Here is a 144,179-nt window from a genome sequence, read left to right as displayed (position 1 = left end):
GTCAGTGAAGAAGCAATCGCAACCATGGAAGAACGGTGGTAGTTTTAACGCATTTTGAGGTGATACTGAGAGGAGCTCTGACAACTGGCTTTTGTTAGGCTCCTACCAAATATTCTGCAAAGTAGGAATAACCTAATACTACTAGACTACAGCCATTATTAACAAACTTTATGGTTATGAAACAGTTTAAGAAAGTGCGTTTCAAGTAAATCTGGCTGCAATATTCACATCCCTAAGGAATCAGTTCTGGTGCCTGTGCCTTTCAGCAATGCAAAGTGTGTTAGAAGACATCGAGGGTTTTTGCGTTTAAGACTTTGTTTTTTCTTATTCTGTTGTCGGTGCTAGGTTAACCTTCCACCTTCAACCTGTAAGAACAACATTTTGGATTTCTCTGAACTGTCTGCTCCAGGAACACACAGATTAGCTGTTACTGCTTAAAACCCAGCATTACTACCTGCCCAAGCGGAAGGTGAGACATCCAAGAGCTCTCCAGAAGTTTCTTCCGCTGACTCTTGGGCGCGTGTCTGATGCTGAGATAAAGCTCCTGGGCGTTTTGATTACAAGCCTGGCAAACACCGTGTTCAATTTCAAACACTTTAGTCCTAAGGTAGCTCTGACTCGAGCGAATCCAGAAGTCGTCCTGGCAGGCATGAGAGCAGAATCGCGTGTCCCACGCGCGGGGCTGGCAGCCTGGCCCAAGCTGAGCCGTTGGCCGGTGGCAGCTGAGGCAGAGTGGGTTCCCTTGGCTGTCCAAGGCTTGCAAATAGCCTGCGGACAGGGAGGAGCCTTCAGCGTCAGTCTGCTCTGAAGGAAGAGCTGGCGGGCCTTTCCCATCTTCTGAGAGCAACCTGTTTGCAGAGAACAAAGTACACCTGTTACCAAAGGAGCTATTCAGCAACACAGTTCAGCAGGGTTTTTTATGCGCCGTATATTTCCATTAGATGCCTTTTATGCTCTGAAATACCAGTGCTTAGATTGATACCTGCATAGTGCAAATCTTGTTTCCGTTTAAACAAAATCTGACAATATTACAGACAGATTTTTCTTTTGCACATCTTACCACATTTACACATGTACACAGAATTATTAGCTGAAATACTGCTGTATTTATAAAGAAATGGTGGTTTCTATCAGGTGTGTACGCATATGAATGTAAAATTTAGCCCCCTCTTTTAACAGAAGTAAAAAAGTCAAAGGAAACATCCTGGTTTCTCTACTCAGCCTTCACGGCTACCTGTCAATTTCCTACTCTACCCAAGGCTTGCCTCCAGGCAGGATACACATCGCTTCTTTAATAGAATTTTTTAAAAGGGCATTTTCCGTCTGGAATTTTCATGTTCTTTTCTCCCTTTTTCTAAATTTTGAGGCAGAATAGAAGAAAATTTGGTGTCCCCAATTTGCTGTTGACCTCACAAGCAGGCCTGAGCTAATGTTCTTTTTTCCTTAACTGAATCGTGTAACTATTTTCTTGTTTTGTTTTAAACAGACACAGTTAATTAGCAGCTACATCGGCAGACAACAGATGTAATCTAAATTGTTAGAAAACATAGCTGCTCAGCACTACAGCAAGTTTCTTATCTAAACACTGCACTTCAGCAAGGTAAACATGCATAGCAAATAATTTTGCTACCTTAAAAAATAAAGCAAGCAGTGGAGAAACAGCTTAATCACCTTATTGCATTAATGAACTTACTTTGTGGAATGACCTGATTGTTCAGAACAAGCATTTTCATTCTTCAGACAAACGCCACTTTCTCTGGAGATGAGGCGCACGCTGCCCCCACTGCTGCTAGCTTTGCTTAGCGAGGCCGCTGCTACATCCTCCTTGGTCACGTACCTAAAACAATGCCAGGTTCTGTCAATACACTAGAAAGGGAACAATCTCCCTCAAAGAATATTTGCTCTTGGCTGCAGCAAGATTGGTATGGCATATTCTCTTAAAACATTCCTCATTTCCCAGATGAGAAATGAGTAAAGTTTGGGAAAATGTACTTCACTGTTATACTTCCATATTACCTAAGATACCTTTTTCTAAACCCAGATTCAGCTCTAACCAGCAAACAGGTAAGTTGTTTTGTATATACCAATACGAAAATGAAAGCCATTTGATACTGCCTGACAGTGAAATCTGAAAGCCATTTTGTTTCAGTCAGGTAAAGTCTCACTGATACTTTAGCTAACACAGGAAGCTTTACAAGCTCTGGAGGACTCCTTGCTCCGTTAGTTATGTTTGAACACACTTCTTTATTTTAACGTGAAAACATACAAAACACTGCTTTGAAGTAAAACTCTTAAAATAGCTTCACTCTGATCATTCTTCTAAAAACCACTGTGCAGACAACTTCTCGTAAGTACACCTCTCTGTAACATACCTATGGCAAACCTTACCTGCTACCTTAGAAGATGGCTGTAGGTTACAGTAGATTTTCTAACACTGTTCACAGTTAGATCTTTCCTACATTTTATGGAAGGAAACACTCCGGCAACAGGTTAAGAAATGCTTACTACCTGCTGGTTCTCCTTATATTACTGAAATTCTATTTACTTACTTGAATTCTTACCTACAGCCAAAATAGAGACACTCTGGAGAATTTAACAGTAGGGACTGAGAGGAATAAAAAGGTTTTAGACAGTTTGCAGAGGCACCTTGGTGAGTTAACCTGTACGCATGAGTTTTGTGGAGAGCAATGACAACACTGAAGCCGCGAGTGTCTGTCAGGGAAGACAGCGTATCAGAAAAAGGAAAGAAAAAGGAAAGAAAGAAAAAAGGCAGATTTAGATTTTAACAAGGATTAAACACGAGCCCTTTTCAGTGACACCCAGCAAGGAAAACAATAGTTTTGAGAAATGTCATCCACAGAGAACATAACTGCTTAAAGAAAAAATGAGTATCGGAAAGGGTTGGAGTAGGCTGTGAATTATGAATAAAACATTGTATCATTGATGGCACCTAATGATTTATTCCTGCTTCCATGTGAGGAAAAACAACAAGATGTTTTGACCTTACTTTTCTTTTGAGTCCCTGAGGTCATGATTTTTCCTCAAAAATCTCTGGCAAGCTCCAGATGTTTAAAGATGCAGTGCAGCAAAGCCCGAACAGCTGCTGAACGCGGCACAGTGCCGGACAGGGAAGCAGACACTTCCATTCCAACAGAGGTACTGACGTGCTTGGTTGCCTACGCTTGTCGCTATGCGACAAGCAATCGTCGAACCACCAGTTCAGTCTCAGCATCACTCCACTGAAAGTTACATTCAGCACATCAAACTTCCTGCAGCCGTTAGTAAGATGAAGCAAAATTAAAACCACGTACCTTTTTGTGGTGCTGACCACTGACTGCTTTTTAGACAGCTCCTCTGCAGCATGAATAGGACTACAAAATATCTGACCGCTTTTTCTGACAATCTTCTGTTTCATTGCTGTTAGATGACTCCATTCTTTCACAAACCTCAGTATCTGGTAGAGAACGTTATTGTCAGCAGCACGACAGGCATTATGCAGAGCCATTCCATTACAGTGAAAGAATGCTATGAATTAATACATTCAAAACTGGATGAAAACAGCTGGTATTTTCAGAAACAGTCCCTTCACGTCATTTTTCATACAAGCTGCAACCTGCCCCCCTCACCTGCTGAAGAACTGTGGACAGCTTTGGCATTGTCTAAAATAGCAGTTTTGCTACGGTAAGTGTGTTTGATCCGGAAGGTAGAAAATAAGGCCAGAAACGGCCTTTACTAATCTAAGGTGTAGCAATAAGAGAAAGGTTTTCAGATAAAGCCTCGGGTAAACCTTTCTTGTGTAAGCAAGACTTTGCCGATGGGAAAAACAGACACGCAGAAGAGTTTTCTTCTTACAGCGGCCATTCTACCTGTTGCAGCAGGCCTCTCAGAAAGGGCAAGTTCACTCTGGTTACTTGAACGGCATTTATAATTGTGTTTATGGACAACCTTTCCTCTTTCCTCTAACCTTCTGATACCTGCTTAACACTGGATTAACAATCTGTAGTGTTGTAGCCCCTAATGTCTGTGTGGAAGGCTTAGCTACAGGTAAACTGGAAGAGCTGTTCAATTCAGCTAGGTATTGGTCCGGTTCTCACAAGTTTTCCAGCTTGTAAAATTTTAACAGAATCACTGACATACTTGCTTTGAGGTTATTATATTCCTTCACAATAATATAGTGTCAGAAAAACCTACATAGTAAAAATTTTTACAGTAAATTAGCAATTAATGACATGAGAAATCAGATCACCAAATTATCTTAATTATGCATCTGTTTTTATGGCAATACTGCCATCCTCTTTTCTGTGGCATTGCAGTGCAGCACACAAAGATCTGACTAGTGAGTAGAGACATGCTTTACCATCAAAATATTCAAAGGGCAACACTTCTGAGCAGCTTAATCTGCAATTCACCATCCTTCACAGTAATCTCAAATTGACACAACCACAGGATCCTGAGGAAAAACTGACGAACTGTTTAACAAAGTATTCCAGAAAGGAAATTGAGTATTCATCACCTTTCCTTATTTTGCATTTAGAATTTGAAAGTATAATACAATAAAGAGGCTCAGAAGAACCTAACTTCCGGTACTGTATCTAGTGGGGTTTTTGTTTGTTTGTTTGTTTTTCTTTTTAACAGGCTGGGAAGCCACAAAAAAACCCACCCAAAACTTTGAGGCTGTAAACTGACAGGACCAGTATGATTAATTGATTTCCTTTATAACCACAGGACAGTGAGGAATGAAGGAAAAACTGTTCCTACATCAGAATTTAGAATTTATAACATGGCTGCTTGCTTTAGGATGTGTGTAGGGGAAAAATCATTTCATCCCACCCTCATCTCTACAACAGAAAATAAAGGGGAGTAACAATATGACAGCTGAACAAGTGGCTTGGGTTGTGGCTTTTTTTTCCATTCTGTTTTTCCAGTCTTTTCCTCACTGACTTCCAACTACCTATAGCACTGAGTATCACGCTGTTTCTGACCATGGACTATGGGAAGAATAAGCAGATTGTGCAGCAGGGACTTAATTGTGACTTCAGCTTTATCCAGGAACAAACTTCCATACCTCAAGACTACGACATGGCAATGATTTTTTCCTCCTTGGAGTATTCTTACATGGCAAATGTAAAAGCATACAAATGAGTCTCACTTCCTCAGAGTTGGAGCAGCAAGAAAGAAGTCAATGAAATGGCAGCATATAATGGAAACAGAAACAAGAAGGGATTTCCTTTCCTTTGATTCTTTTTGGGAGCATTTACTAATATGGATCGTCCAATGTAAAGGAGAAGGCTGAGGGACAGCAAGTTCCATAATGCAGTGCCACTCACTGCCCGCGAACATGCGATTCTTAACTTGTCTTTTCAGTCTAGCAAATAGCTTTGAAATCCTCTGGCAACATTTGTGTCACCCACTCGTTAGCTGCTTCACAAAACTGTTGCTTGAATCAGTCAGGTATCTGTCTTATGAATTTAAGTTCCAACCTTGCTGGAGAACCTACCAAAGAGAATCAGTTTCGTTCCTACACGATAAATAATTTGGAAAATCAGATTCTTTCTCCTTAAATGGAGAAAACAGTTAAGAAAACTATGTTAAGCAGATAATATTGCACATCCAATTTAAATTCTGTATTTCCTCACTTGAGTACTTGGGTTTACAGTGTTAATGTTCTCCTCAAACACCATTATGCAGGTGATCTTTATTACTGAATTAAGAGAAGCTCCATGTCTCAGTGGAGCTGTGCCCTACACTGCTTTGAACATTGTTAGAAGACCAAAGGAAGGAAGAAGAGCGTAGGCCTGCTCAGGACTGCAGCTCCGATACAATCTAGCACATTCTTATTCATAATGTGCCCCGTTTAATTCATAACCTTTAAAATGCTATTTTGTTGACTTACAAATGTTAGTTACTAATCCTGTAAATGAGAAATTAAATGATGCCTGGTTGATTCCATCTACTGAAATGTTAACAGGAGGCATGATAATTTGCCAAACTAACAGACTGCATAATTAATATTCACATCAACGTTTATAAGATCTGCTTGCATTGATGAAACTGTGCCTAGATCCCAAGGCCTGGAAGTGTTCTGCATTTATTTAAAAAAAAAAAAAAAAAAAAAAGCAAAAAAAAACATCAAAGCACTCCATATTAAATATTATATTACTTTGCCAGTAGAATTTGTTCTTACCAAAGAACGATTATGTTTATGCTGGAAAGTCTCTGGTAAATCCTCCCAGTTATCCAGCTGTATGTCCAACGGAATGAAATTATGATTCAGTGGTTCACCATCCTAGACAAGCAAACAGTTTTGTTTACAGATGCAATGCAGCATTCCAGAAAAAAAAAATTACCTGTTTCAAGAGAATTATCTTCCTTTCCTACTAAATTTAGTCCCTCAAGGTAAGATTTTTCCAGAAAAAAAAAGCCACAGATGTATGATAACACCACAGATACAAGATAAAAGGATTCACATGAATATATCTAAAAGCAAACGGGGTGAAAATTTTAACTTTGAAAATATCCGATTTTTTTTCTTTGCAAATAGTTCAGACACACAAACTGCCTTAAATTAAGAAACTGAAATTATAATCCTCTGGACTGAATTTCCAAGGGAAATGAATGACTGTAGACTGGAGAATGTTAATTCATTACAATTCAAAATCAGAATCTTAGATAGAGTATTGTTTATTATACTTAACTTTTTTTTTTTTAAGATGTCTGAACAAGTTCTACTCCACTTAATTTTTAAGGAAGAAGTTGTTCCAGTGGGTACATATGACCCAGAAACTTACTGATGATTCACAAATATTCAAGAGAAGGAATCAAAGCAGAATTCTCCAGTGTCTCATGGTTCAGCAGAAAGATTTTGTGCAGTATCCGGCATATTGAAATTCTGATCCAAGCCAAAAAAACCCAGACCAATACACAGTTGCCCAAATACCATCCAAAAATGCATCTTTGTCTTAGAGTAAAATGTGTGAAGCTAGGAAGCTGTGTGCATTTTAAGTATATTAAACAAGTTTTCAGATACAAGAGGATACTTTTTTTGACTATTTCCAGCTATATTAAGTTAGCCTCGTAAAAATGTATTATCTCAAAGACTTGCCCTCAGTTAATCTGTGATGCTTTGCAGTTGCACTTGAATATACTGACTCATTCTGAAGTAGCTCTGAAGAAATATTCTCAGTGAACTTTTCTACCCCTTAAAAGAAGGAATCGGAAACTCCTGATTCCTGCTTGAAAAATGACCTGGAAAATTACCAACTGCTAGTTTCTATACTCCCATTATGACTGCAGGTTCATGATAACGTGTTTTATTCAGGAAGTTACCGACTATACACAGCACCAATGTCTAGCTTTCTGAAAACATGGTGACAATATTTACTTAGTCTGTCAAGATTCACTGTCATTTTTATTTTAATTTTAAATGTTCTTCTATTAAAATATTTTGTGATTAGACACTATAATAAAAGGAATCTTAAACAACTATTATTTGCATTTCTAACAGATGATCTGACCACACATCTAACGTATTAGCTCCATTTTGTAAGCTAAGAGAAGTGTTAGAAGTTATATATCTAGGGAATTATCACTTAATTCCACTGAGAAAAAGAACTATAATTACAAACTACCTAATTTTTATACATACCAGCTAATAAGAAAATACCGGTCTTTTTCTATAAAATATAACAAATGAAAGTATACATACATGTTTCACAGGACAACATTTTACTTTGTAATTTTAAAATTATAATAAACATGCATATTTCAGGTTTACCTTTGTATAGAGGTGAATTCTATCAGTATTTCTGCTTGCACAAAACATAAGCCCATCATATATTGGAAACGTTTCTGATTTATCTACATCTCCTATGAAGAGAAACAATGTTGACATTAGAAAGTTTTTTTTCTTCATTCATTTCATTCAGTCTACTCAGACATTAAAAAGAGTATTATACATGTTTGTAAGAAGTTATTTGTGAAATTCCCCAATTTGGTGTACATGCGAACACATTGTTGTATGAATGTTCTAAATCTTCCTTTTTTTTTTTTCCCTTCAAATGTTCAGCAGTCATGCAACAAAACCCAGAACATATACCACATGAGTATTCTGTATCTAAATCCAGAACAACGTAATGAGATACACAGCTCAAGCAGCAAGTTATTGAGATATTTGCGTGTTTTATTTTTCTGTTTCTCCTGAATTAGCTATCATCTGTTTTGCCTGTGGCTACCCTGAACACAAGTACATGCCATCATAAGCTTCAATAAAACTATACAGATTCACAGTTGTTAGTTTGACATAGTTCTTATGTCAGCCAAAAGCTCTGTATTGCTTCAGGAGTTGTATGGAAACTTGGTTTGCCAATCATCAAAATTCAGTAAACATTCCAGGCTAAAACGAGAAGGTCACGTGCTGCTGTATGTACTTCTGTCTCTCTCTCAAACGCGTAGGTTTTTATTTGAAAGTTATTTTTCATGCCAGAGGCATTTAATACAGTTTTGCAACGGGATATAATTTCTGTTTCACAGGAGCCCCACTTTACCGTCTCCACATTTTTTTCCACTTTCTTCATTTTCAGTTTCAACAGTTTCCTGTTCACTGATATCAACAAATTGCTGAGTCACTGTTTCCCCCAATTCTTCTCTTCTATCTTCAGCATTGCAAACTGCGCTCTCTTCATTTCTCCTGGAGTCCTTTGATGCACCTTCCTCAGTCTGGCTAGGGGGAGCTTCACAGTTTCTCTCAACTATAGATGAAGAAACAAGAAAAGCAATTATTTGTGCTACCTGTACTAACAGGAACCTAATCAATACACATCTGGAGACAGGACTATGTAATTGAAATACAAAGAAATTGCACTTTATTCTCTAATGGTGCAACCACTTAGGAAACCAGAGCTACCTTTAATATTAGGAGAATAAACACATGGAACAAAGTTTTCCATTTATGCAATTCCATGCACACAGCTTAATGTCAAAATATATGCAATAAATTATGCAATTAGCAATTTTATATTATATACAGTTATTGTATACCATAAACACTCAAAGTACTTTTCCAGGCATTGATCTACACCTGTGAAATTCAGAAGTTGTCCTTACTTGAACAAGCACAGAGACTTAACTAAAATAAAAAAAAAAGCAAAGAAAAAGAACCTTACTCCTTCCTTTGCAATTGAAATGGCAAACACGGGGATAGATTTATAAAAATGTTTTATTAAGTTTCCAGACAGGTTAAATAAATTTAATAAAAAGACACTGTCCTGGTTTCGGCTGGGATAGAGTTAATTTTCTTCCTACCAGTGGGCATAGAGCTGTGTTTTGGATTTAGGATGAGAATAATGCTGATAACACACTGATGGTTTAGTTGTTGCTAAGTAGTGTTGACACTGGTCAAGGACTTTTCAGCCCCCCATGCTCTGCCCGGTGCACAAGAAGCTGGGAGGGGGCACAGCTGGGACAGCTGACCCAACCTGGCCCAAGGGCTATTCCATACCATATGGCGTCATGCCCAGTATAGAAACTGGGGGGAGTTAGCTGGGGGGCAGTGATTGCTGCTCAGGGATGGGCTGGGCATTGGTCATGGTGAGCGGTTGCATTGTGCATCAATTGTTTTGTATATTCTTCTATCATAATCATTATTATAATTTTCTCTTCCTCTGTTGTCCTGTTAAACTGCCTTTATCTCAACCCCTGGGTTTTGCTTTTTCTCCCCCCCCGCCGATTCTCTCCCCCATCCCACTGGGCAGGGGGGAGGGTGAGTGAGCGGCTGCATGGGGCTTAGTTGCCAGCTGGGGTTAAACAGACATCTACTCTCATCTGTTGGAGCAAGAAATGCCATATTTTCCAGGTAATGTCTCTCACAATAAATATACAATACTGAAGTTAATAAAACACCTATACCACATAATTTAGTTCTGACAGGTAGAGGAAAAGTTTGCCATTTAATTGGATTCGGAATAACCATAAACCTCAAGGAAAAGGAAAGCTACATTTGCTGCAAAGAAAACTGAGCATATATTCTTCCTCACTGAATTTATATCCTGTTAACATTGATTCAAATTCTCCATTTGTTTCAAATTAGAATCATGTAAAAGATCCTTGGGGAAAGCAAAATTAAGGAGGATTACTTAACAGGTGTCTGTTCACGTAAAGACCCCATTCTTCATATTCTGCCTGGACTTTTATATATTCAAAAATACTGTATTTTTTGAAGCTAATCACAACTGAAACAAAAAAATGCATATTTTTCTCTGCAGCACAGGTCACTTACCATTACTACTTTGAGGGCAATTGCACATTTCACAGTAAGGGAGCAATTCATTATTACTGTAAGTACAAACACTGCAGTGCCAAACTTTACTTAAAGCTGCACTTTTGCTTGAAGTATTTAAGCCACACGGAGAGACTTCATTGTTTTTTTCTGAAAACAAATAGGGTTTTTTTCCAGTCAAAGATTTTTTCTTTCTCTTACTGGAGTTGACTGGAGTAGATCCACTTAAGTTTCTTGCTCTTTTAGCTTCACGTTCACAGGTACTTTCATGACAAACTGTATCCATATCGCTTATTCCTGTGGAATCCAGGTTTTCATTGCTCTTCTCTGCATCCTCTTCTTTTGTGACCTCAGAAGATTCTGAATCATTATGTAATGATTCATTACCAGAAAATATTTTGCGTTTCTTCTCAGTGGAGGATTTTGGGGAAAAGAAAGAACGTATGTCATGCTGTCTTTCCTTTTCAAACTAGGAAAGAGGAAAGAAATAGGTAAACCACTCTTACAATTACTGCATCAGAAACTGTTAAAATTATAATTTTTCTTCATTAACATTACCCTCTAATACAACAAGCTATTTTTCCTTTGGAGATGGAAACAAAAGGTATCTTCCCTTAAGAAGAAACAGCTAGCAGAAAGAGCAATTCAACGTTCCTCTTCTGTTTTGTAAAAAGTATTTGCAATGTTCTCATGAAAATTCTGAAATATCACTATCAGAAATCAAATACACAGAACTGGTAAGCTGTGTGCCTTTTTTGATGATGCCTGATACAAGGAAAGGCTTTTAAAGTAATAGCCAATTAAATTTAGGACAGCTACTAAAGCTGTAATTTAAACAGAAATTACTTGGTCTTATCTGACTCTGAGGGTTGGGTCAGTCACCTAAACATAAGGACCCATCGGAAGCCTGTAGACGACATTTATACCCAGCAGAGCACTTTCCCCAACTTCACCTAATTTTAGAAATGGAATTTACATTACTTTTTCCCACTTATTTAGTGTTTCTCCATTAGTAAAGTCTGCAGTGCACAGAAAGCTTAAGTGAACAATGGTTATAATTCTTTTAAATGAAAGAAAAGAGAAAAACGTTAAGTTTCGAGTCTTACATGTGTAAATAAAAGTTCATTTTTGGGATCTTCTAGACTTTCATTTGGGGTCCAGGTCTCAGCAAAACTCAAAAAATCCCATTTCTCCTTATCACCTTCTTCAGCCTGCATTTTCTCTTTCCTGCCGTTCAAGGTGCTGCCTGTAACTTTGGCCTGCAGAAGGAATAATTGCATAAAGTTTCCAAGGAATTCATATGTTGGAACAAATTTATTTATGTATATTCACTCAATCTGCTTCCCTTGCAAACTTAATTCAGCATTTGCAAAGAAAGAAACTCTGTAGTAACTCAAAACAACCTAAATGATTAAAACCATTCCTCCTTCAGCAGCCATTTCTGCAAGAATAACAATAAGTAGCATATTTAACACACTGACTTGTGAAAAGGTGTATACAAAATGTCAGTATTTATTGAAGTTAAAAGAGAATATATATGTTGTGTACATCTCTCACAGTCTTTACACATTTTGCTTGGCACATGAAACAAACAAAGGCAGGATTAACTGAAAGAAGCAGTTTAGTGACAGAACTCCTGTACGGTAAGCTGTTGGTGAATTACTGAGACCCATCTGTGCTATGTTTAAGGAGGCTCTTAATGTACTGGACTGACTGAGATTTTTTTCAGAGGTACCTACAGGAATTAGAATACAGAGTTTCTTTCCCCAACTGAATGTCAAATACAGATTGCAGTGCCTAGATTCTTTAAGCTGTGATTACTCTTCAGCAGGAGAGGAATATATTGGCAAAAAAATGGTTGTCAGTTTCTCTACTAACTGTACGGACACAAACAATCACACCACTACAACACAGGGGTAGCCAAATGCAGGAACAACAAGTGTAAGTCAGCATTTGCATCAGAAGAAACCCTGTGTAACCACAATCTCAAACAATTCTGACAACTAGAGTTTAAAAGGCAGTTCCTTCTACATTGACACTTCTGGAAATGTCAGAAAACAAGAGCTGACAGAATACAAACACACCTCAGTTATTAAAACAAGATGCTAAGGAACAGTATCAAAGGCTACAAAAAGGTCACAAAAGCAAAACAGCCAAATTATTTTTCTTAGTCCTATGAACTCTCAAAGATCTTCCAAGTAAGGAAAGAAAGCAGGATGGAATTACTCCTCCTAACAAGGACTGGGTAATACTCGAGGAAAATGGCAACAGAAAATAAGATTATAGTAATCTTGGGTCTGATGAAGAAGAATTATTTGAGAATGCTTCTGCCTCTCAGAAATGAAGTTTAGTAAGGCACAACATTCATCCAATTAAAAAAAAAAAAAAGAACCAAAACCAAAGCCAACAAACTCTAGCTGTTATTATTGTGCAAAAAACCCTTAAACATGTAAATTGAACACCCAGAGCAATAAAAAGCTAGAAGGAAGATAAAGCAACAATCTCCTGTAGATGTGAACCATCCCATTCATCTCAGCAGAGTTACCTTATTTATCTTTGGATCTTAAACGGAGACCAAAAAGCTAGAAAAGACTAATTTGGAACAGACATGGACATTTTAATGATTACCCGTTCTAGGTCTATCAATTTGTCTTACAGTAGGAGAGCGCTCCAGATAAGCAAGGACATTATTTGGCACATGTGCTTAAGTGCTATCTTAGCCATAATGAGTTCTTGATTATTCAGTTCTATTCCACACATACCTTGCGATTCAGCATTGCCCACATAAGAGTATCCATTGTTCCTTTTGCAATAAGGAAGTGAATATTCACAGAACTGCACTGCCCAATTCGGTGTGCTCGGTCTTCTGCTTGCTTAATATGGCCTGGATCCCAATATAATTCAGCAAACACAACATGAGTAGCAGCAGTGAAAGTTAAACCCTAAACAAAATGAGTAGATGCATTTTAGAAAAAAGATTCCACACATGAACAACTTAATACCTGAAGTAAAAGAAAACTACAGGTTGTACAGGACATTTTAGTATGGAAATAAGAGGAACGACCTTGACAGCACATGGGCCTATTACACTGATTTCTTCCTTGGGCCTCAGGTAGATATAAGTAAGATTCAAAAAATACTTCAATATTGTGCAAAGACTGCATACTGCTTTTCACTGTGGAAGCAACATTTATTTCTTATTAATCTGCGACTTTTCGAGAAATTGAGGTCTTACTAATTATTCAAGAATGAGATGTTGCTGCTCATCTTGATTTTGCTCAAGTAACTTCAACAGAGGCTTAAAACAATTAACATGATTAGTGCAAAAAAAGAACAAAAAAAAAAAGAATATGTGAGTCTACAAAAGACATATTGCATAAAGATAAATTGCCTTCAGTAAATCACTTCAGTCACCAACAACTTTAGTACCTATATTCTTCAAGTTTCTTATTTCACATATTTTCTTTGTTGTCCTACCTGACCAGCTGCCTGAATACTCAAAATGGCAACCCGGGTATCAGGATCTTTCTGAAACTGATTAACAAGATGTACTCTTTCTGCGGAAGGAACACTTCCATCTATTCGTATGTAGCGAACCTATAACATATTATAATAGAGACAAAATGATATTATCAGTGTCCATTTTTGGACCCAATCATCCTCCATCCCCCAATGAAAATATGAAAACATCTGTTCTATTCCTGTCATGGGGGATAAGGATGCATCAGTACTCTTTTGTCCTTTCATTTACAATTAAGCCTCTACCTAGAGAAGTGTAGACTTGGTGTCCCCTGTTTACAAAAGGAGAAGACAGAACGAACAGGGGATCTTAAAATGCAGAAGAGCCTGTAATTTCCCTGACATAATTTATTAAAATTCCAAGCATTTTCAAAATACTAACAATATAAAATAGCAAAGTTAGCCACCATTCCCTAGCAACGGTTGAGAGTTCAAGATCAAAATAACACGAAGGTTGTTTGCAAATATTTTTACGGCTTTGAATTAAACGTTCAGGTGAGATAGTGTTCTGTTAAAAAAAAAAAAAAAAAAGAAAAGTAGGAGCACATTGGTAGAAAAACTTGGGAAACAACTGCCTACTACATTGATTCAATAATAACAAAGTATCATACCAGATATGAGTGTTTACATTATCCTTAAATACAAAACAGTTCTACAAAACCACATGATCCCTTTTAATCCAGTGGCATCAATCTGTATATACTTAAAATCCATAAATTCCTGTACGCACAGGTAGCTAGTACTGAATTCAAACACAGCTCACATGTGTTGGTAAAGTCTGAAGTTAAATTTGTGTGCCTATTTGTTAAATCATTACCTTGTTTTCTATAACTGCCTCTGTACAGGCTTGAAGCATGCTTAAGTGGTGAGCAAAAACTAGAAACTTCAGTTTGTCATTTTCAAGCATCATTTTGATATAGTCCTTTACTGCTCCTGCCTGGAGTAAGAGAGTGAGTTTTCATTAGTTAGACATACAAAATGTTCAAAAAGTTTTTATTTTAATGTCTTTCTATTTCTTGTAATACGAAAAGGTAAATTTCCATACTTTTTGTTATCCATTTAAGACTTTATCAAACACTAACACTGTTAAGTATAAAACTATTCAAATTAATTTTGTTTAAAAAATACCACAACTTTATGTCTTTGAGAAACCTATCTCACTCCTTCGGGGGGAGGGGGGAAGGAGGGAGGAGGGGAATTATCCTCAAAAGATCACATAATTATGTGGCACTTCTTTCAGATTAAGTTGTAGATAAACCCTCTTTTAGTTACAACATCATTATCTGATGTTTTAAGCCATATTTAAAAAAACAAAACTGATTTCTGCCTAAACATATCTCAAATGGACAAGGTATTGTTTAATCAGAACTTCTGTATCTGCACCCACATAAAGCTCTATATCAAAACTGAAAGAATAATTCTGATACTTTCATGATACCATAATCATAAAATATTGCTCTATTTAAACACTCATAGAATTATTTTGCATCGAATACAATTTTCAGTATCTTTTACAAAAACTATTAAAGTAATGATGACAGTTAATAATAAAATTTATCAGTGATCGATGGTTAATGCAATACCCACTGCAGCAGTCCTCAGATTTCTTTTTTCCTCTCTTTTTTTTGTCTTTCAACTTCCTGTTTGAATATGGATTACCAGAGGGGAGAGACTAGAAAAGTGGGGAAGAAATAGCAACAGAACCACAGTGACATTTTTAAGACAAGGAGAAAAAAGAAAAATTTTGAAGGCATTGGTCAGATTCTCAACTCTTACTGCTCCAGCAGCCTGCAGAACTTTTTTTTTTCCCCCCCTATCCTTTTCTTAAAATAGGTTAGCATAATGAAGCCTGATAGCAGGGTAAAAAGTAGGCATGTAAAAGATTTTGGATATTAACTGATTTTTCCTTACATCTTTAGCTACAGTACTGTAGGAGGAAATACAGAACATGGGGTGCCGTTTGATGAAACGGGAAGAGACCAGCTAGGGGGGATTGTTCTCCCGCATTCATCCATGGGGGGAACCAGTACTGGCAGAACGCAGACTAAGGGCTACATCAGCACCGTCCTGGGTCAGCCGCAGCAGCTGCTGACACACAGGTGTGTCCCTGACGTATCCACCTCTGGGATATCCCTAAGTCTGTGAGACACGTTTAGTGCTGTTGGGAGACTACGTCTGGACAGTCTCAGCCAGCCTGGTGGATATGTAATCGGTAACAGTTTTAACACTTGGCTCAGGTCATTATAATGTGGTCCAGCCTACTCCATAAACATACAGGGGAAAAAGAGAGTGTTTCTTCACATCACGATTAGAAAACAAGCCAACCAACCTCATCTAGTATTCGGGCCAATATAACTAATTTTATTAAGTTAAAAAACACACCGGGTATTTTAAATATATTAAGAAAAGACTTTCATGCTTACCTTGGCAATGGCTGTTTCTTTATACATGCGTGTAATTACATTCAGGACTTGAGAAAAGTGGCTTTCACTGGCATCTGAATTCAGATTTCTCATTAATTTCTCCCACTCTGCAAAACTGGTATTCAAATTCTAATTGGCAGAAGAGATCAGTGGTTAGATATATAGTACAAAGCACGTTCTACCTCAACATGCACATTTCAAGCACGAAGCGTTTAGGAACTGAGTACTTTTGAGAGCTCTCTCGAATTTGGCTAAAAGTAACTGTAGGATTCAAAATCTAACGGAAAGGAAGACAGAAAGGAAGCAGATCATACTAAAATTAGAGCAAATGTCATCATTATCTGATGCCAAAAATTGCCAAATTCATGTTGTTCTTTTTATATTTTAAAAAGAGTAACAGAGATGCTATGCTATATATTCACACATTCTTTGTAACTACATATAAAACACATGCATACACATAAATATAAATGAATACATAGATATTACTACTTACTAACAAATGTGTATTTAGCAAAAGTGGAAAATTTACCTTAGCTACAGCTTGCGGGAGATCAAATGGAATACGCTGCCTAACTTTGGGAGGCAACTGAGTTAGAACATCATTCTTCAGTCTTCTGATCATTATTTCACTTAAAAGTTGATGTAGTTCTTCTAAATTTGAAGCTCCTCTGCAGTCCCATTGAGTTCTTTTACCAAAAAACCTGAAAATTGAAAATCAACACTGAGAGGAAAAACTAGCTCTTCCAAATTCAATATAAACCTTCAGTACATAATTAATTTTAAAACACACTATTAGACGTGAAGGCGTGCTGGATAACAACGCTTGGTGTTCCTGTTTACGTCAGAGAGCTGATTGCTTTCTGTCTGATTCCTTCCAACGCTGAAGTCAGAGCTGTTTCAACTTCCCAGCAGATACTGCTGCCCGCAGGCTTTACCACCCATCAGACGCAGTCCTCTATCATCCCAGCTACACCTCCCTTTCTACAGGAAGCAGAGGTTTCAGGTATAATTTTATAACTCTTGTTTCAATGGACTAATGAGAAGAATATACCACCATGAGAATGCTCCTTATTATATCAGAGGGGAACAACTGATATAATATAACTGACAGAGAAGCTATCATGAAAGCTACAAATATCACCATTAATATTCCTTTGTTTCCCTCCCTGAGAATTCCCTCCTAGTTACAACCAGAGACAGGATTTAAAGCTTAAGGTACTATCTTTAAATGTAATACTATTTAATGAGCAAGGTTAAATAGAGGAAGTAGATATAAGGTTAAAAAGCTAAAGGTTGAAAAGAGAAAGGAATTTATTAACTTAGCCTTCCTCATTCTTTCTTTGCTTTGTTATTTTTAATGAAGTCTTGTAGCAGGAACAGCAGCTTCTCTCTGTCAACGTTGCCAAGAGATAACAAAATAACAAGCACAACAGATTTTGGTGCCTTTGGAGAAAAGCCCAGGTAGCATTTTCCAAGGCCAGGAGAGTATGTTGCAAGCATGTAATTCCACTGGTAATTTTTTTTTTAAAAAACCCCATCATTTAGAGAGTTTTAAGCCTTACTGAGCTTATCAACAGTGTTCCAGTTGGCTGCGTATAATAATTTAGAAAAGGGTCTGAGGGACTCAATTCTACACTGGTGAAGCATTGGCATAACACACTCGGAATGCTACGTAGATGGAAGACAGCAACATCTTTTGCTCATATCCCTTCCTCAGTCTATCTATATGGCTGTCCTTAGAAAGGTTTCCTCCATCCAGATTTAGCATTGGGTATATAAAAGAAACAGTAGGCAAAACCTCACAGAAATACTTTCGACCTCATCTTTAGCAACAGGTGTCTGTGAAGACGTAAGTAAAAAAAACCCCACATTTTCACAGAAAGTGCTGCATAAAACAATCCTATCAAGTTTATTACCACAGGATGTTTTGTTTCAGCCAAGTCATGAAGATAAAGTTATTTATTGAAGGCTTGCCAAACTCTGAACTTGATTTTTATTACATTTATGGTATTCCAAAAATAAGATAATCATCTATGAGTAGCAAACCATGCTGTACCCACGCACACTTGTGGTGTGAAAATTACAGATGCATTCAGTCAAAACACCATGGAAAAAATAGCATTTCTCTGTCTGAAAATTAGACAGCACTCTTCCATGTTATTTGAAGTTAAATGCTGATAAAATGCATATGATGGAAGGAGAAAAAACACCTATATGAAAATGAAACCATGTAACTATTACTGTATAAATTAAATCTAAATGTTAGCCAATTTAGCTGACAAAATCTATTGTTTTGAATATATGCAAAGTTGTAGATAATTTTTTTAGCAAAGAAATTTTGTAAAGGTTCTTCCCTTCTCATAAATTCTTTCATTCCAGATTGTAACACAGATTCAGATGGGTAAAACTAAGCATTTTAAATCCGAGCTGCTTCTATCCCCTCTACTTTAGAATATAGCTAGAGAAACCGATCATTAAACTAAAGCTGAGGGAAGCAAATCAGAGGGAAATGAATCCTCCTTAAGTTAATAACTTGAAACACACGAAAGATGAAAATTCATGAAAGATGTAAGGGATAAAAATGAGTTAAAATTTATTAGGCACATGTGTGGAAAGATGTGTAATGAGCAATGTTACCTAGCAAATTGGAGGCAAGGTGGTGGACAAGAACTTACAATGCCTTTATTCAATGCCTCAGACAGAATTACAAACACACTACTGTGCTTTTAGGAGTTTTTTACCTTTACTTTTATTCAGTCAATCTCTGAATTACAGAGAAAAGTACTGGGCTTTTTTTCCACCCAAGTATGGTGGGATAGCAAAAAGATTGGATCCCATAATAGAGAGAGATGTGAATTATTACACGATATGACCGTAAGACTGAGAGTCAGAAACTCCTAAGTTTCAGCTGTAGCTGAAACTCCAGTTCTGAAGGTAAAACCTATACACTTCATAGTAACAACAGTAAATTCCATTTTACTTAACAGAATGCTGGCACTTAAAACTTTATTTCAAACTTTAGTAGCTTCCAATTTTGTCCTCAAATAAAGTCTCCTGTCAATCTAATCCTTTTCACAATCCTCTTTGATGGAGGAGATAGTATCTGACCCTGGGTTTCCAAGCAAGATGGTATGATACAGCAATAGAGGTACCACCTACTGATTCTCTCACTTCACATGACAAGCAAATCAAAGACACTCATAGGAAAATAAATGAGCAAGTACAGTAATACCTGACACGAGCATTGCAGTATTTTTTTGCGTATTCACTCCAAGTTCCAAATCTTCTTGGAAACAGTGCCTCAATCTGCATGAAAAGCTGTATAAAAAAAAAAATAGTGATAGTGAAAAATTGTGTGCAAATGGAAGACTATTCAGAAATAATTATTACATGATTATTGTGTTAAGTTTACATTCAATAGTTGCACAAAAAAAATACACAGCCTGGCACACATGCAAAAAACATTCCATAGGAGTATGCACGTGTCTTGAGACAGGACAGTTGTGGGAAGCTCTCAAAGAACAGAGCAACCTGAACACCATAACACAGTGCTGACAACTCGGGAAAGATTTATAATGAACAAGAAAACACAATGAGAAGATGTTACTCCAAAAAATACTTTTTTTTTTTTTTTTTTGGTCATTTGCCAGGTACACGGGCTTCTGCCAAGCTCCAGTGCAGGTATTCCATGAGTAGTCTGCTTCTCAAAATACATGAAAAGCCTACTCATTCCTAAGTTTTATTTCAAGAAATAGCCAATGTCACTAAGACCAGAAATTTTACACCTTTCTTCCCAGTTGAGTAACAGGAGGAAAATGTCAGTTTAGACAACCTTAGCCAGAAGAATCCTACTTTACAAACTGTTTTACCGTCAAAGCTTTCTGGATTCAAAAATCACTACTAAATCCAAGACACACTGCTGAGGGGTAGCATAGAGACAACAGTAATACAGAAGGCGCTCTCGTAAATGTATTTCCCTGCTACCCTCTTAAGTCTACCGTACATCACTTATGCCATTTAAGCTTTCATATTACCTAATCACATGCTAGTGACCACTCCCAAGAAGAAAATTGCTACAGCCTAATTTTGTTTCTTCACAGGCTTCTTTCAAGACAGAAGTTAGAGAACTGAAAAGCAGTATTAAGAAAAAAACAAACCAAAACCAATTTATTCGCCCAAGTGAAATGCTATTTTGACATAGATCTAGGCCAAACAGGAAACTGCCTGCAATTATTTGCTATAAATGTACATAAATAGAAAGGAATAATGCTTTTTATTTTCTATACATATTCCATTTAAAGACTTCATAGAAAGATTCTGCTTATGACACAAAACTGATCAAAGGTTTAATGCTTTTTACACTCCGCCTTATAAGCCATGGCAGAACTTTGGTATCACTATAAAAATGTCTCAAATTGTTTTCCATTTGGTCATGAATTTTGACCCCATTACTGTGATCAAGGACAGCTTGTATGGAATTTCCTTTGAAGACCTTCAGCAGTGTTGCTTACTGGTCTTGGTATCAATTCACTGTATAAAAGGATAACACTTTCTAACTTCAGTTCTTCTTCCAGGGTTTCTTGCAATGTCTTTAGTACATGTGCAGGAACTTTCATAATTATCCACACCCAGAGATATAAATATTTGTTATAAAGTTTTAAGCAAACACTTACAATACACCAAGCCCTTTTTCATACAGTGGATATCTTTCTCAAGTTATAACCTCTCTGAACAAATTAAATTATTAAAGGGTCTCGGTATAAGTTCTATTTACACAAGAAGAAGCTCTAAAGTGTGAAGTATTATTTAAATAGCCCTTATAAGTTCCGTGGATACTAATCAGCTCTTGTATTCCATTTATTTCTACATCTGATAAATAAAGGCAGTTTTCTTGGGTTCAGTATAAAACCCAAGTGGTTTTTGGTTTCCTCTCTGCTCCTCCCCAATTCCATAAGTTGAACTTCCTTCAAAGGAAAATTTGTCTTGTTGGACTGCAACAAGCACAGGATATATTTTTTCACTTATGCAATACAAGTGAACAATAGAAATATTCAAAAGACCAGTGATAAACAAAGGACCTTCTATATCAGATGATGAAGTAGAAGATTTAATACAAGTTCTTGTCTACCAAGGACTCTCCTATCCAGTAGAAACAAAATAGTTCTCTACTTAGGCTCTTTATTTTCTATTTCACCCAACAGTCTGTTACACATGAGATTAATTTCTTTTAAGAAACATTGTCTCAAGTCACCTGTGCATAAGCCTGAAACAAGTTTGTAAAACATCAATATAATCAACTCAAACTAAAAGACATTGGTTTAGTTTCTTATACTCGTGCTTTCTAATGCAGCTCGTGCACTGTTTGATGTCATAATGCATGCAATTGTATATATTCAAGAAAACTACAAAATTGTTCATTTATTACTGATACCATCCTTAAAAAACAAAATAAAACACAATACATCAAATACCTCTTCAGGTCTTCCTAGAGCAGGAGTTCCAGTAAGAAGAATAGCTCTAAGAGCTTTCTGCACAATTGGCAACAAAATCTTGCTGCGGGTGGCATTTCTGGATTTCATATAGTGGGATTCATCAATCACAACTACCTTGAAGTTCTGCCTGTACAAAGTGTCTACTAAAGTCTGTGCATCAGAAGTTAACAGGCCATATCCCAGAATTGTTACTTTGCTGGTTGATATTCTCCTAAAAGAGAAAATCCAGAAGTTTTCTTAGTAAATTTTCATTGTAGGAAAATCAATATAGCAAAGGAATTATACCAAACTAATTTTTTTTTAGGAAGGTATGTATGACACCTTTTGGATTGATTAATTAGTGGGCCATCAAGGCTAACAACAGCTTTTGGTGTTTAAAACATTCTAGCATCTCATGCTTATAAATCACACACATTTCATGACCATTTTCAGAAGACATACGTTGCATTTAAGAGGAAGTTCATGTATCTGGTTGCATTGCTTCAACTTGTGCTCCTTTCCAGGAGTATCACATGGGACAAAACTGCTTTCTGGATAAGAAGTTACACAAGTCAGATCATTATAAGCACACTATGTAAACAGCACCCAAACGCCTGAAGTAGTAACGTTTCTAGGCAAGCTATCTGCTGCTCTGTGTACAAACAGTCACCTTACTAGCAGCCTAAGATGCCTAACTAGATTGTCTCTGAGTATCTGGGTATTGTAAAAGTAGAGTCTGGGCTTGGGCTGAAATTCACCACCTGAAAAAAAAGCTATCAGAGCTGTCTATCCAGCTTTTTTTTTTGCTCGAACAGTGTATGAAGAAAACAAAACCCTGGAAGCAGGGAATCAACAAGGCACAAGATAAAAAATTAGAGTTGGAAAGGAACTTCTTACAATACATATATAGGCCCAAGGCACAGACTGGTTTTCAAATCACTAGAGAGCACTGTGGCCCTTCAGGAGCCTTTGAGCAGCACAGGAACTCTTAAAGTTGTTAGACAAACAAGTCACCAGAATGAGAGTCACAGCTGGTCTACCCATCTGTCAGACACTACCACTCTGCTGGCGTGATTTTTATTTGTTCTCCAGTAGCAACAGGTCAAAAAACCAACTAAGTTGAAGTTTCCTTGAGCATTTAAGAGGAAGAAAGCATGTGCATGTGCATATTCATGCTTCTGGATATTGAAGAGGCAATAGTTAGAGCACTGGCACTGTGGTCAATGCACTACAGACTCTGGCTGTTACTGTACAGATAAATGTAACAACCAGGAAAACAATAATTTCCCCTACCCCTTCGTGAAGGGTGGATAAAAAAATTACAAATAGAATTATTTATTCTTAGTGGAACCAATTTATTCAAGAAACATCCAATTTCAAATTTAGTTAGAAATTATAAGAACCTAAATTGATGCCTAAGTATATTTTAACCTGTTTAAATTAAGAAGTGAAACAACATTCAAGCAGTAAATTTCATTGCTGAAGTTTTGAAGAAAAGCTAACTATTGAACTGAGAGAAATCAAAGCTGAACACAGGGAAGCAGAATTTAACAAAATGCTAAACGAAGTTTGGCAGCTGTATTTTTGCATTTGCATTTTCTTGCAAATGCATAAAACACTTTTTAATGTTAAAATAGTAATTATTTCAACAGCTACCTCACTTATAGCTAGGAAGCCTCCTTGGAGTTAAACAAGCAGAAACCGAAGTTTTCTTCTTCCCTTGTTGTTCAATAAAAGTGATAATGGTTAAGGTCTACTCCTTTTAAAAATCTTAAAAGAGAAAATGAACAAAATTCTGTTCACCATTTACTTTTCCCATCATTTCCCTTGTTTTACATTTCTCCTTTCTGCATTCAGCACTATAAGCATTAAGTTTGTGGGCTTTTTAGCTAAATAGCATAAAAAAAAAGCAGCTCATTGGATCCTTTCACTAGATCTTTATTTTAGTTCCCATATTTCTATGATAAACTTAAATTTCAACTATCAGTAGCAACTACCCCTTGATTAAGCTTTTAAAACGCATTTTCAGTTGGATTTCTCTGGTTACCACAAGGAAGGTCCCAAGCTACTGTCTTATCTGCACATCTTGGCAGTTAAATCACTTTCTGATACTCCCCAGACAACATGAAGACCAGTCTCCCTTATCCAGAAGTTTTAAAACAACATCTAGATGTTACCATGAAATCAACCAAGTAATTTACAGTAAAGCAGACTAAAAAATACCCTTGTAATTCAGTGTAATAGGAGAGTTACTCTAATAACACACAAGACTTGTAGTCTGTCTTTGATGAATTCATGCTATTAAGTCTAAAGATAGAAAGCCTAGGTCATGATGACCTTTTGAGTTATATAAAGAATACTTATTCTAACTTACAAATTTTCTCAGTGCGCTAAATAGAATTTTAACAGTAATTACTTCCTTATTTCATAATGTATACCAGAAGTTTTCCAAAAATGTGTTCAAAATCTTTTACAGAAGCTAGTGAATACAAGCTAATTCATCAGAGTTGAGAAATAACTGTGTATGTTCAATTTGAGACACGCTGAAGTAATCTAATTTTCAGCAGACAAGCACTTGCTGCTTTGCAAAAACCAGACCTCTCAATTTCAAAGGAGATGAGTAACTACCATAATATAATAATACAAAACTGGGAGGAGTGGCTGATACACCAGAGGGTCATCCTGCCACCCAGAAGGACCTTGACAGGCTGGAGAAATGGGCTGACAGGAACCTCATGAAGTTCTATAAGGAGAAGTGCACAGTCCATCACCTGGGAAGAAACAACCCCATGCACAAATACATGCTGGGGGCCACCCAGCTGGAAAGCAGCTTAGCGGAAAAGGACCTGGGGGTCCTGGTGGATGCCAAGTTGAACATGAGCCAGCATTGCGCCTTTTCAGCAAAGGTGGTGAACGGTATCCTCAGCTGCATTAGACAAAGTACTGCCCAGCAGGTTGAGGGAGGTGATCCTTCCCCTGTACTCAGCACTGGTGAGGCCACACCTAGAGTGCTGTCTCCAGTTCTGGGCTCCTCAGTAAGAGAGAGACATGGATGTACTGGAAAAAGTACAACAAAGGTCCGTGAAGATGATGAACCGACTGAAGCACCTCTCCTACGAGGAAAGGCCGACTGGGACTGTTTAGCCTTATGATGAGAAGGTTCAGCGGGGATCTCATCAATGTATATAAATAAATACCTGAAGGGAGGGTGCAAAGAGGACAGAGCCAGGCTCCTTCCTGTGGTGCCCTGTGACAGGACCAAAGGCAATGGGCACAAACTGAAACACAGGAGATTCCCTCTGAACATCAGAAAACACTTTTTTTTTTACTGCAGGGCTGACTGAGCACTGGAACAGGTAGCCAAGAGAGGTTGTGGGGTCTCCATCCTTGGAGATATTAAAAAACCACCTGGACACAGTCCTGGGCAACTGGCTCTAGATGGCCCTGTCTGAGCAGGGGCGGTTGAACAAGCCTTTCTATAGAAAAATAATGAACTTTACTCACCCAGTATCAGTTTTGTTCTGAATGATGCTAATATCATCTGGAGAGAGTTCTGGAATCCACTTCTCCATCTCATCAACCCAAGGGTATCTCAGAGATGAAGGCACCACAATTAAGAGAGGCCATTCGTTTTTATAGTAATAAGAAATGGCAATTGCTTGAATTGTTTTACCTAGCCCCATCTGTGAAAAGAAAAGAAAAAAAATTGAAAATAGAAATCTCTGCTCAAAAAGCATATTTCATTCAGAAGAGCCAAAAATATTTTGCAAAGACAGAACCAGATAAAGGAAACAAAGCCAAAGAGCTAGTTACATAGTATCTATTTCATTGTCAATTTGTTACCACAGATCATCTTTTATGAAAGAAGATGCTTCTCTTCAATTGGATTAATACATACATTTTATCTGGTTAGGTCATTAAAGCTAAAATTAGTATTTCCATTCATTTCAGAAGATTTTTCTCTTCAGGGCCTTAATAGGGCAGACTATAAAGATCAAACTCTTTAACTTGTTAAGCTACCAAAAACATTTTAAAAAGACTATTCAAAGGAAAGAAAAATATGGTATGTCTTCTTAACCTAAAAATGACAACTTCGTCCTCAGTTGCATAGGGAACTAAAGAACAAAGGAAAATCTGTATGAAGAACTCTGCTTTTGACCCAGTAGGTCAACGAAAAGAAACTACTGCTGTCATCCACTGTAGCTAATAGTTTCTCTTTACTCTGTAACGCAGAAGAGGAAGTCCACCTAGTGGAGAATTCAGATTTGCAGACAAGGTGAAGGGTAAAGATACAACATGCAGATATATATTTAACAAGGAAGTACATGCCTCATACTGTTGAGGTAGGAATGCTCCCATCTAATGAGTTATGAATATAGATAGCAACAGATGAATATAAGATCCAGAATTTAGGTTTTTGTTTAAAAAATAGAACCCCCAATATTTTATCAAAGAATGCAGCTATTTTCTCTACTTGTTCATATGGCAAGAGATAGTTCCAGACTCCTGTTAAGCACTAAAGCAGAGACTGGCCTTAAAATAGTCTGTTCAGGTTTTCCACAGAGTCCAGTGGACATTTGAGTTGATTTGCTGCTATCTAACTACTCACAGTACAGACATAAAAGAACTTGCTTATATCCTCAGTATTGAGTTTAAATGAACTGATGTAATGATATCACGAGGAGATTTCTCAGGTATAGAAGAAAACATAATATTTCTACTATTACTAGAAAGAAAAATAATCAGAGAACTAGTGATACTAAATTTTCATTAAAATTTTCCTGCAATCCCCCCTTCTGTCACCAGTAGTGCTTTGAGCCAGTCAAAAACAAATCCAAGTTTAAAAAACAAAAACCAAAAAACCCAAACAACAGACATTCATTCTTAGTTTGTTGCCACAGTTGTCTCCTTAACTCAGACTGCCCGGTCACTGGTGATGATCCAGGCAACTGAGTTCAAATGAGCAGGGAATAAAAGGCAGGTATCTTGGCAGTACTGCACCCATAACTGAATCTAGACCCCATAGAGCTGATCACCAGTCTAGATCATAAAAATGTGAGCAACAAGAAGAACTGTAGAAAATATTATGGTCTTGGTTTGTGATTTAAACTTTCTCAGTTATTTGACTAAGATTTGACCTTCTCAGTCATGGAAATGGATGACATGGAAAACCTGAAATTTTGAGGGAAAAATGTTGTCTGTCCCCACTCCAAGAAAGAATGGCAACATATTTTTGGAATACCTTTCAAAAAGATATATTATTATTGTACTTTAATCCTTACGTAATTACATAATCCAGGTATATGTACAGGAATTATATGATCTCTAGTTTTCATACAGAACTTCTTTTTGTATACAAGTTCACAATACTGATATTTTCTTTTACCAACATTTTCTTCTTATTTTACAGATACGTCAACAAGCACAAGATACACATCACCGCACAATACTTCCTGCAGTGCCAGATCTATTGTCATTATGCAATACACATTATTTACTTTAGAATAAATGTATCTTGCAGTGCTTTTTATTGCTAACATAATTATACACAGTTTATTTTGTCATTCAGGGAAGGAAATAAGAAGCTTTGTAAAACAAAGTTTTATTAAAAATAAACAAATAGCTACTCCTGATATTTCGATTTTTCCCAAGCTTCCCTTCTTTCCTCCCCTGAATGCTTTTGTATTCTCCAGTTTCCAGAAATTTCACATTCTATGCCAGGATAGTTTATCTCCAGCTGTAATGAGATTTTTATAGTATGAGGAGATGCTTTAACCCCAGTAATCCACCTCCCCTTCCCCCCCACCAGTGTTTCAAGATAACCCAAATTAGAATTGGGAGACTATATAAATCCCCAAACATTACCTCTTTTGCAGTAAGGCTTTATACTGACAACACATCAAGAACATTATACTCTTACAAAAATGTTTTATCTGTGGGAAGAAATGCTGGACTCAAACTTCCCTAATATCGAATAAAATATTATTTTTCCAATGTATGGAAGTAATGAATTTCACTATTACTACTTGATTGTGTATTTAAGAAAATTCATCTTTGGAAGGCATATCTGTTCCAAATCCACCTCTTTGGACCAGGAACATCTCCTAACCCATTAAAAATAGCTAGCTATGCGATTATAAAGTGCTTCAAAAAAAAAAAAAAAAAATCAACTGAGTTAGTATTTTTAAGATTTAACAATACTGGAGATTTAACCTACCTAAATACAATTAAAAGTAACCTTCTAAGTTTTCTCAAGGATTCTTTTAAGCTTATGTCAGGTTTCATTTTTTTCCTCACTTAGATATTTTCAGAATATCTGCTGAATATCACAGGAATTAGGCTTCTTTCATTACCAACCTTTCTGCCCACATCTCTCAAACAAAAAAAAGTCACATCTGCATGAAGTACATTAAAACAGAAAAAATGGTGTTAGAGGAACAGGAACATCACTTACCTCATCAGCAATCATACACCTAAATAAGAAACAAGAGGGGTGGGGGGGGAAGCAGAAATTAATAGTAAATATAGCAGATAAACCAATACTTAAAAATTGGCTGGTATAAATTTAAGTTATGGATTTACGGAATCAGTGAAAGGAAAAAAGGTAGACTTCATTCCTACAGATATCAACTACAAGAAGTAAATTTGGTATGAATTTAAAAGTAAATATGCCAATTATTCTAAAAACGTATATTCAATTTGTCAGCATTACTGAAGAACCTGCATTGTAAAATTGGAAGTGCTGCTTCGGTCTAGTGCTATATTAACTGTAATCTTAAGAGACATTTTCAAGGCAAGAAGTGCATCTTAATTTTTTTTTGTCTCAGAAACAGCAACGGTTTTGCTGCTTCATGATTAAGGATTATTTGTATGTCAGACTGATTTTTAAAAACTGCTTTCCAGAGCTATCACATTTGTTTTCCAATAGAAACAGACACTCCCTCTCCCCCAACAATTGTACTAGCTGAAGTATTAGAAAGTTGTCGTGCTTTAACCTCAGCCAGCAGCTAAGCACCACACAGCTGCTTGCTCACTCCCCCTACCCCAATGGGATGGCGGAGAGAATCGGAGGAGTAAGAATGAGGAAAAACTCCTGGGTTGAGATAAGAACAGTTTAATAATTGAAATAAAGTAAAATAGTAGTAGTAGCAATAATAAAAATATAATAGTAATAGCAATAATAATATACAAAGCAAGTGATGCACCCGCTGACAGATAGCCAAGCCAGTTCCCAAGCAGCGATCCCTGCCCCCCGGCCAGCTCCCCCCAGTTTCTATACTGGCATGATGCCATATGGTATGGAATAGCCCTTGGGCCAGGTTGGGTCAGCTGGCCTGGCTGTGCCCCCTCCCAGCTTTGTGTGCACCTGGCAGAGCACAGGGAGCTGAAAAGTCCTTGACTGGTGTAAGCAGTACTTAACAACAGCTAAAACATCAGTGTGTTATCAACATTATCCTCATCCTAAATCCAAAACACAGCACTATGCCACCTACTAGGAAGAAAATTAACTCTATCCCAGCTGAAACCAGGACAAAAGTGAAATTGATTTTTTTCCCATTTTGGAGTCACTGAGTTAATGCTACTCTACATGTACAGACAATGACAACTCCAAGTCCCCAGTCAAAACTAGTAGATTCTGTTCAGCATATTTTATTTTTCTAAACATTAAATGCCATCTTTGATATGAACTTACAGGTATTTTAAGTTATTTAGTTTATTTCAGTTATTTAGTATGTACAATCTTAACTCAAGCAGGGTCTAGGAAACTTAAATGTTTCTAGCCCATGTAAGCTTCTTCATCAAATCTTTGAGACTGCATGAAAGACAAAGGAAATTATTTGATGGACATTTAGTTAAGCTAGTAAATGGATGACGCTGCATCTTTCCAAATGTACACATCCTCAGCTCTTTTACAAGCTCAGCTCTCAGCTATTTCACAAACTTTTACTTCCACTACTTTACAGACTTTTCCAAGCTGGGAAAAACCCCACAAAACAAATCACTCCCCCAAAAAACCTAACCAACGAGGCTATCCGATTCAAAAGCATTATCTAAAGAATCACAAAGAGCCTGTTCTACCTCGAGTAATTACTAGATAAAATACATATATTAAATTCATACACACTAACAAATTCAGAGGAAGGCACAAGTCCAAGCAAAAACTGTGAAGAAAAACTCTCCCTTATGAAAGAAGTGAGGAAACAACCTACTCCCTTTAAGCCTTACAGCAAGATGATGACTTAAAGTTCCCTTTTCTCCTATAGCAATCCTGGACTGCATGAACATACAGATTTACTCAGTATCTTCTGACCAGAATCAATGCCGGGAATTCCAAGGCAAGATCTGAAACAGTCACAAACTGTGAATTTCTGCAACTTTGTAAGAATTGTCAGAGTTCCATAGCAATACCTGCTTGGGCTGCAGTTAACTAACTGGCAATTAGATAAATTCTCCAGCTACTAAGTAATCTGGGAAGTTTTTCAAGCATTGTATAATTTTCAAATTTGTCATAAAAAGCAAACTGGAAACTCCCACCAGTCGGTATCATAGTGCCACACAAAGGGCATGGGCTTAGTCAAACCACTGATTGAGAAATACAGCAGTGAGTGCTGTTGGCTGAACTACAGTGACAGCAACAGACTGACAGCTCTGTGCAGTCCATCACTTTGCTTGAGGAGTTATAAATGTTTACTGACAGAAAAAAGCGCCAAGTCTCAGAAACGATGAAATATTTCAAGCTCTGGAAGGGAATAAACTTCACAGGCCACTCTGCTTTTTTTTATCCCCCCTGACTCAAGTATCTTTCTGCCTTGTGCTTTTCACTTCTTATCCCCAGTAGCTTTCAGTCATGGATGCAGACTAGTCTTGATGAATTTCTCTGGATGAATTCTTCTTCATAGTCTGTTCCCAGCACTGCATCTTCTAAGGAAACTGAAACCTCTACTCCTATGCCACATAACTAGATATGCATCCACTGCATCATGTAACTCAAATGAAAAATGATCTTTTTCTTCCATGAAAAAAAAGAAAAATCTTCCAGGTCTTTATGTCTATAAAAATTTAACACACCAAAATATAAATGTTCTGTATTTTGATACTTAAGATCTTTTAAAGAAATACAGAACTGCTTTTCTAGTGGTAGGTACTCTGAAGTTAGGGCAGCTACCCAAAACCACAACAGAAGTCATCTTTTCTGCACAAACCCCAGCCACTTTACACTAATGATTAATGCTTGTGGCAGCACCATCAATTTGGAGCTGTCATTATGTCTAATAACATGCATCTTGCTATGGGGCCAAAATGGACATTTCTGTGGTCAAAACAGAAATCTCAGCAGAAAATGTACACCAGCACTTTTCAGCCATAATGTGCGAGTAAATGTTTGATATTCTGAGGAACATGGTATACTGCTGTTTGCTCGCTCCATCTGCCACTGTAAATTTCGTCTACCAATTTCATCAGTTTCTTTCAACTAACATAAAAAAGAATTCAAAATATATCGTGTATAACTTAATTTTTTACAAGTAACAAACTATCTACTTGCAATAGCTTTGTAACCACACTCCCCTCTCAAATTGTTAGGGATGGAGCAATGAAAACAAAGGAAGAAAACATAATGAAACAAACCTCCCAAGCCTGCACAGATTTACAAAGGAAAAAAGGCAGGAAGAGAATTATTTTTAGTGGCATCTCATGATTGTGGAGCCTTAATGCCTGTGATTTGCAGCTGGGCAAAGACATTTATTTGCAGACAAGTAATACACAATTCTAATTTTAAAATAATGTCAGTTTCACTTCAAAGACTGATTTTTTTTCATTTAATACTCATTGTTAATTGCTTGAACTGAAGTTTACAAAACAAGTCTTTCTTTTTGCAGATTCTTTCAGAAGCCAACTGCTTTCAGTACATGAATCCTGTTTTTTGTAAACAGTTTGAAGCCTGAAATCAATTAGAATGCACAACAACCTCGTGTTGCAGGGTTTTTTAAACTCCTCACACAAATGCAGAAAACGAGCAAGACTACAGCAATTAGCTACAGAGCAGAGGTGTCTCAAGAATAAACCAAAGACCTTCTTCAACAATATAGTATATTTAATATAAGGATATCAGAGCACATGTACAAATATAGCAATAACCAAGACTATATTGCATCCAAGTAGCTGCTGGTAGTAAGGAAATGTGGTAAAGAGGACAAGAATACAAATGTTCCTTACCAACTTGTGCTGACAAATACAGTATTTCTCAGCATATCAACTTACATTTTAGTAGAACTGCATAAATAATGAAATGTTAATTACGCCAGTTCAGACACACAGAAATCAAAGTGAGAATACATAAGATCCTATTGCACTGTGTTTTGACGTATGTGAACTAACTACTTGGACTCTCATCCTTTTTTTCAGGATAACAAGCTACAATGAAGAAATTCAGAGTAATTTACAAATTGTTCTGACAATTACAAGCTGAATAGCAATTAAAGTGAAAAGCCTTAAAAATATGTCAACCACAGGAACAGGTGTTTTTCCATAAAATGAGATTTTTTTCATTAAAATGAACCGTAGCCACTTAAACTTTGATGACTCGAGTATCTGCCGAAGAATAAGAAGTTGTTCTGTTTTTCTTTTTGCACTCATTTTCAGACTGTGCTCATAGAATCTTTGCTGCTATAAAGTATCTTCTGTTTTCATGTCTATTAACTTCCACTTAAGTCTGAAGTGAAACTTCTTATATAGCAGTGACAAAGTTGCCGGCTTTTAGATATTTATAGAAGCTCATCATTTTGTTGCTGGTAAATGGATGGAAGTACAAAGCAACTGCCATAATTTTGTCCATAACATAACCACTCTTAAAAGATAATCATGATAAAGAGATCAACACAGTTTTATCTTCCTTGTTTCTGCAGTACCAATACAAGTAGAGATTCCATGGAAACATCCATATGCTTAAAAGTTAACATATCTATAGTGATATTTTGCTATTTAGTTAAGTATTCATTCTCTTCTCCCACCCTATGATGAAACAGCTTTGTCATACGTAGTTTAGATTTTCTTCCTATACTTGCAACCCATACATTTTTTAGTCATTTAAACATTCAACTAGACACATCACAGACTGATATGAATCAGGTGCACAAAATTGTTTTTAAAGCTCCAGTTAGAGTATCTGAATGTGTTAAGTCCTCTGTTATGATAGTTAGCAACATGAATCACTGCTTTGAGCCACACTGTTCATACTTGAATTTCTGAAGTGCTACAGTTTTAAAATTGCTGATTTATCCCAATTAATTAACATTATTGACACTTACACCTGATAAAAGTTTTGACATGACACACAAGATGAGTTTATGATACAGGTGGAAGTTAAAAAAACTAATGTAAGTGGAAATTGAGGATATTCAAATTATTTTATGACTTAATGCATTTTAGAGCATTCATCCTCTGTAGTTTTCACAGTTTTAGAATAAGAACCTTAAGATGCCTGCTTAATGTAGTTACCAAATATGAGAAGTCCAAAATTTTTTCGTTAGACTCTAGGGCAATGAAAAATAGCTTATATTACTGAGGGGGAAATCATCAAGTGTTCCCAATTTATAATCACAATTAGATTTGAAATGTAAAGAACTACCCCATCATTACAGCCCAAACCACACAAAACTCATAAGATATCTAATAGTTGCATTAAGCTGTTAAAAAGCCATACTTTACATTTTGCTTTACATAATCTTAAAAATATGCAGCCTCTATTTAAAACAAACTTGAGAATGTTCTATATTACTGCAGTCAGACAAGCTGCCAACATGAACATAAAGGTTCCATGCTGTCAAAGCAAAAGAAACAGATCTGCAGCTACATTGAAGGGACAAATATGTATTTTTGTTTCACGTATTTTGACTGCAAGAAGACAGACTTCTTGTTCTCTGAAGTTCAATTAGTCATTTCCTCTCAACTGCTAGTTACCCAATCCGAGCTTCATCATTCACATCCCATCTGTTCATATGACACCTTAATAATAGCTCTATCCAAGAATATAGATCAGAGCTATGATACGCAGTTTCATATCCTGTTATAAGCTCAGCCCACATGGTCAAAAGTTTCAGAAAAGCGGGGAAAAAAAATTGGTTTAGATGCCTCAGTTACACTTACTCTCAGCAGCGAAGTCCAACCGTGCAAAAAGCACCACAGTCAATGGCAAATTCTTTCAGATTCTTTCCCATTTCATTTTTAAATGTTTCCCTTCTTCCTAGTGAATCATGTGGCTAGCATTTGAATCTCTGTCCATTTATCAAGGAAATCTGCTATTTTTTCCCCAACAGAAAGCATCAGAATCTCATTGGGATGCATTACACATGTTGCTACAATCTTTCTACTATTCATAACCCGCTTGCAGTTAGAAATGGGCTTCGGACACAGTAGTATCTTTCATAAATAGAAGGCAACCACAGTCTGGTCTCCACTAGGATTTAACAACCCTTTCATGTTGAGATGTATTAGCTTTAAAATAAAACTACCTTTTCCATTAAAATGCAAACACAAAGAGCAAAACAGGAAGTTTTGTGTGAGAGCGTATCCTGGTAAATGAATATGCATGCAGAGAAGAGAGCAAGAAGTCTACTGTGTTGGTTCATCTCAGGTCCACATAGGTCCAAAACCTTATTGTTGATCTCCACACAAAAGAGAACAAATGCAAGCACCTGAGGTTCCACACAAAACCCATCACTGTGTGTGAAGCTTTCTTCTAAATGTAAAGAATCACATAATTTAAGGGCCCACACAAAGCTGGATAAGTCAGGACCCCAGAACCAGATATTCACAAGCTAGCACGCACTATTACAATGGTCTTGTAAAGGTATCAAGCACCAAGCAAAGGTGCACTTACAGATTCTTGCTACAGCAAACCTTGGAGAGAAACCAGAAGTTAGCAAAAAACAGGTAAAGGGACTAAGGAAGAAACCCAAAACCCAGCCCTGTGAAAGCTCTGGTCAGGAAAGTTCTGCCTCTGGAATGCCAGAAAGCATAGTTTTTCAAACCTCAAAGAGCACAGAAAGAGTTCCTGGTTGTGTTGACGTCAAGAAGATTGGAACCAACTTTGCAAAGCAGAAGGAGAAGCAGATCTTCAAAATTTTATGCAGATGAGTTGATTGGAGAAGCAGAAGGAAACTAAGGCTAAGCTCATGTGGCATATGTCATATAGCCACACGAAAACAGTCTGCATCAGAAAGAAGTTAATAGTAAAATAGTTTCATAAAATGAGTTCAGGGAACAAAAAAATGTTTAAATGGAAATAATTTCTATTTCTGTGTGTCTGGGTTACATTTGGGTCACCCTTTTTGAAATGTTAGCAATATTAACTAAGCAAACAATACAGTTCAAGTTTCTTATATTAATTATGGCTACTTCAGCAAGGTATCTTCGCAAAGACAAAGAATCTAATTTTGGACTTTGCTCTTGCAAGAATACCAATTAACACCACACTGGTATATATCTAAGGTCTATATAACCAAGAATCCTACTAAGTAATACAGACAGTGCTAGAGGTTTCTTGTACCTACAGAAATATTTTGCAATAATATCCTCTCTAAACTGGACAGTTCTGCTTCCTTACATAAAGGATTAAAAGCTAAAGGAGTATAGCAATCCAATACAATTATTGCTTGCTTGTGGGAATGATTTACCTTTTTGATTAATTTTCAACAGCTTTTCATCCAGAAAAAAAATAGTTAGAACCGCAGGTAACTTTTTCAGAACAAACTCCTTCACTTTCAAATGCATTTTCCAAGACAAACATTCAAAGCAGAAGCATTTCATTTCTTAAAATGCTGAAAAATTTTGTTACTACTCAAACAAATTAAAGCTGTTTTTGTTAATGCAGTCTTTGGAACATGTTGTACAGAGGAAGCTCGCATCTTTCTTTCACTAGTGTGGGTGTCCTGATATTCTTGGGATTCTCACCTACTCATGTGAGTCAGTTTTATATAACGCTACAACATATAATTTACCTCCTACTCACAAGCCAACACTTTAGCACTAAGATCTTAACCAAGGGTTATTTAAGGAGTCTGAACTTAGTACATTTTTATATAAAACTGCGCAAGCAACCATTACATTTGTGTGTCAGTAATCACAGCACGCAGTCCTAAAACTAGAACAAAGAGAGCTGACTTCCTTGCACAAAAAAAATCAAGGTTGTTTCACCAAAAATAGAGCCCCAGAAGATTTAAGATAGGGTTAGGGTTAGGGATTAGGGATAGGGATGATACCCTTGCTCTTGAACTACACTAGGTATTTAAAAAAAAAAAAAACCAACCAAAAAACCCAACACTCAGTCTAATGTAAGACGCGCTAAATTGCCACATCTGCAGTGTTAATGATTCTCTAAGGGAGTCTAGAGGAGAATGGTTGTGCTGTCATGCTTTTCACCAGCACTCCTCAACATGTAACTGAAAAAAACTTCTAAAACGCTTTATTAAGATTTGAAAGCTACAAGAGCACATTTGTGAACAAATTCTTGTATTCTAGCTTTGACAAAAATGTGTGGAATGGCATATCAAAGTGGTCAAGTTGAAGGTTAAGCTCAATAGCTTTTTTAGAATATATTAATTGAGCTGTTAACTGATAAAAATTCTAGTCAAGATGCCTAACAGTGATAGTGAGAACTCTTTACCCATTCAGTCACTGGCTTCAGAGACAAATTGGTTCACCAGCTGACTCAATGCAAGAAAAATTGACTTCAGTTAATTGGAACAGTTGGAATAACATCAACCAATTTCAACTACTGACAATCCAAGCTACAAACCTTAACCTCAGTATTAATCAGCCTGACTGAAATACCTGTGATCAACAGTAGTTGTTCTTTACTACATAGTCTAATGACTTTCAATGACATTTGGGCACTTATCACTACTTTTCCAACAAACTCTGCTTTCCCAAGTGACCCTCCCCCTGCAGTGATCTGCACTGCAAGAGTTGCAGAACAACTACTCTGTTCATGTCTTCCTCCTTTAAAGTCAGCTGAATCAGGCAACAGGGAAAAGAATTACCTAGAAAAGTGTCTCATCACTAGTGTCTCTATTTCCAATAGTTCCCAGATTCAATGTCTTTTCCCTCCAGTACCCCAAGCTCTCAAAATCAGTGTTTAGTTTTCTCCTACCCTTGGTTCCTTCTCTGTACCAATACTTCAAAATACTTTTGTACCTTCAAAATACTTCAAGAACAACCACACATTCAACTGTTGACAGAAAATCCCACTTCTTTCCTGACATATATCTCTGAACTAAGCAATTCTGCTGATCTTTTCTACATTGCTTTATCTCCTCTTTTCTAACTTGCCCCGCCTCCAACACAGTACAGACATCATAAAGCAGGTGGATTTAAATTGTTTACCCAGCTACCTTTGGGGCATTTTCTCTTCTGCCCATGTTCTTCCTCGCCTTCCAACTTCCTTTAGTCCATCAGAATTTGACTCACACTTTAAGACCTTACTTTTTCTCACTCACGTTAAGGCAGCTTGCCTCACATACGCAGAACAGATCACTTTCATTCTGCCCTCTCCCTGATGCTTATAGTTAAACACAGCTGTTTTTCATTGTGGATTCTCCTGCTGCAAACTTCCATTGCACACAGCTAACACTAAACTCATTTCCCCTCTCTCCATCACTGTTGACAGCCTATTACCTACACCTGTAGTTTTTATATCACTTGGTTCTTCTCTTCCATTCTAACAATGCCCTGCATTTCTAAAAATCTGCATTTTATTCTCTATTCCTGCTGCTAAAAGTCCACATTTAAGCCCAGGTAATTTCTTGGATTACTGCCATTGCTTTTGTAACCCCACACAGTTCCTCTCCTGAATGACATTCTACATTCACTTACTGACAATGCATTTTTTTGTTCCATTTGAACTGCTTCCCAGTTCCTCCAGCATCACTTCCAAACAAGTCTCCCTGGCCATGAAAGCTCTGCAGAATTTGGCTCAATCTCTCATTCATACTTCCTGCATCTGAACCTCATTCTGTGAGCTAGCATCTTCATTTAATCATCTCTCTCTCCCTGCTTTGGCACTTCTCAGATGTGAAATGTACTCTGAAACATTACAAACCAATGTCTTTAAAAAAAGAAACCTTTCATTAAAAGCACAGTACTCACAGAGCTACTCCATATTTAATTGCTGAAATGTATTAAATTAACACTTTGATCCTCTACATAGTCATTAAATAGCCATTCCATTCTTCTTCCCCAAGGATTACTTTTCAGCTTTTTTTTCTAAGACTGGAAACAACTGCACATCTATTATGATGCAGGGTTTAAGGACTCAGATTTATCACAAAATTATAATCATTTAATATTATCTAAAATGAGTTGTTGAATATGTTGGAATAAAAGATTCCTTTCTTACTCTAGCAAGAGACTTCTGCCTTGTTTCAAACACCTCTTTCAGACTATCTAACCACAATCTACTGGGACTAGAGATAGAAATCATATTAAAAAGTTACAATTATTTTTATTCCCAGTTCTCTCTGATCTGAAGATCTACAAATAATGGAGACATTTGTTGATGGCATTTGATGCTTCAAGTCACTAAGTACAAATTAAAATAAAAATGAAACATTCATAGAAATATTGCTAGACATGACTAAAAAACCAACAAAAACACCCCCAAAACCCCAATGTGAACAGAATTTCATGTTCTAACATGCAAATTTAATTAATTTAGCATCTATCAAAGTCAGTGTGACAAAACCAGAGAGAATAAGTAGATCTTCCAAAAGAGACTATGATGAAATTCAAAACCAGACAAGATGAAGTTATCTTCTTTATGTTAAATTCTGAACTTTCCATCTTAAGATCAAATTGGTCACAAGTTTAATAACAAGAATCCAGATTAACTCCAGTCTCAGTGACACTACAGTGTCATGGTGATAGCAGTGTAGTATCACAGTAAGAACAGCGATACTACAACATCTAGAGTCATTAAAGGATACTCTGCTTGGTATTTACACCAGTTCTACATCCTTATCTGCAGTGTATAAGAATGATAGTCATTATGTGCTTAACAAGGAAATAGTCAGAACGCTCACTAAGCTTTTCAGCAACTTATTCAAAACAAAATGGCTTAATACGAATAAAAGTCAAAGAAAAATTCTTCTTATAATGTTCTCCATAAATACTGATACCAAAACAATACACTGATAATTACCAAATAGCTATAGCTCCTTAAAACATGAGCTCTCCATGTCAACCGTTTCTGTTACATTTCTCTTCCTTTAGAAATTAATGATTAATGTTTTCACTACGTAAGTGAAGTTGTATGCTACTTGCTTAAGTTAAAGTAAGACATTAAGTAAACTAATAGACTGTAATGATGTGAGGACTTACAACAGAGGTGAAAACAGTAAAGCAAAATTCAACTGCAAATAACAATGCCACATCTCCCAGAAGAGAAATACTGAGAAATAATACTGGGGGACAATCCAACAGTAGCCTGTAAAATATTTTTGTTAAGTGTTCCTTTAAACTATATAGCTGATTCTGAAAAGAGATGATTTTAGACAATTGTACAAAGCAGTTGGTCTTGCATTTAATCACAACATAGACTTGCAGCAACCTATGTCCTTTCAAACAAAGGACAGAAAAATTAGACATAGATGGTAACAGATATGTAAACATGCATCTAGGCTTAGTGCTGCAAAATGGAAATGGAAGGAAAATGTATTTTCTTCTCTGAAATTTTCTTATTCATAGCTGCTATCAAAGATCAGAAACTGGAGAAAAGAAATACACTGAAAAAGCAAATCAATCAGTAATCATGGATCAAAAAATAGTAAAGATAAAAGCAAAATAAAGCAAAAGCTCTGGTAACTTAAAAAGGCAATACAAGACTGAAAGCAATAGTGGCATTATACAGAAGGAGAAGGAAAGATTAATAGACAACATAAAACCCATAATCAAACTCAGTAAAAATGACAAAAATAAGAGTGAAATGGAAAAATAGTTAAACAAAAGCGTAAGAGAAAAGGACCTACTGTTCTAGCACAAACTAAAATGTGCATGGAAGCAAACATAGACTGAACATACTTTCTCTTATTATATCAGTCTCCAAAAGCTAGAAATATAACTCCCTCAGACACCCTTCTCAAATGGAAATGATACCTTTCATACTATTCAATAGCTAATACAGAAGAATTCACCTGATTCAGGCTATCTAGTTCAGAGTCTAGGCAAAGAAAGCTTAACTTCTTCCTCAAGGTCTAAAAAATTCTATTAAGATACACATTCCCCCCCACCCATCCAACACACTGAACATGCAGACTATAGGGTCTACAGGGTGGGTTTTTTATGTTCAGGCAGGCTGCATGAGATAGAACAAAGCAGATTCAGAAAAAGGATTTCTAAGAACTAGAGAATTTTGTATTTCAAGGGGCAAAAGAAAAGTTAGTCTACCGTGATGCACAGATAACTAGACTCAATTTCTGTGTATTCTCATCACTCCTTCCTACTACCATCCTAGGCAGTTAAAGAAATTTGTGTAGAATTTGCCCGAGAATTTAAGTACAACTTACATCAGAAATTCCTGGCCCTACAAAGGACTACACTGTGCTTGGGAATTCTAAACATTTCTATTTGCTTCCTGCTCAAGAGCTACTATTTCTATGATTGAACTACTAAAACCTCAGCAGACTCTATATACTCTACCTTTCCAGTGAGGAACTGGAGTGAGAACCTTTTAGCTGTGTTCATAAGCTTTGAGGAAATTTTGACCTGAGCCTCTGTTTTTCTGGTCTACTTTGAGGAAGGGGGGCGGAAATTAATTTCTATAAAGACTGATAAAGTCTTCAAACTAAAAATCTGTTTTAATTAACAAAGAATTAACGATGCATTTCTCCTGTGTAGCTTGCTAGAGATCAGAGACACAGTCAGTGAAAAAAATGTACTATTTTGAAGTGCAGCCAACCGACTCGCTATTGTAATGGGGGACGCTTGCACTCCATTCTCTAATGAGCTCACTATCACAATGATTCTCTGTAGCCTACTACCCAAAACAACATTAAACACTGTACAACTTTTTGTTACTCTAGAAAAAGACTGCCTAACAGAACAAATACCCTTTCGTTAAAGGTGATAGCTTTTAATGCCAGATATGAACTCTGCATATCACATTACTGCCATCCGTTGTAATTTACAGCTTTTTTTACTGTGTCTATACTGAATAAACAACATTAAGCCAGCATGTATGGGAAACTAAAAATCACATGCTCCAGAATGTATAAATATAAGTTAATGCATTATCTCTAAAACTTATAAAGGTACCATTAAAAAGCAAAAATTATCTATAAATCAACACTGGAGTAAAATACAGATCCTGGTAAATGTATCAATAAGCATTTCAATATTTAGATAAATTTATAACAAAAAATCTTGCTTTTGGCTTTTTTTTTGCCAGAAAATAGAACTTACAACATTAATGCACTTGAACCTTATGTAAGAAAGTGAGAAGAAAACACAGCAGGAAACTAGATTACCCCAGTAAAACTGCTTGAGCATACAATTATAATGGAAAAGCTTATTTCATGAGTGGTAAATATCTCCAAGTCCTCTTTTGCATCCACAAGCAAGACAGCTTAAACAAATTGTTCTGCCAACATTTCTAGAAAAAAAAGATATCTGTGTGTCTGAAGGCATCTTTTTCAGATACCGTCAACAAAGCAAGCAACACTAAATAATGATGTTTGCGAATCACACGCTGACAGTTGTTATTATAAAACTTGATAAAGCATTTAGTGATACTGTTTGCACGGTTACCCAGTAGCAAGAGAGCTAACTTTCAAACAATAGTAAGCCTCTGACTTTTACATATATCCAAGTGAGCAAATTGTTTGTAATACAAGACAGACGTCGCACACTTCTATAAAGGGAGGATATAAACCAGAAATATATGACAGAAAGAGATTGTGAGTTTCCAAGTACTATGTTAGTGAACAGTAACAGTAAAAATAATTAATATCCAAAGAGAGATATGGGCTCAAAAGAGATTGAATACAATCCTTATCAGTACTAGCAAGCCATTTGCCCATATATTTCTGCATCTTGGATATTTTGCCCAAACTTCTACCACTTTTTCCAAAGTATTGTGCTTCAACACTGCCACCTCCTCTTCACTAACACCTGACCATTGGCTGGTGACTTCTCAATATTGTTTAGGCCTTCATTCTCAAGTCAGCTTCCTCCTGCATACTTCATAGATTTTACATGGAAGAATAAAATAGGCCTGAAAATTACACTCTATTGCTTAAAATAACTAAATCCAATAAGCCAGATGACACCTTTACTTTAAGGTTTTCGGTTTATGCCTCTTCACTTGTGATTAGGTTACCCTGAGCTCTCAGCAAATGGGGATTTGTCCACATCTGCCCAAACTATGACTAATAACCAACAAAGAGCAGAGAGGATTGCTCACCTCCACCTCCCAACAGCGTACAGACAACTGACCCTAACAACCTATTTCCTGAGCCCATTGCCAAGACTTTATGTTCCTGGAAGGGACAAGTTTGTTGCTTTCTATTTAAGAAACAGTTTAAAGCACATGTAAATAAATAAATACACATTAATGCTGTTTTTAAAAGTAACTTACACTTTTCCTGAAAGAAAGGCATAAAAATAAATTGTTTTCAAGGACAGAATTGTGTGCACCCAACTTTTCTGCACATTAATGTTTGAGGTTATAAATAAAGACCAAACACTGTTCCCATCCCCAGATACCTATTCCTAAGTGCACTTCTGAAGAATAATCTCTAGTAAGGAATAAGCAGCCATGCAGTTATTTACCTTTAAGGCATGGCTGTGAGCTAAAAGGTATCTTAGCATACGTTGAACTATAGACTGTCTTGTTGGCTCTAGAATTATTAGTTCCTAGAGAAGTGTTAGGCAGTCTCTGTTAGTCTAGACAATGCCTTTGGAGCATCTACTGAAAAAGCCTTTGATTCATTTACTAATGAATCAAAAGCACAAATCACAACAGCATTTTTTTCCTCTGGGAAAAGACGAGGGAATTAATAGCTTACTCCTGGCCCCTTCCATGCAAGAAACAGAAGTTTGTTGTAATGATAAATCCCTTTTCACACTGGGTGGTGCTTGGCTAACCTAAGATAATATTCATTGTATCTCTTCAGCCAACAATAGAGCACTTTCTCTACACCAGTTTCCTGTTGCTACAGCAAAGCATGGATTAAGCAATGACTGCAAAGGGAGTGCACAGCCTGAGGGAGAGAAGAAAGAAGAGCTGAGATGCACATACTGCTTACCTCAAGTCCTATGTTTATATATTTTTAAAACTAGAAAAGCCACTTTTATGGAAAAGTACCAGACCCTGCTAAAATATACCACTGGGAATACTGAAAGAAGGCTTAAATCATTATAGAGTACACAAAAGGGAAAGACTTAGGTGAGCCGAGGGCTGACAAACTTAATAAGAAAATTCAGCTACAAGCAGCAGAGGCTCTTGCTCTCTGTTTTGGGACAGAAAGAAAATCAGATCTACCTGAGCAAGGGACAGATTTAAAAAAAAAATACTCCTCAGGCAAGTTTGACTTAATAAATTTTACTTCATATAGAGGCTGGCTGAGAGTATGCACACAATTCCTCAGTTTGACCCACCTAACATAGAACTTGCTCTGCCAAGGAATGAATTTTCTTGCAATCATGATGAAAATACTTTCATATGCATGCCACAGTAAAACCATCAGTGCCATATTGCTCAACAGTCTTTTGTTAATGAAGCGTTTCAAGAAAAAAAAAAAACATAAACCCCATAATCCTAATGAAAATAATATCATTCCCTCCTGACAGAAAGTCATTAGCCTACGTATTCCAAACCTTTTTATTTCTTGCATGCAATTGTTACTTCTCAAACAAAAAGAAGAAATACACACCTGATTAAAATTTATCTAGTCCTACAGTTAAGCTGCTTCCTGAGGAAGCTCTATATTATACAATAGGCTACAAAAGATTATGCTACTTTCAAATACATCCACTAGCCTACACTAATTAACATTAAAGAAACCATACACATTTAATGTCTTCTGTTATTTCACTATTTGTATATACAAATGCACTTCGATTGCATACTATATAAACTTCACTTCCCCTTATTAGAATCAGATCAACTGAGACATGGTAGCCAAGGGCTTTGGATTTATTAAATTCAACTCTGATGTAGACTTTGCTGTCTATTCTATCACAGTCTTAGCAATCCATTAAAACTGTGTGCATTCATTCTCACAGTCACACTGTGCAGCAGGGAAGTGCCTAATATGACCAGTGGTCACAGAGAAGTTAATGCCAATACAGCATAAAGCTTTTTAAATCTCAGGCTTGCACATTAATGGCTGGGCTCATCTTTCTACTCTGCTACCTTGTCTGGCAGCATAAAAAAGATGGCTTTCTTAATTCCCTGAAGACAGCAATGTTATAATTGCCAAAGGTTTTCGGCCAGATGAATAGAGCTAAAGTGAAAATCTTCAGAGGAAATTTTAATTGATCAAGATTTCCATAAAATTGCAAGAACTGATGATAAGCAGTTCCTTTCCAATTTTACACCTTTAGAGGAAGAGATGCACATTTCTTTTCTCCTGCAAGAAATCACAAACATTAGCAAGCAACCCCCTTAGACCCTAAGCCTCTTGTTCAAGCAAGATGATGAAATGAAAAACCTAAGTTAAAATAATTTAATTTGTGCCAGACCTCTAAAACGTCATTACTTTGCACAAGAACAACATACAGGAGTTGCCTGGCTTTAGGTTGCAATTGCCTAAATTTTCTAAAATTTATAAATGTGGAAATAGCATTTCCTTTCCCTCTTCTTTGCCCCTGTAACTCAGTAACTGACTCTTACTCAGCAAAAATATTTCGAGCCTCTGCTGCATAAACTATTTTTCTGATTTATCAGGTACTTAATTGTTAAATGCCTGCTCTATCAGTTGCTGCACTTGCTAACTGAGCACTCTGCAAGGCTTCTTCTGCTCTGCTTTTGCAGCTCAGTGAGTTCCAGAACACCCTGATTACATGCCAGAATTGTACGAAGTTTAAAATAGAATGCCACACAGATGCATCAAGATCTGTTAGTCATTCTCTTAACAGCTCTACCACGCCATTAAGAACCAAAGAAACAAATGTGAATTAACTTATTTTAAGAATTCTCTCGTAACATGACAAAAAGGATGGTCCTACTGATATCAACCTCCTCTTACGTGTGGAGATCTTTGATACTGCAATCCTTTTTCGCACAATGAATTATTAAACATTTCTTCATCCTCTGGGGAAAAAACAAAACCACCCCTCATTTTAAACCACGTTATCTTATAGTTTACAAAAAATTTCTGTAATATAACTCACCTAGGAGCTGCTAGTATTGCATAGTCTTTGTAAAAATTAATTTAGATTTACCTAAAATAATTATTTTTAGCACATGACACAATAAGGATTTTACCTGCCACTTCTCTGAAGTGCAAATATGATGCCTTTCTCCTGAAAAGGAAGCAGTTTCTTTCTCAGTCTTTCAGGTAGAAAGGACAGCTTAGCATCAACGTTTTCTGAATAAGAAACTTCAAGTGCAGGTGTTTCCTGGAATGTACTAGCCATGTTAAACCTAAGGGAAACAACATTAAAAAAAAAAAGACGTCTTACTTAAAAGGCAGGTCTACAACATGTTACAGAAAAAAGCTTCATGGAACAGTAATAATCACTCCATCTTGAAATATTCAATATCTACGCAACTCTTCAAGTCTTGAGAATTCTCCCTAGAAAGCATAAAATAATGCACATGATGGAGGAAGAGCCTACCACCTCAGTATCAATAAAATATTCTAACTATTCCAGTATGAAGAGGTCAGCATGTATCACCTCCTCAAAGCTATGAAATAATTATTTAAGAAAGTTCCCTATTCATGGATGACAGTTATTGGCCATTCAAATAGAGCTAACTTGTAGACATTGAAATATAACTCTTTTAGTAAACATTTTTCAGAAAAGTTACAGAAAAAAGGTTATTTAACCTTCTGATGATGGAACCAACAGTCCTCTAAAATTTTTAATCCTAGGAATCAAATCAGGAGAAAAAGGGAAAAATATGCCCAGTCTGGGAGAAGAGGGGGGGGAGGGGGCGGGCAGGAACAAACAAAAGAAAAAAAAAAGAGTAAGGAACTTTGCTCCCCTCAGAAAGAAACAAATCTTAAACCACAGAATTAATCAATGAAAATTCTCGTACTGTGCTTCAGACTAAAAATGTGCATTCTTCATTCATTTCTGTCCAAGGGGACAGGGTCAGAGAAGAAATATTAACTTTTGTTCTCTTATAACTTCAATAGATTTGAAACAAACAAATGGTTAAAAAGTTCAGCAGCAGTGTGCTAACTAAACATGAGGAAAGCAACAAACCTTTACATCAAAGCATTACCTAATTGTTTTGGATTCATGGCCTGCGTGAGGAGCAGAATTACCTTAGTGATCACAGGAACAAAGAATATCAGCCAAAATACGCTTTCTGTATTGTTAACAGTACATATGGTACCACCAGGTTCGATACCAAAATTCTGAACATGTTGCACTCAGATTTTTTGATACTGACATATTTCTGAAGCAACTCAGAAGAAGTCAGATATGATTTGGCAGGATGAACCATTATATTTGTAAGAAGAAACGTGCTGAGCTACGCAGTCATTCACTTCAAGGATCTGCAGGACTAAGCAAGCTTTTTTTTTTTTTTCACTGACTGGTTACAAAGTAAGACAGACCCAGGGACAATGCAAATAGTTAAAGTAATCAACATAATAAAGCATGATCATGCAAAACAGAGTTTGCAACAGTTTCCTTCTATTGTCATGGAGTACAGGTAAGGAGGTAAAACATTCAGATGAAACGATCTGCCACAGTGAAAGAACAGCACCTCTGTATTCCTAAAGAATTCCATTTATGAAATTTTAGCTACAAAACTTGATGTACCCTCTTCCAGCTGAAGTTACACTCTCTTCAGTGAGGAGAGCCTAGCTATAACTGCACTACTGCACTGTATCTGCCTCTCTATACATAGACCAAGTCAAAAGAGCCTGGGCTTTTTTTCTAGCACAACTATACTAACATCTTCTAACGCTCCATCTTCCACGGGCCTACGTTAGACTAAAGCTGAGAAATCCTTCCATTGGGACGGGAGGGGGGGTTCCCACTGGAAGTTCTCCAAGACCGTGGGAAGTCCCTGGCCCCCGGGAGCCCCTCTCCATGGTGCTTACCCCGGTGGCGGCTCGGTCACGGCGGGACGCGGCCCACGGAGCCCCTGGCCGTGGTGCTGCAAGGTGCGGAGCGGAGACGGGGAGTGGGGTTCGCTGAGCCCCTGCTGCAGCCTCTCACATCGCCGGGTCAGCCGGGTCCCCTCGTGTCTGGCAGTCAATGCTGTCTTTGCATCTGGGAGAGCCAAAGAAAAACGTAAGGAACAGAGGACTAGAGAGCACTGCAAAAAAGAGTTAGGGGGAATTTGCCACTTCTGGAGAAGAAAAAAAAAAAAAAGTGGCACTGTCAGCACTGTTAACAAAAATGTCTGTAACTGGAGAAAAAAAACCCCAAACCAAATAATAAAAAAAAAAGGACCACCCCCTCCCCACCCAAAGAATTAAAGAAAAAAAAAAAAGGACCTGATTGGGACCTGATTGTTCTGGAAATGCACTACACCGCTGTAGAACCCTAGAAAAATTAGGATTTTGGACTATCCTGTCACTGGCATCACTAGTCAGATTAAAGACATTCAGACAGACAGAAAATGAGTAAGTGCTTTTTTTGGTTATATGATGAGCTATAGGCATACCTATCAAGATACATGTCACAGACATTCAGAGAACTGGAAAGAAAATGCTGCAGAGGAGCCTACAGTCAAGTTCCATGAGACTGTCATTGTGAAAGCATTGAACAGCCTCACATTGGAGAACTTCTGTGCATACCTTCTTGGCCATCTATTACCACTTCTAAAATCAAGCGGTGTGTAACCACACCTGTTTTGACATACCATCCTGCTGGACAACGAGGGGGGAAAAAAAGTGAATTTAAATTTAAAATATCGAGAAACACTCAAAGTTGAGGCATAAGGGTTGTATTTACCACTGCTATGGAATTTGTCCTACCACGATCAAGGTACAGGAAGCCCAGTTCTCAAGTAAGTCTGGTACTATCAGCAGAAAGACAGGATCTTTTCTCACTATATTTGTATCAGGTCATGCACTCAAGGTGCTAACCTAAAAAGAGATGAGCCTAGTGCTGCTAAACCTCCTCCTGATACAGACTTCTGACTAAAGACCTTCTAGACCCTGTCCAAAGATAAAGAGGGATGCCTTCTGAATGTCAATGAAATAGCCAGTTATAGAGAAAGGAAATCTGGATTTCTTTTGCAAACTAGACATTCTGTGTCATCTAAGTGTGATTGCACTATTGTCTATGGCTTCCATCACCCCTTTTAAGTGAATAATAAGCAGAATCTCTCTCATATCTTTAAAGAAACAATATTCTTGTACCTTTGGCCTCTGGAACATTCAACAGCAGATAAAAGCACTACGATCAGTATCAAGCCTCTCTGATGCATGTCCATCACTGAACTTTGCCTAACAGAAGAGGGAAAGCCTCTGGCTTGCCCTGTATACCCAAGAGATGCATTTCACAGAAAAGAAGTCATAAAGCTCTGGTAAATACCCACTTCATCTCTCAGTTGAGCCAACAGAAATGTTTCAGCTCTGACTGTTGGGAAAGCAATCATAATCACTTCAATAGATCTATCACAATATTTTCCACAGAGTATTTTTTTTTTCTTTAGAAATTGATTAAGGTACTTCAAGACTGCTGGCAAAAAACAAACACTAAACATTTCTGTAGAGCCAACATTAAACAAGTATGCTGCAGGATTGGTGGACCCAACAAACCTGTTCAACACTCTTTTCTGTGATTCACCCAAGAAAATTTCTGACTCATTTTTTGTGATGATTTTCTATTCTATAAAAGCAGAGAAAATCATATACTTCTGATCAGCTTGCTACATAGCTTGCTGTGAGTGACAATATGAGAATGAAATGTTAACATAATTAACTTTCTGTTGAACTAGATTATGACAAGATCCTTTCACTGAAACACTGAATAAAAAACATGCAGTTTCAGAAGCATAAATCTGAATTAGAGGAGGCACATATGATTCATCAGTACATAGCAATACTACCAGAAAAATGTTTCTGCATCAGTCACTAATAAGGCTAAAACTGGCTTTGCAGGCCTATCTTAAAAAGCAGCAGCAGCAACACAGAAAACAGTAACTACCAGATACAAGTTTTTGTTTATTTTTTTCTCTAGGTGAATAACTAAAGAAATGAATGGTGAATAATTACAGAATAGGTGAATAATTAAAGAAATCTACATGCAGTGAACAACGACTATTATAAAAATATATACAATCACTAGCGTGAGCACAAGACAAGACAGCAATATGAACTGCGCATTACTAAGCCTTTCATACATTGCTCCTTGGAAAGGCAAAGCAGTGAGCATAATCATATACTCCTAATTATCAACTTTATGCCCCAGTCCTTTGCGTTTACCTTATCTACACTATTATTTTAACTTGGACTACAAGCTTTCAAAGATGGACTTTGCCATCTGCTGTGCATATATAACCTACCACTCTCGCGGTTGATTACATGAGTTATGGAGTTCACTGCAAGTAAAAGAATACCTCAGGTAAAATATTTGATGCTTGAGATACGATTGCCTGAGAACATGCACTTCAGAATGAAGTTTTAAGAATGTAAATAACTTTTAGTTATTTACTAAAAAAGCACTTTTTTCTTTTAAAGCAACACTTACACAGTTCTTCCCCAAAACTTTTAAGTTTACTTCAATTATGGTAAACATGCACTTGTTAATGATCATACAAAGAATCATACCCTGAAGATTCAAATATCTGTCATGATTTCTGAATAAACAGCAGTGACAAAAATCCATATTCAGTCTCTATTCATACCCACAGGACTATTTTATGATATCCAAAGCTATAGATGGCACTATGAAAGGTATATTGACCCTATGAAAGATTTATTTTGGTTGTGTAGAAAATGAGAATGAACAGTGATGAAAGAAGACAGAGAAAGAAATTAATTCCACCAAATTGCCTTTTATTGATATCCTAAAGTAATAATTATACTGAGAATCAATGCCTTACTTGCGTATAATGACTTTGGCAGTAGTGGTCATTTATATTTTATTTTGAGACAGATCAGTTATGTACACCACTTAGTAATGTCAAAAAATAAAACCAGCCTTTTTTAAAAATGCTGTGTTTTAACCCCAGGCGGCAACTAAGCATCACACAGCCGCTCACTCACCCTCCCCCTTCCCCAGTGGGACAGGGAAGAGAATCGGGGGGGGGGGAAGTAAAATTTCTGGGTTGAGGTAAAGACAGTTTAATAGGACAGCAAACAAAGAGAAAATAATAATAATAATAATCATAATAAAAGAATATACAGAACAAGTGATGCACAGTGCAGTTGCTCACCACCTGCTGACCGATGCCCGTCCCCGAGCAGCGATCGCTGCTCCCTGGCCAACTCCCCCCAGTTTCTATACTGAGCATGACGTCATATGGTATGGAATGTCCCCTTGGCCAGGTTGGGTCAGCTGGCCTGGCTGTGCCCCCTCCCAACTTCTTGTACATCTCCAGCCTTCTCAGTTGGTAGAGCATGGGGAGCTGAAAAGTCCTTGACTAACGTAAGCACTACTTAGCAAGAACTAAAACATCAGTGTGTTACCAGCATTATTCTCATCCTAAATCCAAAACGCAGCACTACGCCAGCTACTAGGAAGAAAATTAACTCTATCCCAGCCAAAACCAGGACAAAAAAGAAAGTTTAGTCAGCGTAGCAGAAGACCAGTTTGTATCTGTTCTACCCATTGCAGATTTGGAAGCTCTAAGAAGAGAGAGAAAGATTAGGGCATGTTTTCTCTAACTACAATTTTTCATGTTTCTGTGTCCTTAGTATGCTGTAATATGCATCCCATCAGCCTTCCCACATCTCTAAATCACAGGCTCTGGAACTTCAGTTTTCTCAGACAAAATAGACCTAAAAGGTTTGGTATGGAGACCTAACTTTTCACTCAGAGTTCATTCAGCTACAGGAGTTTTATGAGTTAAAAAATAAAAACTGTATTTTATCAAGTGTTTTAAAAGAAATCAAGGATGAAATAGCTGAATTACTAACCCCAGTTACTTTTCATCTAAAATTGCTTTAGAATCCCAGCACTAGCTAGTGGTAAATGATCCCAACCTTTAAAAGCAGGAACAGGGAAGACTCATGGAACTACAGCATGACTCATTTATAAGGCATAAAAACCAGTAAAAAATTATGAATTGCAGAACTTGTGAACACCAGGATAAATGCACATATTTGGTGGGAGTCAACACGTCTTTTGTAAAGGTGAGTCTTATCTTTCAAGTCTGCTCAAGTTTTTTTGAAGGGGATCTACAACAATGTACCCATAAACTGGTTGATGCAGTCCAGTTTCCACTCTTTTTCAAAATTAATTAAATTATAATGGAATAAGTTTTATAAACATATTTGTACAGTAATTATAATTTCCAGGAAAACTTTTGAGAAAGTGCCTCAAACTTTTAAGAAAACTGAGCTGCCATGTGAAAAAATTGCACTGAAACCCTTTAAATACAAGCCAGTAGACTGTTCATCCATGACAGAAACAACAGCAGTAATATTTCAAAGGAATCTGCTCTGACTTCTATTACGTTCAATGAATTCATAAATGATCTGGAAAAGTAAGTAACTGCTGAGGGATAAGGGCAGTGTAAATACGAGTAAAATAAAATAAAATTAAATATGAATTCTTTCTGTCACTGCTGCTGCTATACTGCATTTCACTATAGACACTCACCCTTCCAGAGGTATGTATCGAGACCCAATTTGTTGAGGATAATAACCCAGGTGATACATTTCTTTATTGGAAAGTTGGATGTAAGACTGATGAGAACTTCAAGGACTATTTATGTTTTGCAATAGCTATTTGTCAACACAAGCTGATATAATAATATAAACCCACTATTCATTTTTACAGGCCACTAAGTGTAGCCTTTTAATGAAGCTCAGTAGCAGATGCCTAAAACAAACAAGTATTTCTATCAAGCATTTGCTTCATAAATTTCCTCTGGATGGTCTTAACTGCTCCACGACTGTACGTTCGATAAAACTTAATACGGAATTTAAGGCTCTAAGAAAATCATGGAACCTTGGCTGACTGATTCATCAATGACTTTTTCCACCAGTGGAATAAAGAACTGAAAAACTACCCAAGTCATTAGAATACAGCATTTAAAAAACAAATGTTACAAGAAAAAGCAATCAGACAGAACAAAGGACATCACAAAGCTCTGTAGCACACAACAGTTTTTCCACAGGCCAGTGTACTAGGCTTGAAGAAAACAGACACCTTCATACCTGCCTAGGGGCAAATTTTTTTTTTACTTATTTATGCTATTCCCTGTACACAGCAGCTTCCTGCCATAGAACTACCTGAGCACATGCTACGATAAGGGCCACAAAAATGATCCGAGGGCTGGAGCACCTCTCCTACGAGGCCAGGCTGAGGGAGTTGGGGTTGTTCAGCCTGGAGAAGAGAAGGCTGCGGGGAGACCTGAGTGCAGCCTTTCAGTGCTTAAAGGGGGCCTATAGGGAGGATGGGGGCTATATTTTTAGCAAGGCCTGTTGTGACAGGACAAGGAGTAATGGATTTAAACTAAAGAAGAATAGATTTAGACTGGATATAAGGAAGAAATTTTTTATAATGAGGGTGACCAAGCACTAGAACAGGTTGCCCAGAGAGGCAGTGGAGGCCTCATCCCTGGAAATACTCAAGGTCAGGCTGGACGGGGCTCTGAGCACCCTGCTCTGGTTAAAGCTGTCCCTGGCACTGCAGGGGCTGGGCTGGGTGGGCTCTAAAGGTCCCTTCCAACCCAAAGCATTCTGTGATTCTGTAATTCTATAACCCAGCAGCAGCGGCCAGGGAGAACAGAAGCAGCGAGCACACACACGGGCTGAGAAAGAAACAAGCGTCACCTGGAAGCTCAGCCCTTTACAACGAGCGAGTCCCACCTAGAGCATCCCGCGGCTTCGCGGAGCCAGGCCGCGCTCCAGCCCGACCCCCACGCGTCAGGAGGGGCCGGGGCCGGGGCCGGGGCCGGGGCCGGGGCCGGGGCCGGGGCCGGGGCCGGGGCCGGGGCCATCCCCCTCTCCCTCCCCCCCCCCAGCCGCTGGGCATCACCCCACAGCGCAAGGGCAGGGAACAGGCGGGAAGCGGCCCTCCCCGCTGCCCTGAGGGGCCGCTCACAGGCGGGGCCCCGCCGCGCCACTCACGGCTCTGACCGCCGCCGCTCGGCGCCTTCGCGGGCTCCGGGCTCAAACCGCCGCCGCCCGGAAGTGACGCACCGCCGGAGGCGGCGGGGCGGGGAGCGCACACGCTGACGCACCCGCGCGCTTCCCGCCGCTAGCCGCCGCGCGCGCGCGGCGCTTCCGGCCCCGGGGAGCGTTTGTTCTTTTATGTGTTCTCTGTGCGTGTGTGTCTGTCCCCGCGTCTCGCTTCCCCGGGAGCGAGTTAAACGCCATGTTCCTGCCCGGCGGTGCCTCGTAGCGGCCCCTGCTTCGCTCGGATGGTGCGCGGGGAGAGAGGGAGGGCTGAGGGAGCCGGAGGGGCGGAAAGCGGCGCGGTTACCTCACGGCAGAGGCCGCCGCGAGAGAGGCGGGCTGGCTGGGGGGAGAGCGTGGCGGGCGCAGGGGTGGCGTTAAGGGCCGGGCTGAGCCTGTAGGACGGGGCGGCCCGGGCGGTGCCGCCGGCTCTAGAGGTTGGCGGAAAGAGCGGCTGAGGGCTGGAGCCAGGGCGAAGGGCCCGGAGGGCTGCGAGGCGAAGCAGGGACTACAGCTCCCAGCCTGCCCTGCGCCGGGCCGAGCTGGGGTGCGGGCTCTCGGTGCGCCTGCCGGCAGGGCTAACGGCGGGGGCTCCCGGCGGGGTTGGGGTGCTGCTGCTGGGGATAGACCGCGTCCCGGGCGGGCAGCGGAGCTGCCCGGGCGCATTACGGTGACGGGAGGCTGGCCGCCGCCCGGGGGCGGGGGGCCGCGGGGCCGTCATTAGCCGCCGCAGCAGTCGGTCTGCGTGCCGCCGCGCTGCCAGTGGCCCTCGGCCGCCCACAGTGGGCGGGCGCGGCGATGCCGGTCTCCGCGCCAAGGCGGGGTTCTTATTGGTCATCGCGGCCGTCTGTCACGGCCGCGGCGCCCCGCCATTGGCCGATGTGTCCTGGGCGGGCTCGCTGTGGCGTAAGCGCCGAGCGGCGCCACTCACCGGCGGCGCCGTGGGAGGGCGCCACGCCGCTCATTGGCCCGCGCCACCGTTAATCATTAGCGTTCCGCGCGGCCATTGGCGGCGGTGGCGCGGCGGGGCGGGCCTTTCTACCCGCCGCGGCAGCAGGAGGAACCCGGGCGGCTATCGGGGCTGGCGATGGGGTTCGGCGCCCCTCGTGCGTGAGCCCGCCGCCGCGCCGGCCCCAGCCCGCCGGCCGCGCTGCCGCGGTAAGGAGCCCGCCGGGGAAGGCGGCTGGGGGGGCGGGGGCCGCGCACTCCGCTGAGGAAAGCGGGGGGGGGGGTGGGGGGGGGGCGGTCGGCCGCGCCCGCAGTGCGGAGAGCGGGGGGCAGCGGCTGAGGGGGAGCGGGCGGGCCCGCGCGGGGGAGGGGCGCGTGCCGCCGCCCTCGGGGCCGGCTGGCGGCGCGGACCGGTTGCACCTGCGCGCCCTGGGGCGGCGGGGGGGGGGGTCCCGGTCCGGCGGGGAGAGGCTGGCCCCCTTTGCCTTCCCTAATATAGGCAGGGCTGGCCGCCGGCGGCGGGGCACGGCACGGCGGCCCGGAGCTGTGCCTCTGCGCCGCCCCGCCGTGGGGCCGCCGGTCGGCCCCGGGGCTGCGCCCTCGGCCCGCAGCAGCAGCAGCCCCGAGCCCTCGGCCCGCAGCCCTGCGCCGGCCCGGGGTCTGTCCCGGTCACTCGCTGGAGGACGCTGGTCCCTGGGCAGGAGCTCTCTCCCTGGGAGCCCGGGGTAGGGAGCCGGCTGCGGCCCTCGGGGCGCTCCGAGCCCTTCAGGCGGTGGGGCGCTGGGGGTGCCGAGTGTGGCAGGGCTGGGCTTTTCGGGTTGAGCCCCTCGGGTCAGCAGTAGCTGTCTGCACGCCTGCTGCGCTCGTATCGGCTGTCGTCGGTGTCTGTTCAGACCTCCCCTTGCGTTACCTGGGGGGGAAATGTTCTATTCGTGCTGCCTGTGGTAGTGTTGGAAGAGGGTTGTTCTGTTACGTTTTTGGTTTTTCCCTGTCGTATGCTGGACAACTCTGCATGTGGCTATATCTAGCACACTATAATCCAAAGTGTAAGGAGAATCGAGAGCAAACTGTGGCACAGTCTCCTTTAATAACATTTTAAAATGATTTTTCAGCACTGAGGAAGGGTTTCACTTCATGAGTGAGGCAGGATGAGACAAAAAAAAAGAAGTGAGGCATACCTGTTTCTTACATGGAGCCTAAGAAGAGTACAGATTATTCAGACTAAGATATTTGCACAAATTCTATTTTTCATCATGAAGCCCGTAGTACAAGATACACAGTGGTGGATTTGTATGATCTCTGTAGAAAGCTGGATTAGGGGTGATGGAAAAAACCCAAAATGAGTGATGGATACTTTGTTTAGGGTGCATTGTCAGATAATGTAATCTACAAAAGTGTGTGGTGTTTTGGAGTGGTTTTTTAATTGTTTTAATTTTTAATATCGATGCCCTTTTTTGATTAGCCTGAAATGTTGTGTGCCTAATGCAGAATAGGGAATGTGTTGCATTTTTTTTCTTTTACAGAGTGTCTGAGACGAGCCTTTTTACATTGAGACATTAACTCGCAATTTTCAACGGGGTTACTTTCTCATGTCTTGCCTTCTACAAGCAGTATTGTACTTGAAACTTGATTTTTGGTTGAATACTAAGCAAAAGACATGATCACAGTAATCTTACAGTGTAATATTTCTTGTGGATGTTAGATTAGGAGTATGTATTGTTGAACTAAAAGCAACAAAAATGAAGTTCTGAAATTATGTTTCAAAAGGTTTTATTCCAACAAAGAAATGCCAGTGGAAACATGTTTTCTTCAACAGTCTTCCATTTGTTTGTTACAAATGATAATATTATCGCCAGGCAGCTAAAATTAAGCATTTATTTTACAGTAAATACTGTGACGTCTAAGGTTTGAGTATTTTGTAGAAAATCTGTAATTTATAGCTTGTACTCCTCAATTAAAAAAAAAAAAGAAAAGCCCCAATGGTAATGATAATATAGACTTGTTGTGTCTTTTAAATCTTGGAAGGTCAAAAGTGTAGTACTTGTAACTGCATTGCTCATTATTGCGAGGTCGTGTTTTAATTTACAAAACTGTAAATTGCTATCAACTACTGCTTTTCTCCGGAGTAGAAATGGGTTTGACTAAATACCAGTCGTTTTAAGGGGTGTGCAGTGTGCTGGGTTAGGCTTGTCAGCAGTTTTCCAGAAACTAGTTGTTAAAGATTTGGGAAGCATGAATTACTCAAATCTGTTGCAGTGGTCCTCTGATTATATTTTGGTTTTGCATGTAGGAATACAGAAGGAAAATCAGAGGAGGCCGATACCACTACTTTCTTCTTTCTTGTCTTAAGCATAATTCTGTCCATGCTTTTTTTCTTCCTTTAACTTGTATTAAGTTTTTGTTTTTCATTTCTTCTCGTGTTTCAGTATATTTGCCTTACATTGTAGTCTTACTTATTTTATACTACTTGCTTAAATTCTGTCTGTGAAACTCCTCCAAACTAGCTGGATGTTCTAGGTGAAGGGCTTTAGGTATAGCTCTGGGTATGAAACACGAATACCATGGGTTTGTGTTTCATTCAGTTGAAAGGTGCTGTCAATTTGCTCCAGTAACCTGGGTTAATTTAAGTTCATGTATCATTATTTTTACATGTTTACTTCTCCCCAGAGTTAATTTGACTAAGAAATGTAGTGCCACATCTTTTTAAATATGATGATACGTTTAAAGTTTCAAGGCATGGTATTCTAGGCTTTTAAAAGTAGTTGATACAGTAGCATTTTTTGGACTCTGGGGAAAACGGGACTTTTGACAGCATGTTCATAAAGAGTGGTTTGTCAGATAATGTTAATGAAGCAATGTAAACTTTGAATTGGCTGCAATGTAGCATACATTCCATTTTTAAAAAACTTTTCATATATATTGACAGCATTGTTCAGTTTTGGTGAGCTAGACAACTATGCTATAACTTTTACTACCTGCATAAAAATAGCAACAACTTTGGATGTCCTGATTAGTGGTAGCCAATAATAGTACAATTAAAGTGTATAGATTCTGAAATTTTCTAGCATACTCTAATTCTACTTATTTCATAGGTATGAACAGAGTTAAGCAATAGCCAGTAAATACAAAATACAGTAATTCATGGGTGTGACATCTGAGGAGCTTTCATAGAAGTGGTATTCAGTAATCCTGGCACCACTGGGTTGGAAGGACTGCAGAAGTGTTGGGGTTTGGGAGCCTGGTGAAGCTTTTAGTGGCAGTTTTCCAACCTACATTCCAGCTAGGAATGGCTAGATAGGAATGACCCAGGGGCTTTTGTTAAAGGCTGCATTCCAAATTGAGCCTTTTAGTAATGGAAAGATGAGTCGTTTGGCAATGCAAGACCCGCATAATAAGGTCATTCACACCGTACTCTTTAGGCAAGAAGAATGTATGTGAATGCCTTAATATGGTGCTTGCTCTGGATGATAGGTAGCATCTATGCAAGCCCATTAAAGTAGGTTTTATGTGTTTCGTTGTCTGTCTTTGTTGGCTTTTCTTTGAGGTGGTGGACTGATGCACTGTATAACAATGTTAAGAGATTTTTGAAAGCGGTATTGGAAAGCTCTATTTCTAGGAGATCATAAATCAGCAACAGATTGTGATTAAATATTGTTGGGGAAATTGTACTTTCAGCCTACCTATAATATTATTTTGATTTCATAACTTATGAAGGAGTGCTTTAGAGGAGATAATGTCTGAAACCAGATTTATGGAGGCTCAGCAGCCTTAATTACAGAACACCCTCCACTGCTACTCTTGTGCCTAAGTTAGTCTCCTGCAGTTTCATGTATGTATTATGAGAGTCCTCTCAATGTGTCATTTTAGGATATGAACTCTTCTCCAATATATAGAATTAAGTTTCCAAGAGTATTATATTTGGTTATTGTATGTTTGTATCCAGGCTGCTGAAGCAAACTGTAGATTTGAAGAGCATGGCTGTTGGGAGGCTTATTCAAGGGTTTCTTTTCTATTCTTTATCTTGGATCTCTAGAAGGGAATGGGGCATTATCTCTCTGCAGCCATTGGTTTCTGCATAAACATTTATGTATTTGCATTGTTCACCTGTCTTTGTTCATCTGCTGCTAAGTTTTTCTGTTCTTTTATCTCTTTCTCAACATCAATTCTTGTTATTTGTTAATCTGTAACCAAAATTTGCCTGTAAAATGGAATTTTGTCCTGCTCAACTTTCTCCTCTGCCCCCTCCCAAGGTTTATTTGTTAGCAAGTTGGTACTGCCATTTATGAAAGGTCTTTGTCCAATCATATGTATAGAATGGTCCGAAGGCTGAAGCTTGTCAGGACAAACTTCTTAAATATCATTAAAGCTATGGCTAAATAGCATGGCAGAGTTGCTGCTTCATTTTGAAAGCATAGTTTCATACAACTTGTGTTACCAGGTCAAAAAATAACCTCTAAAAGGCATAAATGTTGAAATTTGTTGGATTTGTCCATTGTTGGATTTGGTTTAGCTGACCATTCTTAGCAATGATCCAGTACCAAGTTGTGTATTTCTCTAAAAAATGTTTTGTAGGATCGCCTAGCAGTTAACCTACCATACTTGTTTTGAAGAAGTAAATTCACAGCTAAGTGAGGTGTAACAGCTTTCTGTTAGTGTCCAACTAAACCATTTTACTGTACGTTATGGTGAAGCAGGATATAAATACATGTGCTCCTTGCAAATATCTGCCTTTGTGAAAGAGGCCATCATATTGACATATCCTTAGCTTTTTGTTCATACCCTCTATCACCCTCTCTGATCTGTTAAATGAGCTGTTACTGTGAGGAGTTTCTGAACACTTTCAGCTGTGTAAGATGTAGGTCTCTTATTCTGTCAAATTGAAACATATAGGGAGGCTCACAGGAGCAGTTTAACTGGCAGATGGAGGAAATGGTGACTGGAAGTGAGATCAGTGACTCCTTTAGCACAGCTGAATCTAGAAAAGGCTGTTGGTGTGCAGCTGGTGAGTGAAGTTTGAACTAATTCGAGGGCTTCTGCCAACAGCAGATTGAGGAGTGTTCTCACAGTCCTTTTTGATGTCGGAGCTTTGGGCATAAAAACGTCCTGCTGGTGGCGAGTAGCTCGGAGCGGTTGCATCATTGACCAGCATGCTGGATCCGCAAGATTTCCATCTGTTTTCATATTCTAAGTGAGCTCAGAAGAATTCAGTATGTTCTTGTGGAGATACAGTAGGAGTTTTGAGAGGCATTGGAAAATTGTTGACCCTTATAACTTAGGCTTTGATCAAATGTTCAGTTTTTGTGCCCAAATGATGCAGTAGCAAAACTAGTAAATCAGATTGTGGGGAATTCTTGTCCATGTTATCGCAGTGTGATTTGGAGCATTTCAATGGAAGGTACAGTAAAAAGCCTGTTTCCTTTTAAAGCATTGTAAATCCCTCTATCTTTTGGATAAAGAGCTACATTTCAGGTTCAATGTGCTCTGTAGGTGTTTAAAGAGTAAAACTTGCTGCCAGGATTAGATTCTTTTTCTCCCTTTCTTTTATAATCTAGTGAATCTATTCCATAACCTAAAGCAAGAACTGAACCCTTGCCAATTACTGTCTTCCCTTAAAAGTAGCTTGATTGGTTAGCATGGCTACATGGAGTGGCAGTGCCTTGACTCAAAATAAAACTTGGCTTGTCTTTTTGAGTTGATGCATCCTTATGCTTACGCATATAGCCAGGCTATTTCCAAGCAAGAACTCTTGCCTAACGGCTTTCCAAGGGAAAACCAAGGGAAGTTGACTAATCTGGTGTAAATGACTGTTGCATATACTTCGGTGGAAGAAACTGTGGTAAAATGGATAATTGGGTACTCGTATCCAGATACTCGTAGTATCTGTTGATAGTAGTTCTACTGTTAGAATTGACAATTACAAGTCTTTGGTTTTTTTACTTGCAATGAAGATTACAAATTATTAGTGTCCTAGTTTAGGTGTTGTGGTTTCTTTTTTGTTTTAAGCACATCAAAGTGATCTTTAATGTATTTTCATTGCAAATAATCTCTAAAAAGGATTCTAGGCGTGTGTTTTGTTGCACATTGCATTATTTTAATGGAAGAATAAACTACTCTTTCAAGGGTTTAAAGCTGTACCACAACCCGGTAGCAGTATTGCTCTGAGGTGTCATCCTTGTGGTATGGATTGGGAGGAGGAAGAGGACATGCAAAGCTGTTAAGTGACTAGGGAGGCTGCCATAGGAATAGTAATGCCTTCTGGTTAGACTTGTGGTCTAGTAAATGGATATGAATCTTTCACACAAACTATTGTGTCAATTTAGACAAGTGTTATGATTTTCATCCTAATGCTTTGTGTGGTAATGCTACGCAGGTCCTGTTTCCCCTGTCTGTTTTCAAATAAGGACTTCTAGAGAGGAACACCTGTATTTGTGCTTCTCCCCATTATTACTGGGAGAAGTAACTGAGTCCAGACTGAGCTTAGCTAGTAATGATTTGAGTACAGAAGAGCTTTCATCCAGTGTAATAAGTAATACCATGTTTTGGCTAAGATTTCTGAGCTCTGAATGGTGCCTTTAGCCTAAATTCTTAAAGCAGTAATAGGAACAGAATAAATTATGTTACTGGGCTAACCCAATTATTGCAATGTATGATATTCCAGCAGTTGGCTGTTCATCATTAGGTGTGATGACATCCCATTAGTTGCTACTTAATCTTGTCTGCGGACACTGTAAAGTTTAATTTGCAAAGCACAAAGAGCAGTAGTCCTTATTAAGGCTTGCATATCAAAATAGCAGAGAAAGCTGTCCCAGCTCAGAATACAGTCAGCTTTCTATCTGGCCTTTCCTGTTGAAATATTGGACAATGTTAGAAACTGGATTTGTGTGTCTTATCTTCCTTGGTCCATAGCACTGTGAAGGCTTAAAATTATAATATTCCATAAAGACCAAGAAATGTAAATGTGTAGGTTATTGTCTCGGTATCTCTTATTCTTGTCCTGTCTTCCAATATGCAACGAAATAGAGGCTAATTTTAAGCAGGAAACAGCTTAGCCCATTTTTAATATGTGGAATAATATGGGGTGGGAGAGCTTGAAAAGATTTTTCAGCTCTGATCAGACAGTGTGTGAATTCAGACATGTTTTAGATCAGTGGTGACAATTCTACAGCCTGTTAAGCTTGACTGAGAGGAGAGTGATCTGATGGGCTTCTTAGTTGTCCGGCTAAATATCTTGTCTCCCCTTGCTGCTCCAGAGAGGCAGCAGAGTCCCCTGTAGATCTGTGTCATACCTGCCCACACTGGATGACTAGCTCTTGATATGACAAGTAAGAAAGTCTTCATGCATGAAGTTAACAGGCATTCAGCTGTACTACTGCTCATAACTTACTAACCTCAGGACTCTTATGTCTGCAGTATATCAGTAGTTGTTTTCTGTATCCATATTTTATTCATGCCTGCATATACTGCAGATGCATGGTTATAATGGCAGTGATTCTAAACCTTTTAAACTACATTTGAATTCAGAATGCCTATGTACTATATATAGGTTAAATGTAGGCATGACTACTATAAGGAAGATGGATTCTCTCACATGTTTGGTGTTATAAGGTAGAAATGTTGGAGGACATAAAATTGATTTTAAACTGTTCTTTGAAATTTTTGGAAATAAAGTACAAGTAGATTTTGTCCAGTTTCTTTTAATTTGAAGGAAAAATTCTTGCTGATCCTAAGAAGGCTTCTTAGCAGGCTAATTAAAAGTAAGTTTGGATGAACAGAAAATTTTCAGTTGGTTCCCCCTGAATCTAGGCCATCCAAGTACTCTGGTATTAAATAGCAGTAATTATCAGTAAAATAATGCATTTTTGTTTGTTTTGCCTTCCTCTGCATTTTTTCATCCAGCTAAATTTGTGGTTATTCCTTTTAAAAGGCTCTCCTCCCTTCCAGCCCCTTCTGTCTGTGTCTTAGGGAATCTGTAGCGAGGGCAGGTTGCATAGGTATTTTAGAGAAGATTCCTTAAGTAATCTACACACATGACATTGTTAAATACTACATAAAATTCATCAACATGTTTTCATATATATTGTAACTGGTATATCGTGTATAAGGAAATGATACATCAAGGACAGCCCGATTATCCTCAGTCCCTGGACTGTTGCAGCCTGAGGCTATATCAGAGTCCCTGTTCCTGGGTTGCCGGTAAAGTAAAGCCTTTTGGTCAGAGAAATGCAGGATTCTAATAATTACTAATAGCTATTCTACTAATAACTAATAATCCTTCTTTGCTTGAACATTCTGACTATATGAGTGAGATCCTTAAGGATTGACTGATTTGGTAACAGAGCAGTGTGAAAGTTTGCTGTCTCTTTAAACCATCTCCTTTCCTTATCCCCCATTTGGTAGCACAGAGGATGGCTGTAGCACTGACCTTCTGGTCGGTTCACGCTTCCTGAGTGTGTTAGGCAAAGCATAATTCAGGTTGTAAATAAGCACCCTTAAAATGTGCAATATCTGACTTCCAGCAACATTTTCTTTCCTATTCTTTTCATCTTTCAAAACCTTTCTACCCTGAAACTTGGGTGTGTATGCCTGTGCTCAGCTAGGGAAGGGTGCACTTGGTATTTGCATTTTGAGGGTGTTTTGTGGTGGTTTGTTTTTTTCTGTCAAATTTACAATGGCTTGGTCATGCAATCTTTGAGGTATTTTTTAAGAAAACAATGGTGCTTATTTTTAATTTCCCTCATGCCTTTATACTTGTCTCTAAACTAGCTTTCCAGAAAATTTTCAAATAAATTAACTAAGTTCTAATGCACTGTATTAGTTTTTGATCTAAACTTTGAAGTGTAAGAGTTACAGAGATTCTTCAGAATATAAATTTACAGGTGGCAGTATTTGTCCTGTGTTCATACTTTTTTTTTCCTCAGTTAAAAAAAAATCCATCATGCTATAAAACAAATCTTCATTAAGTTTACTTTTCCTTCCTTCCTTCCCTCTGAAGAGAGATAGTGTTTGATCCTGGTGAGTTTCTTTAATGCGTAGCCTCTTGTTTCAGTGATTATAACCATGAAAGAGGAGGGTAGGCCATCGCAAAAAAAATCGGTACTTACTGCAAAAGTTAGCATTGCTTCCTTGACTGAGCCCTCTACTTCTTAAGAAGATGAAATATCTTTGAAAGGTATGAGTACCAAGGTGGCAGAAAATGATGCTCCATGTTTTTTTTCAGTTGGGGAAAGGAAGAATCGGCTCTCTGTCTTCCTTGTGCTTGGGTTTGGACAATTAAGCTGCTGTCCTGATGATGTGCTTTCAGAAGTGTTCATTAGGAAGTGGCAAGATGCTGATTTTACTTTACTTTCCTTTGTTACCAGGATTTTCAGTTTGGAGATATAAAATCGTGCTTAAACAGCTGTTTGAAGCCATCATTTTAGTAAGGTAATTGTCTTCTGACCTCCCTCTGACCAGAAAGTTGAACAAACGGATTTGTTACAAGATTCAACTGCAATGCAGGGCACTGCTTAGTGCTGGATCTTAAATCTGTTTAGTCTGAAGCTGCTTAGAGGACAGTAGCTCATTTCTAAACAATGCAGGAAGACTAGCTGTAAGAATCAGATACCTTAGTCTTCTGCGAGTTAGACTGTCTCCACTGAACGTTCTTCATGAATTGTAGATTCCACAGAAAACTGCTTTAGCTAAGCCTAATTCAAGAAGCTTTGCTGACATGGAAGGCTTTGCTGGTAAAACTTGACCAGATGTCAAGTTACTGTTGTGAGATTTTACTGGATGAACTTCCATTTAAAAACTAGTTTTAGCTGTATGGGGGGGGGGGGGGGGGTGTTATTCAGATCTGTACAGCTGTCACACATGATGACAAGACAATTTAATGTGTAACTTGTTCCAGGGCTTGTCCTGAAATTAATGCACATTACTTGAAAACCAGCTAAACTGAAACAATTGCACTTAGTAAATCATAGAATCATTTAGGTTGGAAAGGACCTTTAAGATTATCAAGTCCAACTGTTAACCTAGCACTGCCAAGTCCACCACTAAACCATGTCCCTAAGCCCCACGGTACACGTCTTCTAAATACCTCCAGGGATGGGGACTCCACCCCTTCCCCTGGGCAACCTGTTCCAATGCTTGACAAGCGGTGAATTTTTCCTAATATCCAACCTAAGCCTCCCCTGGCGCAGCTTGAGCCCATTTCCTCTCGTCCTATCGCTAACTACATGGGAGGAGAGACCAACACCCACCTCACTACACCCTCCTGTCAGGCAGTTGTAGAGAGCGATAAGGTCTCCCTCCCCTCAGCCTCCTCTTCTCCAGGCTAAACAACCCCAGCTCCCTCAGCCGCTCCTCATAAGCCCTGTGCTCCAGACCCTGCACCAGCCTTGTTGCCCTTCTCTGGACATGCTCCAGCACCTTCATGTCTTCCTTGTAGTGAGGGGCTTCGTCGAGAATTGAACAGTATTTGTCAAAACAATGTCAAATAATCAGGTTATCTAACTTTTACTGTGTTTTTTGCAACTTTTTTTGATAATGTCAGCTTTGTAAAACAGCTTTGTAGTCTGTAGTTAGAAACATTTATATACAGTCATCTTGTGGTACGTGAATTTATATCTCAATACATAGACTATTGGGAACTTCACTTAAAATAACTACAGATTATACTATTTTATTGGTGCTTAAAACAGAGATCTGAGATCTGTGACAAGAAGCCCCAAAAGGTGGGGCAGGTTTGGGTGGGGTTTTTTGCATATCATTACAGCTTCTCAGTGAACCCTCAGGGAGGAACAGCTTGGCCCTAGAATAAGTTAAAATAGTTATCTTCTGTCATATTCAGCAAAAGAAGAGGGTTGCAGCTGGCCTTGTCCAGATACTCAAATTATTGCTGACCAGCTAATCAGAGACTTTGTTGGAAAGCCAAATGAAGGAATTTATGTTAGTTCTGAAGTTTTAGTAGTGTGTTAGAAAGCCAAAGAAAGGAATTTGTTAGGTCTGAGGTTTTAATAGTGTATTGACTTATCAGAGTTGAAAGTTTTAGATCAACAAAAATTTTGCCGAGTCTTGCTGCCATTGCTTTTGGAGTGCGGTAATAGACTATCTCTAGACTGTGCATAAGGCTTCCCTTCCATAGCATTTTGTGTGTGGCAAAATTCCTGCTATGGATGTGCATGATGGATAAAGTGTATCCAGTTCTTCTCAGTTAGTCTGGTCCTTACTTCATAATTGCCAAATTTTTTTTCCTGTCCCTCTGGAATTATTGGTGAATCAGTACAAGGAGAGTCTTAGATAGAAAATTAGATTTAGCTTTGGCTTAGAAAAACTACTCTTTTAGAATGTGTAACAGTATTTTATGTAAAATAACTGCTTATGTCCCTACACTAGAGCCATGAGCCTTTTTTGTTCAGACTAGTGATCTTGCCTTACATATCATGTTAAAGCAATAAAGAGATGCATGCTTAGAACTCTAATAAATATTCTAGACATGGTATATAGTATTTCCATTTGTGGTGATGGAATAAGGCTATTGCTTTTATAAATCTCACTATTCAGGAGTACATATGAATAATTCAGTCAGGAGTCTAAGATCTTCGTATATTGCCACCTGCTCATTATTCAGAAATTCTTGTTACATCAGAAATTCTTGTTACAGTCTGCAGTTGCCCTAGCAACATTCTGAAAATTAGTGTTGCATCTATGAAAAAGCTTTTGTTTATCTAGCAAAGCTCGCTATCCAATCTGTGTTACTGCAGGATACATCTCTAGCTACTCCAGGTCCCAGCCGTAGTTGTTTAATAATCTCCTTTTATGTGCCATTAATTAAAAAAAAAAATTTGGTTTTGTTTTTTTAAACCAGTCGTAGGTATTAAATATGATGCTGATTTTCCTTAAAGTCCTTTAGGGTCTGATAATGCCATTATGTTATCTGACTAGAGATGCTTGACTGTACAGATATGCAAGAAAGTACAAATCGCATGTTGACTCCTGGGGTCCCTCTGTCCTTCCTACCCATCTCTCTCCTCCCTCCTTTCTGCCTCCCCCTGTTGACTTTTACATGAGAAGTCAGGTCTTGTTTAACCTTAAACGCTCTGGGATTTAAAAAGATCTTTCTTTGTGCTTGTGAAGTTGACATTAGCCAAATTTGGGGCGGGAGTAGGCGTGGTGTTAACAAAGTCCTTGAAACTGCTAATGCCACAGCTAACAGAAGTCTCTCACAACTTCAGCTCTTGCTGTTTTAGGTTGAACATATTTATCTCACAAGATATACCAGCACCATTTACCATTAGAACAAAATCGAGGAGTAAAGCTGATAGTCTAGATTTTATTTTTTCAAGAGAGAAATAAATTGAAAAACAATGTTAAAAATATCCAACTTCCCAAATCCTCTCCATTGTGATGAAGCAGAAGAGCAGCTGCAAAGCTGCAACCCTTTCCCTATCCCCTCTTTTTTATGTGGTTCAGATCTTCCTTGCATGTTGTATTGTCATTTGTTTGGTTCAACCCTACAGTTACTCTCCTTCCTTTCTGTATGGGTGGAAGGTAACATGTACCTGCTCGGAGGAAACTTGTCACTCTTGTCTTATTTGACCTGTTGATTTTCAGATGCTGAGTTCTGGAGAGTAATAAAGACTTCCACTAAATTAGCAAACTGTAGTCAAACTTCACTCTAGAAAAATACTTACTTGCCAGACTCTTAGGTAACCCTTGGTTTAATGCATTCCTTAGCCTTTTGCCTCTGAAATAGTTGAGTGTTGGAATTGTTGAGATGAGAAGCTTTGTGATTTCTTAGTGGTTTTCTTTGTGCCTGCTTCATGATAAGAAAGCATGCTGGCAGCCATTACTACCAGTTTACAATGTTTTAAGAGTATATGGAACTACAAAGAGAGAATACAGAAGGAAAGGACTTCTGACAAATCACAGGCTTTCCAGAAGGCTGGAGTAATATTGTTATTTCCAAGAACTGTCTGGTTTTGGCTTATAGTAATCTTAAGGGTGTTTAATCTAGGCACCTGATAACTAGTGACGTAGTAAATGTTAAGTTGTGGGAAAGGACAAAGAAAACTAAAGTAAGTGAGAAATGTGGGATTACAACTGAATTGCTCATCATGATTCTAGCTGAAGCCTCCTCATTTCCTGTCTTTTCCTGATTTTAGGCACCTGGCACTGAAGCCCTGTTCCCGTGTTCATAGCTGTTTAGAATTCTTTGGGATGATAGCACAACTTGTTGTGCTATCCAAACACGGAATTTTACAAACATGAGAGAAGGCTTATTGTTTGGGTTTTTGTTATTTCGTGGGTAGGCGTTATTATTTGGGAACTTCGACTTCAGCTGTCCCTTTGCTGAAAATAACAGTGGTTTAGAATAAACACTTTCTTACAGTTCTCTGTTCTCATTTCTGTGTTCACAAAACTACTGGTCATTGTGACTTTTTGCTGGAATAGACAAAAACTTAGCTTTATTGGTTACTTGATAGTCTTTACCAAAAAAAAAAAAAAAAGTTGATTTTGCACCCCCTCAACATTCCCCTCTCTTGCCTAATGCGATGGCTCTGTATGAATTGCTCATGGGTTTTGGTCAGCATGGCTTCAAAATCAGTACATTCTAAAGAATGGTTATTTGCACATCACATACGTTATGGAGACCAGGTTTTGTTATGAAAAAAAATTGAGGAAAAATGGAAAAATACATCCAGTGAGACAACACAAGTTTGTTCTGAGTGTTGGTACTTAAAGCAGATATTGTAATTTTAAAAATTTTCTGTCCCAGCATCTGGGACCTTCATATGCCTGGCCCACTATGTCAGTCTGCTTACTGGGTCACTTATAGGGAAGCCCAGAGGAAATTTATCAGAGATGTTACTTTTTGTTCAGACTGTTGCTTTTTCATTAAAAAAAAACAAAATGCAATGAACCTCATGTGGCTGAGAGGACATTTCAGTATATTGTTTTTGCTTTCAGGCAGTTAGCATGACCTCAAACTCCAAGCTGCAAGCGAGAAGCTTAATTTTCTGCTTAGCTAATGCCTGGCATTTGTATGAGACTGTATAAAAGCAGAATGTTTAGAACAGTCTGAATTTAAACTGTTCAGGAAGAAGTTAATATGCAAAACTAGACATAGTGTGTTCATTGGGTTTGCATGAATCTATCCTCTTGAGACTAAATTTACAATTCTTTTGATTTCATTTTATTTTTATCAACAGTGATGTAGGTTAGTTAGGTCGTTTGTGGAGAAAATGTGATTGTCTTGAAAGGGTTATAGACCTGGTTTTTAGAAGTAATAGTGAATGAGAATGTTTGGTAATTAGGAACAGCTGGGGGTGGAAGGACAGAGAATACAGTGACTAAAACATGTATCTGACAAAACTAACTAATCTTTAGTCTGGCTTTGTGATATATTCACTCCTTTGTTTAGCATGAAGCATTTCTCAGTTGTTTGCTTAAACTGCAGAAGCAATACTTTGTTTAGTTTATTAAGCAGCAATGTTTTCTCTAGATCTCAAAAAATCTATCTGTGGTTGAATGTAATCTGAGTGGTTCTTGTTCCAGATTATGGAGATAGGCTAGAACTTCTACGAGTAGGTCTTTCTTTTCCCCTTCTTGTGTAACACAATTATATAGCTCTCAGAAAATTAGAAATATGGCCTTTTAAAATGTGTTCTAATGTACTTTGTAGGGGAAAAGAAAAAGCTTTGGGGTTTGTGTTTTGTTTTTGGTTTTTTTTTTTTTTTCCTTCACTAAGCATGACCTTAAGGACCATAATTAGTGAAGTGAATGATTGCCACAGTAACTGTAGGAACATCTTCTATTAGAATTTGCTTTCTGCGAAGTCTTCCTTGCTCCTTGAAATAAACAAGAGATTAGAGTTGCCTGGTTTGAGAGGGGAAAAATTGGACAGAATATATCTTTCAGCTTCTACTTTACTCAGTCCCAAAACCATCCCTTCCACATTCTTAGTAACACCTTTTATTAACTTGGAGAGATGCCAAGTTTGGTTGGGTTTTTTCTTTGAAAAGTCTGGTCATGTGACTTTTATTTAGAATTTCTGTACTCCACATAACACCAAAAGTTTACTTATACCCAGAGATGTATTTGATATTTTTCTGGAGGATTGTTGTAATGAGTACTTGTAAAGAGATTTTTACTCTTGAATTCTGTGAATGCTAGAAGTACTTTTTCAGCTTGTTTTTATACTGTTACTCTAGACTTTTTAAGTAACAGTACGTTAGTCTTTCATCAGCAATTGGCCCTACAAATAGACCCACCAGACAGACATGTGATCATTTGGTATCCCTTGTCCAGAAGGCATTTGAAACATAATTGCATTTAGTCTTTAAGAGTAGCTTTGCAGTCAGTGTTTTGGGATTGCTTAAATTTAGGGCTTTAGCCTAAGGTCTACTGTATTTAGAGTTGGACAACGCTTTGTCATTATCTGGTAACCATAGCTAACTGGTGACTAGTTTCTGAACAGCAGTAAGATTGTTTCATTTAAACTAGTAAGAATGAGGATATATTGCACTTCTTGGAACAAAAATAAAACCACCAGAGAAAGATGTTTATTTTAGCTTCATCACTATACTGTCTAAACTGCGCTTATGGTGCAAAGGAATGAAATTGCAGTGCTTGAGGGTTTGTGCTTTCTTGGAAGTGAGGGGTTTTTATAGGCTTTGTATGGCACTTTGGTTAAGTTCATGTAGATAGGCCAAACATTACTTGCACTGTTAGGTGTCTCCCTTTCTCATGTAACTGAGAAAAGCTGCTCTGTTTCCTTTAACTCTGTAGATGAACTTCATTTTGGAATTGTGATAAGTAGTTTACTTGAAGTACCCCATTCTAGTCTTTTTTTAAGCTCTTTGTTTCTCAGGCTTTTTCTTAAATGGCTTTTTGGTTGGTCCAGAAGCTTGCTTTTTAGCTTGTTCTTTGAGTCTTCAAAGAACTAGTTTTCTGTCTCTTCTTTGTTCGTTCTTCTAAAAGGAAAGGTTGTTGTTAGTATAGAACATTTCAGTTTGTTAGCTGTCTGCTTCCTTCTCCAGGAGTTTGTGTCCTGCCTTTTCTGCGCTGAAAATGTACAGGCCTGTAAATCTTACTGTGAGTTGTTTGGGAGAATATAGGGCCCTTGTGCCTCAAGTGATTGGATATTGCAGAGCCAGTGTGTTACTGCTTCCCAAGTGTACCCTATGTAACAGAGCATGCTATTTTTGTGCTTTTTTAAATCAGTTCAGATTTCTGTCTGCGTCAATACTCCTGTTCAGGTTATAAAGAATTTCATTCAGTGCAGTCCAGTCTCTTCTGTGAGGTACTGGTTTGGGTGCACTTGATGGTGCACTTTGGCCACTTACTGAGTTGTGTAATTTTGTTATGAGTTTTTTTTTTTTTTAAAAAAAAAAAAAAAAGGCAAGTGAAGATATTAATTTCCACAATCACTTAATTTGTATTGAGGTTTTCAGTACAACTGTCATAGAGGGTATTGTTTTGTCAGGAAAATTGTTTTGAGATGGTTGTGGCTGTGTTGCATATCATCACTTTTTTCTCGAGCAAGCCTAGAGAATCCTTCCTCCTTTAGCAAGCATCTGATTGCTTTCTAGACTGTTTTTCATTCATCTCTTGAATATGTCTTGTATGCTTGATATGTGGTATTGCTTTGAAATTTAAATGGAATTGAAACTTTATATTTGCATATGTGTTTCTGAGCTCATAATGCCTATTAGATAGTATTTCAGCAAATGTAATTGTGTGTATTTGAGAAGAGATGCAATTTACGCGTGTTCTGAGTTGAAGATCAACAAGTCGGGGTTGCTGATGCAATTGTAAACTAGCCCTGAGTTGTCCAACTCCTGTTTCCAGGATATAAGTTTTTACTTACCTTAAGTATATTAATTCTATGTCTTGTCTCGTTCAACAGAAAGACATTATTTTTATGATATTCAGTTCAAATTATTTTCCCATTTCACATACGTTAACGAGTTATTTCTACATCCATTTACACATAGCTGTATTTGGCATAATCTCTGTATAATGGTATTCATTGAGCTGTCGACACAACATCAAATAAGCATTTATACAGTACATTTCTTAGGCAGGAATATTTCAGGTAACTATTGTTTCCTGTCAAAATCTTCTTTTCCTTTTTCATGTTAAGCACAGAAGCCCTGAATACTTTTAATATTAAGCTAAAAATTATTTCTCGTCTCTTACGGAAAACTTTGGTTGTTGTAGGCATTGGTGGTTTTCTTGTGGTTTCAGCATAGTGGTTGTAAAGAAGCCTCGCTGTGAAGGGATTGAAAGATTTCTCTAACGATGATTAGAGATAGATAACTAGACCTGCATTTTGGGATCTTCTACCTTAGATTGTCCTATTTTTTTCCTTCCTCTCCCTTCAGCGGTCTTTTCCCATTTCCCACTTCAATGAAATCCACCACTAAACCCCACACCTTCCTGCACCAGCCTATATGGAACAGCAGCAACTGAAAGGAAGATAACAACCTGGTGGGAAGGAAGTAGAGTGAAGTACAACAGATTGGACAAACCTCAGTAGAAGGGATTCAGTTCCACTCTTGCTACAAGTGGGGTAGAAAAGATCCTAAATCTTTGTATTTTGCACTTAATATAGGTGTTAATGCCTCCCTCCACCCATTTTAAAATTCTAGAAGCGAAATGTGGTTTTTCTCTCCATTTTTCTGTTAGTTTGTACTCATAACATAGTATGCAAGAGAGGCACCTTTTAGTAGAGTGTAGCTAATGAAAACACTGCAGAAAGTTTCATTGAATACTGTACTAATAATGAAATTTAACTGATAGCTTCGTGGTATGTCTTTAAGCTGACATTTTTGTTTAAAATCCTGCAGTTTTAAAGATGCAGACAGTTTTATTACATTGATTCCTAGTATAAATTTTTTCACTTAACCATATGTCTTACCTTTCCATGCTTTTACTCAAAATGACATCTGGTAATGATGGTAGGTAATGGAGTTAATTGGCCATGGGTACACATTGCGGATATCTTATTTGTTGGTTGGTTGACTTTTTTTTAAAAGTCTATTTTTAATTACCAATTGTTCTCAACAACATTACAATTTATAGAGCCCTGCGGCAGAAATGGAAACTCTGAAGTGTTAAGATTAATTTTATTCCATAGTTCTGACACATGTTTGAAGTCACAAGAGGAGCCTGTAGCGCTAGTGCATATAGGGTGTAATAGTGTATACCAGCATGCTTTGTTCTTGGCTTAGAACTTCCTTTTTTTTTTTTTTTTAAATAGTATTCTCCTCTGCTCTCCAGTTAGATACGTTGTCTAACCTTTTCCAGGAGGGAAAGGTATTAGAGATTCTCTTCCACTGGAAATAATGAGCAACAGTGAACTCCTGGAAAGAAGGAATGGTATCTAATAGAATTTGGACAGCTAGAAGGTGGGGGTTATGTGGAAATGCCTCATGGAATTCACTGGAGACTTTTTTTTAAGCTCCTGCTGAAGGATAAGCTTCTAGTTATGGGGGAGAAAACATAATGACTGCTAGTCCCATTTTTAATCCATCAGTTAGAGCAAACCAATACATTTGTGTAGGGGGGAAAAGGTTTTGCTTTGCTAATGAGAAAGCAAACCCAGACCAGTCTATTCTCTCCTGTAGGATGAATAGGACAGGAGTCACAGAAGCTAATAAAAGCCAAAAAGAAGTATTTGATACATTCGTGACTCTTCATAATGTGTGGGTGTGTGAGCTTTAGGAAAACTAACAAAAATTTTCTAAGGGGCAGTGTTACACTAACAGTTCATTACCCAGTTTTCTTTATCCCTTGGGTACTGCTTTATTTCCTGTTTAGGGTTAGCTGCCGCTTGTTGCTGATCTTACTGATTAAAAAAAATACTCCTAGGTTCTCTGCAGTAGCATATGTGAATGCCAAATCTGACTATAGCAGTAGTTAGATACACACATGCACACGTTTTCCTAGTGTTGTGTAAGGAGACTACTTAAAAGATTATTCTGACATTAATGTAATCTGTATAATGTGTCTGAAAATTAAAAGAACTATTCTCTTTGGCAGCATTCAGAGTACAGTCAGTATAGACCCTGCAATGAATGTTTTGTGCACATAGGTGTTCACCTATATGGAATTCATTATATAATAAGAAAAAAAAAAGGAATTTTCTTCTCTAGCATCCTGCCAAACAAGTCTTTACCATGAAGAATAATGCTCCCATTGCAGACCAGGTGAAAGAGAAGAGGTGAAACCTCAGTGAAAATATCAAGGGCCTCCCAGAATTATGCCTCTTGTATGTATTTTCTTAGGGTTATTATAGACTTGTCTGTTGGGAGCTAACTGGGTGTGTTGATGGGACAACAGGTGTCAGATGGTGCTGCGGTAGCTACATCAAAAGAACTGTGACGCTATAGCCCGGAGCTGGCTTGTGTACTAATGTGAGGAGGCAACTGTTCAACAGAGGAGAGACATAGCCAGCAGTTACATTGAACCTGCCATGCACAAGAAGAAAGCAGGTATTCCAAGAGCTGCCATCTTCAGCTAAAGGAAAAAGCCTTACTTCGGGGTTTGCTTGTTTGCTTTGTTCCCCCCTCAATGGTCCTGCTGGTCAGGGATGACAGCTGAGATGCAGGGAGTGCGCGCCACTGCCATTTGCAGCCAGTAAGAGTGGAGGCTTTAAAGATGGAGCACAGAGGCAGCAGAAGAGGGGAATAACAAGCACAGAAAGATTTAGACCTGTCGGAGGCTGTAGCAGTCTCAATACCAAAGGATATTTTCATATACATTTTGTTTCTATTTATAAAAAGATTTTTTTAACCTTGTCACTTAAAAATATAGGCTCCTGATCTCCTGTTGGTCAGGAATGATAGCCTCCTGAGATCCCCCCCTCCCCTCTCTGGAGCCACCAAATTAAAAATACTGCTCCATTTGCTTTCCAGTCTTACTTGGTATGCAGGATTCTTCAGAGTGGTCGCTAGAGAAGTACGGAAGGGGGATTATCAGTCTGCAGTAGGGCTGCTGAGCACTGTGGTAGTGCTGCAGATGGGGTAGTGACAGCGGTTTCTCACAGGCAAGAAAATTATAGGCCCCTGGTCTGGGTACTGATTTTGGAAGTATGATATTTAGCATATCACAGCTGGCTTTTTTTCTACTCCTCTGTTCAGAAAGTGTTTTTCTTCCTTATTTGGGTTCTGATAGTCGTTACGTGCCAGTCCAGAAAATTATCATGGCATTCATACTGCCGATGACAACTGCGTTTATCTGCTGGCACTGTGAACTGACTTACTGATGTTTTTTTTAAGTTGTGTTCACAATGCCAAATTGAAGAAATAAAAGTGTTTAGAAAGGAAATTAGTATCTTTACAGTAGGAATGTTTTTGTCCTACTTCTGTGTCACATCACAATTTGTTTTAGTGTGGTATAAACTTTCATTTTGAGAGTAGCCTGACTGTTGATGGTGCAAGTGATTAAAGTCTGTACAGCCATTTTATAGCACATTCGCAGCTTCAGGAGGCTTTTGCATCAGTTGCTTGTGAATTGTTAATGAGGAGCTCAGTATAGGCTCTGTGCCTTTTGGTGGCTGCGCGCGGTGACTGGCTGGGTGTCACTGACAGCACGGTGCCCAGCTGTTGATTTTGTGTTGTCTCGGAGGCTTCAGCAAGTGCCTCAACAGACCGCTTCGGCGCGGACCTACGGACGCCGAGCGCTCAGCTAAGCACGTCTGTGCACTACGCTCTCTAAAGGCGCACGCAGAGCCTTGTGTGAGATATTACGGAAAGCACGTCTTCAGTAACTGCGTAATGAAGCAAAATGCCAATGTGATGCAGGTATGTGAGCTCTGAAATAGGGTGTTTAAACACCGTCTGAAAGGAGAAGAATAAAATGTCTCTTGACAAATTGCAGTTCGCAGCTGGTTTTCCTTTTTTTCCACAGAAGCCGTTTTAGGCCTAATCAATTAACAGAGATCATCAGCATCCCTAAATCTCTTCTTTCTTTAAACATTGACTTTAAAAAGACTTTTTCTTACATCATCTCATTTAATAATGGCATTCTTGCTAATTTTTATTTACTGGATATTCTACTTGTGCTAGGATTGGAAAACCATTATAAATAACTCTGCTAAAACAAGACCGTTTTCCTCAGTGGCTAAAATGGGGGAGAGGTCTATTTTTTTTTTTTAAATATAACTGTTATCTCCATTCTAATTAGGAACTGTAATTAGGATTAAACTTTTTCATAAAGATAAGTTTTGAGCTGAAATACAGATTTCAAATCAAGATAGGAAGAGTATTTACAGTAGGCTACATAAAAATGTTTTTTCCTGTGCAGGATGTTGATGACTCTTTTGTGTTGTGGACCAAATCTCCTTCTGTTGAGAGAACACATAGTTTTGGGTGGCTGTTAAAAACCATGACAGCTGATTCCATGAAGATCAGTGTCATTTAATTTTTTTTCAAGTGTCTGCACTATCAAAGCAGACATCAGAACTGCTATGGCTTTGTTATAGACTGAGCAAAAATACACTGCTAAAAGATTAATGCTTGTTAGGTAGACAGTTTTAAAATTCTGATTTGTTGTTACATGATGCTTATCATCAACAGATTTTTAAGCTACCAAATGATGTATGTGTATGTCTTGTTGATGTGATGTAGTATTTTGTGAAGCTATGGAAACAATACATAGATGAGAGTATTGATAGTGGCCTATGGAAAGTTTTGTTAGTTTTGTTGCAATTCTCCTGTTTGCTTTGATGTTTTTTACCTGTATTTTACTTTATGCAGGGAGAGACCATAGTGGTATGGTAATTCACCAAGTCAGTGATTTTTGTTATAAGGGGGAAAGAAAAATGCCTGTTATATTTGAAGCTTTTGCTTCATAACTTTTTTGAAAACCAAGGCCATTTCATAGTCTTTAGTATCAAGGGCCCTAAACAGAATCTTTAGTCTGGCCTTGTGTCTCTAGGAGTTTGTTCCTACAACCTGCTGTTGAAATTCGTGTGTCTCTTTTAGAGACACTTTTTTTCCCTGTTCTTATCAGTGGAAATACCAAAGGAAAAATGCAAACATATATTCTAGGAATAAAACCTGAGTTCTCTATAAAAAATTGTTAGTTGCTGCGTGCCTTTCTGGATGTCTGTTTTCTAAATGAAACCCAGTATTGTGCCTTTTAAGAAAGCTGCTGCTTGAAGGGTATCTACTGAAAAAAGTCACAGGCAATGTTTTAGTGTACTTAAAATATCTGGGGGGAAGAATTGATCTTTGACTATTTTTAGGTTTTAGTTTGCTACTGTATCGTCTGAGGGCATGTACGTTTTTTGATGTTACATGTTTTCTGCATGTACTTTATTTGTTATGTCTTTTTCTATTAAGTGTTTTGAGTAGCAAGATGACTTTTTTGCTGCATCTGAACTGAAGATAACTTATGTACTCTTATTTTTGTCTTGTTTCTAATATACTAATATTAATGCTGAGCTGAAAAGACTCTTGAAGATACCTTTGGTATCTTTACCTTTATATTTGGTAATATGAAACAAGTTCTAAAGTTTTTACAGTGTGGGGGGTGTTTGTTTTGGGGTTTTTTTTGTTTTGTGGTTTTTTTTTTTTTGTTTGTTTAAAACAACCTTAAACAGCTCAGGCTATACTTATACTTTTATTGTGCTATAAAACCTCTGTGACATTTAGTAAGCATTGATAACAGCATGAAGTGAAAGCCAGTTGTTTTTTCACAAACTAATAATTTTATTTCCAACGGAAAGGCATATTGTGACTCTCTATTCCATTTTATGGTCTTAACACTAGAAATTTAGCTTCAGGGAATGATCTAATAACAGGTGATTCTTTTTCAGTTTTTAGAAGTTGTTTTTAAAGAGACGACTGAATATTTCTATTTGATAGTTTAAAACAGGTAGATGCTTCAGTTTTGGGTCCTTGATCTGAGTGACTTTAAGACCTAAAGGTATTAAATAGGCAACAGTATTATACAGTGAGGCAGAGTATTGTGCTATGTGGTATTCCAGAGTGTGTTTTGTGGAATTGTTGGTGGCTTTCTAAATATGTAGTTGAAAATGAGTGGAAAATTTTGTGGGAAAAAAAAAATTATGCAAGATGACAAAAGGATGATGGGTGAGCATGCAATGTAAATGAAATAAGGATAGAAAGGGAGGGGTTGAGGATTGCTTGAAAGATGAAATGGCTTGACGTTGGTGGGGGGCGGTGCTGGTGTGGGGACAGGGATACAGAACTGCATGTATGTCTGCCATAGGGCTCCCAGAGTAGAAACGGCTTAAGAGACAGCAGGGGTTTTTCTGCTGTCAGGTTTCTCTGAATGATGTAAGCTAAGCCAACAAAATCTTCTGTCAGCATAGTTGTTTCTACAGAGCTTTTGTGGGTACAGCAGTGTCATGTGAGAAGGTCATTCATTTTTCACCTTCCAAGCCAACAGAACTATGCTAGCAAAAACTAAAGATATGTCGTGTTGTATTTCACAAGCATTTCTAAATCGTTCTTTCCTCATGCCTTTGTGGACAGGCATGTTCTTTAAGGCAGGAGGGGCTTAGCCATTCACCGTATGTATTTTCCACTAACCTAATGCTTTGCTATTTCTGAGGTATGTAATTTTTGAAAGGTTAATACTATAATATTGTTCAGGCTAAAATGGCTTTTGTCTGCCAACATGTTACCCTGTGCAGATGCTTGCCAGTGAGACAATGATACAAAAACTAGGTTTTAGTTGACTGTGTTGAAGTCTGTTTCAGAAACTTTCTTTCACTCTCTCTCCCTCTTCAGGGGAAAAAAAAAAAAAAGTGAGAACTGATCCTAATGGAGCTACAACTTTAAATAGTGTATAAACCATTTAAGATTATTTTAGTTACCCTAATGAGAGTGGACTAGCCACAGAGTTGTGTTTTATAACAATATGCATATGCTAGCCAAGTTGGTTTTCATCCAAAACAGATTGTTCAATGCTAGAACTATAATTTCATCAGAAACCCTGCATCTGTTGAAACATGTGGATTGAACATTCCTGGTCTGTCAGGAGGACTCTCGTTGTTCTTCATGTTGTGTAGTTCCCCTAGTCAAAACATGGATTGTAGTGGGGTGTTTTTCTTGGGCAGTACCCTGTCCTTCTCCTAAAATGCTTAAATTGTCTGCAATTTTTTTTTTAATTAAAAGTGCATATTTTAGCACCATACAAAAGGAAAAATGACTGAAACCTGCTAGATTTAATAGTAAGCTGGAAGCACCTTAGCAGAACCCCTTTGTCATGTTACATTGTAGCAGGGGCTACTTCCTGACGACTGTTTCATTTGCCATGAGGAAACCAGACAAAGTTATTTACTTCCTTTGATGTGCTTTGCTCTGACTGTTTGTATCCTAAAAGTCCAAGGTGAAGTCCAGGAAGAGAGCTACTAAGAGAATGACAGTGCTCTGTGCAGAATGGAAGGGTGACCCTCCTGAGGGGCCAGCACTCCAGGTTGCTCTGAAGAAGCACTGTATAGTGCCAGTGTTTTTTCAGCCTGTCAGTGTACATTTAAAGCTTTCTAGGACAGAATTTTTGAGTTTATGGATAACAAATGCCAACAACAAACTCTTGCTGATCTCCATAAGTACTTTAATACGGTAGTTTCCTATCAATATATAGAATAAAGATCACTGTAGTCTTGCTGGTTGTTAAATTTCTTATTCTCATGTATGCAACTATATCCCTGAAGGAATTATCTTGTTGTTCTTTGTCACTGTCAGCTAAGTGTTTCTGTTGTATTCAGTAATGGACCCGCAGGAGAAGGTGAGGCAGGGTTAAAGAGCCTTAGGTTATTGCTCAGAATTTAAAATATAAAAAAAGGGGGAGAGATAGTTACTAATAATATGTCTTGGCTTCTCACATGCCTATTACTGTGAAAGGTGTCCTCTTTGAAAGCCCGTCAACTATCTTATAACAATGGTAGAGTCCTAGCTTATAGCCTGAGTGTGACAAAGAGGGGCACTATATAATTTTTTAAAAATTGTTTGAGAGATTGTAGTATGCAAAACTTCTCAGTAAGGAAAAGGAGGTCTTTAAGTACAATGAACTACAAGACTGAGGACAAGTTTCAATTTCTGTTTCTGATATGCAGCATTATTGTTGTGCAGATAATACAGTGCTGGTAACCTGTACCTGTCTGAAATGTGGATAGGTTTGAAGCAGATGGTTGACGGATATGTTCTGGTGAATCTTGCTGATGTGCTTTAAGACAATGTCTCTTTCTGTCTTTCCTTCCTCTCTCAAGGCTGTTGATTTTGCACCGAAGTCAGTGGATGAGAAGGTAGTATGATGGTGCCTTGGTCACACAAGTGCAAAGCCCTGTATCTTGGTGTATGCAATCAGTGATGGTCAGTGTGAGCTTGAACACCAGGCCAGGCTGGAGTGATTGAGGTATAAACATGTTCTCTTCTGCCAACTTCTGCTGTTGTAGTAGTACCTCTGATGGAGTGACAGGACAGATAAATAAGAGAGATCACTTTGTGTAACCAGTGCAGCAAGGTTAACTAGAGTATACCTGTGAGAACCTTTCATCAGGTTTGCAGCTGTGGGAAATTCAGAATTTCCTTTGTCCTCAGTCAGTCTTCTGAATTTCATTTGGAGGGAGTTTACTGAAGAAAGTCTGCGAATGTCTTCTGGTAAATTTGGCACTATTTCTGTCCAGTTAATTTTTTAATCATGTCTACACCCAGTAGGTAGTAGGACATAACTTGCATGGACAGTGGGACGCATCCAGTCCTTAATCTCTTTTGGAAGAGGTAGAGTAACTGCACATTATGCTTTTGTATTCCGATTTATCATCATACTGTTTCTTTGAAAATCTGGTTACTAAATAGCTTGGTAAATTGAATCAAATCTGCTGATGCTAATGCAGTAAATAGCATTCAGTTGTTAACTGATCAGTGTATAACTTTGAAACCTGTGTAGATGGTATCGTTGGGAAAAGCATAAATCTTTAAGTGTATTTAAGTCAGTGCAGCATGGTTTCATTTGTACAGCGTTTTCCAGTACATCAATGTAAACAAGATTAGGGAATTTTTTTGATTCATGCTTTAAAAACGGACTCATTTCTTATTTAAATGCTGTGTTATTAAGACCTGCACAATATCATAGTTCAGTAGGGAGGCTAGGATACTTTCCTCCCTAGTTCGTTGTTTAATGGGTCTCAAACTTAAGGTAACATGCAGAAAGCATGTGCACAGTTATGTATGTGTTGGCTTTTTTGGAAAAAGGGAACAGCTGCCTTTACATAATTCCAGTTTCTATGTCTCATAATTGTACAGAGCTGTTTTGAGTTTTCTTTTAAATTAATGGTAATCTTAAGATCAGCTGCTACATTTTTATAAAAGCTGCGTGGTAGATTTTAAAAGTCTCTGAACCCCTAGACCACAGAGGTAAGTAAAGTACTAACTGAGAGAGGGAGAGCAAAACTTTGGTTGCAGACCCTGACTTATGGCTCTTGGAGTGTCTGTGAGCATAGCTTGGTCTGTTCGTGGGCAGGAGGGCTGTTGCTCCCTCTGGAATCCTCCTTTGCACTCCAAGTCAGGATTTTTAAGGTTGGGGGTGGCGGGGTGTTGAGTTTGGTTTTCTTTCTCCCTTCCTCTCCTTTATCACCTGAGGCAGTTTCCTCCAGTCCTTTTCCTGCCCCTACTCTAAGGAAAGTTTCTCAGAAGGGACTAACGTGTTCCAAATATAGGTGCCTATCAGCTTGTCCATCTTCTGTCTCAGGATTCATCTACAGGCTCTCAGTTAATAGATACTTATTTTATTTTTTTTCCAAAAAAAAGTATTAATCTGCACCCTCACATAGCTTTGTTTTAATTAGGCTGGTGCTGTTGAAGAGTGTCCTTAATTGGCTACAGGGGCAGAGCTGATTATAAAACTCACCACTGCAAAAAGAGGGAAGTACAGCTGTTTCTCTGTCCCTCTTGTTGCTTACTTCACGCTGGCTAGTTTTCGTATAACCTTCCTATGCACCACTATAGCTCAGTAGCCCAGCAAAGACTACCCTAGCAAAACAACTTTATGGTTCTCAGTCACTTTGTGTTGAATCACACTGTGGAAAAGTTCAGGAAACACCAGAGCTGATGCAAAAGTGGAGGTGGGACCGCATGTCAAGAGCATGGGGCGGAGGCTACAGGGAGAAGCAGCAGCAAGACCTCCCCTTCTTGAGTTCTCTGTTGGTTTAGCTGTCTGAGGCATTGGTCTAACTTGCCAAAATTAATTGTTTCCAAGAACTGTGTGTAGATAGTGGTCCTCAAGAACTAAGCAGTAGCTGGATGCAGTAGTTCTTTTAGTTATACCCATAGATTTTGTTAACATAAGAATGAGATAATTTTGATTGATACCTTTCTGCTTAAGGCATAAACTTTCCCCCTTTCATCCTAACAAAGAAGCATATGTAACTTTTTGTGAGTGTTTTTGGTTGGTTGGGGGGGGGGGTTGGCATTTGTTCTAATCACAGGAACCCTGAGGTTATGATGCTAATAAATATGTTTAAATGTTTCCAAAAATAATTGAGGTGAAAAGTAGCTGGAAAAGCTCTTGTTATGGCCAGTCTTTTTATATAAGAGTCTTCAAAGATCTCTTTTTTCTAGGGAAGGTCCTGACCTTTCTCAAAAAAAAAAAAAAAACAAAAACAAAAACCACCCACCAAACAAAAAAACCCCAAACACTTCCATGTCCAAGGAAAGCTTGTATCACCAATATGCTAGGGGTAAGGCAAGACTGTTCCCAGACTTTGCTGTATTCATCAATCAGTTCTTCCACTTAAGCTGTGGAGGGAGTTGCTGCATGAAGCTGCTATGTAAGTTATGGTAAGAGGCCAGTGTTTGGTTTTTGTTTTTTTTTTTTTTTTTTCCTCATGCAGCTACTTCTATAACAGGGTTTTTGAAATAACGTGGATCCTGTACAAAGCTCAGGTCTCCCAGAGGAAAAACAAGTGAATTTGTAGATTCCTCTTAAGTAGGCAGTAGAGCTTCTGGTGAGGACAATGCTAGTCTAGGTTTTTTGTAGTAAAGGTAATTGTTGTTTAGTGCAGAGCATCTTTTATGCATTTTTACCCCTTCCTGATACTTCCTTTCTAGGGAAGATTATCCTTATAATCCTGCTTCAAAGAGAAGTAAGTAAACCCAACACTGATTCTTCTCAGTTTAATGGAATACAGCATAAATACTGTAGAAAATAACCTACTGCTGTGATTCCTCTGGGCATGCGTACATGCATAAAGGCGTATCTCTTTGAAGCAGAGGAATGTCAGCTCTGTGACTCTGAGCTAGGAGGATTAAAAAATAAAATGTAGCAAAAGCAAACCAACAGCACAAATGTGTAATTGTAGATATCTTTTATTAGATTAATATAGTCTCTTCTCAACTTTATCCCTGCTGGTTTGAGCACATTCCCAGGCTCTTCACTTAATTTGGTTGTGAAGATGGGTCTTGTAGTTGTGAATGGAGGATTCCTGATTGCAGGTCAGAAATCTTCTCTATTACATCCTATGTTCATCTTCCCTAGGACTGCTTTTCTGAAAGACGTGAAAGACTTTGGAAGTATGAAACCAGAGAGAATCAGCTTCTGTCTGTATCTCTTCTCACTCTTGGTGTATGGGAACTATATAATGAATGTAACAAAACTATACAAATTTTTCACATGTATGTAAAAAGCTGGGGCAAATATCAGACTTTCTTACTGCCTGTCTCTGTGCCTTAATATTAACTTCCCCCCCAGCTGCTTCTTGGTCCTGTCTTTCCTGTGGTTGCTGGCCTTCTGGTGCTGGGATAGACAAATAACTTGACTACTGCTGCTTCCTGCTTTAAATTTTAATACATTGGTTATTTTTGCTTTCTTTTCTTTAAACTCTAGCATAGATATACGGTACAGCAAGTATGGCTTTCTCTGTACTGTTTCACATAAACTTGGCCTCGTTTCAGGGAGAGTACAGATGGATAATTAAGTTCCAGCCTTTAGTGCTCAGATAATAAAATTAAAGCAACTTCTGAAGAGAAGTACAGCTTTACATGTAACTAGAACAAATGTTGAGAGCTAAGACATACAGTCTGGAGATTTCTGAATGACTTGCAACAAGTCTCACTGGGAATTTAGCACTGACTGATTCTGACTGTCAGGCTAGGGGATAAACTACTTATCATTGTAGTAAAAATGAGGTAGGTGGATATTGTCCACAACAAGGGATACTCTTTAGGCCTCTGCAAGAATTCTGTTGAACTATCTGGTGAACAGAAGCATGTTCAAGAAACAAATTTTCATTTTACCTTTCCAGTGTGTCCATTTTGTGTGTTGAATGTAGATTTTTCACCCCCACCCTTCTAATCCAATTTCCTGCCCTGAATTTGATACCAGTTATTTTGACAGCTGTTCCTGGGGTCTTTTTGACAGCAATGATATCAATAATAGCTTTAACAAAGAACAAAAAAATCACCTTCTGTCTTTTAAAATAAAAAGAATCGATTTCTTCTGTCATGGGCAGAGCAAAGCTTCCTATCTCCATCTAGGTTGCCAACAAGAAGGAGATGGAAGTCTTGATGCCTATTAGAGAAATTGGATTAAGTTGAGTAGATCCTGTTCCCAGAAATATCCTCACTCATTACAAGTCAATTTAGTGGGTTTGCGTATCATGATTTTCAAGTCAGAAACTGAAACAAAGGACCTAGTGTTTTTCTGTGTATCAAGATTCAGGAGGCTTGTGTCATAAAACTCAGCAATGGCTTTGCTTGATGTCTTCTTTTTTATCACTTGTCCTTTGGGTTGTGCAAAAGAAAGCAATGAGAGCACAGCATTGACAGTTTTTATCGTCTTCTGACTGAAAAGCATGTGGCTACGTAGCAGTAGACTTCCATGTCATAACTGATAACAGTTTTCCCTCTGAAAAGGGATGCATTCAGAATAGTTGCCTATACAAAGTGGTTGCCACTTTTCAGAATGAGAATTAATAAAATTTAGGAGGAATGGTGGTGGTATAGTCTTACCAATATGATGAAGAAGGGGAAGGGCATACATTTCAACAATAAGCTTTTAGATGGAGACAGCAGTCCTGAAGGTTAAAGATGATAAATATGACGTTATCCTCCACTCTTACATAAAGTCCTCGTACTTCCTGTCTATGTAGGTGCCTATTGTTGTCACCTATGCAAGATACTGAAATTGGAAGGCCTTTTTCATGAGACGTGTTGGTAGCTGTTTGAATTTTTAAGTGCAAAGCCAGGTAATGTTCTACCCCTAATATTCAGGGGTAGATAGTTCTATCCCTAATATTCAACTGTGTGGATAATTTTAGGGCAGAGTTATGTCACTCTTATTAAAATTTGCCAACCTATATTGGTCTACTTTGCCATCCAGTCTATGGCCAATGTTGGGATTTGGTGTAAATCAACTTAATCAGTTTGCTTCGTAGAACCTATTTTCTCTCCAAATAGTAGAGTGAGTCCTAAGATCTACCTTCCTGCTTTCTTCTCCTTTTTTGTCTTGCATGGGGCACAAGAAATTAACATCCAAATATATGGGGAGGTAGGATTCATAAGGATGGACTGTGGGCTGTCCCTCCCCTTCAGTCTGCAGCACATAAAAGTCCTTAAGTCTTTTTTAATCCAATCTGTGCAAGTTTAGAAACTAGAACCAAATTCTCAGCTATGAAAATTGTCTAAATTAGAGGAAATTTCAGGGATGGAATGTTATCCAAGTACTAGTAACTTACTATTGGGGGTCACAAACACAAGATTGCATTACCAATTTAAGTGAATCTGTGGCTGTTATTACAAAAAAAAAAAAAAAAACAAACCAACAACAAAACAAACAAACAAACAAAAACCCCAAAAACCCAAACAGGTAAGCAAAGATTCATTTTTCTATTACATGTGTTTTGCTGTTAATCTGAAGCATAGGGCTTGTCATTTACTTGTGCATGTGCATATAGTGATTTCAGTTGACTCAGAATAGCTACATTCTATAAAATAAAATATATTTTGTGTGAATTGAAACTACACAGATTTTCCTCAGTTCTGTCCCTTTCACTGTAGGATACATAGCACAAAATCTGCATGCTTTAAATCTATCTGCAGGTGAAAAAACTGTTCATAACAAGTTACAAGCTGATTTGCAGTTAGGTGGTTGTAGAAAATATAAGGACTTTTTTCTTGTGCATCAGTTTTCTGGACTGGCATAGGCGAGTGAATATGTTTGCAGTGTGAGTTTTGCTAACTGAGTATGCTGGTTTCCTTTTTTTTTTTTAATGGTGTTGCAAAGGGACAGGAGGTCTTAGTGAATTTGATAGAATTAAAAAACCCTTTAAGATGTTGTTTACAGTTACTACATTTGTGACTTGTGTAGGGAGTAGCAGTTAAATTACACTTAATTTGCAAGATTATATTTGCAACCGGACATAAATGTGGTTTTGGTTTTCTTCTTTTCCTGTCTTCAGCCTGTAGTCTTTTTTTAACATTTCTCTAAATACAATACAAATCACATGTCAGTCAATAAAATCAAACAGCATCTCTATTCAAGTCTTGTTTACAGTAAAGGTTGTTAATGTGAGCTTCTTCGTAAGTCTTAAATCACCATCTGGATTGTCTGGAAAAACTAACTCGACAACCAAACAGTACTGCATTTCTGCACCTTTTTATTTCCAATTTGTTCTTTCATCTCTAATCCTTTTCCCTCCATTAGATTCAGTGAATAGGGTCTTTTACAGGCCTGAATCACAGCCCATCTTTTATCTTTCTTTTCCATGCTTCTTTGCAGGAAGATTTATTAAGTCAAAATTTCTCTAGTATCTCATATCTCTTATGAAACTGTATGTTTCTTCAGATCTAGAAAAGTAATTGTAGCCAGGCTTTAATCTCGCCTGCAGGCAAACTTGGAAGTCTGTGGGCGGTCGTGCTGCTGTTCCATGCAGTCGCGGTCTTCTCAGTCATGCCGAGGGAGTCGTTCAGCACGAGGAGTTGTTCTCCTCAGAGTTGTAACTATTTATGATTAATTAAGATATCTTAGCACTTAAGGAAGAGGTGTTACATTCTACACACTGTTTAAATGATAATTTAAAATTCTTCTTACCCAAATCTCTTTTGCAGGGTTTATCTGGGGGAAAGGGAGCAGTACATTATTCTTCATTCTTTATGTGCGTGTATCTTCTGAAGTGTTGCTTTCTGCTGGGTCTACAGTTGTTGTTTTCCTGGAAGGGTTCAAGAGATTGCAGTGTCTTTATGTGTATACAAAACAATTTGAATACAAGCTGGTGATACTGTTATAGAACATAGAGAATATGAAGTGTTTGCTTTCTTTTGTTTCATTGTAAATCCGACTTTCCATCTTCAGTTCTGCAGGTTTTTCTTGAAACAGGATATGCCTTTCCTCTCATGTAAAGTCAGTGTTATATTTAGCTAGTTTTCTGTTACATTATTTTATATTAAACTCTTTGCTCAATTATTACACGGACAAAACATTAAAACTGATGAAAGGCAGGGCACTGTAACAGCCTGACCTCGTAATTTTTATATTAATTGCTTTCTAGTGACTTCATACTGCAGAATGCTTAAATGCTTTCAGATTCTTTCAGCTAAGATGCAGCTTGTTGGAGACATTAAGATCTTGCACGACTTGTCTTTCCATCCTTTCTTCCTGCATGTAGTGCAACTCTTCATTGTGAAAGAGAACAGTTTAGTGCAGGTTCTTCACCTACATCAATTAAAATTGTGTTTGTAACCATGGTGTAAATATCTTATTTGTTTCTTAATTTCATTTGAAACAGTTTTGAAGTTTTTCACTCGTTTGTTTGTTTTCCTGAAACAATTCTAATTATCATGCTACTCACATGGAAATTAAGTAGCTCAACTGAGGTGACAGAAGGTATTCTTGTTGTTTATTATAATTTATACTGGTTTTAATAAGTCCCTGACTAGTCATAAGACAAGTGTTTGGGGAATGCAATAGAGAGATCCTTTTCAGCTGTTTTATTTCAGTGTATCTTTCACAGGTTTGATAGATAGTTGTTTCTGTTCTTTGCTTTAGGATATTTTTGCTATGTTCATAGGTTACATTTTGTTTGCTATTAGATGTCTGGTGTTACCTACCACCGCAAATGCATGCTTCCTTGTGGGTGGTGATATTACTTATTTCTCAGAAAAGCAAACCTGAAAAAGAAGGAAGATGCAACATTGCCAGTTTTGTAGAAATCTGTAAATCCTCACTCAAGGGCAATTGCTTAGTTAAATAAAATAAAACTGTCTTCTGTAATTCAGGTTGCCTAAAATATGGATTATGTATTGTGCTTGTAGATTATTAACTATGACAAAGAGAAGAATGCTGTTATGCTAACAGGGATTTGTGAGCTTTCATGGCCTATTACTCCTCCACACCTGCTGGGCTGCTTATTTCAAACTGTCTTTTCAGACTCTTCTGGAAGATACCTACTTGTTTATAGAAACAGAGTTTCACTAGGCATGCCAATAAAATGTTTATTATGACTACTTGTTAACTCTGTAATACAGAAATATCTTGGAAGTCTAATGAAAAATAATATTACTGCAAGGTACAGCAAGTGGAATGAATAGCTATGACAAATGCTGATTTCTTCTGTGCTTTTTTTCCTTGAAAGGACTATTTAAGTTTTTGGGTGTCATCATGTTCCCTCTCCCCTCCCACTCCAAATAAAAGTATCACGTATTTCTTTGTTGATTTTTAGGCAGTCAAAAGGGATGTTCTTGCTGATTCAAGACAACATAGTTCTGTCCAGGACTCTACACTGGGGATAAGGACATGGGACTCCTCCTGCCGGATTCCAGATGGTTCATTACAACTGACATCTTGGTTAACAACTGTGAAAAGGAACTTTGGATTATTTTATTTTATTTTTGTGGGACACCACAATCCCCAAACTGTAGGACATATCAGGTACTAAATCAGATCCTTATTTAGACTTTTCTATAATGTTATTTGATTGTTATTTGTTTTCTATGAAGGATTTTAAGCATTCGGATCTTATTCTTTGTGTCTTTTAAGAAATGTAAAATTCTTGTTTTTACATCTTGCACTGTAGCTGAATAATGGCAAGAAGTTGTATTTCTTATTTCTTAGGGAACATTGGGGTGGTTCTGTTACAGCTTTAGTCATTAGAGTTATCTTTATATAGTATTTAAAATTACTATTATAAATTGTAATTACTGATAATGCTTATTATCATCCTAATTACCAAGGCTGTCTCTTTCTTTCTTTGTTGCTTTTAAGAGAGTGCTTAAATTTATTAGGATTAGTTTTGCTACATTTAGTAGTTAAGATAGTTTCTGCATTCAGAACTTGTCCAGTTGTTACCTGGCAACTAGGAAACTTAAAAGTTCTAATGAAATTTATGAATCTTTGCACACTTGGTGCATTATGATTCATCTGTTTACTTTCAACCCTTTTAAAATAAACCTATATGTAATTCTCTCCTTTCAAATGAGAAAAGCTTCCCTTTTTTCTATTGGAACCTAGTCTGATTTGGAGAATCTGAATGTTCAGGTGTTTATTTTAAAATACAGAAGGGAAAATCTGCAAGCATTATCCTACAGTGTAGCTCTTAGTTCTCATTTGTATAGATGTCTGTTATTATAAGCCTCTTGATAAAAGTGGTTAAAAAGAAAATGATCACTCTCTCCCTCTAATGCAAGACAGGAAAAAAATGTAACAGGAGGGGGAGTCCCTTTTGCAGCAAAATCATGTTTATTTTGGGTAGCTGTTTAGGTATGTAACTTTTTTTCATTAATTTAAAGTTACTCAGTGATCCACTTTTTCTTTGTCCTAAAGGTTCCGTATTTCTTGTAGAATTTTAAAATAACCTTTTCTAATGAGGATGTCTGATATTCTTACTGTAAAAGATGAAACTGATGCAATGAAGGGTTCAGAAGCTGAATTTAAAGATACAGACCCAGTTGAAAACCTTATAAAATCAGGAAGTCAGGCGCAGATTCAAGCAGAAAAGGATGAAAATTGTCCTGATAGCAAAAACAATATGCCGGTAAGAAGCTTTTTACTTTATTTTTCACTAGTATATCATGTTAAATAAGTCTGTGTCTTGTTCTTCTTCCTTTCTCATGATCCTCTTATGTGTTTCTTTGGTACAGGTCAGGAAAACTTGACCGGTGTTAGGGAAGCAACTAGGATGATTATTGCTTCCACTCTCCTCCTTTGCCCCACTTTTCTGTTTATATTCATATAAATGAGAGTCAGTAATTTTTGATTGTTTGAAGTAGATAAGCGGTTTGCATGGGAACCAGACAGTTTGCCCGTATTTTGTGTTTTCCTGAGTGCATGTGTGAAGTTGAGTCTTTTCTTTGTAGCAGAACAAGGGAAAAACTCAGCACTCAAGCTGTCTTTTGCTGTTGCTGAATCCTGACTGAGTTTTGGGGACTAGTCTGTGTTAAGAATACACTATATAGTAGTAGTGCAGTTTGATCAAAACACTAAAGTATCGAGTGTTGCTTGTATGAACACAGCACTGCAGCACAGCTCAGCATGTCTGCCCTGAGTAGGGGTGACCAATCTAGGGCTCTTGAGCTATGTGCAGCTTACAGGTGGCTCAGGTGTGACTTTTACAGCAGAGCTGTACAGCATAAGGCTAAAGTAATCAGACAGAGGTAACCCAAATCCCCAGGTGTCACAGGAATCAAGTCAACAGAGCTCTTGAGGCCGGTAGGGCTAGGTCCTGCCCTAGCCACCAGCAGAAGGTCCAGCCTCTTTTCTCCCTACATCAATGGTGGAGTGAGCTGGTGAGCTGTCATCCTATCACCCCATCTTGGCTGCTAGCCAGCACTCCCCGCGCCTTCCCTTTTCCTCCCTTCTTCGCTGCTTGACAATTTTGGTACGTGATTCATCAGGTAGGAAAGCTTACACAGTCCTCCATGCATACGCTGAAGAGCTGATGCGTATAAATGAACAGCCTTTGCAAGGTGGGAGATGGACCTGTAAAGAAACAAGTGAGAAAGAGAGAGGGGAAATAGTATGAAAATACCTTGTTTTAAAGGAGAACACACCAATAAGGATGGGTTAAGAATTTATGGCAGCAGATTTAATACCTCTGAGGTTTTTAGTTAAGTGTGCAGTTAAGTGTTTATGCTCAAGAGGTCCTGAAAGATGTGTGTCTCTCGCATGGGACAAACGAGCCCACTCCTGGCTGAGGCTGCCCACTTGGTCATTGAAGACTGTAAGTGTCTTAGATAAGGTGAAGAGTTAAGGAAAGCAACTGAAATTTTCTGGCACAACCTAGAAAACAGGGCAAACTTAGTTCTAAGAGAAAACACAGAAGCTTGTGTTAGATGAAAACTACTTTTCTATAGGAATTTTGTGTCTGTGGGTTAATAATAAACAATCTTCTGATAAAAATCCTGATTGGGATATGGGGTATGACAGTATTCTCTTGTGGGTTGCAAAAACAGGACAGTACCTTATTAGATTCTTGTTATTGAGAATTGAGTAAAAGGTTCTTTTGGGAGTAGTTTTGTTCAAGACTAACAATTCAATATTCCACTGAGTGAAGTAAGCTCTATCTGCTATGTTAAATTGTTTCCAAATAAATCTTGTAGACCACTGTGATAACAATACAGCTTTACACTTTAATATCTGCTGGCTTTATTAAGGCTAGCATCAGTGTAAATAGATAATTTTATGGGAAAAAATAAATCCTTAAAATGAAATATTTCTCTGTAACATATGAGAAATAACTGCTACTGAAATGCCGGTAGATGTTACAGCTGAGCTGATATTTTCTTTAAACAGTGGAATGTCCCAGCAGTGAGCCTTAAAAATTAAGGTTTATTTATTATCATACAGTTCAGTAACTTGGAAAAATCTCATTCACATTTTCTCATTCAACAAATTTTAGCATGGAAACATCTGTGAGACTCAAGTGGCAAATCTGCCTTCCTGCAAACAAGTGTTGCTGTATAGTCAGGCCTAGTCTAGAGAAATTTATCTGTTGGCGCTGTCAGTGGCCGTGGGGCTTGGCGAGGGGTTTGGTTGCTTGGTTTTGGTCTTGTACAGGAGTAATAGCTGGTGACTGAAATAATTATCTAGCATACGCACGATGAACTGAACAGCTGTGTAATGAAGGCTGTTTGATGGAGACAGCTTTACTGTCATCTTCATTTAGTGTTGTTGTAAGTGTTGTGTTCAGGAGTCTCCATCAGAATCAGAACATTGCTGTTAAATGAGTAGTGTAATTAAAAACTGAGTTTGTAGCCTGAGGATGTTGATTTCCAGAGTGGTAGGAAGACAGTCAATTACAAAGTGGAACCTTGCTAATATAAGCCCTTTGCAACAATTGAAGTCAGTAAAAGTTAATGTCACTTGTACTGTGGTAGCTGCTAGTGCAAATATATTTGCCGTATATTTGAAGCTTTTTCATTGAAAGCATGCTGTATGCTAAAATAGAAACCAAAAATTTTGGCCTGTCCATAGTAAACAAAAGTTCTGGGAACAGTGGAGGAGTCAGCAAGTTTTTAACTAATGGATGATTAAATAGTTTGACTAGTGAAATTTCACTGGATGTACTACTTTTCATTAAGTGCAGGTTAAATGTTACTGTAGTAGTGGGGAAAAGAGCAAAGGATTTGCTGAGAAATGTTAGAGAAGCTATCAGAAGCTTATTGAAGTTGTGTTCTTTTAAGCATATCACAGTATGGGTTGGGGGGTGGGAGTTGTAATGGGGTTTGGTTTTGGCTTTCCTAGCTAGTAGCTAATTGCTTAATAGGTTGCATACCTATTGGCAAACTACAATAATATTCCTGAGTACAGTTATCACTTGATTTCGAAATTGCTATTTAACTTCTTTACAGTCAAATATGAAACAGGCTATGATCTTTCCTCTGTCTAAACCTATCATGGTTTGAATTTAGGTATGTTTCTGGATCTTCACAGTTCCAGAAACTTGTGATTGTATTTTGAAATGTAACTAGCTCTAAATTCCAGATTATCTTGAGATGATGTGCATTAGTAACCTGTTTGCTGTTGTGTACACTGTTGGGGGTACAATGTGAATGAGAAAAATATCTTTAATTAGAGTACATGGCTAGCACTCCCAATTTCTTTAAGCTGTGAGAGTATAGTTGATCTAGAGATTATTAGGGGAAGATTTTTGAATTGTCCTGGTCATTAAATGGGACCATCAAGTAACATCTAAATGGGACTGGAAATAAGAGGCACTCATATGAAAAGTACTTCTGCAGAAGTCACATGCCTGTCAGCACTATGGTAGTTTTTGTGATCAAAAAGGTTTTGGTTCACCAGTCACTGTTGTCTCCCACCTGTTAATCTTATCCAGGCCAGGTGACAACATACTAATACTGAATTGGCTACAATACAGGGTCTGAAGTTTGTTGCCTTTGTCACTGGGTGGTGGGACAAGCAACACTTTATTATAAGGACTGCTGTTACAAAGTTAACATGTCAGAAAATATTGACAAAAAAATTAAATTAACAGCCTGGATTTATCTTGCAGGATAGTGCCTTTTATTCACTATTAGGAATTGGTTTGGTGGTTGGTTGCGTTTTTTATTTTTAAACCAAAAAATATTTAAAATCTCCATAACAATTCATGTTGGCTTATGTATAATCCAGAAAAAGAGGCTTGTTCTTATTCTACAATCCATGCATTATGGGGGTTGGAGGGAAGAAGAATGTTAGCCTTAAATACTGTCATCTCTGCCCTGAAAAATAATCATTAATAAGTAGATATAAGATCCTCAATGGGATGATGATTGCCAAAGCAGTAAAAGACAGAGAAGGAAAGCTGCATATCACTACGTAGCAGGAAAAGCACTTGCAAGCTGTGGTGAGTAAAACCAAAATACCACCAACAAAAAAAGCCTCACGGAAGGATGGAGACTGGTGCACGAATGCAGGAGTTGTATGCATCCACCATATGATATGGGCAAGGCAAATATATTAAGTGAGCATAATTCTGGTTTGGATTTGTGCTAATTAAGCAGATATCCCTGTCCTTTGGAGGAATTAGATTAATTTTTTTACCTAGCAACTAGACATCTCTCTTTCTACAAGTTTCTTCCCTCCGTACGAGCACAAACCTTTTTCTCTGTCTGTTCCACAGCTTGAGTTCTCTGAAGCCTTTTTTTGCCTCCTTCCCGGCTGTTTTGGTCTTGTCAGGATTTGCCTGTCTTTTGTCTCCAAAATGTGTGACTTAATACTTTTTAATAGATAAATGATCAGGCAGATTCTGTTTAGTTACTTTTGAACTGTTGAAAGTGCTTTTGTGTCTGATGGTGAAAACTATTTTTCCATCAGCCATTCTCTACCGTGTCATGGAAAATTGTCACTATTCACTAACCCAGGACAGGAAGTAACCATAGACCACCCTGTTCTTTCCTTCAGTATGACAAAGCCATGTGTGGTTGTTAGGACTGTAGCCCCTAACTGGATTGAAAATTGAGACCTGATTTAGAAGAAAGGTGAAAAACTGAATGTCCTTAGAACACTCTTTGTTCGGGTCTGTCATGTCATGCCTGTCCTCTGAAATGTCCAAATGGTACTTCAGAAATAGATAGAGTACCATCTCACAAAACTTTTCACGCTTCCAAGTTTGCCATCTAGTGCCTGACCTGGTTTTATCCAATTTGTTTAGACAGTGTAGTGATGATAGAGGAAGGCATGTAACAGCTCCAGATCTTTACTTTGTATTTAATATATGTGGTCTGTGGAGATAATTAGGAAAAAATAAAATAGGCAAATACTCCTACTGAAAGCCTGGATATATATATAATTATATGTTTAGTAAACTCTATCTTAATTCCCTTTTTATTTTGTAGTTGGAAATGAAGCATAGTAGTTGGTCTTAAAAGTTGTTGGGTTTTTTTAAAGACAAAAACCTAATTATTTTCATTATGCACTTGTTTGGAATACTTGTTTTTAAACACTGGCTTGAAATCTTGCCCATAATTACTTTAAATGGGACATACATTTATTTTTAATCTTGCTTTAGTTAACACTGTTTTCTCTGGTCAGTAAAAGTCTGAGAGCTGCAAATATAAAGAGATTGCTTAATTTGCACTCACTAAGGATTACACATTCTAAAGTAGCTATAAATTGTTTTTCACAAATGGGGAACATAAAGATGCTCTGTAGGAGCAAAGCTTAATAAATGCAGAGAAATTAGGACAGAACGAAAATTCACAGACCTGAAAAGAGAGAAAATGTTTATTAACAACCACAACATGCAGTGACTACCTATTGTGGAATTCAGCAGAAATGTAGTTATCCTCAGTCAGCATGGTTTTGGCCGAGAAAGGAACTGTGCCCAATCATCTTCAAGTTTTGAGAGAGCAGTTCCTGTTGATATCACAGGACTCTGGGTTTTGTATTTTCAGATGCAGACCTTACATCGTAGGCCTCTTCTCATATTGGCTGTCCCTGCAGTCCAGCCATACCAGATTTATTCCAGTGCTTCTTACCTGTCAAGTGTGTGGTGCTAATTCCTCACAGTTACAGCTGGATGTGGGGGCTTGGATTTCAGGTTTTGACATTCTTAGTCATGCAGGAAAGTAAGGAATCCACGCCTATCGGGGGATTGTTTTACAAGGTAGTTGTTTCTAGATAACAAGTCTTAATACGATGGGTGGGATCATACTTATCTCATGTAACTTGGAGGTTTGAGTCATTTCAGTCAAGGGAGACTCTCCCTCCTACGGTGGCTCCCCAGTTCTCGCCAGTGCTACTGGTATTGGTTTGGTCCCTAAAAGCTGTCAGGTGCTCATGAAATTGAGCACCATGGTATTCAAATGCCTCAGTTTACTACCCTGAATACCCTATACTGCTTTGATTAACTTATTCCCCATAAGTAGCAAAACACCTATCTTAAAGACTTTTTTTTTTTTTTAAAAAAAATGCAGCATAATTGACAGTGTCAGTTGGGTTGGCTTTCCAACCTGGAAACAGAACTGTAATTCTGCAAACAAAATGAAGATGCAATATGACACGTGTAAAACACTTAAAGACATGTGCCATTAAACCTGTCCTATTGTGACTGAAATCCAAAAAACACACTATTTTAAACATGCTTACAGAAAATTCAGATTTGATACTAGATCATTTCAATTTCAATATCTCAATTAAATTTTGAGCCATTTGCTTCACTTTATCTGGCATGAACAAACATACTTAAGTTTTGGCTGCAATGGATTCCTGAGACTTTACTGAGGTAAGGCGAGGAGGAGATATGTGCTTTTTACAGATCTTAATTAAATTTAGTTATGATATGGTTCCTGCTTCCCAGCAACAATCTCTTCTCTGTTGTTTGGGTTTTTTTAATTAGTCTTGAAAGTAATTGAAATATATATGTCTTTTCTAATTAGTGAGCAGTAACTTATGTGTAAAGTTTTGGTTAACAGTATTAGAAATTCTGTTTGGCTAGTTTAAAATGTCTTATGTCCTGTATAATTAAGTTGATCTTCCCCTCTCCCTCCCCAGCAGTGGATCCTGGGGTGTTTGCTTCCATATACTCTTTTCAGTTATATACTGGCTTCAAAGCTTCCAAAATTTTGCAGAAGGTAAACAGTTGCCCAAGCGTAGATTCTTTTGCCTGTTGTTTTGACAGTGAACTGAGGATTCCACTAGCAGTGCTGATTTGAAGTTTACACTACTTGATTTGAACCCACCTGAGATAATTGATGACTGATGCTGGTGTAATTGATAGGAGGCTGGGAAATCATCCAGTTCTTGAAAGTTTAGTAGCTTGGTATAATTGAAATTTTGCCAGGGATATGCAGAGTGACAGCTTTCAGTATGCAGTGCATGCTTTCAGCATAGCTGATTGAAAGAAAAAAGTCGTTTGCAGGTAGCAGCAAAACTCAAAGCCTCTGCATTGTTCCAGGTGCAAGAACATGTGAACTGTCTTTGCTCAAAATCTCAGCAAGCTTCCATTAAAAAACTGATGATGAGCTCAGCCAGTTTACAGTGCTGCTATTTAAAATCCTGTTATGTAGTGAAATGAACTTAAATGAGCTCCCCTTCTGCTGCTCTTCAGCTACGCTGGTGCAACATCCAAAAAAGACATTTGGGATTTGAGGAAAATGAGAGAAATAGCTGTTCTTCTGCCTTCATGTGGTAGAACCCTTTACTGTAGGTTAGGTGTTCTTTTTGGCAATATGTATGTCCTGCTAAGAAATGAAGGCACTTGATAGACATCTGCTCCTATGAGTCTAGCTGTCTTCATGCAGTTTTCAGACAGAGTTTTTCTTTAGTTTCCTTCTGAAAGGATACCCCTTTCATAAAGGAGGAAATGTTATCCATTAAACAGCATTTGAAATTAAATTACCAATGTTATTTTTTCTTTAGAAATATTTGGCCTATGCTCAGTAAAACCAGTTCTGTTAAAGGCTTGTCTATTCAACAGTTCTGGTTCTACAGTGAAACCAATACTTAAATTGCGTTGTGCCACTGTAAGTGCTTCTATTCCTGTGTAACTGTCACAGAGGGTTGGGTTAGTTTTAACTATGCAGTTGAGAAATTGTTAAACGCTTTTGTTGACTCAAATGTACTTTTCAATCATGCAGACACTAGCAAAATTCTGGTAATGCTTTTTTTTTTTTTTTTTAAAAAAGAAACAATAGTAACAGAAGAAGTCTGGAAGGAGAAAGACCACATTAATGCATAGTAAATTACTAAAATGGCTCTGGGAGGAGAAAGAGCGTATTAATGCATAGTAAGTTACTAAAGGAGAAAAAAATTGATGGGTAGCCCACTTTAAGGTTTACTTTCATAGCTGCTAAGGTGAAAGAAAAAAAAATATGTTTTAACCTGCTTACGATAGGTCGTCATCTGTTCCCCTGGTAGAGGCAATACTTCTTTTTATTTGGTTGCCTTTTTTCATATAATTTTTCCAGGTAGGTTTCATGAATAGGAAAAAAATCTATAAAAACCATGTCATGTTGCCAAGAAAATTAGGACATGAGAATTTAAAATGTAGGAGCTGGCTGAGAGTAAAACAGTAAACTGTTTGGATCTTACTGAACATGATTAATATGCTTGCTTCCTGTTAAATTCCAATATCTGTTGTTGATAAATGAAGATGAGAAATCAAGGACAAGCACAGTGAGAATGGGAGAGCATATAATCCTTCAGCCAAAAGCACCTGCTGTTCCTTTCACAGATTTGACCATCATGTCAGTAATAACTGTTAAAGCTTTCTCTTATACAGTCTTTTGCATTAATAAAATTGTACTATTAAGTTTAATATAAACCTTTTCTGTTGTGCCTATCATTCAGCGGCCAGTGCAGTCTTTTGGACAGACAGCAAAAAGGTCGAAGGTACAGTAGACTTGTGTGCTGGCATGCTAAGGAAGCCCTTCATGCTTGATGAAGCTTTGTTACTTTGTGAAAAGTGCCTTTAGTTTTATTTTTTGGTATTGAAGCTTTGTTTTATTCTGTTGGATTTTTGTCTTGCCTAGTTGTCTGCTTTTGTGGTTTGCCTTTATATTTTTGGTGGCTTTTTATTGTTATGGAGAGAAACACTTTCCCAAAAATTTTATTTACTTTTCATTAGATGTGCTCTACTGTGCTGACAGTGCCTTCAAAAGCTGCGATTGCTTGGGTATTTTCTTCCTAAAGGAAATTATTTATTCTGTTGAAAGTATTGAAAATGCAGTTTTCAGCCATCTTGTTTTACATAAAATGAATGGAAAAATAACGGCTTATGGTATATTTATATAATTTTTTTATAAGCCATAGTTTTTAATTTTACATACTTTCCTTTAGTCAAACACAAAGTTAAAGTTAGTTCGGAGCCTTGCTGTATGTGAAGAATATCCACCACCTCCCACAGCTGAAATATCACAGGACCTCCAGGTAAAAATCACGTTACTGAAGTTTCTGAAACAATGTGAAATAACTTACTGTTCAAAAGAAAATCTTTTGGGTACTCTCTAAATATGCAGACATCGTATGATTTTAACTTTTTTTTAATATAGCTTTACTAGAGGTGGTAATATCAGATGAAGAATTTGCTGCTTTGTTTTTCTGAACGATAATGGTTGATATCTAGGGAACAGGAAGAGGGGTTTTGTTAGTTTTAACTTTCAAATGTTAGAGTGCACTTGAGGCAGTCTTAAATTGCTGAAGTGCTGTTTACCATCAGTAAGGCAGGAGAATGATGATTAATATGCAGCATAATTTATCAGCTTTTTATATTTAGACAATTTAAACAGTTGTAAGTTCTGGTGTTTTAACTGAATTCCTGCATACTGGTCATAATTGCTGATAGTTCTATTAACACATGCTTGAAGTATGTCTGAAGACTAATCTATTAAGATGATACAACATACTTACAGAAGTGCCTAAATGCTGAACAAAATACATAAAAATACTTTATAGAGCATTTAAAACAAAATCTAGCTTTCCTGACTTTATGTTCATAACAGTCTGTAGTTTTAGAGCAAAATACTATTACTGGGTTTAGTTCTGTGTATGGATGAAGGGCATCAAAATGCTTTTCTTGCTGCTCTTTTTTCACTCCTAACAAAACTGAAATGCTCCTTAGTGGCTTAATCATAAAGCATGTTGACTTACTTTGCTGTTACTTGAAAAGCTTCAAAACTGTCTTTTTGTGAAAAGTGTTGCTTTTCTCAACAAGCAGAAGGAACCAGTAGAGTAGCAGGGTGTAAGGGGGTTTTGCTGGGGGAGTGGTAATTCAGTTTTGGGGAGGGAGGGAGGTTGAGAACTCATGTAGGTATTTGTCAAGCTAATTAAAATTTTGTAAGATTGAACCACAAAGTGTCTAAGTTGTTTGATTGTTCGAGTTTTGGGGTTTTTTTTCCCCTTGGGAAAAATGAGAAAATAGTATTTTTCTTGGGGAAAAATGAGAAAATAGTATTTCTCTTAGTCCTTCACTAATATACCAGTATTTGAAGAGTTGACTTGAGAAATTTTGAAACTAGGCCTGCTAATTTGATGCAGATTTAAGTCTTAGATAGGTATAAGCTGCAGAGTAAGAGATTAAAAGACAACAGAAAAGTTAATGCTATCTACAATTATTTACAACCCTATTGTGATGTTTTGCATAAGTTTAACAAAATTGACTGTGAGATCTAGTTCAGGCTTAGTTGTTTAGTCTGAAGCAGTAGGGTTTAACTTTTTCAGTCATGATAATCTAATTACCGGAAGAGAGAATCTTAATTTGATGGGCTGTTCATCCACAGTGTATTTCAAACATAAGAGACGTTAGGATTTTAAAAACCTCCAGCACTATACAACACCATGTATTTAATAAAGACATTTATAATAAGTGTTCTCTGCAGATGGCATTTCTTACTGTGTCCTCTGGGAATCTATCCTTAGCTGCATACTGCAAGGTTCTTCTTGAAAGGAACTGTTGTAGTGGTAGAAGAGGTATAAAGGCCAGTTCTACAGAATGAATTGAATTGAGTGGTAGTCTAAGTTTGTATGAAAGGAATACCATCAACCAGATTGTATATTAAGAAACAAAATTAGATCTAGCTGTGAGTTTTCTTTAAAAACAGTAATCTAGAAAAAATGGCTTATGAATCCCAATAGCTATGCAAATGACTGAGAACACAAATTTAATTCTTCCCTGTAGAGTGGAGAAATGCATGTTGAAGAGCAGAGTTGGAAGCAGGAATTGTTACGAATTCTGATGCTGGATGCATATCCTATGGGACACAGGTCTTCCATGACCCACTGTAACAACTCATACAGGCAATTTCTTCAGCCATTTTGCTTTCTTTCCCAAAGAATCTTTGGGAAGGGCATGGAAGAGTTCTTCTGTGAGCACTAGTCAGCTGTTGGCTGCCTTAAGCCCCGCACTTTGAAGCATGATGTGTATGCATTAATTGTACTTGGGACATGGGAGGCCCAGTGGCTGGGTGAAGTGAGAGACTGTCTTGCACAGCCCTCTGGCAGCATGAGAATAACCTCTGTGATTGCTCCCCCTTGCTGGAAAAGTCACTGCTCTTGTTGTATCAGTGATTGCAACTGAAAAATGGCTTCCGCTTTTGTGTTCATACTTAAAATGGATTTTAAGAGTTAAGAATAAAATTCAGGATAAAGTTGCTGGTAATACTTGAAGAATCCTAGTTTTTAATGGTTAGAAAGTGTTAGCCTTGGTAGGATGAAACATATACTTACTCAACTAGGAACTGGTGTGAGTTTTAGGATAACTCTGTAGTCTTGCCTGTGACTGTTGCTTGGTTGCACCTTCCACACTAGTGCGTGCAGCAGCTCTTAGCAAGGTAAAGCTCCTAGGCACGGGCAGGTGTAGAAGTCACTTAGCAAGTCACTGCTGGCTGCTGCTCCTCAGAAGGCTGTAGTGAAAGACTTTGTCAGACCAGACAAATTGTCTCAAGCAGGTAAATTTATTTTCTGATACACTTGTTTACTTTTTCTTGAGCAATTGCAATGTGAAAAAACATACTGTTCCTTACTGAGAAACCTAGGTAAGAGCTCACAAAATTTTAAGCCTTAATTGTCAAAAAGCACAGACAGCCCTTTACTAAAAGGTGCTATGAAAGTACAGCTTATCAATTTATTGCAGAAGGAAGAACATAACTGATTTATTTGATCTTTTATCTTTGTAAATACACTAACTCTTTATACTTTTGCTGTCCTTTGCCTAATTATTAGGTACGGAGATTGTTCTAATTCTGTATGCTCTAATACAAAGTACAAACACTAGCAAATCATGATCTGTTTCAGCTTTTTTTAAGGAAGAGTTGTTTTCATATGAATGACAGTTGTTATTATTATGGGTAACAAATAAATAAAACTTCACAAGTTTGAACTTTTTTGTCTTTAGCAAAATAAAAAACCCAAAGGAGGGGGGGTCTGTAATGTTAGTTTATACTGACTTGTGTAAATGCAGATTGTTGTTGGTTTTAGAGATTGCTGGTAAAAAGCCAGGTAAAGGCTCCAGGACGTATGGCCTTTGAGTCATATTCTGTAATGTTTCCTGACTCTTATCTCTTTCTCAAGGGTTTTAAGCTGGAGAAATTTTATCATGTTTTGGGGGTTTCGCTTTTTGTTTGGCTTTTTCATGTTTAATCAGGATTTAGTGACAATTTCTTCTGCTACAGTGAGGACTTCAGACAGGTGATCTGACTTACAGTGAAGAGTCTGTTAGATCAGTATGCCAGCAGAGACCTGCTACAAACAGGGTGGGATTAAAAGAATTCTAGAGTATAGAAGTGAAAAGATTTTTTTTCAGCAGCTTTCCAGTCAAGTAGGTCATATTTAATTAGATGCTACAGTCTTTATAGCATGAAATCACAAGAAAGTGCCCTTTGGTACGCAGTTCTGTTGTATCACGCTTTGAAATAGAATTGGTGGTAGTAGAAGAACTGGCTGTTCAGATGTCTATTCCTTTTTTAGCTCTCGTTGGGAAAAGAAGTATGAAAATGGTTACTTGCTGAAATCCTTTGACTAAACTATTGCTGTATGCTTTTACTTCGGATGACTTTAGAATATGTAGTCAATCAATTTGTAAGTGAAGGAAAATCAAACTATGAAAATTTCCTTAATTTACTGATAGTTTTGTAGAGTATTATTGTATAGTGGAGAATAACATATTGCTGGATCAGTCAGAAATAATTTCTTAAGACATAAACGCGTTTTTCTCAACTGTTATGCAGCTACTAGGTGAACAGTAGGTGTAATGCACTTTGTAGTGACAAATAAATTGCCCATTTGAATTATATTCAGGTTTTTGAGGTCAGGAAGACGAAGATTTGTTTTGGACTCTTTAAGGTTTGTAGCCAAGTAAATTCTCAAGACTAGGAAAGAATAATACAAAAGAGTTCATTATTAGTGATTGGTTATGGTTTTTATCAGACTTGGTTATAGATAATCTCATAAAAGCTGAGAAATCTTCACGCTTGTAATGCTGTTTTTTCCAGGGTGTTCATGAATTAATAAGTTTTATTAGAACATTTAATGCAGGGAAAAAATAATGAAAGGGACAGATGATAAAACTATTGGCTAAACTTTTTTTCTCATTTGAAAAAGTTGTTACTCCAAAAATGCATATTGAAACTAATTTTTAAGCATAACCTCATTAGTATAGGGTTCCCATTGCCCAGCTGTGAAAGGACCAAGGTAGATAGAGCAGTATGGTGTACTGGAGCACGGAGGAGCATTACTGCAGCTTGTGCAAGGACGTGTTTGCGTGTGAAAGAGTCTTTAGCCTTGGTGAATCCTGACTATATTTAACTCTGGCCAGCTTACCTGAGTGAGATCAAGTCTGTGGAATGACTCATGAGGAGAAGCTTAGAGCAGGTCCCTGGACATGGGTAATAAGAGTGGGTTTGAAGGAAGAGTGAGGACTTGCATGGGAAAGGATTAGGTGCAGGATGGAAGAGTGATAGGCAGGAATGGATGAGGGGCAGGTTTTTTGGGTTGGGAAGGATCAGGTGTTCTCGGCTGGGGAGGGGGGTAACAGCATCAACTCTGGTATCTGGGGGAGCAAAATTGACATTTGAGGGAGTTCAAGATAAAAGGTAACGTAGAAGTCTCACTCTTGCAGGACTTTGCCACTCACTCATCCTCTTGGAGTCATTCAGACGTGTGGCATCTCCGTTTCCCCCTACCTCCTCTCATTTTGCTGTCTGAAATATGTTAGTCCTTCACTCTCAGTCTTGTTGAAGAGTAAAGAGGCATGAAAAACAAATGACAATCTTCCACTATTTAGGGGACTGTTATAATTTCAAAGGGAAGATCCTTTTTTGCTGTTTTTGGGAAACAGGTTTTATGATAGATCATCTACTTGTATAAAAACATGGATCTTGAGATGATTCCATGCAAAGCTACTCTGTCAAAATATACAGGAATTTAAGAATCTAAGCCTTGATGACAGTAAGGTTTGCAACTTTTGCTTTGATATATTGTACTGTAAATATTTCCCTTTTTTGTGGATCTGCGAATGCTGGTCTGTCTTAGATTGAAACATTTGTTTGGGTTTTTTTTCTTCTTGGTATAAACCAAATTGAAACTTGAAACAAGCTTTTATAGTCAAGAACTGTGAAGAATGGGGCGGGGAAAGCATCGTGGATGAAGTGTTACTTAAAAATTTAGAAGCTGTATAAAACTTACACATCTGAAAAACAACTATTTTCATATGTATATCAAATAAGATACTTTGGATTCATTTTGAAATAGCATTCAGTGCGTGGAAGTGTGTGTAAATTCTAAAATGTGCATGGTACTTTCTATGCCTTCTCTATAGTTTTTGCTTTACTGATAAATAATTTCATTTTGTGGTTGCATAAAGTACGTGTGGGATCAGAAAGAATATGAAGGCAATTATTTTCCTTCTTACTTCTTTATTTTGCAGGTAATGTAGTACAAAACAGTTTTCCTACAGGTATTGTTTGAAATAATTTCCATGATGACTGATTTTTACTTTTGACAGGAGAAAATTCAGATCCAGTTGTCACAGTCTTTTGAAAAAGAAGAAAAGCCTGCAAAAGATGAAACAGAAAAGGAAAAATCCAGTGATAAACTGTCCAGAAAAATGTTATCAAGAGGTTTGCTATCTGTTGTTGTGCTTTTAAATGTACTGTGTAGATAAAGAATATTTAGAGAAAATATAGTTTGCTTCCAGGTCATCGTTGCATGAACACGGCTTTTTTGAATGAAGCAAATAGATCAGACATCTTTGAGCTGGAGAAGGAATTTGGTCCCAGAGGATACAGTGCTTTTGAGGCTTCATCAAACACATGGACTCCAGCAAATGTTTTTCCTTTCTTGCTAGGCAGACCAGCATAAAAGCAGTTGTGATGCCTCAGTTGTGTCCAAGTGTTCTTTGGAAAACTGACTTTACTAGTCAGTAGAAGTTATTCTCTTATTCCTACACTTCGTTGTTACAGGATTTGTGAAACTTAAGTGAGGATGACAACTACCTCTGTACTTTTTCTGATCTTTATTCAATAGAAGTCAATCTTCTTGTTTGTTTGTTTATTTTGTTTTATTTTTGATAGTATCTAGAAATATTTTTTTGTAAAGTTATGGAGCAAGGGTGGAACATAAGTGTACACTTATTTACATAAGTGTAAAAATGACAAGTATTGTGTTTTCACTTTAATATTGCTGCATTCTGGATTGAAGATATATTCTATCTGCTGAAAACCTTTGGTTTTTAACCTGAAATAGAACTGTAAAATTAATGACATAAGCCTGTCTCTGTCCATCTTACCTAATGCCTCCTAAAGGTCAAAGACTTTATGCATTTAAGTTGGCAAACATTTGTGTAGCTCTTGCTTTAAATGAAGGATCCAGAATGTTTATCTAAACATCTTAGTTCAACCAGTGTGTAGGAAATATCTTTAAAGCTAGAATTCTTTTTGAGACAGGTAGCGCTTGTCCATCTTGTGTCCCTCAATTCCGTAAGGCCTTCCTCATGTGGTGTTTCAGTGCATCTTGTCCCAGCTGGCAGCCAGGTATTTGCAAAATAAAAAGCACTAGGATGGAGAACTTAACTGCATTTATAAATCTCAGTCTTTGAAATGATGCCTTAAAAAAATAGGGCATTCTTTCAGAGCTAACTTGCTCAACCTGTAAAGTACATGCCCACCTTCTAAAATTAAGGAGGGGGAAAAAAACAAAACAAAACAAAACCCCACCCCCATCCCTCTTTAAAAAAATACCTGACATGTTAGGTAATGATGAGGAGTTGAGAGCAAAGTGACAAAAAGCCTAAGGTAGAGGTAGCTGTTCTAAATTCACCCAGTATCTCCTCTGGAAGTTAATTACTTCCCAATTTAGGATCTGCCAAAATAGAAAATGATGGAATTTAAGCATCAGCCTCCTAGTAATTATAACTAAATTATTGCTCACTTGCAAATTAAGAAAATTAAAGTAAATAATTACTCAATCTTAAAGTTGTTTTACTAGGCATACCTTTCCCCCTCCCCTGAATCACAAGTAATCCCAAACCATAAATGCTCAAACTTGCTTGGTTTCATTTATAGTTTCTTGGTAATACATGTAACAGGATTGATAGCATAATAAGCTCTGCAGATAAAGGAACCCACTATCATTCTTCTTCAGGGAACTAGAGATTCCCTGTCCTCAGGTGGACTTGGATTTTCTCCAGGAAAAATTTAGGTCTCATTGTTGAAGACTGGACACTTTGGTTACCTGGTTTCCCATTAGGTCAAGAGGCTGCTCTGCTGGCACTGTTGTTTCTAATGAAAAAGCCTGCATAGATTCTGTCTCCACTGAATCCTGCCCTTCTTTCTGCAGTAGTCCCCTCGTTGCTAATAGAAAAGCTAATTTGCAATGACTGTTCTCTGTACTGACCAGAAAAAGACCTGGAACAGCTAGGACCTAGGCATAAGTTTGAGCTGTGCCTAACATATTATACTAGGTTAACACATAAGTAGTTCTTGGAAGAAATCTAGTTCCAAAGATACTGTTAAAACACCTATAGCTTTGAATTCTAAGACCTGGAACTCTGGGAGGTGCTCATGTAAGGGAAGATTTGGTGTTTAATCATTTCTTTCAGTGATAGCTTTTAGAGAGCAGAATGTAAATTTGAATACTTTGTTTTACTTAAACCAGAAAGGAGGCAGAAGGTTGTGAGACTTCTTTTTGATTCTAAACATTATGTTGTGAAAACAAAGCCAAACAGAACAAGGATTTTCAATAATACAAAATAACATTTGTGAAGGTTAAACTGTTGCATTCTGAATTTAAATGTTTCTTCGGGCAACATCCAGTAATTCTGTAGATCAGCTGCTGGTCCACAGAGGTGTATACAACAGTGCAATGTAGTATATTGAGAAAACTTCAAAGGTTGATGGAAATCAGGTGACTCAAGGTGATACACTGCTTCAAAATATACAGCAGTTTGTTAATAGATTGGCAGTGTTATTGAAGCTTTTGCTTCTGTATCACACTTGAATTAGGGGGTTGGGGGGTGATGTTGCTGGGTTTTCTGTTTTGGTTTTTTGCTTGTGAGCCTTTTCCCTGGAAACTGGAAGCATTTAATTTTTGGGAATAACATGCCTAACAGTTATATAGTATTGATTCATAAATAGTATGTTCAGCAATAATTGGAAAAAAATAGTATTAGTGTTTTTTCAAAGTGTAATTTTGCTCTCTTCCCCCTCACCCTTAGATTCCAGCCAAGAGTATACAGATTCCACTGGTATAGATCTTCATGAATTTTTAGTAAATACATTAAAAAACAATCCCAGGTAAGCATCAGTAATGTCAACTTTCTGTTTTTCTTTCTTGTTAATGCCTGAGGTGTCACATGACCTGTTTTGGGTTTTTTTGGTTTGGTTTGGTTTTTTCCCTTCCTCTTAAGTGTCTAACACTACATGTCAGATATGTCAGATATTTAGGATGAGATTTTGTTGCACAGGCTATCTGAAACACCAATCCACTGTAATTTGTGTGTTATATGAACAGAGGTTCAGGACATTGAAATGGTTTAAATGCTTTTAATGTTTAATAGGCAAATAATGAGTTCTGTGTGCAGTTCTCTCCCTGAAGGGACTCTAAAACTTGTACTCTCTTAGCATCTGCTTGCTAGAGACCAAACTGCCTTCTCTTACTTTAAACTGCCTTGCACTAATGTTGTAGGTAAAGGAATTTTTTTTTTTTTTAAGCTGTACCATATAACCGTAGTTGGAGATACACATCTTCACTCTGCACATCAGAAACCAAATCTGACCTAATTCATGTCCATCATTTGTGAGCAACAGAGTTGACAGGGTTCTGTTGCTTTGGGGTTTGCAGTATGTTGCTGTCTACCTTGTTTGTCCTTTTCCTCAGTGGGGTTTCATACTAGGTCTCTGGCTATGTGTACAAGGCAAGAAATTAACTCGGTGGAATTGTGCTGCTGTTGCAAAAGCTATTCCGCTGCTATTTGTTATTCGTTCATTTTATAGTTATGATTTCCAATGTGATAATGTATTGGGACTCCATTTTATTGGCAAAAAATGTAAAATGAGCTATAATAACGGACCGATACCATTCTGTCCTATAGAGTAAAATTAGAAAGCGCAGACCTCTGCTAGACTCTTACATTGTTCCTATCTGAAGTCATAAAGCATCCCAATGAAAATAAGAGGTTGTAAGTTAAGGTCTGCTGTGGGTTTACATGTGCAATAACTGGGAAGCCTAGTTGTCTGATGTGCACAAGTTATGAACTGTGTGACAGTTAATTTCATTACACGTTAATGATTTACTGGAACTGGCATAAGCATTTTTAAGACTAATGCTCATTTCTATCACCTTGAGTTTTACCTTTTTCATATTCTTTTAATATCTCATCACATTGTAGCGTGTGCCAGCTTTTACCCACTTGGTTGTTGGAGTGTTGTAGTAGTGCCTCTTGTTATTGGTACTCTATCACTCTGTGTCTCAGTGATCCTATGATGTGTTTCACAATCCAAGGGCCATTTCAGGCCTCTGCAAATCTTACTACCCATGCTAACCAACAAGAAACAACCTAGTCATGGCTTTTCCTTCTTGAGACTGTCTTCTTGATGACTGTACTTTCTGTTGAGCCTACTGGGCAGAGATTACTTGGAGGATCTTTGTATTCTGATTTCTGAGATGAGAACAGCATGTTTCACTAGGTGGGTTCAATACAATATAACTTAGTGGAAAATTAATACTTTGTCCTAAAAATACAGCATTTGACATCTGGTGGTCCTGTTTACAGTCTGCCATCATCCCTTGTTCACAGAACTTATTTGTGTATTCTTAAGATGAATACAACTGCAGTTATTGGAGTGTCTCATATGTGAGTTGCTGTGTTTTTATTTTCAGGGACAGAATGACGCTGCTGAAATTAGAACAGGAAATTTTAGATTTCATTGGTAATAATGAGTAAGTACTGTACTCTTCTAGGAAAAAAGAATTCAAGAGTGTTTCTGTTTATTAAATAAAGCTACTATTCCTTTCTTCCAGAGTTCCAAGAAAAAAGTTTCCCCCAATGACATCTTACCATAGAATGCTGTTGCACAGGGTAGCTGCTTACTTTGGATTAGAGCACAATGTGGACCAGAGTGGGAAGTCAGTCATAGTAAATAAAACTAGCAATACAAGAATGTAAGTGTAAAAGTCTTGAAAAAAACCTTTTTGATGCATAGTTTTAACACCTGGGATATATTTTGCAATGATGCTGCATCTGTAGCAGCGGGGGTCTATCTCCTCATTGGGAGCCATGCATCAAGGAGAGGTAGTTGCAAGATCTTTACTGTTCATGTTCCAGCGCTGTGTAATAATGTGAGCTGTTTCATGTTTAAACTTTTTTGGGGTAAAAAGGATGTTATCTGTAAATTAAGAATTTTTGTTGCTTTTCTTGCAGAGATGCATTGCTAACTTTGCTTCCATGAAATATGAATTTATATCAGCTATTTATCTGTTTAAAGATTTGCACTACTAAAGTGTACAAAGTACATTCTTTGTTTCTTTTGGAAAGCAGAACCAGCCCTTAACTTAGAACAGGGTCATTTCTGATTCAGTGAAGGGAGGGGACAAGACTTGCACAACTTTGGCTTTTGTACTGTAAAAACGTACTGGGAAAATTCAGGCATTGAAGTCTTTTGTTGGAATAATGTTGCTTACAGATCTCACATGGGCTTAACAAAATAAATATAGCAGGGAAGACAGACATCCGTGGAATTGTCAACAAGGTTAACAAGTCATGGCATGCTACTTCACTGTGAGGGCTGGGGATTTTTTTGAGAAACCACTAGGCAAATCCATATTGCAAAAAAAGTAGCATTTGGGCCACAGCAATTCCAAAACCCATGCATAGTTGACCTTTTCATTCAAAGGACCCAGCTGTTCTCTCTGTCCTCTGCACTTGCTCTGTCTCCTCATTCTCTCTCAGAAAGACAAAGGACTAATGTGTTGGTATATTTATGCCACCTAGTTTCTAGTTTTAACTTGAAGTATTTGCCTGACACCATTTTTTATTGTTTAGGGTTTGTTTTTTTTTTTTTAAGTACTCTATGATTTGAAAATGAAAATAGAGTTTACAGTGTCCGCATCCTAAACCCAGTCTCTACGTAAACTCTCTGTAGCTTTGGGAGAAAAAAAATCTAATTATCCACCTTAATTTTAGAGTCAGTAGAACTGAAATAATATGCCACACTGAAATTTCACTTAAGTAAACAGTTGCCTCCTCAAAAGTTTCTAGAAAAATATGTAGAGCCTAAATGTATGTTAAATAACTTATGTATTCATGTATGTGTTTTTGCTTTGGCTAGACATTCTCTATCTAAATTGACTTATAGAGCCATACATTTCAAATCTGTTGCTTTTGCATCTACCAGCACCTCTAGACTGAAGCTTCAGTCTAGCATTTCAAGTGTGGAATAAGAACTACTAAAAGATGATTTCTTCATTTTTATGCTTTTTTTTTTTTTTTTTTTTTCTAGACCATATTTAAATAGCTTATGGCCTCTGGAAGCCCCCTATAGGTGTAGTTACTAATTAGCAGGCATTTCATCTAACCTGCAGACATTAAGATTCTTAATGTTTTCAGTATTCTTATTTTAAATCACTTTGGATATAAAATAAGAATTTAGAAAGAAAACCTTGGAGATCTGCTCCATGTTGAATAAAACCAAACTTACCTTTTCCTCATAGGCAGATTCCCGGCTCCATCGCCGATCAGTGATGTTACTGACATCAACAACCCAGTGCATACTGGGACGTCTCAGTGGAGTGGGAAGTTGGTGATTGCAGGGCAGTAAATTCAGGGACCTTTAAAAGAAAGAGGTAAGACAGTCTAAAGGTTCTCTGAAATGCCTGCTAATTATGTTTGGGCATCCAGTAACTAATAGTTAGGTTTGGCTGTTTTATAGAAAAAGATCTCCTGAATCGATACAGATGTCCTGGGTAATGAATAAAGAAACAGAAACAGAGAAGAGTATAGATATGTTTTGTCTTTTATTAGACAAATATTTCCTGATTGTCTGAGAACTTCTCTTACGATAGTAGTAGTTTTATTGTCTAGGTACTTGGTATCTATTTTTAATAACGAGAGTTTGCAACATATCTCATTTTCTTTCACAAAGTAGATAGAATACCAAAACAGTATATATAATCTGTTGCTTCATCCTCTCACTGTGATCTTGTGAAGCTCTTGCTTGCCTGCATTGTACTGTTCTTTTTCTCTTGCTTATTTCTACTTCATTTTGTTTTAGAAGTTTGTACGTTTCAATGCTTTCTCCTCTATCTTCTTATCTTCTGTTTTCCCTTGAAATTAATTCTGAGGTATTACAGCTCTAGCAGAAAGCACCTATCTTCACTTCCATGCATGCCCAATATCCATTGCATGGCACCAGTCTGGATTCAAGAGCACTTCTGATTCCCCAAGGGCATGTGGTTTGCTTGCCACGTTAATGGGAAATTGAAGCAAAGCTTTGAAGGAGGAAGAGATTTTAAAAGCAGGTTTGTTATGCCTCAGAAACAGGACTTCACAGGGGTACACATCATCCTGTGTTTTTGGTACCTTTTCCATTGCCTGGACAACCAAAAGCTATCACTTCAGTTAGAATATTAAGTATATTTAACATTAATCTTGACTATATTTGTTTGTTCTACTCTATATAGTATATGTTTACAAAACTATAAATCTTTTCTTTCTAATGACTTTTCACAGACCTGACCAAAAGTTTTGTGAGCATATAAAGGATGAGAAGAGTGATGATTTCCAGAAGCGGTACATCCTTAAAAGGGATAACTCTAGTTTAGATAAAGATGACAACCAGGTAAAATACATATGGATTATTTCCTTACACTTGCTGTATTTGACTGTGTATTTATACTATTTTCCTGCAGAAGCTGACATTGTATCACTTAATTTAGATGAGAATACGATTAAAAGATGACAGAAGAAGTAAATCCATAGAAGAACGTGAAGAAGAATATCAGAGAGCTAGAGAAAGAATATTTGCACAAGATGTATGTATCAAAGAAAATCTTATGGTGTTTTGTATAAATGCTTCACACACATACATGCACATGTGGTTTTTGGTAAAGGATACTTCTTTCCAAGAAACTTTCTGTTTCTGAAGGGGACTGAGCAGATAAGAATCATTAGTGTGGCCTGAGTGAGTTTTAAATGATATTGAAGTTGCTGAGAAATCTTCTGTTTTCTCTAAATCACTACTGTATGAAACTCAAGCAACCTTCAGGAATTATTTTGGTGCATTATCTAGCGTTACCTATTTCAATGCATTATATTGCCCTGTACTGAGATTTAAGTTACAGAGTTTTGGTACTGCAGTCATTCCAGTTGTTGTTCAGAGCAATAATTAGTTAAAAACAAACCAACCAACCAACCCACAATTAAAAAACCCACCCAAACCAAAAAACAAAACCAAAATTTTGTTTTTTCTCACTTGTGTCTATATCAAACACATCTTATGACTGGTCACAGTGAAATGATTTGAATTCCTCTGTGTGAAATTTCAGTCAGTAATCTAGAAGTCTGGTCTCTCTTGACTGGAGTTATCAAGCAGGACAACATTGTAAACTATAATTCAAACACAAGTAATTAAATTATATTTAATTATACTGACTGAAACACAACTAATACGTCTTAAAAAATATGCATTACTTCTAATAATCCACTTTTTCTGACATTTATCTGTAGCTCTTACACATTCAGAAGCAGATTTTTGTTCTGAAGAAAGAGTAATGAGCTCTGAGAGGCTAATTTGCTATATCCAAAAAGTGGGGGTTTTTTTGTTTGGTTTTTTTTTTTGTTCACCTTAGTTACGAACAAAAAGAATGGCCTTTTGGATATAAAATTACCTTTCCTTTTGCGTGCTCATTTACCATGTATTGTACCCTTAGAAGCTTCGTACAGATGTTAGAAGTCACAGTCAAGGAGACGACGTAATTGAAGTTAATAATAGCCTTTTTGATTGTATATTCTATCTGCTTTTTAGCATACGTGTACTCGTACCCAAAGAATTCAGTACAATTAGTGCAGTAGCCAGCATCATCATCTACTTCACAGTTTCAAGCAGAAGACAAGGCAACTCAGGTGGTGTTATCAGACTTGGGAAGTCCCACGTCAGCTGGAAGCTACATAAGGCAGCAAAGGCCCAATGGAAGAATTGTAACTTCAGAAAAATACTGATACAAACAAAATGGTCAGCGTTGTAACTGTTCTAATGCTAACTTTTATTTCCTGCAGATGGGCCTTTTTATATTGTCTTTCCCATAACATGGAAATTACCCACCAAAGAGGTTAAGTTTTCAGGGAGCTTAATATAAAGAAGATGCTGTAAAAGTCCATGTATAATACAGAAGTCTTCAAATTGCAGCCTGTTTTGTTACTGCGCTGTAGTAGGGGTTCTAGATGCCATTCATATTAACTTCTACACTTCTTTGCCCCTCAGTCCCTGTGTTCCCAAGAGAATTATTTCACTGATAAAAGGTAAGAAAATTTGCAGTTTAATTCTGTTTCATTTTCCTATTTTCTTAATAAATATTAAGCTATCTTATTAAAATGTCAACAGAATCCAGGAGGAAGAAACTAATAGTACACAACAAAGACGACAGATACTTAGGTATTTGATGCTTTCTTTAAAAAAAAAAATAAAATCCCAAAGTATTCTGCATGCATTTCACCTTTTCTTTTCTTTCTTTTTTTTTTTTTCTTTTTTTCTTTTCCCTTATTTTGCAATTGATGCTTGTGCTAAAAGTTTAGTTTATAACTTACAGAATCAATAAGGAAACATCAGGGAGATCAGCCAACAGCCATCAGAGCAGTACTGAGAATGAGCTGAAGTATTGTGAACCCCGTCCCTGGAGCAGCACCGACTCTGATAGCTCCATCCGCAATCTGAAGCCAGCTGTAACGAAAGCCAGCAGCTTCAGTGGGATATCAGTTCTGACAAGAGGAGATAGCTCTGGAAGCAGCAAAAGCACAGGCAGGCTGTCTAAGACAGGTATAATAAAATCTGTACAAATACATAGTTACGTAGCAGTGAAGTACCTGATGGTTTGATACTTGATGGGTATTGCAGGTGTGTACATATGTAGAGGCCTCAGTCTCGTAGGTGCTTCATGCATACAACTCCCTCTGGGTACAGTGGGTGCTGCATACGCAGAATGACTACAGACCTAGCCCTGTAAGGCATAACTGCCTTGGAGAGCTAGAGTTCAGGTAACAAATTAAATGAAGACTTTTGACTTTGGAAGTAGAATTTTCAAGTGCATTATAGATGGCTTTAAGCTAAATGCATTTTTAGAGATGGCTTTAAGTTAAATGCATTTCATCTCATACAGAGGATTTGGAAACATTTATCAACATAAGTACTGAATTCAAAATAAAAAATTAGAGTTCAACTCTTTAGTTTCAGTGTGGCAAAGCTGCATTGTGCAGTCTTAGGAAACTGCGCTGCTATCCTACTGGCTAGGAAAAAACAGCATTAAAGCCTATGACTTTTTAGTTATATTTGTTGTGTTATCTTTCAGTGGCATTGTTAAGTTTAAATTAATATGGCTAAAAAGCTTACTTAATTTTTAGATTGCTGAAAAATCAGATCAGTGGAACAAAGTGTACTGTTTAAGATTCAGAAATGGTGGGGGGGAAAATACTCATTTTATAAGATTCTGGGTTTCAAAGGTGTGTTAACCTGTAATTAATGTCAAAACAAAATCTCACAAAATATGGATGTAAATCTTCTGTGGGTCAAAAATGAAATTTAGTAAATATTTGTATTCCAAATGCTAACATAAATCTGATCCAATAGATAATCTTGGTTGTGGAGAATTTTGAGGCGTGTAATACATGGGTGGGTTATGGTTGCACTACTTCAGAATTTGAAGTAGAACTGAAAAAGCAGAATATTATTGCTTGCCTGTGTTATGCTTGGCTTTGTTATTTATAAGACTTGTTTCTAATGAGGATGTGTTTAATTTTTTTGATTTCCCTTAAACCACCACTACCTTATAAGTATATCACCACACTTCCATATCTTAATGCAGTAAAACAGTTACAAATTCTGTTTGTCCATTTTATACTTGTGTAAAAAAATACATTCCAAGGTACTTCTGCATATGCTGTAAAACTATGCCATCATATTGAGTTATTTCATTTAGCAATGTAGTAATACTATTTGGCACAGCTTAAAACGAAAATACAACCTGGCAATAGAGTATATACAAAAACCATTCTTAGAAACCTTTGTTTTCTAAATTGCAAGAACCTAAATGGATTCTTAAAATTTCGCTGGAAACTTTATTTTGGCATTCTAAGAGTTAACATTCAAAGTTCAGAATGCCTATCTCAATGGTTGTTGCTTCACTGTGCTTACAGGTTGTGGTGATTTTGCATGTGTTGAGATTAGTTTTGTTTGTTTATTTTGATCAAAGATTTAATTGGCTTTAATTATGATGGCTTCAGCCTAATTTCTCTACATAATCTAGAAGTGGATACACTTGTAAACAAATCTAATCAAAGTAACTCTGGTCAGGTGGAGATTGTTTCACAGAGCTGGGATATGCTATTTGGCCCATTTTACAATTAATAGCTTTGTATTTCACTTCATCTAGCAATAGAAAAAAGGTTAATGGTCAGCATCAGCAAATGCTTCAAGCTATACTATCTTTTCATACACACAAGTAAAAGGGTTACAATTAGAAATTTTTATGAAGGGCTGCAAAGTAACTTCAAACAGATAAATCTTGTCACAGCCCTTTTTGAATCTTGCTTTCTCTTCTAGATTGTATAGAGGCTGCTAATGAAGAGTTCTTAAATTTAAACAACTATATTCTCTCTCCAAGTACTGCAAGTATCAGCAAAGACTTCATAAAAAGTATGATAAACTGTATACCTAGAGATCCAGGTATACAGTGATCTGGGATCAGTGCAGTTCTACAGACCTCTCCGTATTGGACTTTTGGAATATTGCTTTTAGCTGCATGCATTGGCTTTCAGAAAGCTCAGCGTCTAGTTCTCCACTGCCTTGCAATGTTTATAGTCATTCATATCTGTAAAATGATTATTGCTTTCAATCAGCTATTTCATATTCCTTTTGAACTTTGGATTGTTGCATAAAACTAGGCTAAAGCTACCGTATTACCATAATTTTTTCCAGCTGTATTCTTGACTTCAGTCTGAAAATTGTCAGGGGAGGAAAAAAAAAATAGGTTTGGGTTTTTTAGTATTCTGCAATTTGTCCAGCAGGTGAGTCAGAAGATCTCTGACATCTAGTAGTAAAAAGAAAATGGTCATTGCTTGCATGCAGGCTACGTCTAGGGAGCATGTGAATTTAGCGTATCTGAAGGGGCGTTGGGCCCACTGCATCTGCACTACTCCATGGCCTGGACACATGCAATAGTTGTAGGCTGTGTGTTCATCGCTTCAGTGTTTCCAGTTGATACATGTGCGTGTATCAGTTTGGAGTAAGTGACCAATCACTTAAATGAATTGCGGATGAACAATCATCACAATGAACATTAGCACATGTGCGTCTGTACAGGCATGTATTTTCTGTCCAGAAAATCAGAGCTAGATATGAACGCCTCACTTGACAGTGCAAAGCAGTGCTGAATTGACCTTTGGTTCACAGAAGGAATGTTGTAATGGTATTCCAGGGGAGATGAAGGGGGAGTTCATTGGAAAGGCCACTGTTTAATAATGTACTTAACACTGAGCTTTAAGGGTAAGCATTTACAAGTATATATTTTAAGTGAGCATGATGTTTCTGTCTCTAGGTAAAAACAATTTCTCATTACTCCTTTCCTAGGTTCAGAGTCTTCTAGTAGTGTAGGGTCATCCACGGGTTCTCTTTCTCACACCCAGCAGCCTCTTCCAGTGCCAGCTCTAAGCCAGCCTTCTCATGGCACGCCTGCCGTCTATCCAACTGTCAGCACTAGTAACTCTCTTTCCTTTGATGGTGGCATAAGTGGGCAAGTGGCACCTACTAGCACTAGCTTCTTTTTGCTTCCCTTGGAAGCGGCAGGCATACCGCCTGGCAGTATTCTGATCAACCCTCAAACAGGTTGGTACATGCTTGTGGATGTTTTTATTACAATTGAGAACTTGGAGAAAAATGCACGCGTGTTTACATAAGACTGAGTGTCAGTATTGTCCTTCTCGTTTTCTCTTTTTTCTTTTTTTTTTCCTGTGGTTGTGTTTGTTCAGTGCACTTAATTTAAAAAGAAAGCATGACTCTAGGATCAGAGGAATAAGTAAACTCACTTGATTTTCTCTAGTAGAGTTTTAACTTGTATGTAAAATTTTAATGGGTGACTTACACAAAATATAAAAATCCTATGATTTATTATCCAGAACGCAGAATAACTTAAATGAATTTTCGGCTTTTTTCGAGAGAGGTAAAAGTCTTTCCCAGTGCTACTATAAAACAGTTTCAATGAGGGAAGAGAGCCTGAATAAGTATTCATATTGACTTGAAAGAATTTACCATCCTTCATTTTGTTTGTTGCAATTTATACTTGTCTCTTTATACTCACGACACTGACTTAATACAAGTGAAAGAAATAAGCATGATATTATGTGCTATTTCTAAACCTCTGTTTGTCAGTTTAAAACAGGATGAAATCAATGTTGGCATAATTGGCCAATACTGATATTTTTAGTAAGTAGCAGGAAATTGATACTTCATAATGTAGATGCAAGACGTGTAACTACTTGTCTGGATTAAATGACTAGTGAGCGTTCTCTGGGCAAACTTTTACTTTATTGTAGAAGTTAAGAAATCCAGAAAATTTTAATTTTCCTTTTATGCAACACATCGTAATCTTTGGAAAGTGATTATATTTTAATTTGAGTTTAAAGATTTGTTTTCCTTGTAGAAAAGGAAATACTTCAGGATATAGTTCCCATCATTCTGTAGATGGACTTTATTATGTTTGAATGTAACTGCATGTGATGTTTTAAACTAAATTTTTCTCATTGGCATTGTTAAAATGATCAGTTTTTAAAGTATTTCTCTTCTATAACTAAAAGGCTCAACGTTGAAATAGATACATTTCTCTTTTTTCCCATAATATAAATCAATTGCTGTTGTATACAAAATTTGAGATTCTATTAATGATTCTGCATATTGATATGCTGCCTAAGGTTTCTCTTAAATGCCTTACTGTATAAACGAATAGTTTAAACCAACCCTGCTAAAAAATTGGTTACAAATGACTAGCTGTAGCATCTAATTTCCATAGATAGCCATTGGATTTGGAGGAGGATGCATTTCCCATCTTAGATCTAGGTTCCGGCCAATAGCACTATTGACTTAGTTTTTCTAGTTCTAGTGTGATAGTTCTGTATCTTCTACATGAATTTTCCATTGTGTGTGTTGACCATCTGAAGCCAAATATGATGATTGGTGAACAAGTTTTGCTAGAAAAATAAGTGGGTTTAGTGTTTCTATACACTAGAGTACTTTGTACTCCACATTAAATAAGAATGTTGGCTGTCATTTTTCAAATGATGAGTTTATAGCATCACTGTGCTAAAATCTTTAGAGTTACTGTACAGCAAAACAGATATTGCAGGCACTGAAACGATACCATCAGCTTGAAAGTGATTTCATGTAAAACACGATACAGTTTTTTCATTTTAAAAATAGCGGGTTTTGCGTCATCTTCATTTCAGTTATGTGCTTGCCAACATTTTGCATGTGATTAGTTTTGCTTTCTTCCTCCTGTACTGTTGGTCATTTTCCCTGTTACATTGATGGGACTTCCACAGAGCAACAGGGAAGGGCAGAGAAACAAATGTGATTGTGAAAGTTTTTCATCTGAAAGCATCTTGTACTTGCACCCCTCCTCACAAAAGGCAGCAGAATTGTAGACTTGACTGTTTGATATTCCTTAAAATTAGCTTGATTTTCAAATTGTGATTTTGTTTTCCTACATTTTATCCACTTTTTTTTTAATGTATTTAAACCAGTCATTAGTAGTCTTTCATAACAGACACTCATTAGATATTAACATAATCCTCTAAGGATAAACTGCGCTTCCAGAACAAGGAACATCTAGGTTCAGATAAACTTTCAACTTAAAATGTACTTGAATCATCATATTCTGTAATTGTTCATCTGGCTTTATTGTTCCAAATGACAGTCAGAGTTCAAAAAAACATAGATTAGTTTCTCAACGTTTCTGGCAGAGGATCTTATGACCTTAGGTCAACAGAGTCATTCTTGGTAGTTGAAGACAGTTATTAGGAAAAGACAGCTCTTATTCAGCCACTAGAGGAAACAAGTTAAGCTCCAGTCATTACCAGAAAGTGGTAGAAGGAAATAAGAAAATGTGACTCCCTATTTATGTGAACATTCCCAATTTTTGAGCATTAAAGAGAAATCCATTAAGCTAAACGGAATATAGCAAGTCTGTTCATGCTTCCTGTCTATCTCTTGCATTAATTGCCTCAGTCCTCTCCAGTAACTTTTACGCTTTTATGTTGGCCACTTGCATTTAAATATCATGGGACGAAGAAGCCGAAGGAGCATTAGTCTACTTTGACAGGACCCTGACTAGGGTGCAAAGGCTTTAGTCTCAGTTTATACCTTTCTGGAAAGAATCTCAGACAAGAAAATATTTATATCGGAGGAGAGAGAAAGTTACATCAGTATTTGGACCTTAAGCATGAAAATAAGCCAATGCAAGACACATGTCATTAAGCAGCTAGACACAGGTCCTTGCTAGCTAATCTTTTCTTCCTTTGATTTGTTTTGTTTTTTCCTAACCCAGGCCCCAAAATAAATCACTGTTAGTTTATAGTTTACTTTTAGATAGTTTATTTTTTAATTCTTTTTCATTAGTCCACTGCTGTAATATTGAAGTTGCAAATTATTAAATAGGAGAATAATACTACATTATTTCATTTGAAAGCTAAAAGCCAATTCATCTATGAATAGGGGAAGAGAATCCTTCAGCAGTAATCTCATTAGCAGTTATGGGAGTACCATTGCAGCTACTGCTTTATATATGTTTTTTAAAATATTTGCCCTTAAGCTTTCCTGTGTTCTGATTGGTGTTCAAACTGATTAAAAGGGATTCATTTAATTGCCCTTTAAAAGGTCCTCTAAAATAGTATTTTTAGTAGGGTTTTCCTTTATTACTCCCGCCCTTTTCAATCCACTTGATTAAAAATGAGTTTTCAAGAAAAGCAGGATACAGCAAATGTTTATCTGCGTTCGCTAAGTAAAGATTGGGGTGTCTTTGTTTACCTTATATGTTTTGTTTTTTAACTGCATGCAGTGTGTCAAATGAGGCCTGTTTAGTCGTTGCTATTATAAATGTGGTTGTGGGGATTTGGCATAAATCTGTCATGTAAAACAGTATGACTTCACTTATTTTCAAATTTTATTATCTTATTCATTTTGCCTACTGTAAATACATTTGTCTTTACTTGCTTCAAACTCAGATGATGCAGCTGGCTGTCATTTGGTTGTCTTTGTTCTCTTTCAACTTTTCAGGTCAGCCTTTCCTTAATCCCGATGGCACTCCAGTTGTGTACAATCCTCCTATGCCTCAGCAACCTGTTAGGACCCAAGTGCCTGCACCTCCGCAACAGCCGCCTCTTCCCGCACCACCTCAGCAACAGCCAGCAGCTAATCACATCCTCTCACAGGTGCACATGTCAAATACATGATGCTTGTATTGATGACTGATACTGGCGTATTGCTGTCTGCTAACAAGGGATCGGTACTGTTGAAGCATATGTTAAGAAGTAATAGCTACACAGATACGGGTAGTGGGACCTTTTCCCCCACAGTCCTCAGAACTATCAGTTCTGCTAAGAAATGAACATGGTAGGCAGCCTTTTCTTAAAAACACAGAAAATATTTTAGTACTAAAACATACCAAGGCTAGATTGCTCTGGAAAAGAGGTTCTGCCTTCATCCTTAGTCACACTGTGTGGTTACTCCTGGCATTAACAGTAATGTAGTCAGGAATCTGGGAAGAGAGTTAATCCAACTGAAATCTTTGTTTCCTTGTCTTAAGGTTATTTTTTAGCCAGATGAATTCTTGGGCTGTACCGCAGAAGCAGTACTGGTGGCACAAAAGAGGTATCTTAGGACTGGTAGAGTATGAATGCCTCTTAAGTAGCACTTGGGCTTACTCTACTCACAAAACTGCACTCTGAAGTACAAGATGTATTTTATCCTCATCTTGTACAAGAGGAATTTAGTAATATAGGCCAGATTAAAGAGGACCTCAGCCCTTGAAGAAGAAGAAAAGCCAAGAGTGTGTATGAGCAAGAGAAGGCACAAGCTACCAGCTATAGTTTCCTGTGGCATTTTCAAATTGTTCTCAAATTTTATCAAGAAGCTATTTATAGAACTTCATCTAAACCTTTTTTCTTGTTCATTTTCCGTGTTTAAATCTTCTGTTCAGGATACCTGCGTATGCTGCAGTAGAGATGGTCTCTTTTGAAAAAGGCTCATTTGTACTCTCTCTCCCTATCTAGTTTACGGAAGTGTGTATGTGATACTTGCAGTTTCTTCACAAATTCTTTACTACTTCTATGATTCCTTTCTCAGTGGATTCTCAGTGGAGCTGAGCCTGCCCGAAACATTATCAGCAGCGATACCTCTCTGATGTTCAGATAACCACAATTTAGAGAAAATACTTTAGTGTTGTTGAATAAGTGAAAGTACTATGTTTTAATCTGTGGTTAGTAGTAAATGCATTCTGTCTTTAGATGCTTTGAAACAACTTGTATTTAGAATGCATGTGTAGTTTTTATTTTATCATTTAAAAAAAATCTCTCTAAAAGAAACAGTGAATGTTAAATAGAAGCAATCTGCTGACTTGCAGCTAATATAATGCATAACAAATAAAGCAAATGTATTTCTGCTGGGAGACTGAGATTTGAAAATCACTTTTGTTTTAATTCTATGCAGTCTTGAGCTTAAAAAAAAGTAGTATCATTCCCTTTCTGGTAATGGAGCTGTAGTTGCTTTTTTCTGTTACAAAAGACTTTGACTTTGTTTTCACTTCTCTTACTCTGATGTTAACCATGTTTATAAACCTGTTATTTCTTCAGCCTATGCGGCCTCTGCAGCCTTCTTCCCAGCCTGTTCAGTACTCTGCAGTCTCTTATCCACCCCCGCTCCTGCCAGTCTCCTCTACACAGCAATATTCTGTGGTATTATATCTTCTGTTCATCTCCTCTCTGCATGGGTTAATCTTTAGTGGATGCTGACCTTTGCTTGGTTGTTTGTAAATGGTGTGCGATACCAATGTAATGACTGGCTAGCTTTTCAATCACAGTAAAATATTACCTGTGTGGGGGAAAATAGTTCCTGAGATTTTAGCGTGTTTATTTCAAGTTTAGTAGAAATGTATACAATTAAGGCTATACCTATATAGCTCTTTGTTTAGATATTTAGTTATATGTTATTTCCCTTTGTAAAGGAACAGCTTTTCAATGCTATTGTTTTGTTAGCCAGTCTACCTCTTTATGGCTCTCAGTTAACCGCTTTCCAGCCTTTCTTGTTGTTCCTTTGTCTGCTCTTTCTTCTTCTGAATCTAACAGCTTTTGAGGGATCAGGTCTGCTGGTTTTTTGAGGTTACCTTTTTCTAGCCTCTTTGCCAGAACTCTTCACACTCCCACTTCACTAGCATCCCTTGTTTAATAAATAGAAGCTGGAAATGAAATATCTTAGTCTTTTGGGTTTAAAAAACAGAGCAAACAAACAAAAAAACCCCCACACAAATTGAAACTGAAACCTAGTAAAGGAGAAGAGTTATCCAAGGCAGGATCTGAACTAGAGTCCAGGTCAAAAATTGAGGCTTCCCAACTCCCCAGACTGCTCTGATACTCTAATGACTACATGTTTGTGTTGGGTTTATGTGGCAAGGTTTGGGTAGTGGGGGTGCTGCAGGGGTGGCTTCTGCGAGGGGGGACCAGGAGCTGCCCCGATGTCGGACAGAGCCAATTTCAGGCAGCTCCAAGGCCGACCTTGTGCTGCCCAAAGCTGAGTTGAGTCATTGACACTGGTGGTGTCTCTGTAATAATGTATCTGAGAAAGGGCAAAACCCACTGTGCAGCAGCTGTGAGGGAGGGGAATGAGAAACAACTCTGCAGGCACCAAGGTCAGTGCAGAAGGAGGGGGAGGAGGTGCTCCAGATGCTGGAGCAGCAATTCCCCTGCAGCCCATGGGGAAGACCGTGGTGAGGCAGCTGTGCCCCTGCACCCATGGAGGATCCCACACCAGAGCAGGTAGAAATGCCCCGAAGGAAGTTGCAGCCCATGGAGGTCAGGAGCTGTGGCCCACAGAGAGGAGCCCAGGCTGGAGCAGGTTTGCTGGCAGGGCTGGGGACCCCGTGGGGTCATGCTCCATGCTGGAGCAGTTCGTGAAGAACTGCAGCCCGTGGGAAGGACCCACGTTGGAGAAGTTTGTGGAGGACTGTCTCCTGTGGGAGGGACCCCACGCTGGAGCAGGGGAAGAGTGTGAGGAGGAAGGAGCAGCAGAGGCCAAGTGTTATGAACCAATGATAACCCGTGTTCCCCGTCCCCCTGTGACACTTGGGGGAGGAGGTAGAGAAATCAGGAGCAAAGCTGAGCCTGGGAAGAAGCAGGGGGTTGGGCGAAGCTGGCTTTAGTGTTGGCTTTATTTCTCACTATCCTACTCTGTTATTAATTTGCAAGAAATTAAATTAATCTTCCCCAAATCTGGTCTGTTTTGCCTGTGATGGTAATTGGTGAGCGATCTCCCTGTCCTTTTCTCAACCCGTGAGCTTTTCATCTTATTTTCTCCCCCTGTATTGCTAAGGATGGGAGAGTGAGAGAGCAGCTTGGTGGGCACCTGGCAGCCAGCCAAGGTTAACCCACCACAATGTTATACAATATACACATTTTAGTATGTGTTCAGAGGTTTTATTTTGTTATTAATTTCAACATTAGTCAGAAACATCTTCTAATAACAGATACGGATTTATCTGAATTCAATAGCCTCTGTGTAATTACAATGATACTGTAACTGTTATCTGTACTTCAGGTATACAATTCCAAAAGGAATTGCACTTCATGGAGGGTGGTGGGGTTTTTTAGCAATGTTGTTTCTCATGTTATTTTAGAGTTTGAATACATGTGAACTGCAGTCAGTGTAACTTACCTCCTTAGTAATGAGAGGTTAATTAACCAATGTGAGATTCCTCTGTGAGTTTAGCATATTACTAAATTGCTGTTGTTAGCAGCTAGTTCAGGTGTCTCTATGCTATGATTCACAAGCAGAAAATGAAATTCCTTCCAGGTTTATAAGTTCATTTCACAGTCAGTAAATGGGTTCAAATACTAAGTGTGCTGGCAGTTGCAAAAATTTAGTTCTGCTGATGGTAACTTAAGCACCATAGTGAAAAGGCTTGATGGTCTTGGTTCGTCATCTAAATGCGACACATCTGTAGTTGGTACCAGTAAGCTTGCTTTATCTGTTTGTTGGTAATACCATGTTTCAGTGGTTAATCATGCTTGTGCTATACGTATCACTGTAGGACAAACTGACCAGAATTTACTCGTATTGGTAGTGTAACAGAAATAAATGTGTATTGCTTGGGTTTATCCTTTAGACATTTTTAGAGGTAATATTTCAGGATGTTGATAATCTGATGCTGAATGGCTTGTGAAGAAAAGGAGCTTGGGGTTACAGTAATAGAAGATTCAAATTTCACAGGACTCCTGCAGTGCTCAGTGCAATCAGTATCATAGTTTCAGATGTTAATAAAATACAGATAGTAGGTAACCACTAGAATACGTTTCTTGTAGCTGTTACTTGATTTCAGGCTAAAAAAAAAAATAATCCGTGCATGTAGTATAATACCAAGTTAGAGGACTGTACCTTGTTATTCAGGATTAGAGCCTCGTTAACTTAAGCTCTTAAAACCAAAAATTACTTTAGCAATACTGATGCCTTCTGCTATTTTAACTGGGGTTAGATCTTTTCCCTCAAGCTTTGGAGTCCAATCAGAAAATGTTAGTGACACAAATTCTGACTTTATTTTTGACAATTGAATTCTTACAATAAGTAGATAGAGGCAGGTGTAATCCAAAAATTGAGTATTTGTCGTGAAATGAGTGAAGTCTCTGAATGTGGATGTTCTTTCCTGCTGTCAGCCCTGAAGATAATTTACTACAGTTTTCCATCTTGTTCTTTCCTGTTGTTCTTTGGCTGATGTTGCTAATGCACAGTTACTTGAGACACACATATCTCAAACTTACTGAGATAGTTGGCTATTTTAGTCTTTTTTTTTTTTCCTTGAATGTACATTTGTGAATGTAACTTTTCCTTTTTTTTTTTTTTGTAAACTATTACAGCAAGACAACCTAGGATCGCAATTTAGCCATATGAGTCTTGCCCGCCAGCCACCTGCTGATCCAGCCGAACCTCATGCTGCTATGTTCCAGTCCACTGTAGTCCTGCAGCCCCCGCAGCAGTCCGGTTATATCATCGCAACTGCTCCACCACCACCCTCTGGCCAACCAGTTTCTGCTCCAGGCTACTCGGCATCCAGCCACCCTGTCAACCAGCAAGTACTCCAGCAGCAGGGATATATGCAGCAAACTGTGCCGCAGGTACGATGGCTCTGTTTCCATCCTCCCAAAAGCTGTATTTTTAAAACTGATCATGCTGTTCTATTAATGACGTTTTTATATGGAGGGGGGCTCCCTGTTCAATTGCAGCTGCATGCATTTATTCTGGGCTTGGGGTTTTTTTCTGGCTTACATGCTTTGACATGAATGACTTCGGTTTACTTGAGGAGGAATAATCACCCAGGTATTTACCTGTAGCTGGTAAAACTCACGTTCTGCATAGTTTTCTAGTGTCTCGGATGTTTCTTTGTGGAAACTGGGAATTGTTACTTCTGCAGTGAAAGTAGAAGAAATGGGCTGTTAAAGAGGGAATTTATGTACTATAAGTATTCTTTTAATTGCTAAACCATTTAACATTAGTTCCACCTTTTAATAAGTTTTGCATCTTTTATCATGTAATTCTTTTTGCATGTAGATGTCTGCCTTCTATAAACTTGCAGGTAGTGAATCTCTTTAATTGTTGTTTGTTTTTTAGATGCCGGCTTGTTATTGTACCCCCAATCAGTATCCGCACTCCAGTCAACAGTACCGACCTGTTTCTGTCCATTACAACACACAGCAAAACCAACCATTGGCGCAGCCTGGACAGCAGACAGGTTTGTTGAACTCTTTCAGCATTTCATTAGAATACCTCGTGTGCGTTTTCTCCTGGTTTTCCTTTTTAAACTTACTTTGCTGTATAATTTCAAATAAAGTGAAAATTCAAATAGGGGATACAGAGTGTAACTACCCTGAGGTAGAAAAATTTGAGTCAGTTGTTCATGAAGCTTGAGATTTGAGCCATTACCATGAGTGGCTCATGCTGTAACTTTAATTATAGGATAATTTTTTTTTTAAGTTTAGAACTGAATAATTTAAAACACATGTAGCTTAGTAACTGACTCTTTAGTAACTTGCAAAGTAAGATGAATTAGTACCTTTAAATGATGTAACATTGCAGAGATGTACCTTAACTGAAAGTTCCAAACAAAACATACTACTTTTACATGTTGTGGCATGAAAAGACTGCTATGCAGAAGCTACTGGCGATACTGTTTTCATTCATCTTTCTGCCCTATGATTAAAGGTATCTGGGTATTGAACAGAATATATAATGAGACTTAAGTGGTTAGTTTTCTGCTCCTCCTATTTGTAGTAGAGACTTTTCTACTGTTTGTGAGTACCTTTCTATGAATGTTATCAAGCTGTATTTCTGTCTCCTTTCTTTCCTGTTGCCTTTTTTCCCTTCAAAATTGTAACTGTAGCTACCATTATTCTAATAAGCTGTACTTAAAAATATCATTATGACTTCTTCAATAAGATTTGGATTCCTGAAACAAGTTTAATTCTGTGTAATATTTTGACTCAGTCAAAACTTTCAGAAGTAACTAGTGATGTTTGGAGGCAGAGATCCTTAAAAATCAGGCTTTTACACCATGCCTTAGTTGAATGCGTTAGACTTGGTGTCCTTTTGAGTTTCGTTCAGAAAGAAGGATTTTTTAAATCCCTCCCCCTGCCCCCAGCTATGTGTTGTTCTACAGAAATAGAATGAAAGATCAGCTTTTACAAATATTAACTGGATTTCTTCATAGCTGTTCTATGAAGTAGCCTGTAAGAGGGATGGCTCCTTCCGCAGTTCTTCTAGGAATTGCTCCAGTAGCAGCAACAAAGTTGTTATTCAGGGTTCAGTTCACAAGTTTAGGAGGGATTATTTCATTGCAGAATCATCAAGATGTGGTGCCCACTTATGCTAGGGTTGTCAGATCATTTCAAAATACTGTTAGTACCTGCTTTCTGCAAAATAGATCACCACTTCTAACTCTCCAGAAGTGAAAGTGTATTGACATTTTTTTCAAAGGAAAACAAATTACTCAGTTTTGCAACTTGTTTTATCCGTTGTTGTTAGATGTGTTATCCAACTGTATTACACAACCTGCTTTCCTTCCTCAGAATTTTTAATACCTAGACTACTTAATAGCAAAAAGTCTGAGGCTCAGCTGGGGTTACTTCCCCGTTTATGGGGACACCCTATGTGAATAGCACACAAACTCTAAATTGGAGAGAGCCCAGTGTATATATGTAGCTAAACAAAACAATCTGAAGTTGAAAGCATGGGGTGACGGTGCATCAGCACAAGATGCAAAGGGAGGAGTCGGTTGCTATTAGGTAAGTAAGTTTGTTTCTTGTCTGTTTTTAGCTCTTTACGTTTTAACTGAATTTCACTGCCTGTAAAGTGGACAGGGTGAAAAGCATCAGCAGCTAAAATCTCCCTCTGTGTCCTAGAAGAAATAAAATAAAGCAGCTGTGCAGATAGCTGCTTTGCTACTTTGATAATGTACGTTGTACCTGTAACCCTGACATCAAGAGATCATGTTTTAGTGAAGGGGCGGTCCAGCCAATAATTCCATTCAGTCCTGTCTGGTTACTTGATGTTTACTAGTACTAATGGTAGACAAGTATTTTAGTAGCAACTGCATAGTTAGTGTTTCATTCAAAATCTCCAAATTGCTACCTAGCCATTGCTGGCTCTCATTTGCTGCTTTATAGGTAAATTGGCATCAGCATTCTAGAGATGGAAGGTTCCACGTCATGTTTTCTGTTCTGTAAACTGCTTGTGAGATGGTGTATTTTGAAATTATCTCTCTTGTAGATTTATTTTAAACCTTAAATGTTTGTATTAAGGTGACAGAAAGCTCCATCCAAAATGGTTGATGCTTATTAGCGGCGGCTGTTTTTGAGACAACAGGCAGCATGTTCCTTGGCTAATATAGCAGTGTGTCTGGTCAAAAATGAGAAATAACAAATCTTGTACTACATGAAAGCCGTGGGTTTTATTCATCGTATAAAGTGGTTACTAACTATGAAATAACTTTCCAAACACAAATCTAGATAAAAGATGACAGCTTCTGAGAGCATGGCAACTGAAGCCACTTTTGGTTTAATATTATGGAGTGGCCTGACTTTATTTATGAGCTGTTGGATTCGGGGCCGTAACACTGTCTGAGAGGTTTACATTTCTCACAGTGAACCGGTCTCTTTTTCAGCTGCTTCCTGGCTTCCTTTTTAAAGGGGTTTCAGGTGAAATATCTGGGGGGTTGTCCTGGTTTTGGCTGGGATAGAGTTAATTTTCTTCCTAGTAGCTGGCATAGTGCTGTGTTTGGATTTAGGATGAGAATAATGCTGATAACACACTGATGTTTAGCTGTTGTTAAGTACTGCTTACACCAGTCAAGGACTTTTCAGCTCCCTGTGCTCTGCCAGGTGCACACAAAGCTGGGAGGGGGCACAGCCAGGCCAGCTGACCCAACCTGGCCCAAAGGACATTCCATACCATACGGCGTCATGCCCAGTATAGAAACTGGGGGGAGCTGGCCGGGGGCAGCGATTGCTGCTTGGGGACAGGCTGGGTATCAGTCAGCAGGTGGTGAATGGTTCCATCACTTGTTTTTCCTGGGTTTTGTTTCTCTTCTTGTTGTTTTCCTTTACACTACTATTATTATCATCATCATCATCAGAATTACTATTTTTATTTTATTTCAATTATTAATCTGCTCTTATCTCAACCCACGAGTTCTCTTACTTTTGCCCTTCCGATTCTCTCCCGTATCCCACTGTGAGGGGAGTGAGCGAGCGGCTGTGTGGGGTTAAGCCACAACAGGGGTTCGCTTTTCATAAAAAATGCTTTGGTTGCCCAAAAGATGCTGGGAGAAGAAAACTCTGTAAGAAGAAGGCGTTTCCGATTGCCATGAGAATGAGGGCCAGTTACCATGAGACCTAACTAAAGGTTGATTAAAACTCTTCTCTGAACTACAATTACTTTAGGAACATCCGCTGAAATTCAGCTAGCTTCTGCTTCACAGTGGCCAGTGATAAAACTATCGCAGCTGTAATAATAGCTGTAGTTGTAATAGTTGTAATCAAGCTATACTCATAGCTTGTTAACCAAGTGATTGTGCTTGCTTTTCTGTTCTTGAATGAAGGCTGTTTCTCACTCTTATGTTATTCAGAAAATGTATTTCTATATTCTGTAAGTTAACTTTTCTTATCTTACCAGTGGTTTCTTTTTTATTATGCAAATATTAAGAAACATGCTTCTTTTTTTATCTACTGTTTCAGAGTGTTTCTGTGTAATGAGACAATTTGCTATGGCAGGTGTGGGTTTTCTGCCGAGTGCTGCATTTCTGTCAGACCACTCTCTATGCAGAGGTGAAATTGGGAAGCTAAAAATAGAGCATTCTTTGGGACGCTGTGGGGAACCTTCTTGGCAGTCAATTCATATTGTTCCAGTTCTCTCTGCTGGCAAAATTGATCATGCCTGTCTCTGGAAGTGCCAGAAAAATATTCAAAATATTCACAGCTACATTGCAATTTCTGGGAAATGAGGGGTTTAGATTGCAGATGTATTGATTGATCGGATCTGTCATATACTGCAACTTCGCATTCTGCTGCTTTTTAGGTGCCATGGATCATTTTGTAACAAAGTACATTTAAGCATTTTGTTTATTACAGATATGAGATGGATTTTTGTGCACAGTCCAAACTTCAGAGTTATTAAAAATTCTAACTACTAATCCTGATTCAAGCACGCGTTGTTCTGAAGTTTTGTATAGTACTCTGAAAATATTTATAGTGTGTTGTGTGTTTCTAATGAATAGTGCTCTTGGTTTTAACAAACTGAACCTTCTTCCCTTTAATTTTCTGAAGCAGTATTTGATTATATTAACAGTCTTTTTTAGTCTTCATTGTTGCAATTTCTATAGAGACAGCCAGCTGAGACTGTTAATTCAACAACATTCATTGTACCCTGTATGCATGTAATCAATGAACACTGGTGGGTTTTGCTTACAGAAGAAGTGTTTTGTGTTAACTGAATAATTATTTTCAAAATGGACCATGCGATTTTTTAACCACAGATTAAAAAAAAATCCAAGTGAGTTTTTGCAGCCATATTTGCTTTATTATAGTTCCATACCAAGGTAGGGAGCATGGGGAATGTCAAAGTCAGTAGAATGTGAATGTGTCCAAGTTAAATACAGACTCTTCTTGCCGTCGGTGCATCTTGACAAGCCCAGTTTTGTTATTCTGGAGCGATAACTGGCTTTGTCTCAGAAACACTGGTAGTTATGGGTTTTTGCTGATGTGGTAAGTAGCACACACCTATAGAATATGACAAGAAGAACTTTACTTGTGTTCTGCATGTGTTTTGGTCATGGTAGCGGTACCTACTATAAGCTTTTTAAAAAATAAAAAAAATAGGCAACGCAGGAATTAAGGTTGGACCTAATAAATGTACGGATTTCCTGCTTGGCACTCGTGCTTGGGGGTTTTTTGGTTTTGTTTTGGGGGGGGGTGGGGTGGGGTGGCCATTTTTGAAAGATACCAGAGCATACCAGTTTAAGCAGTAACAAATTGTTGTAGAGGCACTGTAGAGGGGTGAATACGAAAATCAATCTTTTTTTCCCCCCAAGATAACTTTGAATATAAAATGTCTTCCACTGTATATGAACATGGCTTTTACCTGGAAGATTTTTCTCAGTTCCCAGTTGCTTTTAGCATTACAGATTTCAGTAGAAATTGCTCTTTTTAAAAAAATTTGCACACAAGCCTTACACAAATTTTCTTGAACTGTGATTCCGTTTTGAATCACAGTCAAGATAGTCTCATCCCTAGGGCACCTGAGGTACTAGCAGAATTTAGCATAACTAGAATTTCAAAACTAAAGTACCTAGAAGGGCCTTGTTCATAATAATAGACAAGTAATTGGTTTTGATATTATCTAGCATGCTTTGTTCAAATGCTTTCAGCTTTCACCTATCAAATCAAGGTGTTAATGCATGTGACTCACTAGAGTGTAAATAAATATCGCAAGCATGCGAGAGCAGCATTGCAAATAGTTCGTATAGTATTTTGTGCTGGATCCAAATGAATAAATCTGTTAATTTTAATGTTGGCTTCTTTTTATATGCATGATAAGTTCAACTCTTCTTATGAAGTTGCCAGATTTAAAAAGCCATTGGAAAATGCTACACACAAGTGTTCACATAGGCAGCTGTGTATAAAAAAAAGTTCATTATTTCAAAATAAGATTTAAATGTATAATTTCAGGTTACCAGGTTTTGCCTAACCAGCAGCAAAACTACCAGGGTTTAGTTGGAGTTCAGCAGTCTCAGAATCAAAATCTGGTCAGTGGCCAACAAAACAACATTGGGAATCAAATTCAAGGTGTGATTGTTCCATATCCTTCAGTGCCATCTTATCAGGTGGGTAATTTATTCATAACTTTCCAATCACTGTCTGTGTGTTTGAGTGGTTTTGGTTTGGTTTTTTAAATTACTATTTTTTAAGTGCATTGTTTTGTAAATAGTAGAAAGCTGCAAGCAGGCATCAAAGGTGACTTTAGGGACAGAAATTTAAACAAACAAACAAAAAAAAACCTGCAAAAAGTGAGAAAAAAAATCTGTCACAAGTGTGCAAGTTCTAGTCCTTCTGAATGCCAAGTGCTGTGTTAATTGCAATTCAGAGGATGGGGAAGAAAAAGCTCATAAGATTTCCCTCCCTGCCACCCCATTTTCTGTTGTAGAGAAAATTTTTTTTACTAATTTATGGAGTCCCTTTGAACCAGCATTTCCAGTTTTGGAGAAGAAGATAAAGAGGTTTTTTTTTAATAAAGCACTATTATTTCAACTACTGTTACCACTAGTCTTCTGGATGTAGAGAACTCCAGCAGATCTTTCAGTTTCTGGTGTTTTTATAAAATTCTTATATAAACTAGGTGATGGTCAAGAAGCAGAAAGAAACATTGTCTGCAGGAGAAAATCTTAATGTGTTCTCGAATTTTAGGTTTCGGTGCCTCAAGGTTCCCAAGCAGTGCCCCAGCAGACGTATCAACAGCCTGTTATAATTCCCAGTCAGTCCAATCAAGGACTGCCTGCAACAGGAATGCCAGTTTACTACGGTGTCATTCCATCAGGTCAACAGAATAATTTAAGGTGAGTTTAACTCAGTTATTTGATTTCTCAGCAGCTAGGCTTAATTACCTTGTGGTAACTGATAGGATCTGCTATAGTATTGCATACATTAAAATGTATGTCAAAGGCAGACTTACAGACACTTTATTAGCTATTTATTTTTGCTCTTATGCAATTAACTACAACAACCAATACTGTTTTAATTGAGACATACTTGTTAGACTGGAAAACATTGCTTCCATATCACCTTCAGCAATACTTTACTACAGTTCCACTTCTTAAGTTTTCTGCATTCCTTTTCTTAGACATGAAACGCCAGTGTGTTCGGTAGCAATGCCTTTTTGCAGCAACATTGAAGATGACTGTCCATACTCACTGGTTTTGCCAAAGATAATACTTTAATAAGGTGCAGAGAAAAGAGAATTTGAATCCCGGAAAAAGACTGAATTTCTTCCTTTTTTGGAGCTTTGTCTGGAAGGAGCTTAGCTTACTCTGTGTAGCTAACGAGGCCTGCTGGCACAAAGCTGGCTATGAAGCCAGTATAGGAACTTTTTCCTATGCACAGGGTTTGTTTGATAAATAACTTTTTTTTCCCCTACCTTTGTAACAGCAAATTGGTCTACATGTACAGACCTCCCTGCGTACGCATCTGTGTCCCCAACACAATTTGAGTATTTGTGAGAGAACAGATAGGCAGATACCTAAAAGAATTCATTAGGATTAATGTCTACAAATTTTTCTTTCTCTAGTTTTTTGACCTTACAAATGTGCATCATTTAAAAATACCTTGCCTTGCAACTTTTAAGCAAGCAGCAACAGTACGAAGCTTGCTTCATCCTTTTGTGAGTGCAGAGACTTAAATAGTATTTGTGTCATTGCTGCATGGCTTCATCTACTTAAATCTGAATTCTTGTTCTTTGTATCTGAAGGTTCTTTTTATCCTTTTCTTCTGTAGTTATATTTGAGGTTCGATGAAGTCATAGGTAGACATAATCCCAGACATTTTGAAGTAAGTTTTGTTGCTTGATATTTGCATCATTTAGAATGTCCCTCTTTTGAACAGGGAAACATTTGTTTGGAATTCAGCAACCAATGACAGCATCTTGCTTTTATCAAAATAGTTATGTTGCAGTGCTTTGACAAGGAAAGCAGAATACCCTTCTGCGGGGACTGAATAGTCTCAAACCTACAGGTCACTGCCGAAAGCTATCATCAGGAGGCAGATGAGAAGCTGTGTGAGAGTGCACATCCCATGCCAATATAAAACCATCTGCTCTGGTTTTTACTGAGTTTTGTCTGCTTTAATGGAAGGGAATCTTTAGATTAAAATTATATAATTGTACTGTGGGACAAAGGAGCAAACAAACTTCTTGTGACAACATAGGTAAACATGGTAAATCCAACAGGATTACACCTACTTTTTTTTTTTTCCACAATTTGAAGTATTTTTTTTTTCTCATTCCCTCAGAATGTTTGCTTTAACTGTTAGTACAGAAATAAAGTACAAGATTCGATTCTATAGGCGCCACTGTGATTATGGTCCACCAACCAGCTGTTCTGGCTGTGGCAGTACGATCAGTTAGTGGTATGATAGAATTTGCCTATGTCTGTCACTTACCTGGTTTTCCCCTGAATGCCCCAAAAAATACCTGGCATAAATAAACTTTTAAGTTATCCTTTTCCTACATATTACAAACAAATGAAAGGTTGTTTATCTCCTTGAGTCATCTTCCATGACTAGTTATTTTTGCCTTTCCCCATGCCCTGTTTGGTAAAGCTGTGGAAAGACAACTGTCTCTTTAAGCTGTGTTGCTTTACACTGAAGCGGAGGCATGCTTGTTCTGGGTGCTGAATAAGCTGGCCTAGCTGCATGGGGCCAGCCTCCAGCTGAGGGACTGCACCTGAAATCCTCGTGGCAGGTTCTGTGGTGATCATTTAACTGAGACCCAATTCTGGTTAATTGGGCAAGACAACAAATTGTCTTTATATTGATACAGCACTATTGACACAAAAATAGTATGTCAAAATAGGTGCATTAGTACAGCTTCTTAATGTATGCAGGGCATAAGTTTTTGCCAAGGAAGAGATGTGAAATTTCAGGCTTCTGAAGAATGAGTAGATTTGGGGGTAGGTGGGAATATTATTGATTTTAAAATTAGCAAAATCTCGGTGATTTGCAGTACGTGTAGACAGCAAATGCAGCCGTCATGATTAAATAAATGAGCGTGGCATAAATGCTTGTTAGTCATGTTCTTTTTTTATTATTACTATTACAGTTCATCAGTAGGATATTTGCAGCCTCCTGGATCAGAGCAGATACAGTTTCCTAGAACATCATCACCGTGCAACTCACAGCAGCTTCAAGGACAGCAGTGTGCAGGTTGGGGGAATAAACTTTTTATTGAAAGACTTCAGAAATGTCTAGCTATTACTGTGCTGGGTGATTGGATATTTGCTATTAAGGGTTTGATTTAGAATTAACTATTGTATTTTATTTACTTCTGTGTTCCATTTTTGAAGTTATATTGGAGGCAGATTAACTTGACGTCTCAATTTATCATTGAAAACTCTCAAGTTACTTTCTTACAATTCAGTAACATACATCGTGATGCCTTGCATGTCTGCTTGTGCGTCGAGACAGACATGGGAACTATATGTTCTCTGCACAATGGCTTTCATCTTTTCCTGAATTGCTACACGGGTCTGAAAAATTTGAGATTTGGGGTTACATTTGATGGAACAAGAGCAAGGTACATTTTGGAAGCAGTATACTTGGCTCTCCTACTCAAGAAACATTGTAGATGTCACTTAATGGAGTAAGAGTAGCGATTTTCTTCAGAGTTCCTGAGAAGAGGGTGAAAACTGTAAAGCATTCGGGGTTTGGATAGAGAGGAGAGGTAGCTTTTTGACCTGCTGAAAAGCTAAATTAAATACTCCTAATCTCTGTGGGGTGTTTTGGTTTTGTTTGTATGGTAGCCTTATTTACTGCTTTTACTTTCATAGTTTATAGCAACCATTCGAGTCAGAAGCCATCACCTCCTACATTATTGCCACCTTCATCAAAGTCAAAGCCGCAACAGGCTGCTTCCATTGTGCACTACAGCATAGTGTCTCCACCCTCATCATGTAAAAGTTCGCCCACTGGTCTTTCCATCATGCAGCCAATAAAAGGTATATTTTATTGGGATTTTCATCTAAGCCGTTCTGTCTAGAAACCTGTTGCAAATTATCAGATTGATTTCATGGCTAACTACTAGAACAACTGCAACGTGAGCTCCACTTCTGCAAATACTTTTTTCGTAATTCTTCATCTGAATTGCTATTATTGTAACTTTAAAAACAACAACTTGGAACTTAAGACAGACAATAGCCAACTTCATGGGGGCAGCCTGGAGGCAGCCTTCAGCAGATAAGCGTCCCTTAGGAGAAGCACTTGAATCAGGTTCAGAATGTTTTGATCTATGAAATATTTGGGTAATTTTTAGAAGGTGTATAAATAGCAGTCTCAATGGCTTGTGAAAATGGCGGTGACATAGAGCTTATCATATCCATGAAATGTTTATAAATGCTAATATCCAAACACTTAAAAACTCTCAATTTCCAACCATAAAACTGATGGACTGGTCAGGAAATGAAGAGCACTAGGGTTAGCCTCCAAACAAGAGGTTATAGAACAATCCTGTGATCATTGCAGAACTGCCTTTAATTTACCAATGAGGAATTGGATACGTTAGAGGTTTGGTTGGCCAGAAAGGGGTAACCTCAAATATTGCTATCTCAGTATTTTGCAAGCAAGCAATAGATTAAACAACTCTAGGTCAATGATCTAGACTGCACTACAGATGTAGCATTTTCTTATGAACATTTATCTTTTAAGATATTTTTAGAGCCTGTTTATTAGTAAATAGATAACAAGCAGTTAAGTGGCAAGATAGCTGGATTAGCAGTGTATTTTAGTTTTTGGGCAGGTTTGGTTTTGTTTCTATTTTGCTTCAAGTTTGTTTGGCTTCAGTTCTGGAGGACTGTCACTTCAGGATGTCTAAAATCAGTGTTGCACTAGCTTGTTCTTCTACTCTCCTAATCTATGCTGGTAGCGCTGGTTTTAGGCAGTTTTGAAGGCCTGATTCAAACCTGTTCAACTGTGATTTAAAGAAGTATGGGCAAGGGGGAAGCCCTCTGTGCCATAGGGAGAACAAATTTTGAGAGAATAAAGACAAGCACGCATTTCAGCAAGTGATACTGAGATGATGAATCAAGGCAACTGAGGTAAGGACAATGAGAGCAACACAACTCGGGTGCTTGTCTGTGCGTTCTTTTCACTTGAAAAAGTTAAAGAGGACCAGACTGCAAATCTGGGGAGCCTTTCAAGGAGTTCTGCTGGGTTTGTCTTCTCATGGGTTTTGATAGGTGATAAAGTGTCTGCAAAGTGACTTACGTGTTGTATGACACTTCATTTTGTCAGCATGCTTGTTTAGGAAAAGAATTCCAGAATTCAAGACAAGCGTGTTTTTGTTGGGTGTTCAGTTCTCACAGAATGGAGAGAAGTCAAAGAGTTGTATGCTGAGTGCTGTGGAATAAAATGCTATATTATAAAACAGTAAGGTGTAAATAAGTATAATTTATAATATTCATTAACATACGCATGGAATATTAAAATGAAACTGATTTTTCTTGTGTAAAATGTCGTGTGTGTATATAGATGTCTGGTACATCTCAGGTTTACATATAAGGATTACAGAAGTTTATGGCTTTACCATTTGGCAAATGTTGTGTTATATATTGTTCAGAACACAGTTTACAAAGGCTAATACAGTTTTAATATTGTGCGTTCATTATTCTACATTGTTTGGTTTGCTTTTTGAAGGAGTCTGTTTCTTTTTATGGAGCCCAGGGGTAGTAAAAACAACAGCCCTTTTTAAAAAATACAAGATGAATGCATTTTATAATCTGTATCTGACTGCTCCCAACTGATGCTATGACGTAGGTGGTAAATTGAGAAGACTGTAGACACCCTCTTTAAAGGTGGATGATTAAATGATGTTTAAACCGTGTGTTTGAATCACGGTTTCTGAGAAATGCTGTGAACAGCAGGTAGAGCAGAGAAGGGAATTGCAAACAACCGTGTACAAGTGAACAGGATGTTATGTAGATTACTTGGGAGAGCCAGGTCAAAGGGGGAAGACGGCTTCTCTCTCCGACAGCCTCGTCACAACTCCTCGTGTGGAACCTTGTGGAACAGCATCGGCTGTTTCGCTGTTCTCCCCGACTTTGGCATTTCTGGAGCTACCACAGTAAGCGAAGTGGTACAGGATGTGGGGATCCGTTTGCAGTCTCTGCCCAGAAAAACGTTCAGATAAAACTTGTAAATGAGGATAATTTTGCCTCAGACTAACGGTTGATTCCAGGTCTTTCCCAGGTATGCCATCATATCGGAGAAAACATTTTGAGTCTGTATTGCTGTATATCATGTAAAACTTACTTGGTAACTTCGTTTTTTAAATCAAGGATATTCTTGCATAGAGTCACATGTTCTTCAACACATTGCTCAGACAGTAGCTGCAGTGAATGTTGAATACTTTCAACTGCTATTAAATAGAATGATTACTTTCAAAAATGTTCTCAATAATGAGTTTCAGTGGTTCTTTTCTAGTTCTGGGAAGCCCTCTTGAAGTTAACTGCCGCAGATTTATCTGATAGTGGGAATATAATTGTACCAAAGATACTGCTCTAGCTTTCTAGGATTCAGCAGCCTATTCAGCAAAGCATTCATTATGTTATTTCCCTGTTTTGTTTTCTTTTTTTAATTCACGTCTGTTTTGCTAAAATGAAAACTGAAACGTATGATGAAGTAACTGCATCCTTCCTTGTCTTGTAGCGGTAGCACCACCACCAGGTGGAGGAGTACTAATGATGCAGCTAAATCTACCCAACAACCCTCAGCCTCGGAACCATTCACCTCCACAGTGGAAACAGAATAAATATTACTGTGATCATCAAAGGGGGCAGAAGTCCACAGAACTTAGCACTTTAGACAGTGCTGCACAGGTATGAGGGTTTTGTTGCGTTTTCCAGGGTGACTTAAAATTTGCATAAGTTGCATCGTTGCATGTTTTTTCAAAAGTTCTTTTTGGGGAATAGAAGTCTGCGTTGATAATACTTAATATAGCTATTTTAACTTTCCTTCAGTCCTTGAATGCTGTAGGTGTTGTTTAGCTTGTTCAGCTAGGTACTTTGAAAAACACTAACTTGTGGTTTATTCCAGTTGCAGCATAGTCCTCAACTAGGTAGTCCTGTCACCTCACCGGCCCAATCGCCAGCACCAGCTCAGCTACCAAACATGAAGAACATCCGTCCCACACTGACACCTCTTTCTATTGTGTCCCAGTTTTCTAGACCTTTTGTCCCTGGACAAGGTATATTTTTAGTTAACTAAAAAGTGTGTATGTCTTCTATTTGAAAGTTTTAAAATACAAGTTACATGAGGATTTTCTGATGAACTGTGGCTCACTTCAGTAGTAATGCTACTGAAGCAGGATCATCAAAACTACCCACTCAAGCATCATGTAAAACTTCACCTTATCTCTCTGCACCGATACCGTCCCCCATATTCTCAAAAGCTTTTGCTGCTCATTATTGTGCGAACTTCCATAACCCACTAACTTTCTCATATGTGAAATTCCCCATTTCAGCATTGAAAATATTAATAAAATGTTTGATATAGTTTAGCCTGTCACAAAGGATATAATTTTAGAGCCACAAAGATAAATCATGTGGGATTAGCTGATCTTAATACATTAGGTGGGCATATTATCTTTTGGGGGAAAGGATACAGAAATGTGACGTTGAGATGAACATTCTGCCAAACTCACTTATTAGTTGATGATGCACCAAATCAAACCACTGCCTAAGCAAGAATTCTTCATTCCTTTGTAGAAAAACTAGCACAATGGGACTAGAGCCTCTAGCCAATGCTGTTGCTGCTTCAACTAGTATTTCAGATAGTACCCACCCAAAGACAGAAAAAATTCCTTGTAGAAGAATTTCAGTCCTCTGCTGCCATGTTAATGGAAAAAGAGACAATAGGGAGTTTTCACTGAGATGTGATAGTTGATAACATTTAAAAACCAAATTATAAAAAAAAAAAAAAGAACTTTGTCAATGAGCAAAGATGTCCTGGTATAGTTCCCAAACTCAAAATTAATGGCTCTGTATTACAGAAAGATTTACTTTAAAGCAAAACTTACAGAAAATTCTGTACATCTTCCTTATTGATAAAGAAAGCCTTAGTTTCTTGTCTGCCTTTGTCTTATCTGCTGCATAATCTTTGTCATTGCTTTGTATTCCGATGATGTTGTAAAAATTCCAGGTTGCCTGTTGTAAAGTATGCCTTTCAACTTTCTTAATCTTCTGGGATTACTAAAAACTTCTATTCCATTGTCTTTGTGGATCCTTGGATCCTTTACAATGGGAATGTAAAGACATACCTGGCTCTAATCAGGGATATAGCCATGAAAATGATTAAATTAGTACACTGTGAGGAGCTTTAGCCTTATTAAGCTCATTTTGAAATGAGAGCATTTAGGTAAGACTGCAATGAAGAAAAACTTCTAGTGTGTTTTTCAGTGTAATCCTTCAATGCAAGAAAGCTTGTACCTTTTCATCTTGTGATCAGCATGTGACGCATTTACGTTTAATCGTGCCAAATCTTATTTTGTTAGCCTAGCCAAATACACTACTTTGTGCATATTCTGCTTTCTCTTCTGTGTAAGATATACCTCGTAAGAGGAACTTGGAGGAAGGTTTCATATAACAGAAAACCCTTCTAATTACCTTTCTCTTTAAGGAGATGCCAGATACCCATTGCTTGGCCAACCCCTGCAGTACAATCCATCATCTTTATTACGTGGACAAGTAACAAGCCAACAGGTATTAAAGAGAACAATCTCCTGGCAGCACTGAAAAAACCCAAGTCAGGACTACCATTGTAACCACAATGCATAGGGGAATATGTTACTGCATTAGAAAAGTAATTGAGTGGAAGTTGCTTGCTTTCCAGTAACAGTTTTATTCTGTGTTTATACTTCCCATTGTTCCTGTATGTTGTTTAAAAAAAGAAAAAAAAAAAAAAAGAAACATTTTCCTGAAATTTAGCTTTAGGCACAGGGTAGATTATGGAATTTTTTTTTAAGCAATTCACCAGCAGTCCCAAAAATCACAGAGAGAACGTTTGCGAAAATTATTTTCTCTTATTTGAATAACAATTTAAAAACAAACAAACAAAAAAACCAAACCCACATGCAGCTATTTCTAAACAAAGAGTGGGTTTGTTTCTTATAAGAAAAACAGAACCAACCCAAAATATTAGCGTTAGCAAAGCTAAAAAGTTTTGCCATCTATTTACTTTCTGGGACAGACACACAGACCCCCTCCCTCTACCTTGCTCAGTCCTACCCAAGATCAGCCAGAAGATGTGATGGACCTGGGGGGCTGGGGTCTGCCAAGAAGATTTAAGGTGATTTTTTTTTTCTTCTCCATCATTTCCTCCCTTTCTTCTGAGGCAAAGGATTCAATGTGCCTGACTGCAGGATTGCTAAACTCCAAGACTAAAATTGGACATAAAAATCTTTTGTGTCCCATGGTAGCACAGGTTATTTTCCACACATTCCTCTGCACTGTTTTTCACTGAGCTAACCTAGAAAGTGTAAGATACTGGTGCACTGTCATTAAAGTACATCATTTATGTCAATCTTTCCAGTGTCAACCGGGAAACAGACATGGAAACAGGGGGAAGAAACCAGCAAAGAAGGCTGCTTCAGCAGATCTTGGTGCAGGAGAACCAGGTATGGAATTGCTGATGGGCACAGTCCTCCAGAAAAATGAGTTAGGGGGATGGGCTGGGAACGTAACAAGAAAAGAACAGGTGAGAAAAGGGCCAGAATGAAGAGTAACTGGACAGAAACGGACATGGCAAACACTGGAAGCATAAGGATGGAGAGGAAGACTTGGAGAGAGGGGAAGAGGGAGGTTAAATGACAGAAGTGTAGTTTTGAAGGCTGGAGAAAAGACCAGAGAAGATCAGGATTGGGCAGTACTAGAAGGAAAAGCAAGTTTGTCAGTTTACTGGACGTAAGTTCTATTGCATTGTTACATTAAGTATTGTTATATTAAAGACACATATGCCCGCTTCCTTTTACTTGCATGAAATGTGAAGCCAAACATAAACCACAAATTAGTTTGTGCTGCCTTTTTTTTTTTTTTTTTTTTCTTCCCTTCTAATATAAATAAGCACATGGATTTGGGGGTCATTATTGGGAGATCTACAGATTAGCTCCTTGGAGTTGGTAAAGATGTCATCCAAATAAAACCTGATATCATCTATCTTCGTATCTTTACTGGAAAGAATTTTTGTTGCGTTACCTACTGTCACCTCTTTGCAGAAAGTTACAGATAAATCAGCTTTTTAAACAATTTACTGGAGAGGATTTTTTTGAGAGAAGACAGGCTAGTTTTTTAGCACAGTGATGTGTGAAGAGTTGAACAGGCAAAGGCAGTGAGATGCTATAGTGGGTTCTCAAACCTGCTGCAAAATTAGGTGTTGATTATTATTTTTCCCTCTCTCTCTTTTGAGGGCCCTCTTTGTATTCTCAGCTTTTCTTTGTACGCTTGTAGCTGTAAGCAGTGCTAAATGCGAACGCAAAAGGCTCTCTAGAATACCAGAAATGGAATGCCTGTGTATTTGGTGTCAGCCAGCTGGAAACACAAGTATGAAGTAACTCATTTTCCATTGTGTTTGTTGTATCATTAAGTACAATGACCAATTTGGATGCAATGTTTTTCTTATTTCAGTTGTGGGAAAAGTTCTAGAAATTACTGAACTGCCAGAAGGCATAACTCGTACGGAAGCAGAAAAACTATTTGGAGAACTCTTAAAAGTTGGTGCCAAGATTCGGTGGCTAAGGGATTCGCAGTGTCTACAAGCACAGCAGCAGCACCACCGTCGTTACTGTGGCAGCGGAGACGGTAGCGTGAACACTGAGCCATCCAAACCTAGTGACTTGGCGTCCACTTACACGGTTCTAGCTACGTTCCCTACAATGTCAGCTGCTCAGAACGCGTTGAAGAAACAAAGCAGTACCTCAGTGAACAAGTTCAGGCTGAGAACAAGCAAGAAGCACTACGACTTTCATGTTCTGGAAAGAGCTAGTTCTCAGTAGCAGTTACATCAGTGGACACTCAGCCTTTACTACTTCCATGTCCTCCTCGATTGGCTCGGTGTTACGGGGTTTCTGTTCTCTTCATAGAGACTCCTGGGATGTTTTGTCATAAGACATTAGCCACTGAAGAATAAATAACCCAGTCCAGCAAGATGAAGAAAAAAAAACCCAGAATTAATCCCAGACAATAGCAAGGAATCATCTTTGAGACAGGCAGCTTTCTACAAGGAATGCTGTTGAAATGCCCCCTACTTTTATAGTAGTTTTGTTTTGTATTTTTGAATTCTTGTATCAGATCCAAAGTTCTACTGTACAGCAGATGTTCATAAAAATCCATATTCAGGTTTGTATTTTATAATCCCTTTTCACAGCCAGCACACAGCTGTCCATTCCAAGGCAGGAACCTGAGGATTGGTGGAGGGGAAAAGAGAACCATTTTCAAGGAATTACACTCATTTTCTAGCAAACTACCCCAAATCTTCAAGTTAACCTGTTCTTTGTCCCTTGTGGTTTTTTTTAAGGAAAAAAAAAAATTTTTAGTAGCTAATTCCTTAGATGGTCATTTTCTTTTGAGATTCATTCAGGCAATGTCAAAAGAAAATACAAGTAGGTTGTACCCTTGAAGGATTCGCTTCTGATCCAACAGGTTTAATAATTATTTAAAGGGGAATATGAATAGGTTACAAAGAATGTTCACTGAATCACATTTTAATATGTCTTATTTTTAGCAAAAGTGTGAAGAAACTAAAATGTATCTTCACAAGTGACAAAATGTTTGCACTTTAATTGTGTTCCCACCAGTATGGATCTCTTTCTCTTCCTTTTCACGCAAAGATAATTGTGTTTGATAAGTGCTGGAAACCTTTTTAATGGTTTAAGTTTTCATCATTTGCAGATGCTCACTGGACATTAAAGATTCATTGCACATAAATGAAACAAACTTTTTTCAATTTGTGTAATTTGCAAGGCTGTACAATGTGTGCTGATGCAAGCCTTTTTCAGTTCAAGAAAATAAATGTTTACAAACATGAACTTTTTCAGTGCACTTGTTTAAACTTCTAGGAGTCTTCTGAAACCTGGATGAACACATATTAACGGTTTGGATCCCTTCAACTGTGAGAAAAGATCTTGAAAATAACACAAATACTAGAACTTCTCAAAGAACCACTATCGCTGTTCCTATTCTTGAAGCATTTATTTATGTTAACCTGCCCTTCATAATTTTCAAATGTTTCCCTATATAAGCAAAAAGAGAGAGAAATTGATTTCAGACCATGAGGGACTGCTCCTGGGGTTTTATTTTTAGCACAGGCATTAGTTTGCTGTGTTAGATGAGCAGCTACTTGTTCTCTTCTTAAGGCTGTTGCTTTGTAAAAGACGTGTTTGTTACTTCTGTAAGTGGAAACTCATGGTAAACGTTATGTATAAAAACACATTTTACAGAGGAAAAGTCAAGAATTTAGGCGTGTAAATCAGCATTAATTTTCATCTTGTATACAAAAAATCCTATCCCTGGACAACCAAACATAAACACGTGAAGTGGCAAGAACAGTCCTATGCATGTTCAATTCTGAAATCCTTCACGTGATGAATGAAAGTACTTAGAAGAAAACTGACCTGTCTGGGAATAATGTAGGCTAATAAATTACGTATACGGGACTTGATTGTGCAAAATGCTGTAGCGACAGGCATTGACATGACTAAAGGTAACCTGCACACAGATGCTCCCCTAAAAGAGAGGGGAAAATGTTCACCTTCAAGCCCCTAGCCAAAAGACAAGTCTTGCCTTACCCCTGTCTGCTTTTCCAAAAGGGTGGTCCTTCTTGGCATTCGAATTCTTACGCTACTACTTGACTGAATACGCTACCTGGATGAGGGGATGTATTTCTTCCCCCTCCAGCTGGGCTGCTGTAGCTTACTGCACACAAACCCAAAGATGGTAAGAACCCCACCTTACGCAGATTATACTAGCACAGAGATAATGTGACTTAACGCACAGGTTCTGTCACTGCCTCTTGCCGATTTCCAGTGCTAGTTTAAGATGATGATTTTAATCCTGTAAAGCAGTTACCAGGTTAAAGGTCTGTAATGACAGGTGTCCCAACCCAGAGAGGCAGCTGCCTCCCGTGGCTAACATGTTCCAGGGCAAGATCTTTCGAGGCTGTAGTAGAGCAGGAATAGCTGAGAGCTTCCATCTGTTCTGAACAACCCAAGAACTGAATCCCAACACCGAATCAAACCATTTTCAAAGGCTGCTGCATGACTTGCTTCATTTAATAAACTTTTCCCATAATAACCAAAGAGAAGAAAATGTAATGAGAGGTAAGCGTGGAGAGCACAAGCAATCCAAACAGGAGGAGGGGAGGGATACA

At 38.0% G+C, this 144,179-nt stretch overlaps 2 protein-coding genes across 2 annotated transcripts in view; one reads left to right on the top strand and one right to left on the bottom strand.

Annotated features, from left to right (window-relative positions):
• Positions 1 to 45,320, bottom strand: part of ZRANB3 (zinc finger RANBP2-type containing 3) — a 47,047-nt gene extending 1,727 nt beyond the window's left edge. The window contains exons 1-18 of the mRNA XM_009485269.2: positions 45,169 to 45,320; positions 28,144 to 28,162; positions 25,194 to 25,372; positions 21,690 to 21,921; positions 19,451 to 19,536; positions 16,748 to 16,919; positions 16,216 to 16,344; positions 14,610 to 14,729; positions 13,751 to 13,870; positions 13,036 to 13,215; positions 11,380 to 11,532; positions 10,274 to 10,742; positions 8,544 to 8,747; positions 7,775 to 7,866; positions 6,185 to 6,286; positions 3,312 to 3,454; positions 1,694 to 1,837; positions 455 to 848 (exon numbers count right to left, since the gene is read on the bottom strand). Of these exons, the coding sequence (XP_009483544.1) occupies positions 455 to 848; positions 1,694 to 1,837; positions 3,312 to 3,454; positions 6,185 to 6,286; positions 7,775 to 7,866; positions 8,544 to 8,747; positions 10,274 to 10,742; positions 11,380 to 11,532; positions 13,036 to 13,215; positions 13,751 to 13,870; positions 14,610 to 14,729; positions 16,216 to 16,344; positions 16,748 to 16,919; positions 19,451 to 19,536; positions 21,690 to 21,921; positions 25,194 to 25,372; positions 28,144 to 28,162; positions 45,169 to 45,320 (3,090 nt within the window). The remainder of the gene's footprint in view (positions 1 to 454; positions 849 to 1,693; positions 1,838 to 3,311; positions 3,455 to 6,184; positions 6,287 to 7,774; positions 7,867 to 8,543; positions 8,748 to 10,273; positions 10,743 to 11,379; positions 11,533 to 13,035; positions 13,216 to 13,750; positions 13,871 to 14,609; positions 14,730 to 16,215; positions 16,345 to 16,747; positions 16,920 to 19,450; positions 19,537 to 21,689; positions 21,922 to 25,193; positions 25,373 to 28,143; positions 28,163 to 45,168) is intronic.
• A 42,642-nt stretch (positions 45,321 to 87,962) lies between these two features.
• On the top strand, positions 87,963 to 142,793 carry R3HDM1 (R3H domain containing 1). Its single transcript, XM_075710070.1, has 27 exons — positions 87,963 to 87,997; positions 88,889 to 89,099; positions 97,355 to 97,396; positions 97,844 to 97,933; positions 103,503 to 103,617; positions 106,212 to 106,290; positions 107,876 to 107,935; positions 108,017 to 108,157; positions 110,724 to 110,832; positions 110,930 to 111,025; positions 112,474 to 112,511; positions 112,594 to 112,644; positions 112,799 to 113,025; positions 115,831 to 116,085; positions 119,527 to 119,681; positions 121,101 to 121,202; positions 124,371 to 124,628; positions 125,122 to 125,242; positions 130,731 to 130,885; positions 131,466 to 131,614; positions 133,870 to 133,973; positions 134,597 to 134,764; positions 137,469 to 137,638; positions 137,862 to 138,006; positions 139,437 to 139,519; positions 140,349 to 140,433; positions 141,440 to 142,793. The coding sequence occupies exons 2-27, from the start codon at positions 88,929 to 88,931 to the stop codon at positions 141,805 to 141,807; spliced, it is 3,537 nt and encodes a 1,178-aa protein (XP_075566185.1). The 5' UTR covers positions 87,963 to 87,997; positions 88,889 to 88,928; the 3' UTR covers positions 141,808 to 142,793.
• Positions 142,794 to 144,179: the final 1,386 nt, after the last annotated feature.

The sequence above is a fragment of the Pelecanus crispus genome, chromosome 5, assembly GCF_030463565.1.
Source record: "Pelecanus crispus isolate bPelCri1 chromosome 5, bPelCri1.pri, whole genome shotgun sequence".
Lineage (NCBI taxonomy): Eukaryota > Metazoa > Chordata > Aves > Pelecaniformes > Pelecanidae > Pelecanus > Pelecanus crispus.
This window is presented reverse-complemented; position numbering and strand designations above follow the sequence as displayed.

Bases quoted from the DNA above. Each gene is read 5' to 3' on its own strand.
- R3HDM1 (XM_075710070.1), top strand. From the start codon at position 88,929: ATGAGGATGTCTGATATTCTTACTGTAAAAGATGAAACTGATGCAATG. The intron at 113,026-115,830 runs GTATAATAAAAT...CTCCTTTCCTAG, and splicing joins AGGCAGGCTGTCTAAGACAG to GTTCAGAGTCTTCTAGTAGT. The intron at 139,520-140,348 runs GTATTAAAGAGA...CAATCTTTCCAG, and splicing joins GACAAGTAACAAGCCAACAG to TGTCAACCGGGAAACAGACA.